Source organism: Scleropages formosus, chromosome 19 (assembly GCF_900964775.1).
Source record: "Scleropages formosus chromosome 19, fSclFor1.1, whole genome shotgun sequence".
NCBI lineage: Eukaryota > Metazoa > Chordata > Actinopteri > Osteoglossiformes > Osteoglossidae > Scleropages > Scleropages formosus.
This window is the reverse complement of record NC_041824.1, coordinates 18246880-18363421: the sequence shown is the minus strand read 5'-3', so window position 1 is coordinate 18363421 and position 116542 is coordinate 18246880. Positions and strand designations below refer to the sequence as shown.

The 116542-nt window shown below is 47.5% G+C and overlaps 2 protein-coding genes across 9 annotated transcripts; both read right to left on the bottom strand.

The window, feature by feature from the left end:
* Positions 1-216: 216 nt before the first annotated feature.
* Positions 217-85001, bottom strand: scube3 (signal peptide, CUB domain, EGF-like 3). Of its 4 annotated transcripts, none has more exons than XM_018760154.2 (23): positions 84642-85001; positions 67838-67960; positions 61328-61453; positions 48066-48200; positions 35134-35259; positions 33101-33217; positions 28141-28188; positions 23150-23266; positions 21049-21171; positions 14429-14545; positions 10277-10399; positions 9791-9907; positions 9421-9516; positions 8689-8805; positions 7988-8152; positions 6385-6588; positions 6091-6252; positions 5556-5723; positions 5216-5377; positions 3782-3979; positions 2964-3116; positions 2713-2792; positions 217-2188 (listed from the first exon to the last, which is right to left on the bottom strand). In XM_018760154.2, the coding sequence occupies exons 1-23, from the start codon at positions 84745-84747 to the stop codon at positions 2036-2038; spliced, it is 3036 nt and encodes a 1011-aa protein (XP_018615670.1). In that variant the 5' UTR covers positions 84748-85001; the 3' UTR covers positions 217-2035. The 4 variants fall into 4 exon arrangements, with proteins under 4 accessions (XP_018615670.1, XP_018615671.1, XP_018615672.1 ...); XM_018760155.2 differs by having other exon boundaries at positions 7988-8149; XM_018760156.2 differs by having other exon boundaries at positions 35134-35256.
* A 12584-nt stretch (positions 85002-97585) lies between these two features.
* On the bottom strand, positions 97586-112137 carry LOC108939395 (specifically androgen-regulated gene protein). 5 transcript variants are annotated; one of them, XM_029246297.1, is made up of 7 exons: positions 112005-112137; positions 111365-111919; positions 110268-110576; positions 104183-104238; positions 101045-101257; positions 99578-99749; positions 97586-99336 (listed from the first exon to the last, which is right to left on the bottom strand). In XM_029246297.1, the coding sequence occupies exons 5-7, from the start codon at positions 101147-101149 to the stop codon at positions 98030-98032; spliced, it is 1584 nt and encodes a 527-aa protein (XP_029102130.1). In that variant the 5' UTR covers positions 101150-101257; positions 104183-104238; positions 110268-110576; positions 111365-111919; positions 112005-112137; the 3' UTR covers positions 97586-98029. The 5 variants fall into 5 exon arrangements, with proteins under 5 accessions (XP_029102130.1, XP_029102131.1, XP_018616224.1 ...); XM_029246298.1 differs by lacking the exon at positions 104183-104238; XM_018760708.1 differs by lacking the exon at positions 110268-110576.
* Positions 112138-116542: the final 4405 nt, after the last annotated feature.

Below are 116542 nucleotides of genomic sequence, written 5' to 3'. Positions count from 1 at the left end.
AGGAGAGGCTTGAGGGTCAAACGTATAAGGAAAGGCTGAACTGCATCTCTCTTCGGAGAAGTCCAGTGCCAACATATTCACTTGTCCACAAACTATACTGAACACCGTGCTTTTCTTCCTGCGCACGACTCTCTTAAGAACAGAACTGATTTTTTTTCCACTCTTATGTGAGCTACATGAACATAACTTTTTTTTTTTTTTTTTTTTTTTGCTTGAGGAGTTTCTCGAAACTTATGAATGAAGCTGAGAATATGACAATATTTATTTTAAACAACTGATTTACAATGCATTTACACTGAGGTTCTTTCTACTGGAATTTCTTTTAAGTATAGTGGACACATTTTCTATAATGCAACCCATATGCCAGTCACTACATTTCAAAATTAACCTAAGAATATATTCTCTGAAAACATTAAATAAAGACATTCCATTGTACAGTTTTGGCAAGTTTAAATATTGTCCTTGGTTTTTCTGCACGGACAAGAACAACGACTGGAGACTAAATTCATTGCACTTATACGACAAAGGTAGGAGGCTATGGTCGTCTACATCTAGTGCACAGGGGAGGAGTGTGTCCTGCCCCTGGGGCAGTCTTTGGAAGAGCTGGTCTGAATGGGACAGAATGTAGAAGACTGTTAGGGTTGGGGGTACAGCTCTGTCTTGATTTGGGGTTGGCTGGAACGCACGATAATTTATTTAGGGTCACAGTCTAGGGATTTGGTCCCTTGGAACTCAACCCTTGTCTTCTAGGTGTCCATCGCTTACTATATCCTTTGAAAATAACATATGGAGAGCTAACCATATCCTTTAAAAACAGGATATCTCACTGCAGCAATGGGCGGCGAGGAGCCCAAGATGTACAGTATGTAGTGTGTAAGCCCAAGATTCCTTTCCATTTTCGAAGTATATCGCTTTTATCACACTTTTTCTGATAAGCATTGATTCGTTTTGTTTCGAACCGGCTGCTGCGGTTTCCTTCTTGGGAAGCTCAGCATTACACAGGAGCTGGAAGGTGTGGGGTTGGGGGTTTGAGTCTTAAAGTGACCTTCTGAAGTGAGCAGCGAACACTGGTTCCAGAGAGACGTTCCGGCGAGCAGTCAGAGCGCCATCCGGAGACTCTCTCTCTGCGTTTCCTCTCCCCAGGGTTTCATTCACAAAGAGACCGACGTCTCAGATAAGTTCGTGAACGCAAGAGTACAAAACAATGGTCTAAGAGTAAGCAACTGACAATAATACAATCAGAACAGACACAGAACAAATACAAAAAATTAACTGTTTTAACAGCAACACCTTAATAAGAAGTTGCTCTAAGAGCTCAGGCATAATAAGGCTTTGACCGTTGTGAAATGTGATGACATGAACCTTTTTTAAGTACTGGAAGTAAGAAGATTAATAAAGGTAACATTTATCGAAGGTCACTAGATGTGGAAAATGGTAAGACCAGGAGCGCACAACACAATGGGGGGGTGGGGGTGTCTGCGGATTTACATAATGGTGTGTGTGAGTTCCAGTTCTAACCAATTTCCAGCTCATTTATATTTTGTTAAATGCATTACCCTTCTTTGAGCTGTTACTCTAAGACATCCTTTGTTTCTCAATTGTTCTGGCAGCACAAGGCTTTTGTTTAAAATATCCGATTCCCTCGGGGAAACTGTCAGGTTGGCAGTGCCCTTATAAGAACATATAGAACGCCCATGGATATGCATATCGGGAGTGAAAATGACAAACGCAACAAAAGACCGCCAGACGCTAGAACAAAAACATGAAGTGACGATAAATATTCATGAAGGAGACAAAAAGTCCATTATGTCCAAGTGTCCAAGTCATGATTCGATGCCTGGAGCTTTGTTGATAGTTACTGTTCGGAGTGAAAATGATAAGGAGAAGAAAAGCAAAAAATAAAGGAAAGTCTGCATAGTGAAGTATGTTCTCAAAGCCATCTGGAAAGAGAATGAAGTTCCTTTGTTGTCTTGGTGTCAGGAGCCTTCTGTCGAGGGGGCGGAGCTTTATGGACAAGGGGGTGGGGCCAAGGGGACTACTTGTATGGCCGCAGGAAAGCAGACACTTTGCTGCTGATCAGTCGGATGAAGGAGCGGGGAAGCATCTCGTTGGACTCCCGGGTGGTGTACTTGAAGTAGTTGTGCGGGTGAGCCAGCACGTCAAACAGAGTCTTTATCAGCTTTTTGTCCTGTGGAAAAGGGGCAGCAGGCACAGTCTTGAGCTATGGACTGATCCTTGGTTAGCAGAAATGGAAAAGGTGTCCGTTTCGACCTGGGTCGGGTCTTGCCCCTACAGCCCTGACCATACACGCTACACGTTCTGAGGTCATTACGGTGCAACAATTCCACAGCGAACCTGACCTGGTCTGGTGCTAAGGGTGCGAGACTATGCTGAGTATGGGGAACTGACGTGGTGACTAACGTGACATGCCCAGAACATGCCTACTGGCCATCCGGACACAAAGTAAAGGAGGTGATAGTTAGAAGGCACCTGGTATCTGCTACTTAGACAGCAAAGCAATAATAATACATTCTTGAGACATGATTTATTCTGCACTGTGCTATGAAAGACTAAACTTGCTTGAACATGTCTTCAATGCGAGTGCTTCACAACTGACAATAACCTGATGAAAACGTTTAATGGTCTTTACTTTGACGTCATTGCTGTGGTACCTGGATGCGGTACCTTATCCTCTCAGCGCGACCTACTGACCTTGAGGATCTCTTGGTGATTTTCTGAGGCGTAGAGCCTTCCGTCTCTCACGATGTCCTCCACCAGCTGTTCGTAGTCCTCTGAAACACACAATACACACACACGGTGTTGGCTTCACGCACTGGGGGGGCTGACCTAACATTCCTTGGTGCTCAGTACTGAAAAGTCCACCTGACCAGTAGAAGAGAGACACTACACTGTTACGCAACTGCAAGACCAGTACCCAGTGCAGTACAGGCACCTGTACACACCATCATAGGTGACGTAGGGGATCTGGAAGCCACGGGCACTGTTGGCTTCATTGGACTTGAAGTTGATCCAGAGGCGGCGGGAGCGTGCGGTGAAGGCGATGGGCCGCTCGTACGTCTGGCACGTCTCATACGTGGTGATAGATGTAGCTGACCCTTGAAGGGAGACAATAGAGAACTTCTTGAAAATGCTTTGGGTTCTTCTGCAGACTGAGTCCAGACAACCATCTGACTGGATTTCTACTGCAGTTCCTTTTGGATCACGCTGCAGAATTTGAGCCTTTTTCTTCTGTTTCGTTTCTCTCCAGAAAGTCACTAGTACAGCACTGGGTAAAATCACTACCCTTGTTCCCAGCTCTCAAGCAGTAATTTTGATTAAATCCTGGTCACAGTCTTCAAGTGGAGAAACATGTGAGGAAGAATTTAGGTAGAAGGTGAAAGAGCAAAACTTCAGGTAGACAAATAAAAAGAGCCTTTTAATAGTCTGGAGAAAAAAATTAACTGAGCAACAACACTGAGGAAGAGGTTTTGTGTGAGAATTTTCAACTAACCCAAGCAAAACAAATTTATCATCAACTCACGGTCACGTAAAAAACATAGACATTGTGAATATTACCTTCCGATAATCCATATCGGTAGATGTTAAATTGCTACAGGAGTAAATTAACAACATGAAAAGGACTTTAAACTCCTTCTGTTGCTGCCTTCTATTAATGAGGAAGCATTTGCAGTGACAGAAAAACCAGTTTACTCCACTCAATGTATGATGGGAAGGGTCCTCAGGGTCTCAAGCAGGGCTGCAAGCGGTGAAGCAGACTCACAATTCTTTCTCATGACCAGCACGTCCCCGCACTCGTCCTCGGAGGGCAGGAAGATCTCGGGCACTACGATGAGGATCTTGCGCTTGGGCGGGGGGTTGATGTTCCAGGTGCACTCCACGTTAGCAGGGTAGTTGCCTGGGTAGTTGGGTGACTCAATGTAGCCTGTGTACTCACCCATCTCCCCCCCGCAGTCTCGATCTGCAGCAGAAGCACACATTATGTTACTATTTCATTACTTCGCACTTTTATCTAAAGCGATCTGCAATTATTTAGCCATTCGAACACCTGTGTCCTTAGCCACATAGATACTTGCTTCCAGACGTGTCCAATGTAGCGGAGCCCAACCCTGGACAGTAAGACGAGGGGCAGCTTGTGTCCAGGGTTCATTTCGGACTAAACACCTGAGCCTCACGTCATTCTGAATTCATGTCAACACTGAATTACGTGTACCATGCGGACGATCCTCTCTGTATCTGGAGATAAACTACACTGGCACATCATATTATGACTACAGTTGGGGACTGGATGTCTGTTCCTAATTTATTTTGTTTATAACATCACAATTCATTTCCTTCCACTACTAAGTCACAATCAGTATCCAAAATGAATCCATAAAATGTTAAAAATACTGGTTTATTTAGGCTAAATTCTGTAAAAATCTTGAATTTGGCCATAAGAATGAACACGTTATATGACCTCTCTTTTAATGTTCAAATAAAAAGTTTTACAAAGTACTTTTGGATTAAAACCAAAAATAAACACACACGCTGTCCAAAACGCTTGTCCCAAGTGGGGTCGTGGCAAATCGGAGCCTAACCCGGCAACACAGGGAGGGGGGACACCCAGGACGGCATGCCAGTCCATCGCAAAGCACCCCAAGCAGGACTTGAGCCGCAGACCCACCAGAGAGCAGGACCCGGCCAAACCCGCTGCACCACCGCACCCCCCGTAAATAAAAACACATCATCTGTAAAAACTCCTGCTTAGTTTTTTCCAATTCATCTCATAAACATGTGTTTTGTAATCTTTTTATTGATTGCCAACACTCAGGAACTCCAGAAACAAGCTGTGGAAACAAACTATGGAAGCAAGATGAATAAGAGGATCACACGCTCCTATTCTATTTCAGTGTGTTTTACTGACATCTACAGGCTGGTTGCATAAATACAGGTCACTTTTGGTCATGAACAGACAGAAATCTTAGAAAATAGATAAGACAGTAAGATAGACAATGAACAATACATAAATCAATCGACTATGAATAATACAAGGATCCAGTGTAAGACATTCTACTTTGTATTCACTGTGAAATTTATAACCAACGAGAGCAAACTTTGATTTATTTTTCATTCTTTCAGCAACTTATAGCTGAGAAGCTTTGAGGCTGCGCAACATGAAAGTGAGCTGGAAAGGCAAGGATGGCCGAAAGCTCACTCTTGCACTGGGAGACACTGGTGGCCCCGTCGAAGTCCGTGGTGGTGTTGCCGGGGCAAGAGATGCAGTAGTTCTGGCGGAACTCGGTCTGGTAGGTGCCCAGGGGGCAGCGGATGCACCGGTGCACTGTGGTATTGTAGTAATGACCGGGAGAGCACTGGACTGCATGGAGCGGACACGCACGTATACACAGCAAAAAATACACAAGTGTCAACAGGCAGCATACAGAATACCATTCTGAAATGCGTGCGAAACTGTACAGTGTCACGGCTACACCGGGGAAATGCTTGGATGGGGTGCGCAACCTGAGGGAGTAGGAGTTCGGAGGATCATCGCTCACCTTTGGCTTCGCAGTCATGGAAGGAGCTGGCCCCCTCTCGTTTGGTGCTCAGCCCCCCGCCGCAGGGGAAGCAGAGGGTCCGCCCAGGGTCTGGCTGGTAGGTACCCTGCGGGCACGGCTGGCAGGGTTTGAACCCGTCGCCGGAGTAGTAACCCGTCGGACACTGACCTAGGACCAGCGGGCCGGAGTGGAGCACGTGTTTACTGAGAGGAGCCACGCATCAAGGTTTCCTCCACATTGTGAGCTCCAAACCCTCTTGCCTCTAGTGGCTCTACCTTCACCTCAACCTCCATTCGAGCCGCTTTCGCAGCTGGCCACCCACACATCCCTCAAGAGTAACAGCGGGATCTGACGGCCCTTATCGCCGACCCAAAGAGCAGCAACTCCAACAACAGTGAGAACAGCAGTCCTCCTGGGTGAAATACAGCTCACGTAACACTGCCTTTTCTGCGCTTTACTGCCGTGGTTCTCCGCATTCGGCTCATCGTCAATTAGCATCCGCCTCATTCAGCGTGACTCATGGGAAACGGCTTACCCGAGCAGGAGCTGATGTTACGGGCCCCGGCAGGGCCGTGCCCGTCGCTTCCGGGACACAGGTCGCAGGCCAGCTGACCCTCCTTCTCCTGGAAAGTGCCCGGGGGGCACTGGACGCAGCGCTCCTGCTCACCATGGTAGTAGGATCCAGACGGGCATCTGACTGAGGAGGCAGGTGAGAGCAGAAGGACACCGGTGAGAAAAACTTAGTCCGAAGTGCGCGAGGCTCCGGAATGACAGGACCGAGACCACGATGACAAGCCCCATCCTTTCCACATCCACTCCCTCCCTTTACCACAGCGGCCGCTCTCCTTCTCCCGGCCGGGCCCGCAGTTCTCCTGGCGCTCGGCGAGCTGCGGCAGCTTCTGCGCCACCTCGTACTCCAGGCCGGCCACGCGGAGCAGGAAACGCTCCTGGTTGATGGACTTCTTCAGGGCTTTGATGTAGGCCTTCACCTGCTTCTCCATGCGCTGTCGCAAGCAGCTGAGGTTGCAGCTTCCTGTGAGTGGGAGAGGTGGCGTGGGGGCAGAGAAAGGTCCAGTGCGCAGCTTCTGAAGCGCTCAGTATGAACACAGCCGTGTTCACATCCGCAGAGTACATTTCAGAAATACATAGTGCATGAAATGCAAATTCCTTCCACACTTTTAGCTGAGAAACACCACTACATGGGAGAGCACGAGAGGGTGTGGACCCCTACATGCAGACACACCACTTAGTGTCAATGCCTCTATTCATCCTCACTGGAACCGTCATGCTGTGAGAGGATGTATCTTAAATAAGCGAATAAGTAATTATTTCTGTTGGTGGTGGATAAGTGCTTCTCCACTCCACTATGACTACACCCTCACATAAAGGGTTAATTTTTTTTGCAGGAACTCTCTCGGTTAGGCAAATTCCTGTTGTAAGGTGTTGGAATTAACAGTATTTAAAAAACAAATATTTTAAATGCTCAAAGTTCCTGAGACAAATTTTAATACTGTTAATTTAAAAAAAAAAAAGGCTCCTGGACAAAAATGTCACCTAAAATTAATTAAAATACCAGAAGAAGTCAAATCTGTATGCATAACGACGACAACACCAACATTTTTGCAATATTTGTGTTGCTTATCCTTTCTTGTCATAAAAAAAAAAATCCACGGCATCACTGCCTATGCCTTTCTCTCTGCAAAGCAGGCAGACAGTACGGCATCAGATGTGCTGTGTAGCTTTACTAATACATTTTTGTGCCCATCTTTGCTGTAGTAGCCTTGAGCGAAGTACTGACCCTGAGTTTCTCAAATAAAGAAACCCAGCTGCAGAAATGGGTGACTTGTAAGCATAAGCAACATGACATTGTAAACTGCTTTAGAAAAAGGTGTCAGCCACATTATTGTTATTATTATTATTATTGTTATTAAATTAACATAATGTATAATAGTATAATGATCGTTCAATCATTAATATCTTAATTTAATTTAATTTCAAAATTTATATTATACACATTGATTATTTAATAATACGTAATAATAATAATAGGATTGAGTCTGCTACTGCAGCTGTGATATTTACCATAATAAAAGTTAGTGACTAGTTGCGATTCTTAATGTCATGGGTAGTAGGAAGTATGAACTATATGCAGAAGATAGTTTTGTTGTAGCATAGTGTCTGTGTGTTGTATAAAAGACATAGCAATCAGTGGATAAAATAGCTGTTGTACAAGTAAAATGACTATATAACTGGGCAAAAATGCCACTGTACGGATTAAAAAAACCTGTAGTGAGAAAAAGGGGCCTATATTTTTATGAGCTCGTGTAGCAGTTTTTTTGTTGCACACATCCCTTATATGCGAGGGCTACATTTACTGCGCACGCTTCCCAGTGGGTGGGTTAGGTCCAGACCAACTAGCTGACTATACTCACCTGTGGTGTCCCCAGGCTTGACCTCAGCCTCTAGCTCCAGCGTGATGCGGGTCACCTCCTTGCTTGTGGGGTTGCGTGCGCGCCTCCCTTTGGCCTTCTTAGAGGAGTCACACTTGAGGTTAACGAAGGTGACCAGGCAGTTAGTGCAGGGCTGCCCACCTCCTACTGGGATGATGGCGTGGAGAGCGGCGATGTGGACGCAACACATGACAAAGAAATATACAGCATGTATAATTATGACTAGACAGGTATGCCTAGAAGGAAGAGCTTCTGATGATCTGTGGGCCCATGAGGGACAGCTTCAGCACAGGAGTGCCTGCTGCGGACCTTTGACCCCAGTTTTTACCCCTCCTTCGTTAATTTCTCTGGCAGGCTCCATCACGAAATCACAAGAACGAACACACGCTGTCAGAACCGCTTGTCCCATACGGGGTCGCGGGGAGCCGGAGCCCAACCCGGCAACACAGGGCGTAAGGCCGGAGGGGGAGGGGACACACCCAGGACGGGGCGCCAGTCCGTCGCAAGGCACCCCTAGTGGGACTCGAACCCCAGATCCACCGGAGAGCAGGACCTGGTCCAACCCACTGCACCACCATACCCCCCCTCACAAGAACAAACGCAAAACTTAAAATGCAAAGGGGCATCGCGGTAGGCCAGAGGGAGTGCTTTTTCCACATAAGAGGACACCTCCAGCATCTCACCTGGCCCCAGCACGCGGCCTCCCTCTTCTGCCCGACCCCGCAGCTTCGGGTGCAGGTGGCATTTGGCATCTTTGATCTTGAAAGAAGCCGTTTGCTTTACTGGAGCAGCCAGCGGCTCTATAGACACACCGAGGGACATATGGATTGATAGAAAATTTAGGGTATCAGGTTAATACCAAATTAGGTTATTTTGATTTAGTGTCATTTGAATGATAAAGTGAAATGTATAGATTTAGCAGAAAAGATGTGAATGGCCAATACACAATATTCTTGGTGTTTGTCATGGTTTTACATGTATTTGCACTGATACGCTGCTTTATATGTGTTCAACTCTAGTAGTTCTATTTCTATGCTTGTGTGTCAAGTGGAAACAAAAAACACATCTTACTTAATTTAAATGACTACACTAATATGTGACGCAACAGTCCCAAAGCAAAAATTCTTCTGGCAACAAACCCGAATTAATTTAGCTGCAACTGCACCGAAAAATAACACTGTCTGAAAACTGGCTGCATACAGTGAGTGTAAAATGAGCTTTTCTGCTTTTCTCCCAATTAAGTGAGCGTGAGCTCGAATGAATGCTCTCATATTCAAAAACCCACAGGAACAACAGTGACTAAACTGATTTTGCTGTAAATTGAGACTGACGGAATGAGTGTGAGCGAACCTGCGCCATCTCCTCCTACTCTAGAACAAGGAGCCTGTATCTGTTGCCATGGCGAACGTGGGTACCTATGCAGCTCTGGCTGCTGCTCGTGTTGAGTCGGGCCGGCGTCTTGCCACGCAGGACCGGACTGCCACAGCTCACGGTGTAGCTGTTATCGGATTCTGCAACGGCACGGCAAAGATAACGGTTTCGGTACACAGTGGGCAATTCTGCTTCACCAAAGCCACCTGCGTGTAAAATCCTATTGCACACACGTAGATAGCGCATAAACAAAGGCCTTTCCTCTACAGGGGCCTTTAAGTGTACTCAGCTGTAGGTTGCTTTGCAGAATAGTGTCCGCCAAATGAATAAATGAAAATATAAGTTAAAAAACGCAAAGAGACTGATGGAAATTATGGTGCCTGCGGATGTTGGGGGCCATTCTGAGGAACCCACCTGCCAGGTAGTGCGCTTTGGAAGCACAGGTGAGGGCGCAGCTCTCTTTCTTTCCAGCTTTACTGCATGTGAGAGTGGCCTTGGGAGAGACCAGGCTGGACACGCACTTCACCTGCTCTGGATCACACACACACGCGCACACACACACACGCAGACACACACACACGCACGCACCAAGACATACAATTGACAAGCAGACAGACGAGATGCAGGACCACCAACATCAGATCATCCACCTATTTATGGCCGTGTTCGTCGGGCATTCTGCATGAACATGAGACGCTGACAGAGACATTTGGCTGACAAGTCATGTCATTCAATGACATATTAATGCATTTGTATTAGAAATATATTTATATACTCACAAATATTGTAAATGCTCAAAGTTTCTAAGAGAACATTTTTTTTTCCAGCTTTCGGACACTACATCTGCTTCCCACTGTGACTCTCCGCTTGTGACGCTAGGTGGTAGTGTTGCTAACGTACCGATGCAGTCCTTCTTGTTCCAGTGGAGTTTGTACCCAAGCGGACAGGTACACTCGTAGCTACCCGGTGTGTTGACGCAGCCAAACTTGCATCCCCCACGATTAATGCTGCATTCATCAATATCTACGCAGAAAAACAGTAGAAGGGCTGTCAGGACCTCCAAACTTTTTTTTCCCTCTCTCTTTTACATGCTTTTATTCAAACCCCATCAAATCAAAGAGCTGTGATTCCCTGAAGGCCATTTCCTACCACAGCTCCATATGCACCTATCCTTGGATTGTGAAGTGGAAAGAATGTATTAAATCGCATACCCATCAAGCTTACAAAAGGTACGAGAGTTGATTGAAAAGTTTAAGACTGTATCCGTCATTTTTCATCCGAAGATTCCTTGGGGTTGCAAACCTTTTCCTTTTCAAAGTGCCTTCCCTCGCAAGATCTTGCAGTGCTCCAAAAACTTCTCATATGCAGCATGAAAAGATGTGCAGCAGAATTTTTTTTTTTACATTGTCATCAAGGCAGCGGTCATAACTTTTACCACCTATTCATTAAGTGAAAATTTCCTTCCGTGCAAAATTCATCGATTGTCTCTGTTCCCTATGGGTGACTCAAAATTTCAAGTTTTTTGGTCACTTTTCCTTGTCACAAAATTCAATTGCACATTTTTCACACGGTTGAAGAAATATGACGCATGGCCGCCATTACAGAAAAGGGTTGAAACTCAAGAATTAAACAGAAACAAGTCCTAATACTGGTGTACAGTCACAAGGACTGAACCTTGACTCCCCCACCATGGCCAAGCTGCAGCCCACATGGGACGCATCCGCTACAGTCAGACTCAAAACTTTCCAGTCAACCCTTGTACATTTGTATCCGATGTCCCAGGAATTTGCAGTTAGGGTTTAAGGGCTTATTGCCATTTCCCTATACCCAAGCGTAGAGCAGAAAGGAGATATAATTTGTATGGGTTCAGGTGTAACAAAAATCAACCTAATGCCAGACCACATAGTAAAGTTTTTTCTTCAAGTGCGCACTACACATACAGATATGATAATAAATACAAATAAGACAAAAACACACCAACCACTGATCAGCTACAGTTATAACAGCTGCAGAAAAGGCTCGGAACACGCAGCACCCATCAGAATGCAGGGAAATGCAGGCAGCGGAAGTCCAATCCCCCTCAGCGCAGAGACAGAACCACAAGATGATGCTCTAATCGTTCCCAACAGGATGTGCTCAGAGTGCTCCCAGCACCCTGCTGAGTCAACTGTATTGCACATGATGAGGTGCTGTAGTGTAATTAAACGCACATAAAAGCAGAAAAGAGGGAAAATGCTGAAGAGAGGGGATGATGGGGGTGTTTCTGACAGTGGTTTAATGAATGGCAGTTCTGAGGGGCCAAGCATGGGGGGCCAAGCACATGTGATACCATTAGCGACCAAAACCTCCCAGGAAGATCGATGCGCTAACGTAATCTGCACATTTGAAGTCTCATCAAGGAGTTGTGATATCACTGCCCCATGTCCCCTTTCTGTGTGAACTTCTTTCCCAGAGTGGTTTGGAAAAAGGGGCATTGGATGGGTAACAGCAGGGCAGCACCTGGGGGGGTCGGGGGGTGGTTGATTGAACTTGAGGAGCGGTGTAAATTATGACTGCTTTTCAGCGCAGTACTGAACCACATAACCACACTCAAACCATATGGGAGTGAGACAGGATGTTAAATAGTGAGAGGAAAAAGAGAATCAGTACAGGGCCAAAGATGCATGTGAGGGCCTGGTGATGGAGGCTAGACTGGGTCTGCTGATGGGAAATGTAACCCACAGACATGTTCACGACTCTCCCTTAAAAGGGTGGATGGCACATGTGAAGATGTGAATTTATGGCTTAACCAAAGGCCTTTACTTTTGGCCACCATTCCAGTCGATTTAATCTTACTAACATATTGCACTCTTGAAAAATCTGTTTTTAAAGACAGGGAGAGAAAGGTGCCCTTTAGGCTAAAAAACAGGAATGTCTGCCCGTGTCCCCACCACCCCTTTTTGAGTAAGGTTTGAACACCCCTGGGCTGAAGTCTCCGACACCCAGACTCATTCATCTCTGCCAAGGAGCGTTGCAGGAGCCGAAGGGGACATTCTCATATTGACACACCCGTGCTGATTTTGTGTATCAGCCCGCACAGCAGTGGCGGTTTTCACTTGCTGTCAAGGGAGTCTGTCTTGGACAGAAGCACAGTAAGGACGTCTGCGCAGAGGTACACTTTTTTCAAATGTACATGCCAATACCCGTCACGTTTCAGCCTCTTTATGTCTCTTAATGAATATTCAGGAATACCCGGGGGACTGGTCGCACTACACAGTCCTTCACACAGCTTTAAAATGCCTCTAATTTTTCACTGGACTGTTTCTCAGCTTCTACTTCATGTCATATCCTTTCAAGCAAGTTTAAACAGGGTTTAGACACTCTTCTCTTGCTGGCCATTTATTCTTCTGGCAGTGGGCAACACTGCGCTGGGCACTGGAAGAGCTCATCTAAGCTCTGGCTAACAGCAGGTTGTTCAGGGTGAGTCCATCATTTAGCCTGCACCTCACAGCCCCTCTAAGCAGAAGTGGTCATTTCTCAGCTGATAAACTACACAGAGAAAATAAACGGCAGACCACTCCAGTGGTAGGGTGTGGGCAGGGAGGGTGCTGGGTAGCTCCATAAATCTGTGTGTTATCTATGGGTTCCGATGGCGCAAACAAGTGAAGTGTGAGTGTGTGTGAGTGTGTGGGGGGTGTCATGGTGGTCATTAATCAATGGGGCTCTCAAGAATAGCAGACTAAACCTGCCCCCACGCTCTTCTCCTTTTCCTGTCTCTTTGACACAGATGCAGAAAGGCATGCACACAGATGCATGTGTGTACATATAGAAAGATCTCCGCTTCCTGCGAAACACACACACACACACACACGGACATGAACTCTGCCCTCAAAAGGCCAGGGCTGTTCCTTCTAATAAGATGCTGATGGCCATCGACCCCTCCGTTTAGGGATTTGCAAATTTCCATGCAACAATTCTGTTATCAACTTAGCAGTGTGAGATCAGTATGTCCTGGTGAAGATCACACAAGCCAGACGCACCGAAACATGTACCCACCCACCCTCCATGATCTAGCACCCAGAAAACAATGATAGAGAGAGGCCAGGTGCTTCAGGGTTTGCCCATCCACACCATCTTGCACTATGTAAGAGGCATGATGGACACTGGAAGGATGGGTACCCTTTACTCAAGGCAGCTTTTAATTCAGAAGAGCAAACAAGATGTAATAAGAGCTGTAAATCCTTGTTTCATGTTTGCTTTAATGCTGCCAAGGTGTGGCAGTCCTGGAATTTACCCACACGCTGGCTTCTGCAGTAAAAGAGACAACACTAAGTAAGTACGCTTTGTAATAGAGTGAAAAGAAATCACTGCACTGTGACATCCAGTACCATGATGGCAAAACCAAAAGAGTTCTAACACCTCTCCAGCAGCCGTGACTGCTTTGGCTAGCACACTGCCACAGCTTCATACTAATGGATGAAGACACCGAGACACTGATGATTCACGTGTCTGTGATGTGGGTGAGGGTTTTCTCGCGACACCGTTTTGTGTGTCATAATTTACAAGCAGAGTTGTAAAAGCAAGGTGAGAGATTGCAAATTCTGTGCAGTTTTGTCCTGTTAAATTATAGCAGTCATTGAGATATACGGAAGCATAACCGTGCTGGGATGAAAGAGAAGCCGCGATAAGATGTACGGACAGTAGCAGAATTACTCCTGTCAAACACAGACACTTACCTGAGGAGCCCGGAGGCTCTGCTGGAGACTGCACAAAGATTCTAGTCACTGATATAGGCACCATGAAAGCTGCTGGAACGTCAGTATATTCACATTAGTCCCATCCCTTCAGAGCTGCCATGTGTAGTCTGAGATGGTGGGGGGTGCTGGCATTGTGTTTTGAATTAGGGACTGATCTCCCACACAATACCAGCCTTGCTTCCACCCAACACGACCTACCTTCCTACTAAGGAAAGGGTACATCTCGTAGACTGGGTCATGGAAGGGGACCCCACAGTTTGCCTACAACCTGGATGGTGGAACATGTCCCAGGACAGGACCCAGTGATTTTGCTCACCTCCACAGTGGGCCAGGCCATAGAGGACATAGCCCTTATGGCAGAAGCATTGGTAGCTGCCGGGGGAGTTGACACAAGAGTGGTCACAGGCGCGATCAAAGGAGCATTCATCGATATCTACAGGAAAACAGGAGAAAGAGGGCGAGAGAAAAAAGATGGGGATGAGGTCACAAACAGGCCAGGGTGTGATGGGAATAGTGTACCCATTATAGTGTGAGATGACTACCCACCTACCCAAAAAGGCTTTGGAAACAATCTGTGTGTAGGTCAGCCTAGTGAGCCCTATGGGAGTTCAGATGAAGGACTCTGTTTCGTTTGGTCCTAGATCACTGTCTTGCTATGAAGAAAAAATGTTCTTCCTGGTTATTGTAATTACTTCATTAACAAGGAATAATGAAGCTATTACCAAACCACAGACACCAGGGCTGAGTGAGACAGTATGCCAGGTTGGGGCAGAGGAGATAATCCATTTACTTTAGCATTGGACCCCATTCGGCCTGTCCCTTCTATCTCGGTGCAGTTCAACTCTAGTGGGAAGCCTAAAACTTGAGCTTTGGGTTTTCCTGAAGCCCAGGAGGGCTCTTAGTAATTAAATGGACTGTTGCACATGACCGTAGGCCTTTAGCACTCCTTAGTTCACCAACCACCCTATGCACCCAAATAGAGGGGGCATGTCGTTGGTGACATGTCTTCAGCCATATAAAAGAAGTATCCTTCACTTTCATAGACCTGGCATTCATTCATATAAATATAATAATAAGATTTAGGATTTTTATTCATTATGTTTTTTGCATTGTTTGTAAGGGTTGCAGAAAAATAGTCTGGCTACAGGTCAAATATTTAGAACCGTATTACCAGATTGGGTGGTGTATCCTTAATATCCCACTATTCCATCTAGCAGCTGATGACCCTCTCCATTACAACTATGCTGAATTTTGACACTACCATGGAAAAGACAGATGTACAGATAGGTCTGAAAGCAGAGGGGTATGATCCAGTCCATATATTCAGTTACAATTAACGTAATCTTATTAGTTATTCTAAAACATATGTTAATTTACACAAGCAGTAGAAAAGCAGTAGAAACTTTTATACCAATATTCTCTTTATAGTTATGGGTGTGGTGGATGATCAGCAAACAATTTTGAAGCCAGACAGTTCATTTCCCAGGTCAGTCTTCATACACTAAACCATCACTTACTTGGGATGTTGGTACTGAATCCCACAAACACATCATCTTTTTCTCTTCAAAAACCTAATAAAGACTTTAATAATATGGCATTTCATCTAAATTAAAGGAAGGCCACGAAGCTGAAGATGAATAGCTTACCGTCATGCCAAAACACCAGATATGGGTTTCTTACCTTTTTGGAGGTACACAGAACCCCACAATTGTAAATACCCATGTTGCCATGGTAAACAATCACAAACAGACGCATACATGCACACAAACCCATGCCACTTTTCTGAACTCTGAGTTTTATCAAACAATCTTAGATCATTAAAACAACTCTTTCCTATTTGGTTAATTCCAGCAAGCACACTCCCAAGTAAGCAGCCATCGCAGCAGATTAAAAGGTTATTAAGTGATCGGTTTCAAAGTACAGACAGGATGTCTTTGGTGCTCCAGGTGCAATTAAAAGGAGAGTGTTCAAAGTTTCTTTGGGTTTCAAAGGCTTTTCACTGAATCACTCTGTGTAGGTACACTGAATCTGTCAGACATCAACACATTTGCTCATTACCTTCCATTTACTGGTGTACCCCAAGGCACTGCTTCAGGTCCCTCCTAGTTTTTTCTACATCCATTCTTTGGATTTCCACATGAAAATTTCTGTATCTTGAAACATGAGCAGTGTAACAATTTTTGTTTTCAACAAATTATTTAGAGTTTGTCTAGCTATTGTGTGCATTCAATAAAGTGTTTGTTTTGTGCTGTTTTACAAATAAACATTTTGATTTGCTATATTCAACCTTTGTTCTTTAATGAAAACCCTGTTGCTCATCTCCTCCCATAGATGTAATGCTTTTACTTATATCTCAAAGGCTTTGTTCATTTTAAAGGTTTATTATCCTCTCTAACTTTAATGTCGATTTTTTTTTTTTTTTGGCGGGGGGGAGACCTGCTTAATACAATGAGATCATTACTAACTGCCAGACCATCTTTTAATCTTTTTTTTCCATTTCTCAGCCAGTCTTAATCTTTTTAGTTTTCGTTTGTGGATTGAATTGTCTGTCACGAATGGAATACTGCAGACTTATTTAAATTTCTTACCTGCTCTAATAAACATACTTTAGAATAATGCATGTGCATTTTCCCCATAATTCAAATCCACAGGAAAATTTCTCTTTGGCTTTCACTTTACAACCTTTCTAAACATTTCTAAGTTGCTTCAAGCTGGAATGATAACGTATCTCTGAGTGCAATAGACCACATGATCTGTCCATCAGTCTATTCTAAATAACTATGTTTGAAGTAACAGTAGCAGAGATCTGGAGGTGATCCCAGCAGTGTAGGTATGTTAATCAAGAGGAGAACATGCAGGTACGGTGCTGACAGAGCTGGTACACAAATGAAAACCACAACCCAGGAGCTGAGAGGCAAAAGCTGTACCTGGTGAGCTGCCCTGCCATACAGCAAGTCATGTTAGAACTAAATAACAGAATAACAACTACATATATATATATATATATATATATATATAGAGAGAGAGAGAGAGAGCGAGAGAGAGAGAGATTCATTTCAGTGTTTTAGCCCTGGACTCTTATGTTAATGAAAAGGTTTCACCCTAAATGTGTACTTATGTTTTCACATAATATATAATTTCTTAAACAAGAGTTGAACGCCACAATTTTGCAAGACACAAATATCTTTTTGTTCTCTTGGCAACTTTTCCAGGGATTTTGTGCCATATAAATTAACAATCTGACAGCAGGGGGTTTTTCCGAGGTCTCCCCTCTGCTTTGAGCTGCTTAAAATGAGCTGCTCAGGATGGTGGTGGTTTTCCTTCATGTTTGAGGTCTCACTGCATGAAAACAGTTTCTTGTTTCTCATCGAACAGCAGCATGTTGCCGTGGCGCTCGCTATCAACTGAGCGGATACACTATGCGAGCAATGCTGTCGGGACCTTCACGTTGACTTTGCCAGGCTTTCTGCTGTTTCGGTTAATGGAGCATCTTTGAATTCATTTCCCACTGCAAGCTCAAATAAGAGTTTTGTCTCTTTGCACCAGGTGCTCATAGTAAGGACCTTCTTGGGACAATGAACAGCCATCCTCAGAGATACTGGTGATGTAAGGCTCCTGGAAAGCTCATGCAGAGCACACGTGGCTACAGGAACAATGTCAAGAGCACCACACCTGAGCTGAGAAAGCCCAGTGGTACACCACTGCTATTCTTCTGAATAATATTGATCTGATGAAGTGATAAATTAAAAGAGAGATTGCTGGGGGTGTGGCTGGGGAGCAAACTAGGACCGCAGTAAGAATTACAAAAGCGGTCTGTTGATCCAGTTCTTAAAGACCAACCCAACGTTATCTGACCAAAACACACGATTGCTTATGACCTCCAAAAGCACATTTATCCCTCTGCTTTGATTAGCTGAAATAAGTGTCCTTGAGGAACTCCATCTGCAAACGTAACTCTCTGCCAGTGAGGTGACATCACTGGTCTGTACTAGCACTGCCAGGTTGTCCAGGTCCCTTGCTTATTGCACTGCCACGTGAGGTTTGTGGGGATGTAGGACGAACCCCCATGTACGTGCAAAATGCCACGGGGGCCCACGGGCAGCCCTCTTGAGAAGCAAACAGGCTCACCTTTGTCATCCCTGCTTGGCCCACATCAGTACATCTCAACATGCTCAGTGCACGTGTTATTTTTAGCTGTGAAGGCAAAAGTCTCTTGAGCATGCTTGCGATAAAAAAAAATCCCAAAGTCTCAGCTCTGAAGATTTATCCCAACCATGCAGACTCCAGTTACATCTCTTCACATGGGCACAATTGGTGTGGGAAGAGGGAATGGAACATTAATTAAATGATAAACTGCACACTGAAACAAAAGGGTATGAAAGGAGAAAAAAAATGACAGAAAAGCTGTTTACACAGTGGAGATAATGGAGCAGCTTTATCAGAGCTGTTCTTATTCGGGAGAAGAGGCTGAATCTGATAAGCACCATCCCACAAGACCCTCATGGGGAGGTGCTCTTCAGGGTGGGGGTGTAGGGGAGGATTAGGTGAAGAGGAGGCCCAGAGACAAGAATGAGGTAAGAATGTCCCAGGCACTTGCACAGGTCAGACAAGTCCTGTCTTGATTGACAGGCCCTGACTGCTGACAGCCAGGAAAGACTGTGACTCCAGAAGCCCTAGATAACTGCAGAGTTTACACATCTCCTCACCTTCTGCACACCCCATCACTGGAAAAGATTTTAGGCTCCCATGTAATTTCAACTGTTGGTGAGTTTATTGAATGCTGTTGGGACCTGGGACCCCCCACCCATTTCAGCTGTATTGGGACAATGAGAAATATCCACATTGCACTGTTTGTCTGCAGAAGCCATTAGAGATCAACCCTGCATAATAAGGGTCACCATGAATATATGAATATAAATGTTGCTTGCCTAATCTTACTCAATCTCATATCATTTCTCAATCACTTTTTCAGTCAAACACATTCATATATATCACGTGATTATCTGTCCGTGATAATTATAATAAACCCTTTTGCATCAGCTTTGCTATTGTTTTGCTGCTTTCCCCCCAACTTTATATAAAGAAACCTATTTTATACAGCTGTACATTTTTACCATTTCAGGTCAAGTACCACGACAGCCTTCCTGAATCTCAAACCACTAACCTTCAATGTCTTTAACCATTATACTACCAGCTGTGTGTCTATTAACCTTCTGTCACTCAACAGTGAACTGGTAAGGGCTAGATAAGGGTGTTGCTTTGGCTCTCTGCTCCCTCAGCTTCCCCGGCACCACCAGGTCGGAGTCTATTAACCCTGGATTTTGCCACAGGCGCCCAAGTTGACCCCTGACGCGTCCTGACAAACAAGCAAAGTAGCTCCTCATGGAAAGTGTCGGAAAGACTCAACTGAACGCGCAAAAAGAGATTGACTGAGGAACAGGTTTCCTGCATGCAGGGGTGGTGCTTCACAGGGCCAAAGAACAAAGTTCGATCCAGTGCAAGTCATTTCATTAGCTCCCGAAAGTCTTACATCTGGTGGGAAACAGAGCAGCCATTAATTGCGGTGCCCTTTTCACTGAATTGTAGGGAGATGGCAAATGCAAAATGAGACCTGCTTTCCAAAATCACACCTGAAGGAGGGCAGCAACATGACGCATGTTCTTAATGTAAATGAGGGATCTTCAAATATGTGCAGACAGCTTCGGAGGAAGAGGAGAAAATGAGCACGTCTGAAAGTGAAACGGCCACATTTTTAAATTGCAGCGATGACACAATATCCCATCGTCAGAGAGTAATCTAGAGAAAACTACCAGCTCCGAAAAAACCAACACCAATTAAAAGAAAGTGTTTTTTTTTTTTTATTTAGTCTGTGCAGTCGCTCTTGTGAGGTGTAGGAGATTAAGGAGACAGACCACGGTAAATGATAACCTTGAGCTATAACAAGTTGCGGTGGAGTGTGTGTGCAGTGTGCCTGATGCCAAGGTAGTAGGGGTAGCTAACAAAAGTTCCCTTCAGTGAGACAAGAGAGAACCTTATGGGCAGTAGCTTCTCCACGCTAAATGACTTTGCAGGTTTCACGCAGAAACCTTGGCCAGAGGATCTTACCATGAGTTTGAACATCTCAGCGACTAGTTTCTCCAGTTGCAATACCCTTGATGTAGGTACTTACCCTGAGCTAATGCAGTAGAAACTCTCTTGCTGCGTAAATGGGTACATCAAAGCAAGTAGCTTAAACCTGAGAACCATTAACCCACTAGAACAAGTGGGAAAAAACTACTGCCAGGAACAGCATGAGCACCAAGAGTGCTTGGGTTGACAGGTGTGGCCTCTGATTCTCTGCCCTTGCAGAGCTGCGGCGAGCAAATGCAAAACCACCGAGCACCTGCACATCTGTGGCCCTGGATGCCCTCAGTCCATCCACATGTCAGGTGCAATGATGTTCACTCCACAGATGCCACTTCACATCCCCACCGAGCTGCCAGCAGATCAAGGAGGCGAAAACACGGAGGAGCTATGTTTCAGCAACACTACCCACCCCCAGGAGGGAGTTGACAGTGGATGTTGCACTAGTAAGAGGATAAATACCACCACAACCATGCTTATGTCCCCTCCACTCCCCTGGTAAAGAGAACCATTTAAACGTACCCTTTCTGAATAATTTCATATCCTGTTCCACAAGCCCCAAAGGTCTGTTGCTACAGAGACCAGAACTTTACGCACACCTCTTCAATAGCACACATGGGAAATAATAAGACAGTTATTTGTGCCCAAAGAAGAGATTGAATTTTTTTTTATATTGCTTTGACTTTCAGGGTCAGTGTCTGGCTTCCAGTAAAGATCAGAATACACCAAGTAAAGAAGATGAATCAAAATGGTAAGGTGAACTCAGGACAGTCGAGACACCAGGGGGAGGCGCAGAGGACAATGAATGCTTACCTTGGCAGCTCCTCTCGTTGGTCAGCAGTTTGTAGCCCTTCTTGCAGCTGCACTCGAAGCTGCCCACTGTGTTGCGGCACACGTGGTCACAGCCGCCATTGTTCAGCCGGCACTCGTCGATGTCTGTAAGGTGTTTGGGTCGGGTTCGGGGCAGAGGTCACAGTGAGTTCCACCGTAAGGACAGAACAGTGCTCATGATGGCGGTCATGTTTGATGGACACTACGGGGCACCCCGAAGCTCAAAGACAGGGAGACGGAGGGGTGTCACGGGGAAGAAGCGAGGCAATCGATTTGTGTGTGTTTGTTCGTGCGTGCATGCATGCGTGCGTGTGAGCACTCAAGGCAAGAGGCTTTGCCTGCAAAGAGAACCGTGAGACGTGCAGATTCACAGAGCCATTCCACAACAACCCAGAGTGCTGGGTCCAAATGCCAAGTCCCGCAGCTCTTCCTAGCGTGCTGTAAAAGCAAAGTGTGCCGCCTCCTTCCGCCGTTTTGTTGTGCTTTCGTCCGTACTGGCCAATCGATACATCATCCGCCCGGGGCTTTGATTTGATCACATTTGCGGTACAACTAATAGCTCATGTTTACAATTAAGACAAAATCACCATTGCAAATGAGGCATCATTCTCGAAGTGGGATGGGCGGGCATCATCTGTTGCAAATAAATGCATCAAAAATGGAAAAGAACAACAGGGCCGGCTCTGCACCCCCACCCTGTGGGAGTGGGATGGCTCTGCAGCAGACCCCTGTCTTCTCGTGCCAATACTGTCTGTAGTTGTTTTTCATTGTTTCCTTTCAAAACCAGACTAATAAAGCCCAGTTCACTTTTATCGTAGCTGTTAGCAACGCATTACGAGTGCTCAGCATGGGCATGGAGGCGGGACTGGCTCCTACTCCTGGCAGGACAAGAGCGGCACAGCGGTCCGCTCCCTTTTTCTATCCTCAGTGTTCTTTAGCTAGGCCCCCCTACCCCTCATTTTATGTCCTCATCAATCCTTCTGTCTTTTCCAGTTCAAGCCCAGCTGCAAGTTTTCATGGATGAACACCCAGGGAAGTGCCAGACAACATATGAATTTTAAATAGGTAATAATGCGAAGGGCCACTTTTTAGAGCAATTCCAGTCTTTCTTGCAATGCTGCTATATAAGTTATGGCAGTGGGATATTGAACTTTCAAGCTTTAAGAAGGAAAGCCTCTGCTTGTATAAAAAGCGGCTAAAATGTACTCTACACCCCAAGTGCCTGAACTTTCCATTAAAGTTCCATTAAAGTTCAGTCATGCTAAGACCTGGTGACTGGAGAAGCCATGGAAGGTGTCTGATGTCATCCTGGTCTTGAATCAATTTAGCAACGTGTTTTGAGATATTATGACCTTGCAACATGGGAACAACATGAGGCAATAGTGTTTGCACAATAGGGATCATCTGGTTACCCAAAATGCCTTCATATTCTGTAGCCAATTCATAACCGTGTAGAAAAATCTTCCGATCCAGGAGCTCCCACAAGACAGGTGCTCATACAAGACAGATCCACCACCATGTCTCCCAGCTGCTAAAAGCACAGTGTGGGTAAAGGGATCCTTTGGGTTTATCAAAAGGTATAGCTAAAAGGTATATTCAAATGTAATTTTGACAATGATGACTTGACACTGGAAACTGCCAGATCAAGTAATTTATTCATGCAATGCACCTGCAATTCAGCCACTGACTACTTATCCACCTTCCAGCTGTTTTAGTGGTCTCAAACTTCGTTAGGAACTGAATAAAGTGCTTTTTTATGGCTGACACCTTTTTGCAATTGGTATGCAACTTAACATGACTCACCGATATAGATGTGCTTGATATTATCTAGTTGCTTCAAAATTTGAGCTCTTTGAGTCAAAATCAAAACACAGGTCTAACTGACGTGTTCAGATGTATTTAATTTTAATTTTTGTAGCATTTGAAAATAAAAGCCTATAAAAATTTAGAGATTATGTCTTCATGTCCGGCTGTGAGAAGAACCACTTAACTGTCATATTGTTGTCCCAGAAATGGAAAGAGTGCGGTGACAGGATGGAGGTAAAATTCTGACAAGAGTGGAGCTACAAAGAAGATACTGCACCTTTGCAGGTCTTGCGGTCGGGCTGCAGGGTGAAGCCTACAGGACAGCTGCAGCGCACCCCCGTTGTAGCATCATGACAGGTGCTGTCACAGCCCCCATTGTTGACCGCGCAGGTTTCTGCAGGAGCATATAGTGCAGTTTTTAACACTCACATCAAAAAAAATGCACATCAGTTAGCAGCTATCAATAACTTCTTGCGAGGGGTTTGAGAAGACCCTACTGTTTAAAGTGCTCAAGCCCAAGGGTGAAAAGAAAGAAGAAAAAGCACATGTGTGTAAGAGAAAGGACTGTTCTTTGGTTTGGGCTGGAGTCCAGATAACTGCTTAATAAGTCAGCCTTCATCACAGGGATGCTTTCATTTGCCACCTCATGCCATCACACTCATCTCATCATCGGTATGGGTGATGACTTGCTTCATTGTTGTAATGACACCTGTTGTGAGGAAGGCTCTTGTCTGTTTTTTGTACTTGAAGTCACTTTTCCCTGTTTAAGAACCTTATCATTTCACTCACTCTTAAGTTGAAAGTCCTTCTCCGATGAGTTTGGCAACATCAGCAGCACTTGAAGCCCATTTCATGCAGCCCTGGTCTTAGAGATTGGGATGGAAGAGTTCACCCATGTGATTAATGGCAGAGGAATATTAGCCAGAGTGACTTTGATAGAGCACTGTGTTGTTCTCCTTTTGTCCAAAACACAGACTCTGAGCTGGCACCACATTTATGAAACATGGCAAGTCACAGGGTTCTGCACCACCCATCTGAGAGCAGTTGGTTGGGATTCAGCCTTTCGACTCTATGCAGAAAAAAGAGACTTGGAGCTCTGTCTCCTCTGAACAAGTAAAGTGTGCAAATGTGCGGATGTCCACAGACTGTAACCCCTAGGAAGCCTTCCAAAGAGCAGCCCTTCCTTGGTGAGATGTGGGGAAGGAGATGTTTTGGTTGGGGAGTGACCATGAGAGAAGATTCTAACTGAGGATCAGTCTTATTAAATGCATTTGGTTGGTGAAATCCATAAGTGACTACAACCTGAAGGACAATGAGAACCAGCAAGCATTCAGTCAGGAGGTTTCCTTTTTATGGGTGTGGTTGGAGGACATTAGCACTTGAGAGAGGGTGAAAAGCTGTTTCAGATGCCATGGTAGGGCAGACCTCCCCCCCACACCAAGGCCAGCAAAAACATCTTCATTTCCACGTGAAAACTCTCAGTGCTTCACGGGAGCTGGGCCTGTCAAACGTGGTCAAATTCTGTTCACGAGATGTTGCAAAGAGGATGACTTAGCAGATAGGAAAAGAGAAAGAATGGTCCGAAGGCACCGTCCCAGTGTTTCTAGGTCCACAAATTACTCTTGGTCTGCCTGAACTATGGCACCATTCGCAACACGTGATTTTTTCCCCACCGACAGTCATGCGCCCGCTTTCGCACAGCTCTCTGTTTGCCACCGCGCACTGGGCTGTCTGTCCCCACACTCCTGCCATGATCAATCACCTTTTGAGACCCGCCATGTCGAAAATAACCTGAGAGATTCCTCTCCATGTGTTGTGTTGTGTGGTGACGTGAGAGCAGCAAATGGGGAGAGTGAGACCACGAGAAGATGCAGGATCTGTTTGCAAAAATTATACACTGCAGGGCACCCAAACTTGGCACTCAGAGCGAGTGGGGGGGCACGCAAGCTCTGTCACGGCATGCCTGTAAAAGTACTCCAAGAGATAGCAATTGCGCTAAGCTGTAATGACCATGTGTTAAGAGAGTAAGAAATATTTCTATATCTTTATGCCATTTACGGCTTAAAATAAAAAACAAGGTGCGTGTGTGGTATTGCTTCTCTTTTCAAGCTTAACATGTGCTCTACTAGAGGCTGAAGTCACCATCCAGAGACCAAGACATTCCACTGTCCTCTCCAGCAAAACCTGCAGAATTTTTATTTATAGTCAATATAGCAGGCAAAACCTCTGTTCAGTTGACAGGAAAAGGTACCATTGGTAAATATGTCATAAATCAGGCGCAATCGCAATTAAAGTATCTAATGAGGAATGAAATTACCTGCCGTCTGATTTCCTTCAAAAATGAACCCCCAAGCTCATTAAATCTTGCTGAACGTCACTCAGTATTAGGTGCTACAGACTGACTTGCACCGGAGGGAAAAAAGGGCTGAAAAACAAGCCAGCGGAGGTCATTTTCCAAAAAGTCTCTTTACAGCGCTCACTGCTCAATAATGGTACGTGCACAGTTTAAGGGCCTATCTAGGGTTTGATTTTTAGAAGTCTGGCAATTTATAATTCTAGGAAAAAGGACCTTTTTTATGTCTTTCTCACAAACATTCTAAAAGAATTGTTTATTTTTTATTATTGTTTCCCTGTAATCAGTAGCTGTTTTGTAATTGTTCCTCTTTATTTCCCTCTGCAGTGTGGTTTGTTGGTGGAGGTGCTACACTCCATGAACTTTGATTGATTGCTGTGTGGGCGGAGCCTCCTTTTCCGAGGCTGCCATATGGTTGTGGAACAGAGCTCAGTGGGGGACCGTGCCATGCCAGAACAGGAAAAACACACTCCACCTAAACCCAGAGTGACCCAATTCGCCCGGGTTTTGAAACCGCACTGCACCGATTCTGATTTGCTCATCCCCTTGCTTCTGTCCGTTGAGTTCAGTGCCAAATTAAATTTTGACGCACGCCTTATGTATCACACTTCTCGCTCTTGTGCATGGAGGTAGACGGACCTCCAAGGTTTGAAGGGTTCCATCACCAGGAGAAAGGTTTGTGCCAAACGACCCTGTATTCATCACCGTCATCACCCAATTGCTTCCCCAATTGTACCCTCGAACTGCAACCAATTTATCAAGCTACAGCCAGAAAGACATGCAGTAAGTCCAAGGTTACTTCAAGGAAGGAAAGATTCCCTGCCAGCTGGGTGTGAATGCTGTTTCAACATGAGAAGTGAAGCAAAGGAAGGCGGAGGGCAATCATGACCACTCACTGCAACCCTGCTTAACACTTCACTGTCCTCCAGGGCAATCGATCCACTTGCAGAGTGCTGTAAGAAATGGGATGCTCTGGTTTCCACCCTCTCTCTCTGTGAGAGGTCTTGACTGAGAGGGCGGCCGTGGCAACGGCTTTCTGTCAATTCATACCCGTTACCCCTCCCCACCGGTCACCTTGAAGATGAGGACCTTTTGGAAAGCAGCGCTTTTTATGCATTTCTGACTCACTTTTGAGCATTATAATTATGCTGGAAATCATTCTGACGTGCAGTAATAGGATTTATTTGAACAGATTTACTTTTTTCCTGTATGAGTGACCAAAGTCTGCATGTTGTGTTTTGCCTATTTTTTGTACACATTTTCGCAGCTACCCATCAAAAATGAATGTCAAGGATGTGAACCATTTATCTGATGCCTTTCTCCAAAGCAAATTGCAGCAATTTATGCCCATTTATACAGCTGGGTAATTTTTACTGGACCAATTCGGGGTACGTCCTTGCTTCATGTTACAGAAGGAGGTGGGAATCAAAGCTGAGCCTTTCAAGTAGGTAACAACTGTAATCATTACATCACCTGCTGCCTCAGTAGAAATACAGTAAAAAAATATTTAGTTGTAGTATTGTGGGTTCAGAATAAAATGAATGGCTCTCAGTTTGCTGTTCTTTTTACGATTCTGACCCATTCAAAATTTTGCTAAATAAATCATATGTGTATTGATAATAGGAATAATATTTTATTATGTCAAGGCATTAAATCCAGCTGTATTTTTTAAGATAAAATGTGAATTAAAACATTTTTATATGGACGTTCTAGTTTATGCAAGCCTATGCAAGTTTACAAGTTTAAACAAGTTCAAATTTACATATTTTAAAATAAATTGTGTTTATTTCCTTCCTTTATTGGAACCAGACAATAATTCCTGCTTATAATAATTTCAATAATTTCCGTTTTTAACTGACAGGATTGTCTAATTAAAGCAAACCGACATTTTTCTTATCATCGCCGTTCTGAGCAACATCGGGCCCGCGATCCTTTGTGGCCGCGGCTCCTAGCGCAGAGGAACGCCTGGCCGCCTTTCGCACATCGGTAATCTACAATGTTATTCCGCAGCAACACACCATCTCCCGCTCCCCTAACGGCCGTCACAACGGAACCGGGACAGAGCGCCGGCACCAGCGCCGGGACGCTTCTGAAGAGCTGTCGTAACAGTTGGGACCGAAAGGCTGAGGCTCACCTTTCACTTGGCAGGGCTGCAGCACCGATAACAACTTCACTTCAGCCTGTCAAAGCCCAGCCGCATCATTTACGGGAGAATGGTGCGGCCTTCCGTCACACCGCATTCCCCTGCAGGTGCATGCTGGGTAAAAGGAAACCTGCTGCATAACCTTTCCTGCAGGGAGGTTTTTGAGCCTCTTGCTCGTAAATCTTTAAAAAAACACCCCAGCTTTCTTAAATACAGGGTAGTGTTCCATTTGTGCCTAATAGCTTATTACTGCAGCTGTAATTTATGGTGAAGTAATTGTAGGTGCAGTTCGGGTTTTGTAAGGGCACCAGCAACAAAACGTCCACTTCGATGTGTCAGATAATAACGGGGTTGTTGAGATCTGACAACCCCAACATGACTAGAAACATAAGAAGAATATTACAAAGGAGAGGAGGCCGTCCGGCTAATTCATCTGAGCTCGAAAGCCGAGAGCCCGACTTACAAAGCTCTTGCTCTGGAAATGAAATTCCCGCACATGTTCTCATCAGCCGAATAAAAGCACCCATGCGAACGCTTTACGAATACGGTCCTGTCGAGGACGTACATGTTGAAAGAGCACTCGTGGAACAGCAAAGCAGGAGGAGTAGGAGAGGAGGTCAAAGGGAACGGCGCTGCATCACAGTGTTAGTTGTGACCCCCCCCCCCCGGGACAGAAAAGGTGTGGTTAAACCAGCGCTCCCGCCCACCACCCAACCACCCGTCCATCCATCCACCCACCCACCACCCATACTGGAAGAACAGGGATATTTACCATTGGGTAACAGTTGTGGTGCTGCTTGCTGCTGGGCACTCCGATCCCCTGCACACACACACACACACACACACACACACACACACACACACACACACGCATGCACACATTGCAAAAACAGCACTTTAGTGCTCTGGGTTTACTGCAAGGCCAGCCGACACACACAAATACCCGCACGCCTTGCCTGTGGTGCTCCGAGGACATCTGCATGGGTGTAGGAAGGCCCTCGGCATCCTGGGAAGCAGTACAGCTGCAGAGGTACAACCTCAGATGGGACCCCTGGGTTGCTTTCTTTTTTTTCTTTTTTTTTTTTTAAACGATATACCGATAGCATACGGTAACATTGAATATGCAGTTTTGTTTTAGTATTGTGCCATGATCAGAATCGACGAGAGGGAGCAACTGCAGACATCCATCAGTTCACGACAAGAAGGAATGCGTCCATCACTGGAAAGTGACACTACATTCGCTGTCCTGTCAACATCTTTCCTAATCTTCACGTGGGAGACATGCTTCTCAGATCACAGCAGTAGCACTGCTCGTGGAGGAAAGAGACACATAGACATGCGTCGAAAAACACACTTCATTTTAGCCTGGGAGGTCTTGTGTTTGCGCAGACGGTGGCAGCAGGCGAGTGGCATGTAAAGGCGTGTTTCACTGAGTTAGCGCAGCCAGGGAATGGCAGCAGGCAGCCGGTTAGTGGTTAGCGGGTGACGAACGAAAGGAGGCCCTTTCGGCACAGCTGGAACATTCGCACAGAAAGGTACAAGAATGGCGGGGGGCACCGACTTCGATGGCTTCAGGGCTAACGGTGTTAGAGGCAAGGGCTCGAAGACTGCGGCGACATTCTGCTCTTCGTCCCAAACAGCACTCAAACATTTTTGACATCGGTGAGACAGATGTACAGCTGACGCCATCAAGGGTATTTTCTGAACCAGCTTTGGCCAACCGTCCGCCGCTTGCCTGAGACACACTCCCGGGGTGAACTCGGCCGGGCTTCGGGCGCCGTCCAACTAGCGAGCGTGCATCGTCAACTTTTGGCCCTCCGAGTCCTGCCAGATTGCGAGACTGGACTGCACACCTTGCACTGTTGACACGTGTTGCCATAGTGACAGCACCGCTTCAGCCCCATTGAGACACACAGACAGACTGGCAACGTACACTGCCCACGCAATAAGAGAGTTTGCAATTGTAGAGGCATGCTCTTCCACACGCTCAGAGATGCACGCACATACCCGGTCACATTTCTCTCAACACTCCGACAAGACACCTGACAATGCCGTGCGTGCGTGCGTGCGTGCGTGCGTGTGTGGGGTGGAGGCGCACAATGGGCCGAGTGTGACTAACTCGCAGTGATTACAGGTCCTGAGCGTGCTTGCATCTGCCTGCTATTTGGGGATGTTTATGATTTGCTGCACCAACAGCTTGAGTACTTCCACATGACGACTTCTCTTGTTCTTGTTTTGTTTAGTTTCGGGCTTTGCGGAAACGTACGTGCAAACACGCTGGAGTGCAGCCCGCATCGGGGACGGAGGGGGCTCCCAGTGCCGCTGATGGAAATTAAAGGGAAGGTCTGGTAACCTGAGAAATTTCCTAATTCAAAATGAATTCAGTGTGTGTGCGTGTGTGTGTGTGTGTGTGTGTGTGTGTGTGTGTGTGTTAGTGCTCTACTCCACTGTGAATAGAATGGAAAGCAGGAACCATAGAGACTGTCTTAAGTTTAAAGTTACATTAAGCATATAAATTAAACTGTAAAATCACCCCAGCTCTGTAGAGCGCCGTGGTCCATCAGTCAGTACCGTTGAACAGGGAATGAATGTGAAGGTGACCTAGAACGCTGAGTCGCTCATGGATACGGTACTTGACGTAAGGCACGACGAGCACTAGAGAGAAGCTCCTACGCTGTAATACACGGTGAAATAAATGGTGGCTGACGAAGATGTTACAGTGTTTGCGTTACTAGGATGACACCATATGATTCCGCTCATTTGAGGATATTAAACGTTGACCTTGGCTGCCGGAATACCGATTGTACGTAATTTTTAAGTAATGTTTAAGATAAAAAGGGCACAGTACTCCCAAACTTAGTGAACACCAAATTTAATTTGCATATGTGTACTGCACAAATTAAATTTGCTGTTCCCTAAATTTCAAAGAGATAGAGTGTTTATTATACTGCTGAAGGTTCAGTTGCGGGGGACCACATAATTCTCTTAACTCAAATTCCTTGCGTGTGCAAATGTACTTGGCCACTAACGTGAAATCTTCTCTTAATTGGTAAAACACTACGTTTTTCATATTAACAAAGTGAAATGATAAAGTGCGTATGAAGCTGACGGACGCTGATGAAGGCATCCCTCCAAAACGCTCCTCCACATTACGTGAAAAACAACTATTTTGGTAAGCTTGCGTGCCTTGTTGCTTTGGTTTTCATAAATCACAAGTACTTACAATAATTAGAGTTGTTGTATTAATAATTATAATTAATTAAGCATTCATTGGAGCAATTAAGCCAGAGGGATGGGCTGGAATGAACACCAACATGAATAGGCATGGTCATGTAAAAATCGAAATGGCACTTGTGTGCACGTGGTGTTTGAATGAATGGAAAAACAAATATGATTGGACTATTGGAGGCCCACATGTGAGTCCTGTGGGGGGGCTTCGATGGGTTATGGCTGAGCGCTCCATCACCGGTGGCACTGCTGCGTGGAACAGTCCTGTACACAATCCATCCCAAAAGTATTCAATCCCCACCTGAAAACCTCACCCAAGCCCTCCTTTCCATGTAGCAGTTACAGAGCCAGCTGACGGGGTGAATATGAATCATTCAGCAGAGGACCGTATGTACTGTATATTTCCCAGTGCACACTAAGCACATGACAGATGAAGTACCATGAGACCAACCTAAACCTCATACCTAGGAACAGATGACTTTTCAGTAACCGAACTGCAAACAGTTCAGAGGCCAAGATATCAGTTTTCTTCATCTTTTGGTTTTATTTTTCACAGCAGAACACAAGCGGCCCCCTCCTCGTACTCCGGTAGCTCCGGTCACCCTGCCAGTCAGTCGCCCCCACGACCAGGACTCCTATTATGCACTTGTTTGTTTTCATATGGTTTTACTAACAGCCTATGTTTATTAATAATAATAACAACCCATCCATCATCAACAACTGCTTGTCTAACCCGGCAACACAGGGCACGAGGCTGAAGGGGGAGGGGACACACCCAGGACGGGAGGGCAGTCCGTCGTAAGGCACCCCATGCTGGGCTCGAACTCGAGACCCACCACGCAGTGGGCACTGGGAAAACCTGCTGCGTCACCACGTCCCCAAATAATAATAATAATAATAATCATAATAATAGGTGGAAAGTGGTTGGAGAGGGTCAGGTCTATGCCAGGACACGACAGACTTTGCGGTGCTGTCAGACGCCAAAGCTGCCCATGCGCTCTGGGGACCGGCATGTCAAGCACGTCAAGCACTCCAGGGGCTTTGTGGCTTGCAAAGGGCGGGGACGAGGTGGTCTCAGCGCTTGGGTTTGGCCGTCCGTGGGGGTCTGCGGTGGCTCAGGCATCTGCTCGCAGCTGGATCTCGTTTAGAAGAATGACGGGCCAGAGAGCTGGGGGTGAAGTTGCTCGAGACCCACCATGTACTGTTTCGCTTATTTCTAACCGCGTTTTCCCCCGTATTGGCTCAACATGACTGCTCCTGCTGTTTGATGCCCTCCAGAGAACACGTCTGCAGCACTTAGTGACAAACTCATGAAAAATGCACTACGTTAAACGCATTTTGATCGATTGGTCAATTAAGTTGACTGATTTAATGACTGCAGCTGGGATATTTCCTACATCCTTATGGAAGGAATCACACTGGTGCTCCGCTGAGGAAGGGCAAGCCATATGATGGCTTCCACAGGCTGGCTGCTCAACCCACGGCGCTGTTCGGGAAGACAGCCGCGGGCAAGCGGGGAGAGGGCTGGCAGGTGGGTGCAGAACACAGCGAAGCAGAGCAGGGGCCAGCGAAGCAAAGCACACACAGCGGGAGAGAGGAGCCCAACGGGCCACGATCAGTGGCAGGCCCACGGACCGAACCAGAGCTCGCCTCGCTGCACTTCTGCAAAAGGGGAGGGGCCTGCAAGCGTTATTCTGCCGTCACCATTCCGGTGTGTCGGCCTGTTTTGCCTTGCTGCACAAGCGAGGGACAGAGTTTGCCTCCGAATGCATTTTTATGCAATAATTTCAGCATTTACAAGAGTAAAAGTGGGCGAGCCCCAGGCAGAGCACAGGACTTAACTCCAGGTAGAGCTGTGAAGTCAATGTCTGCTCTGGGTTGGACCAGGTGCTCGTCACTCCCAGGCATCCTGATTCCATTGAGAAAAACTAGTGTGCAGAACGCAGCTCTTGGCTCATTTGTCAAAGGGTGACAAAAGGAAGGTGGACGTTTGAACCAATGAAGTGTGTTTTGTGGAAGGCGTCTTGTGGACAAAGCTGAGAAATGCATTCTCCTGTCCCTCACCCGTGATTTTTTTCTCTCAGAGAGTGTTGGAAAGAGTAAATTCAACTCGAAGTGACCACTCGTATGGTTTTCATGGTGAGGGAGGGTATAGGAATGGTTTATCATTGCCTTCTTCTGCACATGTTTGGATTTTGAATGCAGAGAGAACATGCAACCTTCACACAACCTGAGCCGGATTCGAGCCTACACCCGAACCTGCAGCTCAGGTATTGTGAGGCACTGTAGCAATCTGTCCCATTGCTGGTGAAAGAAACTGCTTCTGTCTGGTGAGAAGGTTGTCAAAACATTAGATGCAGAAGGATCAAAGTGGTCAAACCCCTATGAGTCCCCACCTCCATCTGTGCTGCACTGTCTCCTTGTTCCACCCCTCTCCCTGCCCCGTCGTACCCCTCCCTCCCCTTGTTTCACTTCCTTGCTCAAAGGATTTTTTTCAGACTCACCCACACAGGTCTTGCCATCAGAGTGCAGAGCGAACTTCATGTGGCAACCACATTTGGGCCCCTGGTCCGTGTCCTCGCAGGTGTGTTGACAGCCCCCGTTGCCATAGTTACACGTCACTGCCAGCCGGGGAGCAGGTGGGAGAAAAGTAAGGAACTCACCGAAACACAAACACAAACACAAATAATGGGAAACATATCCTTTCATTTAATTTTTGTGTCTGAACTGAACGCCTCAAATTTTCAAGATTGGAACCCAAAAGCCTTCTGTCCACCTGTAGTATATTATTCATGCACTGTGATTGCCTTAATGTCTAGAGAGCCTTGCACTGGCGTGGAAGGAAAATATAGGGAAACGGCGCACTTCATTGGCACGGCACAGAGGGGGATGTGGAAAGAAGCAATTTGTCAGTCCTCAAACACTTTTTTTTAAAAACTTAATTGCTCTTTAGACTTTCAATATGAAAACCCAACCCCTCACCCCCAATGGAGGTTTCATCTACTATCACAGTGCCAGTAGTCAAAATCTAAATGACATTTTATATATGCTCAGTAGATAAGAAACATATTACCTGAACAATATTGCCACATAAGCGAACACATTTGAAATGGCTTTCTGTGCTGATGCCAATCTGAGAGCGCACTTGTAGCGACATGCCGTATTTCTGAGCGCCAAGGCATCCTTGTGTTCTGCGATAAGGGGGATGTGGGCCTACACAAATATCCCGCCAGCTGTAAATATTCTTGCAATGACAGAATGCGAACAAAGAGGCTGCTCACACACCTCTGGACACCCGTGCCTCCTTACTGCTTTTCCGGGGCGGCCCCAATGGAGCGGAGTGCTTGTGTCATCAAAGCGGTTAAGAGGCTAAACTGTGACAAGAGGGTCCAAGTGCAGCGCTTATTGCTTTGTATTTGTACAATATAATCTCAATAAAAAATATTCAGCTGTTTACAAAGTTGGAAATGTAAATATAAATAATGTAAAAAATGGAAGCACCAAGAGATGATAACCAATGATAACTCCATTGGTCCAAAGGCGGATGGGCAGCGCTGACCTCGCAAATTCAATTTTAAATTCAAACTCAGATTGTGTGTATAAGCCTGTTGCTACCGTGACATCCTGAGGTGCAAAGCAATAGCACTGGAAGGGTTATAATAAAACAACAAACCAAGGTGCATTACTTGGCTGTAATGGTCTTCTTCCGTGAGACAATCACACAAGAAGACAGCATTTTTTGTATTTTGTCGTGTTAATAAAAACAATCTGATTTCAAGATGCTTTTGTGCTGTTTTGATGAAAACAGGAATTCAGATCTGTGCAGATTTTAAATACCTCCTGTTTTTCAAACGATGGGTCTGTTTCTCGCTCATTTTTACTCCTTCTGTTGTGATTCCTGACCTTATAAAATGACGGAAAACCACTTGGCAACGTTTTCCTCTTTTTCCCCACCAGAAATATTACCTCATTGTTCACAATAAAAACGATGCTTCAAGTATAAAAGGACATTTACTACTGCTTTATAAACCAGACAGAATGTGTTTTTTTCCCAAGCACATGTATCTAAGGGCAGAGGTTAATCAAAAACCGCCCTTTTGGATGTGACTGTTTTACTGTCAGTTAAGTGCAAAGCATTATAAACAACCAGATTCCAACGCTGAGGAAATCTCTGCTTGTTCATTTTTTTTTAAGGAGGCTGGAAAAATGAGTCTTGTGGAAGTTCTAGACTGCTTTCGTGCAGAAAGTCTTGCCTAACGTTGCCCTGGAAAAGTCAAACATTGTCAAGACCAAATACACAGTGATTATGTTCTTAGTTGTGATAACAGACATTCGTTTTATTAATTTTCTCATTTTTCTCAATGATATTTAATATGTTTGAAGAGAAAAACTGAAACCCATGTGTAGACGACTAAATGGGCTCTAGGGGGGGAGTTAGAATCAAGAACACGGCGGACTTCTGTGGAGCACCTGGACGTCGGCTGTCCTCAATGCCAGGGACCCAGACCCCCTTCCCCACCCCACTCTCCACACTCACACTTGCAGTCCTTCTGGTTCTTGGTGAGCTGGAACCCAGGCCGGCACTCGCAGGCTACGTTCCCCTTGGGCGTCTCCCTGCAGATGTGTGCGCAGCCATGGTTCTTATCCATACACTTGAGTCCTTCTGAGAAGCACAAAGGGGTGGAAGACAGAAGGTAGGAGAAAGGAGAGACAGAGAGAAATTCAACATGGAGAGAGAAAGCGTGTGAAGGATGACTTCGACGCCTTCCAACAATATAAACAAGTCCTTTAGAAGAAAAACCTGCAGCGAACACTTGAAAAATATAAGAGGTAGGGAGCGAAAATTCATTCTGGAACTGATGGGAGGGCGACGAGGGGAAGAGCGAGACAGAGAGCGGAGCCCGGCTTATCGCTGGCAAGGCCCTTTGTTCCCATCCACTCATCGACACAATACCCGAATAACCTTTAGCTCCTGCCGATTCCAAAGCCTCCTATTCACCGGAACGCTTAATAAACAACAAATTCCTCCTGGGACACCCCCCACACACACTCATCTGTCCCCGTTGACAGACACACATTGTACGGCTCACTCTCGGCCAGGCGGGCCCCGCTGAGCGTGCCCATTCACGCCGAGCTGTATCTCGCGCTATAAAACGAGGGCTCCAGCAGAGAGAGGAATCCCATAAAGAGCTGATCCCCACAGCCTTGTAACATTAATTGAGGTAATCTCCACAAATAAAAGGCGCTCTAGGTTGTGCCTGTGTGTGTGTGTGTGTGTGTGTGTGTGCTGGGTTAGGGCAGAGGTGAAATAGGAAGTTGTAACTTACAGCTCTGTCCTCTTTCACAATATGTACTGAAGTATATATTCAGTTCCGATTAAATCTGATCAATTACCGCCTTAATTATGGCGATTCCTGCTAGGGGATAGTTACTATTTCATGCCTATGGCTGCAAGTTTAGTTTTTTCCACACCGAGGAAATGACTTAGAAACAAGACTGCTGTCACGTTTTTTCCTCTCTCAGATTTCATACATATTGCTGCTGCAGCTGACAAAAGCATTTCATCAGAAAGCTACGAAAGTAGAGGAAACCAGACAGGGGTAAATATTCATTCGCAGCAATGTATTTCAAGTCAGTGGTGCCACCTCAAGCTGCTCCAGCCTACAATGCCCAAAGAAATGCACTAGTTGGAAAAGCCACCTCCATCAGCCTCCTTCCCTGCCTCTATCACCCAGATACACCCCAGTGACATCCTGGGCGTAACACGGTGTCTGCGGCACTGCCATGTGATACTCTCGCACAGTGGGGACGCCGCTCATTAGCCGGAGAAGAGAATGAGCGTCGCGCCAGTGCTGGTCCCACTTTGCATTAATGTCAGGCTCCTCCAAGGAGGCGGAGGCGTCCCTTTGACTTCACCAGCAGCCAACCACTGTGCACGGAGGATACCTGGGCCAACATTTTGCTAAAAAAGCCCATGTGCTGCTTCTTCCGTCAGCCTTGTCGTCGTCCTCCTCTTGCTCGTACTACATCTCCCACGGTTGGGGGCAGAGAGGAAGATGTCTCCGCTGAGTCTTGTTACTCCCGCCAACAGTTTTGCAGAGTGGGTGTGATGTGTGTGTGTGTGTGTGTGTGTGTGTGTGTGTGTGTGTGTGTTGCATGGGGGATCAGCGGGCAGTCACTCCATTCTGCTTCATTAGGTACTCAGTCTGTGCGATGCACACACACCCTCGCAATGGTTTTTGCTTCTCTGCAGGCATGACCGAGCAACGCGAGGCTGTTCGCCTCCGATGATGAGATGCCGCCTCGGATGCTGACGTCAGGGCAGACTACTTTTCCTTTCGTGAGCAGCTCTACATTGTTTCTGGTGAGTTGACATAGCTGACATTGCTTCGGCCAGTGTCATCAATAAAGTGGAAAGTGCTTACAAACCTGAGCAAAGTCACAGTTTTCAAAGTTCTCACTTTAAATCACTTAATTATGAACACTTTCAATGCCATATTTTGCGGCCTTTCCAATTAAAGCCTCTCGTCTCCTAATCTTGGCATGTCTGTGGGTTTGGGACAGCCTTTGCCTGTCATAAGCAATTCTTATTAGCAGAGTGCGCTACCTTACAGCTACAATACTGTTGACGGTGCAGATCTCGAGCATCGTTCTTCAGAGGCAGCCTGCCATGGCCTCATGGGAATGTAGGCATAAGAGCTGTAATGACACTTCTAATGTCACCGCGATCATAACACATGCTTTCTTCAAAGATGGTATAACAAGTCAATTAATGGTCCACATAGTCCATAACGGTCCTCTTGAATGTCACCTAAACATGCAATTTTCTACGCTTGGGGTGCAGGTGGCTTAGCAGTTCAGGCTGCCATTTGCACCCAAAGGACTCAGACTGGACGCCCACCTCCTGTTGTAGTACCCTTGAGCAAGGTTTCTACCCTGAATTGTTCCAGTAAAAATTACCCAGCTGTATAAATAGGTAAATCACAGTAAGTATCCTAGCACTGTAGGGCTCTTTGGTAAAAAGCGTCTGGTAAATAAATGTAACATAAATGTACGATCAGGAAGACGGCCCAGCAAACACTGAAAAGACTCCTGGCACCAAGCCCCATGCCTGCTGGTCCTGTGCCTCTTAGGAAAACCCAACACAAGGCAACCATGGCGAGCTTTGCTTGGACTACACAGCGAGGACATACAGTATTCTGAACTCTCCCTATATTCCCAGCTGGGACCCTCGTTCTGTGATACCGTAGACCCGTTCATCGCACTCGGGTCGAATCAAGGCCAGAACCCACGCGTTTGCCTCTCGACAGGGCTATAAAAAATTCATACGCTGACACAATAGCCTTATTCTCACTGGGTAGACTGGGGCCCACCTTTTGCGGTCAACCCTCAGTTTGCTGCCAAATACCCATCATTTTTATTATTATTGCACGTATTCTTTTCTAAGGTTCAGACAGAAATGAAAGTGAATTAAGCAACATCCATCAAAGAAAACTGATCGCCAATAGAAAGAAAAAAAAAAAAAGGATCTTTGAACAGGCCAAGGGGAAAGCCTTATTCTTCCACTATTTACCCTTAATAAGCGCTCGAATGAAGCACCAGCCAGTGACAAAGCCTTGACTGCTAGTGCGGAGCGAGGCCTCGAGGGCACAGAGGTAAGGGAGAGCTGCCCCTGAATGCTGCTCCCCCACATACTCAGTCAGAGAGTTCAGAGCAAACCACCGTGTGTTAAAGGCAAAAAAAAAAGAAAAAAACTGAATGTATGAAAAACAGCCCGAAAATCCAGCAACTGACAGGACATAAAAAGGTCTTTTCCAGGCCTTTGGCCACAGAGACGCGGAGACATCCCAGCCAACGTGCGGAGCGACTGGACGCTCTGATGGGCCTTTTTAATGTGAGGCCTGGCTTCCTGCCTCTGGGACTAACACACTCGACTCAGATCAAATCCCTCAAATCGCCGAGGTCGGGCGCTCTTTGCTGCAAAAGCGCCTGAAAGCACGCCCTTGTACCCAAAAATAAAAGCATCAAAAGGGTTTCTGTAGCGCACACACAAACTGATGCTTCTGCACAACGTCTCTAAGGTACCTTTCAAACGGACAGGGTACGAGCTGCGTAAACGGCGGCAACGCCGCGCTATTTGATCGTTCTTGGTGATCGGGAGTCTTTCAAGGTAACGACGCTTTAAAAAAGCTGCTCCCTCGAAAATGGCGAGCGACACACTTTCTGTGTGAAAAAAAGAAATGCAACAAAAGAACCATTTTAACGCGCACGCATCACTGTTATCGTGCCCTTAATTATCGCTGCCGAACGAAACTTTGTGCTTCACAAGACACACCTTGTATACTCGCCTTGGAATACCATTGCCTCAAGATTCCTGCGAAGCTAAACACAAATAATGTGCACTCTGTAGCCTTTAGGAAGCAGCATACAGCAATATCCAAGTCAGCGCTCAGCACACCTTCATAGAACATGGAGCATTAAATGAAACAGTAATAAATGTCGTTACAACATAATACCGCATTAGGTTAAAACACGAATACACACACACATTTTCTGAACTGCTTGTCCCATTCAGGGTTGTGGGGAGCCAGAGCCTAACCTGGCAAGACAGGGCATAAGGCCAGAGGGGGAGGGGACACACCCAGGACAGGATGCCAGTCTGTCGCAAGGCACCCTAAGTGGGACTCGAACCCCAGACCCACTAGAGAGCATGACCTGGTCCAACCCACTGCGCCCCCCCACTACACATACAAATACACACACACACATTTTCTGATCCGCTTGTCCCATACGGGGTCGCGGGGAACCGGAGCCTAACCTGGCAACTCAGGGCGGGGGGGGGGGGACGACACCCAGGACGGGACGCCAGTCCGTCGCAAGGCACCCCAAGAGGGACTCGAACCCCAGACCCACCGGAGAGCAGGACCCAGTCCAACCCACTGTGCCACCGCACCCCTCCACTACACATACAAATAACAAATTTTAATTTGCAGACAATTTTGAGGTGGTAGCAGCAGAACTTCTTATCTTGTCTGCATTTTTCATAACTGTCCTCATGGTGGATGTTGCCAGGTTTGAAGAAGCACCAACCTCCGCTTGACGCTCGCCGGCTTCCAGCTGCCCGAACACTTGTGGTTTCACGCCCAAGCAAATGCTTTTCCTTTGCATCTTGGATGCTGTAACATCGCTTGCAGGCTTTTTTTTCTCCGCACATGATGGATGAAAAGCAACGAGAAATACAATATTTACCAAACAATGTACACAGCAGCTGAGCACGTATGTGTATTGCGCACAAAGCGCAGCGAATAAGTATACGGTGCCGAAATGGGCACTTTCGGGAATTGCCGAGCATGAGCACTACAAGGGAACAGCGCTAGGAGCCGCCGGAAAGCAGTCCCAAAGTCACGACCCTGTTGAACATGGGTTGTGTCAGCGAGGAGTGAAGGGACGGTGGGCGCGAGGCCTTTCTTTGCACCGCAATCACGCCAAAGGCTCCAAAGGAGCGTCGCCCATAATGAAATGCAAGGTCTCTGGATCGTGAAGCGTTTTTGATTTCCGATCTGGTCACCACTAGTGCCCCCCCAGAGGAACAGAACCGCAGCACCTCAACTCCTAAGTCCACGCCGTTTCTCGTTCCTTTTCCCTTTGGGAAGAATAAAACGGAGGGAAAGTGTGCTTTCGCTGACGAAAATGAGTAACCGAAGAGAATTCTGGGAATCGAAACTATCGATCAGCGTGTTATACGCTATATGCAGGACCTGGCTCGAAATATGCAAAGAATGGCATTTAACATTCCCGCAGGATTCGTCTGCGGGCCCGTGATTAACGTGAGTCACACCTTGGATGCCAACGGATGCTCCCTCTTCCGCATTAGATTATGCCCGAACAGCATTCCAAGCCAGCGCTGGCGTAGTTTCCGACGAACCGGAGATAAAGCGTCTTAAATGTTTCTGGGGTGAGAAACTAGATCTGACACGCTTTTCAAACTGCTCCGGGGGCCATTCGGCGGGAAGCAGCTCTTGCGAGAGTCCCGGGATGTGACAGCGTGTCGACATGTGTCGATGTGTATCGGCGTATGCGTTTGTGTGTGTAAGAGTGAGTGCGGGTGTGCCAGCTCGTGAAAATGAGCTTTCAGTTACTAGCATGACTGGGAAATTGTTATGCACGTGTGTGTGTGTGTGTGTGTGTGTGTGTGTGTGTGTTATATACATGGGACACATTATTCCTTCTAAACAAATATGTGTCCGTGTGAAGGAAAAACATGCATGTGAATCCGTGCCTGTGTGTGATTAGCTATGACGGCTACATTTTGTGTGTTGACTGCGACACCTGTTCACTCCCCAGCCCCGCTATTGCCCCCCTGCTCAAGGTGACCCCCACTCCTCATGTAGCAGGTGCGGGAGCCTCCCTCCCTCTGTGCATCAGCAGGCATCGGACGGACGCCGACCCCTCTCTCAAGCCGGGAGCACGCGGACTTGGAGAGGAAAGGCTATGGGGGGTGGGAGATGGGGGAGTGGCAGTGGAAAAACCCCGTGGACCAGCGGGGCTTAGCGATGGCCTTCGGCGCTAGCCGCAGCGCGTAAAGAGACGCCTGCCGCAGGGAGAGGTATGGAGGATTCAGCAGCAGGGAAGCCAAGGCTCACCAGGGTCCAAGCCACTGCTGTGTATATTTGTTCAAAAGGGCAGGAACGCAGTGTCTGCGGATTGGGGAGATGGGAGTAATTTCGAAGGCTGGGAGCAAGGGCATCCTACGGGGATCACGGAGAAGGGGCTTTGATAGCATGTCGACGGGCGAACTTAATGGGTAGATGGGGCTGTTGTGTGAGAGCGGTGCAGTCGCATGGTCGGGTTGCAGAACCTGAGCACCCCCCCCCCCCCGGGCCACCCTGATGGGGGGCTGGGGGGAGAGCAACACCTGACAGATGACAGAACAGCTCAAGCGCTCTCACTCTTCTACACGCCTGTCCTTGGTGAAAAAAAAAAATCTATTTGGCTGATGTTTTGACTGCATCGCCGAATAATCGTAGCATTCACGCCGATAAAATAAACAATGTGCAACTTTTGTGAACAAATGCAATTAACACGCGCACTGCAGAAATATGACCAGTGTGCCTTGCCAGTACAAAAATGGTCTGCTTTTCCCGTGTCAGTATAAAGGCATATCATTCAGTCATTATGGCGGTAGTTAGTTTAATGCCTGTAATGGCCTGCAAGACCGTCAACGGATCTGCACTCTGATGCCTACAGAGCCTGGTCACTCCCTATACCCTAACAAGACTGCTGCACTCCTTCACCTTTGGCTGCTGGGTGATCCTACTTCGAAGCGATCCAAAATGAACAGTCTGTGGGTTCGTAGTTTTTGCTCTGATTTCACGGAATGTGCTCCCTCTCTCCCGCAGAACTGCTGAACGCCTCTCGGCGCTCAAGAAGAGAGTCAAAGCGCATCTCCATTAAGTTGTATTTGCAAGGTTCATTTTCAATCAATTCTCGGTTTCCTGTCAGTCGCACGTGCAATTTTCGTGCCCTCAGTTCATCTAGCTTAGGCCTTTCTTCTAAACAACTTACAGTGAGTTACCCATTTATACAGATTTTTACTGCATCAACTCAAGGTAAGTACCTTGCTCAACTCATGCCACAGCTGGAGGTGGGGTTCAAAGCTGGGCCTTTTGAGCACACGTCACGTGTTGTCCCTATGTGTTTCTCCAGTTAATTTTTCACTTCCTTAAACTGCCCGCAGAAAAAAGAGCACCGAATATGTACATTATTCAGACACAGTAGCGGTCGTAGGCCGTAGAGTTTGCGATATGGCCAGGAAGCACAGAGGGCAGCGCTTTACTGACCCGAGGAGTAATGCACAGGAAGGGGTTTTGAGTGAAGAAGCAAACATGCCCAGTGATGGCACACACTGCGGCTGACCCTCCCGAAGGTCACGGTGCACAAAGGGCATTGGCGCAACAGGTCACGTAACAGCTTGGGGTATAGAATCTGAATGTAGTTTGAGTGTGTGTGTGTCTGCATACGTCCTGTGCGGCTAGCCCACACTCATCCGTCAGCACCCACGGATGTCTCACATGTAGCATTTAACACGGTAATTACACCCGTTAAGTTATTCCCTAAGACTCATTTCTCCACAATGATCCCAGTTTTGAAGATGCAAGATGGGGGTACCTTGAGATGGGGGTATGAGACAAAGGCCCTCTGCGGGATGGCCTTGTCATCAGAGACGAAGCAGAGCGAAGCAGTCTGGGAACCTAGTCACGCACTTAGGGTGCTAAGTCAGCTGTGGTTTAACGGCAGGCGAGAACCCTTGGAAAGGTGAACCCCCACCTTCCACAGGCAGCTAATGGAAGGCAGATGATGGACAAGTACATTACGCCGCCTGCACCTCCCTTACTGTCTCAGCCAGTGGATCTTTCAGAAACTGGAAGTGACATATGAAATCAAAAGCTCAGAGGTTCTCAGTTTTGTCTCTGATATGGCGGAATGACCTCCCTCCCTTCCTCAGGACTGCTGAATCCCTTTCAACATCAAAGGGTGGTCTCAGACGTGTCTTTCAAACCTACTTCTCGCCAGATCTTCTAACTGCTCCATAAACTTTCACTGCATTATCTCCCACGATCACCTTTGTATTTCCTGTCAATTCTATGTGAAGCTACCGGTCTAATGACTGTTGGACGAACCGTGATGTTCTATTAAGTGTTGGAGTTAGTGAGTTCACTTTGAGAATCGTGTGTTTGCATTTATAACGCTTTGTCAGTTGGTGTAATGCACACACACACACACACATTTTCAGAACTGCTTGTCCCATACGGGGTTGCGGGGAACCGGAGCCTACCCGGCAACAGAGGGCGTAAGGCCGGAGGGGGAGAATAAACTTTTGTTTATTCTGAGTTGTAGGTCACTTTGTAGAAAAGCTTCTGCTAAATGAATAAATGTAATTAATGTACATGTAAATGTGAATGTAAATGTGATGCCACGAAGACGAAAGGAGCAAACAGGAAACAACACAAGGGGAAAATGCCAAATGAGCGGCAGGAAGTTCCCAGTGTTCCCACGGGGTTCGGCACCATCTCTGCCGGGTGACCCCGCAGCACGTTAGCATTTTGATTTCGCGATGCGTTCCGCCAACCCAGAGGGCCACCGGGCGGAGGTGTGCTTGCTCAATGTGACAGCTAAGGGGTCCACTCAGTATGGTGGCAGAAGGTCAAGGTGGGCAATTACCTTCTCCCAACAGAAGGGCAAGTGATGGAAATGAGCCAAGCAGGAAGCCCTGGTATTGATGAGCATATGGCCCTGCTGTCAATCTTTTGTGTCCTTTTACAGTCCAGCTGGGATGCCCATAAAGGGAAAAGGGAAGTTCTGAAGACACATTTAAAGAACTCCCTTTATTGCACCCATAGAGATTCTCCAAGAAGAAAGCGACTCCTGGATTTGGCTTCATGTTTTTTAATGCGTTATGCAGAGCAGCAAGTTTTCTACACAGGCGTCACGGTTCGAGGCCAAATAATGGTAGAACTGTAATAAACTTTGTCAAGAAAATAAATAACAATGGAGAGTTAATGATGGGTTTAGACTATAAAGCTGAAAAATGAAGGGAAGGAAAATAAACTGAAATTCAATTCCGCAAAAGTGGGTGTTCCTTTGTCTTCGCGACACTTTAGCAAGACTCACCAAGATTTTAGAAACAAATAAATATGCATGAAGCAGAGCTTTTCACGTTCGATATTTCGACGTCCTATACGTTAACAATTTGCGTGCTACCATTGGCCGAGCTGCTGGGGATCTGAGGCCGAAAAAGTTTAATAGCCCCATTATATCTTTTCAGACATTTATATCGCAATGACCATTACACAAAAATACACATAATATAAAGTACAGGTGAAGGGACAATATAGCCCCCCCCGCAGAGCACACAGCGCGTCCTTGGACGTAGGCGTCACATAGACGGTTTCCTCAAACGATCTAGATGGAAAGAGCAGGAATGCTCCTCATCCCGCTCGGCATTCTTCCAGCCCCTTAACCACCCCAGCTGCCCTTTCAGAGACGACGGGGGGAGGCCGAGGACTGTTTTCGCGGAACAAATGAACTGTTGCATTGCGCCGGGTGAACGCGAAAGGCTCTTGTACAGAGGAGAGTTGTTATTCTCGCGAAACACGCAGCACACCTAACGAGAACTCGGCGTACGCCACCGGGTCCTGTCATTAGCCGCCCGGGGCCCGCAGCGCCCCGCTGCCTAATTGGCGTAGCCGCCCCGCTAACAAGGCTATCCGACGAGAGAGACGCCAGGCGCCGTCAGATGGGTGCTGCCGGGACTGGCGCGATCCATTTCTTGCTGACATATGAAATGGTGACATTTAAAACAAAAAAGTCTTTCCTGCCTCACATGCAAATTTTTTTTTCTCAAAAACCCTTCATAAGGTGAATTCTCATAGTCCAAAAAACTTAATTACCTTCAATGGTAATTACTTCAGTGGCAAATTGCCTTGCTAATTACTAAATTACGATGCTAATTACTTTAGTGGTAAATTGTTTTAAATGTGTTCCTGAGCCCCATTATTGACATCGATTTAAGGTAAAATATCAGCAAACCCCACTAATATGAGCACAATTATTCAATAATGTGTAATATCAGTTATCATAATACAGCATGAAGCAGTTTTTCCTTCATTAATTACTCCGGAATGATGAATGGCTGCTTGCCTGCACTCGTTCAGCTCTGTCTTACCTATTATACTGTGTCTCACACCTAACACAAACAATCCATACACAGCTTGATACTCAATGTTTACATATTAATTCAACCTTTAATGTAAACAGCAGTAAAGAGAAAAGAAATCAATGAATATAATGAAAATGAAGTGACACTCGCTGAAAAAGTTGACATTGTATATATAGTCCGGAGAGGGGCCACGATTGCCGAGATTATAATAGACGAAACTAGCAAACAAGGGCTAACGGTGGTTGAGAACTTAATGCTGCATGAGTCAAGATATAACTGTGAAGAAGATCACAGGGTGGCTCTTGTCTTGCACTGCTCACCTATTGGAAGATATGGAAAATCCAAATTCACTCTTCATACATGTAAATAAACTCCGGAAAGATGAGGCAGGGGCGTTAAATAAAATGTAAAGTTGAATTATCGCAATCCAAATTGGCATATCTTGGGGTATGACCGTACCAAAAAGGTGATGGACCACCGAGGTCATTGTCCTCAAGCGTCTTCCTTGTTCCAGGAGGAAAAATTTGCACGATCTCCCTTATTTTGTGCACATGAATTTTTGCACTGGCCACAACACATGACCTTTCAGCATATTGGAACAGGGAAACGAAAGGCGCCGGCACAGCGGGTTTCGCCAGTGCCCCTTGTGTAGCAGGGCTAGGGTTCGAGCCCTATTTCAGGTGCCTTGCGGCGGACTGGTGTCCCATCCCCCTTCGGTCTTGCGCCCCGTGCTGCCGGGTAGGCTCTGGCTTACTGCAACCCTGCTATGGACAAGTGGTTGTAGATTGTGTGTGAGATGAGCCAGTGTTGCTTTGACACTAACAATTCCATGGACTCCTACTGGTACCCTCTTCCATGAAGACCTGTCCACTCCATGCATCCTGGGCTGTAATGACAAGCAGATGCCCGCTGCCTGCCTCTTCCCCAAGCATCCCAGTATTTAGCAGGAAAGGCGATGTGTTGAAATTTATCCAGGCTTTAACGTCTTCTTCTGAAAGGATGTCATCTGGGAGTAATAACCCAATATTACCATGAAATATGGAAGATTAACGGGGCATTTATCAAGAAATATTCCACTTGGCTGCCCCACGATCGTCTGCTGGATCCACCTCCGCCGAGAGAAACGGCCCGTTGAATTGCGCCACGCAGCTATTCGCTTGACTCGAATAACACCATGCTTATGAAAGGCAAACACTGACAGTTCAGTAGGCCAGATTTATCTCATAAACCCAGCATCCAGAGGCCCCTGTCCTCCCTCAGGGGCCTGGTTACCTTTCACATGATTAAAGCAGAGGGGACTATACAGGGATCGGACCACAGCACAGCAATCTCTGCAGATAAATATAATAACAATGATGCTTCCACACAATGAGGACTGCAGGGAAGTGGATGAGTTTGCATCTCATAGCCAACTCTGGGGTAGCAGGAGGGGGCTGCATAGCACATGGGGGTGCCACCATTACAATAATTGGATGCTGCTCACCCATGTTGAAAGGAGATCTACATTTACTCATTTAGCTGATGCTTTTCTCCAAAGCAGCTTACAATGTTAATCTGCTTACAATAATTTCCCTATTTACATAGCTGGCTAATTTTACTGGAGCAATTTAGGGTAAGTACATTGCTCAAGGGTACTACAGCCAGAGATGACATTTGAATCTGCGACCTTCAGGTCCAAAGGCAGCAGATCAACCACTACACTACACTACACTACACTAGAGTACACTGCTACATCTATAGAGGTAAGTGTGGTGGACAGCATTCACGCCTGTTGCAGAACAAAGATGCATCTTCAACATGCTGTTTTGGGAACAGCAGGTATGTTACAAGTTCTCCCTCTTGGGCGATGTATGTTCAGATCTATGCTTTGGTATTGGAGATAAACTCTGAGCATCAAATAATTACGTGACGCTGAGTCAGCGCTACCTGCTTGCTTCCTCGCCAAAAGCAAGTCGTTCACCTTTCTCGGATGCGACGCACACCTCGTCCACAGTTACACTGCAGCGCGCACAGAGTGCCCATTCCGGGCATAACGTGCAACAATCCGCCCACAGCTCGCAGGAACAGGACCACTGGAAATTTCTCCTTCCCAGATAAAAGGAGGAGACTGGAGTACTTTTCCTGTATTTCTTAACAGTGGCTACTCTAAACGTTTCTATTGCAGTTTTTCTGTTAAAACTGTATCATAATTAAAATCATAATTAATTTCTCATTTACAGCATTTAGTGCAACGCTATAGAATTTGGGGCAAACTGGCTAAACTGGATACTTTACTGGAGCACATCAGGGTTTGTACCTTCATCAAGAATCCTACAGCAGTAGCAGGGAGAGGGGCTAGAAGCAGCGAACTTCAGGTTACAAATCCTTGTCCTTTATCACATTACCTAGCTGCCTGCCTGCCACATTAGTGGAAAAAGAAATATCTTAGACAAACCTGAAAGGCAGCCAGAGAGTGGAAGCGGAAGATGTATGGAGTTCGGGATTAAAACAGAACGGCACCAAACCAAGGACTGCCTGTTAGAAGGCGTTACCTCCTGAGACCCAAATGCGGACGACAAAGTGGGATTAGAACCTATGAAGAATCTCCAGCATTCCGTCTTTCAGATATAAGCAAGCATGTGACTTCAGTGCAAACCTTGGTTCTAGTAGAGGTAATGAAAGGTCTTATCTGGTGTGTCTTTGCGTGTGTGTGTGTGTGTGTGTGTGTGTGTGTGTGTGTGTGTGTGTGTGTGTGTTTCTGCAGCTGTTACCTTTGGGCCTCTGGATGCAGGTGTGCTGGTTGTCACTCAAGAAGAAGCCCTCTCGGCAGCGGCACTCGTAGCTGCCCATCATGTTGACGCAGATCTGCTGGCAGCCGCCGTTCCCCTCCGCGCACTCGTCCACGTCTGGCCGTAGACGGACAGACACACGCACAGAAAGACAGACAGAGAGAGAGAGAAATGCATTACAGAGCTGTAGGGAGCTTCCTGTCTATTGCCTCTTCCTTATAACAGTGAAAGTCACATTGCATGGCATCCGAAGCCAAGGACAGGAAGTGTCAGAGCATCAAAGCAGAAGAAATCGATGACACGCAGCACTGCGTGACATTAGGTAGCCGGCCTGAGCCGGCTTCACCTGCATGCTGAAAGGACAGTCCTTACATAACTTTGCTTTATGGTAAACTTCCCAGCCGCACTAGGTCAGCTCGGTCCGCTGGACTAAGCCAAGAGCGGCTACTCTCTGTCTGGCCGAGTGAAAAATGGCAAATAAAGGGGTTATGCAGCAGGATAACGAGTGTTTTCATCTCAACATGTCCATCATGCCTCATCCACAGTCCAATTTTCTATTGTGGGAAAACAGTAAGTCGATATGGACAGACCAAGTGGTGACCCTCTGTTCCCGTACATTTTTTCGACTCAGACCACATTCTGCTCTAAGTGCCTAATTCTAGGGAACTGACATTCAAAAGCTGTCTTTGGCTATTACTTTTGTAGTGACTCGCTGCCAGTTTTAATTGCCACGCTTGTGTTTGTTGCGATGCCGTCATCTCAGACATCACTTGTGCGCGCCTTCGTTCCCTCCGGGGGCCGAAAGCGCGGGGGACAATGTTTTCTCCTCCTGCGCTGTCCGCACAGTCCACGAAAGCGAGGCGAGCGTAAAGGCTCCACCAGACATGAAGGTGACAAACACCCAATAAGCGATTCAACTTCCGTGAACTTTACCAGAAGCCAACACTTTAGGAGCCCAAAGCTAGGGATGGCGTTTTTGCGGGACGGTGGAGACTCACCGGCTACCAGCTTACATCTACAGCGTAACGACATTTAATTCAATATTTAATTTAATAATTTCAAGAAATTTCGGTCGTTTTCCACTAATGTTCCATTAATTATACCGTGTTACTTTCATTTCGAATGCTGTACCCCCATTTTTGGGCATCGTGTTCCCCTGTCCACGTTCAGGTGACGATGGAGAGGGACCCCCGTGTGACACCAAGGCTGCTGTGTAAAGGGACCGTTTCTGTTCCATTGTGTCCTGTTACAGTAAACTCCAGAGAGAAAAGGTCCCTGTTGTCACCAGGCTCTTTCTGGGTGTTCTGCGGCGCCACTGGAAATCCACTACACAGCTGTTGCAAGGCCTTTTAACACTGCAACACTGCTGCGCATCACAGTGTTTCCAGCAGTTTATAGGTCCTTTTTAGTCGAGCGCTTTTATGAAGAGCACAGGGTCACAGCAACATACAGGTAGAGACAGTACACTGAGAAGTGTGATCTGATTTGCATGCCAATTATAATGAATTCTGGAATGTCTGGATGCCCTTCAGGAAGTAATTGGAAAGTGTTACCCGATCATACCTGTGATACTTTTTTTTCTTTTGACCTTGAGCTCTCACTCTATATGCACTGATGTATTTGTAAATTCTCGGTGTTATAAGTCTTCAAGTGCGAGACAGAGAAGTACGTAAAAACATCCAGCCAAAGAGTGCAGCGGAATATTCATTTGTTAAAAAGGCATAAGTCAGGAATTTTCCTTAGCTTTTTCGACAGCATGTTACACATTTCCTGTACATTTTCATCTTAAACAATTTTTGTCACTAATAAACACATACATGCATTAATGGAGAAAAATTCATTGTTTTGCTGTTTATCATTTTTCACTTAGTATGGGCTTCCTTGCTTTTCAATCAACTATCCTTTTTAGGATCCTAACTACTGCACAGAAACCGTTAAAGGCGGGAACGATCTTCCGCGCTTTGTTAGTGCGTTTCATTTTATGCCGAGGCCATATTCAAAAAGTGAGTATGAATCCAATGAGTTCCGCCCTTTCGTTTAAAAATCGTTTGTATTTTATTGGGATTCGGCAACCCCAACGCCATATTTTTACAGCGCGGTGCATTATTATAGTCGCGCCTTTAAGCATACAGGCTCAGCACACGTAAGCCGCAAAGGCGGCGGAACTTCACAAAAGCGGCATCCCTGAGAGAGGAGATGGGGATCGCTCGTGCGACACGGTGGAGCAGCGGCTCAGGCACGAAGGCCCTCGACCGCAGGAAGCGCCGCCGCCGCACGCTCCTCCTGGGGCAGGGACGGCGTTCAGCCCGCGGCTCTTTCGCGCAGCGGGATCCCCAGGCGGAAGGAGCCGGAGGCGGAGGCGGACTGAGACGCGTGCGTCGTCGGCGGCCGCGAGGGGCGTCGGAGCAAACAGACGCCCGCCGGTCTTTCGCATGTCTGCTTGGCCGCAGACTGCTCTGCTAGCCGAACCGAAAACTCAGGTGCGCCGGCTGGAACGTATCACGGTCCCTCAAGTACATCTCCCCGGTCTGTCCTGGGCAGTGGCCCTCATGCAGGATGCTTTCAGGGCACTTGTTACACTGAGATAAGGCAGTACAGGCAGCGCTGAGCTTGATCTGGAGCAGCGGGTAGCTCGTTGCTCAGGGAACCCGAAAAACAACTGAAAAAATTACAGGTTCGCATCCCAGCCTGGAGGTAGCTAGTTCGTCCGATATGCTTCAAACAAAATATCCAGGTGAAATACTCTAAGTTATGCACACACTGGGTAAAGGCAGCTCATCTGTAGCCAAACATCGTAACTACCTTTAAAAAAAAGTCAGCTCAACTGCGATACATTTACGTGCGCCGAAAGCACTGTTCGGCAATTATTGACCAGAGTTTAGGACTTATTTTGGTCCAAGGTGACTTACTCTGCTGAGTACAAGATACCACGCTAGGGTAACAACAGTAATTTACCTTTTTTATAGAGCAGAGCGATGCAACACATACACAGACACACATCCACTCACACACACTAAGGGCAACTTAGAGTGAAAAAATCTACCTGAAATACATCTTTGGACTGTGAGAGGAAACCAGAGCATTCGGAAGAAACCCGTGTGAACACGGGGAGAACACGCAAACTCCGCACAGACTGCTCCGATTCAAATCCACATCTGATGTATAGCCCAGGAAGACAGGAGCAGTGCTACTGTACAAGAAAACGGTGCAGTAAAGTGACCCTGTGGTGCGGAAGGTAGCAGTCCCTGCGGAAAGGCTAGACTGGAGAAGCTCTTCCATTGCAGACAAGTTTGCCTTTACCTGGAAGGACAAGCAGGGATTAATTACCCAGCGCACCTGCTGACTCAAGGTGCTGAAATGAGCACCTCATTTCCTAGACAACACAGAAGCGCGGCGGATGCGTAATGTCAGCATCACGCGGCCCGACGACACACGGGACGGGCCTCCCGCTACGCCCAAGTCCGGATCGATTGAGGTCAAAGAGGTCAAAGACGGAGGTGGGGCAGAAACCGGCTGCCCCTGTAGATTTCCAGGATTAGTTTTTCCTTCTAACGGGGTTGGTCAGTGTAACACGCCCATGGAACGTGTTTCTGCGGACACCGGAGGCAGACTGCCGTCCAACCAACCAACCACCCAGCAAACCCACAATCCACTGCATGATCACCAACGGAAGCCGCATGGGAGCCGCTCCTGCGGATCAGAGCGACGATGACTGCGGCTGCGGGTGTCTCTCGCTTCTCAGGGACCGGGGATGTTGGAATCCTACCCGCCTCCTAGGCCCTCTGTACACACAGCACTTTTTTAATAAGCCGTCATGCGAAACTAATTTTCTGTCTATTTGTCCAGTCTGGAAAGGAGGACGGATTAAGTTTCTGTTCCGAGGGGATTCTCAGTGTCACAGAATTTTTTTTAAAAAAAAAAAAAGAAAAAAAAAAGAGGTTTGTCGCAAACACACACAAATACAAATAGAAATAGAGATGTCCTGCTCAAGTGAGGCTGAGCCACAGGATCAGCGTTTGACCCCCATTACTTCCAGCTCAATCTGTCTCTCACATGTTTTCATTACTCGTGTCCCTTCTCCTCACCCCCGACGAGAGAACCTGAGGAGCGTCAGGCGGGTGACACGCCAACGTGTCCTCGAGTGGGGCGTTCGACGTGATGACTCCTCGCGAGGTGACAAGGTCTGTGTTTCTCTGCTGCATCCTGGCAGCATCCGCTCCCATTCGCCGGGGGCGGAGGGGGGCGGGGGGGAAGAAGCACGCTTTCAGCTTAACGCCCAGGATCCTGGGACTGCGTCTTTGCAGATAAACTGGTAGGCACCTCACACACCAGCTCCATCCCTCCTGCCCTCCAAACACAAACACAAACACACACACACACACACACACACATATCCAGCCTTAATGCATCAATGCAGCATCAATGCAGGTTTCATTTCCTGGTCCCTGTGAACGAACGTCAGTAGATCCCTCCCGTTCAAATAGCACCAATAATTGCTTGTGTTGTGTGGCGGGTGAGGCCTGCGTCCAAAGCAAATATTTCCAAACGGAAAAGGATCCCGGCACGACTTAAAAAAGTGCTCGTGTTATTCGGACTTTAAAAAGTTTTTTTTTTTTTTTTTTTAAATTCAAGCAAATGGAAAAATGCCTTAATCAAGTTAAAAAAGACTCTCGGTTATGAAGAATGAGACATATTTCGGCCCTTGCCGTTTCGAAAAAAGCATCGACAAGGGGGGAAAAACTGGAGAAAGATTAAGAGATCGGCTCTATTTGCAGAGACTGCGTCCTCTGGCCTCTCAGATAGCCTGGCTGTATATATAACATTTGGCCTTGCGCTGAGTCCTGGAGATGTGTAAACACTGCGACTGAGTTACAGCGTCTCCGCTCTGGATTTTTTTCTTCTCTTTTTTTCGGGAGGCGCTTGGTTCTGCGCGATGGAGAGAAATGAGCTGCAGGAACCCCAACCCCTTATCTGTGCCACTGTGACGCAACCAAATTCTTGGGCCTATTTTCATAACAAAGTCCCCCCCCCCCCCCCCGACCCCCCACCCCGACGTCTCCGCCGGTGTCCGCAGGCGAGCCTAGAGAGCTCATAAATAGGAAAACAACCCCCGTTCCCCTGCTATTTCCACGGTTTCGGCACTTACCTTTTAATAATTTACCAAATGCAAAGCACAAACGTAGCCATAAGCGTCCAGAAGAGCATCACGCCCGTGGGTAGCCGGAAACAACAAAGCCGCCTAAACATCTTCTCCCCTTCGCCGTCTATCTCGGTGGCGTGGGGCCGAAATTAAAACAAGATTCTTTATTTTTTTTCCAAATAGGATTACAGGATTTCCTTTTTTTTTCCCCCTCAAAAATTTTCCATTGCTTATAAAAGAACAGGAGCTCAGTGACACGAGTGTTTTTTCCCCCACTTCGCAAAAAACCCTGACCACGGCGCCGGGTTTGAAATTAGTCTGAAGTGGACATCAGAACCCAAGGCCCACTAAAAGGAACAAATATATCAGCACTGTACATACAGGTCCATATTAAGCAGACCGCAGGGTGACGCTTGCTTGAAACTGTGTCCGCAGAGGTTAGGATGTTCTGCCCAGTGGCAGTTTTGTATTAAGACTAACTGACCGTGTTCTCTTCTTGGAAAAAAGTGCACCTTTCACACTGTCTCAGGCAGCGTTCATGGGGTTCCGTAGTGCTGTGATAATTAACCATTATTTAGCTGACATACAAGGTTAAGTCTGGGGTTTGGCCTGTGCCTCCTGTGTCGCGGGTCTGGGGTTCGAGGCCCGCTTGGTGTGCCTTGCGACAGACTGGAGTTCCATCCAGGGTGTGTCCCCTCCCCCCCGGGCCCTGCACGTGGCGTTGCCGGGTAGGTTCTGGCTTGCCGCGACCCCGCTGGGGACAAGCGGCTGTGGCCGTTGCAAATCAAGGGTAGTACAACAGGAGCAGAGGCGCAAGTTAACATCTTCTGATTGCAGGACAACAGCTTTAACCACTATGCCACCTGCTGGCATGATCTAGCTGTTTGCTCTTCGCAAACCCTCAGCTACGGCCTTGAGTGGGGAAATTTCGCCCGACGGCTCGGTACGCAAACGAGCCTCGCAGCGTTTCCGCCAGAACGAAACCCCCAAGCGCTAAAGTGAGAAGTCTGAAGTAGGGTGAGTTTGACGGGACTCATCCGGCCACTTGTCCGGGGCCCCTTGCTTCGACTCTGCTATCCCACCGTGTTGTTTAAGATGTCTGTGGTCCAGGTCTGATTTTTCCATCCTCACATATTGAAGGGTGGGGAGGGGGACTTAATTTCACGCTCCAGCCGAACAAGGTTGAACGATCCTGCTGGGGAACGGTGTTGATATTTCCCCGAGGAAGGACCTGAATTACGGAACGTGCTGAGACTCCAGGCGGCTAATCACCTGCTCCCGCTTTCTGAAGTGAGTTTAGCTCAGAGCGTGGCCCAAGCCGTTAGTGTCGCTACATAATTAAAGTCGAACGAACTGACGCCGCTAGAGGATGTCTGGGGCGGGGTGTGGTGGAGGGTAGTAAATATGAACCTCTCAGAAGCTGCGCTTTCATTTTCCTCCAGATTCCTCCAGTGTTTCTCCGCTCAGGGGCTTCTGGGAATCCGCTAAGCTCATCATCGACATGGTACCTCTCAATTAGCAGCTGGATGGACGGAGGTGCGGGAAGCTGTGACCAGAGTGCATGCGGGAGGAGTGGCTTCAGATCCGTCCGAGGTGCACCTTCATAATGGGTGGAGGTGGAGGTTCCAATTCCTAGGTGTTACTCTCATGAAAGGAGTATGTTTGGACCACTCGCTGATTCGAACCCGCAACGTTTCAACCCAATCAGAGTACGTTCACGTTAGAAAATGTCGGGTTCTTCCTCCGTGGAAGGGGTAGCTTAAGAGTCAGCGGTTCCGTCTCCACTTCGGTAATGATTAGAATCAGTCAGGGTTAAGTGAGTCTCGCTCCTTAAGTGGGAGGTTGACAATGAAGTCAAAATTCCATCGCTCAGGAGCCACGGATGATTGCCTTTCCCACCTACCGCGATTGTTAATACAGGGGCCTAGATAGTGTTGCTTCAAGATGAGCATCACGCAACATCATGGGACTCCAGCATTCTATCCTTTCAAATCATCCGTTGCCTTGGTGGCATGCCATATCGTGTTGACTTTGTGCATCAACGACTTTCTTATGCGCGCGATCGGCACTCTGCTGCAAGTGCATAACTTGGCGGGAATTCAAGCACTTTCCGGCATAATCTTCTTCTTTGTAGATGGCAGGGAGTGGCAAATTGCGAAGCCCACGCGCACCTTCCAACGCACACCGCCGAGCTTACAAACAGAGGCGCTAATGGGCTGCAGAGCCTTTCTGCAATATCGTGAACAAGGTACAGCTCTCTCGAGGGAGTCAAGGACTAGGAATGAGACCTGAGAAAGAGAAGTGACATGGAGAAACATCTGACATAGCCTCTTCTCCGTCATGGAATTTGTCTCTCTCCAGCAGGTCCTTGCCTTCATTCTTCACTGGAGCAAAGAAAACCTGGTCCATACCAGCTAAGCAACAACTTCCACCTCTTCAAGACACACATCACTCGTCAACAGTGACACTCATTCATTTGTGAGACGCTTTTCTCCAGAGCGACATTCAACTTGGTAAAAAAAGAAAGATAGAGATACATACATGCGATTCTCAACGTCCAACACCACCATTGGCACCACAAAATACACAAGTGGCAGCATATACAATTGATAAGGTTTTCTAATGCAGCGTAATGCAGATAACGTAGAACAAGTTCATGAAGCAGACTGGAGATCTGGATAGAAGTGAATCTGAAAAAGATGAGTTCTGAGACCTTTCTCGAATGTTGAGAGGGACTCAGCAGTTCTGAGTGAGGGCGGGAACTTCGGGCTTTTGATACTGTGAAATTGTGCTCCCTCAAGCTCAAGGGACTGGAATTGATGTTGGGTGCTGCTGACCTGAGGGCCGGACCCTACGTCAACCTGACCTAAGGAACTTACACGAACGGCTCGCTCTGTCCTCCTGGGGAGGATGGCTCACGGGTCGCTGGACATGTGATTTGTGGTTCCATTCCCATTAATCTATTGCACGGTATTTTCACAGATGGTTATGAGATCTGGTCCGAGCAGGCGAACCACAATGATAAAGAGAATTCCAGCAACTGCAGCTTAGGACTAAGAAAAACACATAAGTCACTCACACGAGTGACACAAAAGGAAACAAGGGCAGTGCACACGCTCTCCATCGTCGCGGAGCGCCTCCTTCCCACAGATCGTGTCGTGTTTCTCCCTCGGAGGGTGAGGTTTGATCCACAGATCTGCCCGCGCTCACAATTAGGGATGCAGCACAGTCTCTCCACATAGGACTGCAGCACTAATAACCTTGTCTGCCTTGTGGTATAATCAGCGGAGCTATTTTTACGGACAGTTTAGTCTGATCTGGCATCTGACTGGCAGCCCTGTTATTATTCCATATTACCGTGGTAACAGATTGGCGGCTGCTCCGGGGGCAAGGGTAAACACAGCGGCAGTCCCCGAGGAGGCAAGCGGTGGCACACGGGGATTGACATCTGACTTGGAAGTGTCTCCGCTTGTCACCGGGCTGCAACGTGGGGCCACTTTCTGCATCGCTGGGACGTGCGCTCAAGCATAACCAAGGGAATCAAACCGACACCCACCACACGCGGCCCGAGGCCCTTCCTCATCACCCCTTCCAATCCCTCAGAGATGCTGTTATTTCCCTGCAGAGGCAATTATCAGGCATGGTGTCATGCACAGAGGCGGCGGGGGGGGCCCACGCAGCAGTTGCCTTGTTAGGGACGCTGATGCCCGTCTTATTTTCCCTGCCATGTCAGGCCCAGACAAAGGACTGGAGCCACCCTGCTATGCCTCTATCCACAGAAGGCCAGATTACCAACGCCTGCTGTGTCGCAGCAGCACCTCTGGGATTCAATGCGGTGTGGACCTCCCCCACATATATTTGCTGACCGCTGACAGCACACACGATGTCCTGAAGGAAGCGACACGGTGATGAGAGCGGGAGGAAGATGCTAGGCCACTGCGAAATGTCATCACTGCATACAAGAAATGTGGGCCATATTTCTCAGTAAGCCATGGCTAACGCTTTACGCTGAAACTGTATGGCTCTGCTCAAACATATCTAACAGGTTTTTCCCTGAAATTGTTTCGTTTCTAATTGTGTACCTAATGTTATTTACATTTAAGGTTGAAAAGAAAAGTGCATTTCACCGACAGGCAGAGTTTTGGATAAGCGATGGTCAAAGCGCAGATAGTTAGTGTGATACCACACGTTACACGTGTAGCTGCCGGTAGAAGTGAGTCTGATAAGAAATACTAAGGTGGTCATGAGAGATGGTGCAAATTTATACATGTACATGTATACCTTTATACAATTTAGGCATTTATACACTTTACAGAGCTGTTAAGAAGTGTGTCTGAAAGAAATGCATTCACACATATATTTAAATGCATCTGGAGAGTTCCTTATTCAAAATTTGACGGGATTCAGCAGTTCCGAGGGACTCGGCGAGCTCATTCCATCACACTGAAGACAGGACCATGATCTTGTCATGGGTGGATGCAGGAGACCAAGTGGGCGGACTCAAATGCCGATGCTCAAGTCGTTTCATAGGCGTGCGGTCGCCAAGAGTGCGGTTGTCAGGGACGCCATGGATGCCAGTGACAGATCTGAAAGATTTCCGCAAAACGTTCAACTCCTCCAAAAAAAATCGAAATTAAGATTATTATAATTAATGCAGTTATCTTATTAGTTGTTCTGCAGCAAATGTTTTTATTGAAACTGATTTACAGAGCTCTGAGTTTTGCCCATTAACACAGCAAGACATTTCTGTGACACGGGCTGGATTAAGTACCTTCCTCAAGGATGCAACAGCAAGGTCCTCCCCGAAAAAACAAAGAAAAGCAGACAGGCAGACAAGGCTGGTCATTATTGTACGATCCGGGGTGCTAAATCAAGTAAAAGTAAAGCGAAGAACAGACAAGCAGGAAAAAATATGTGTATAAGAGTGCAAATTTACAATTACATATGAGCACCTGACAATTCCAGCAGCCGTTGTTTACTGTTCTTCGCTCAAATGTTCGTTGGGTTTCGCGGTTTCGGTTTTTTGCCTTAGTAGTTGTTCGACACATTTCACATATACAGACCTGGCCACAGGATGTAATACCTCTCCCACACACTCTCCCGCAGGATGTGCCGGGTACACACCGCCAGCCCCGAGAAGCCTTAATCCTCGCCTCTCCGTGCGCAACCCATGCAGGGAAGAGAACGGTCTCAACCGAAGGCGCCGTGCAGTTCAGCGTGTTTCGCATGGAGTGTGTGTGTGTGGAGCTGAGCGGCGGCACTGGTAGATAAAAATCGTGATTGCCTCATTCGGCCTTTGATGGGGGAAGTAAAAAGGAAAAAGGCCTCTCCGCTCATCCGAAAGTTTATCCGTGCTGAACTTGATTTAGCGGCCCCCATAAACCTAACTCAGCACGAGTGGGGCCAGGAGCAAAGGGCAAAGGGGAAAGCCATCAGCGGGGGGTGGGGGTGGGGGCGAGCGCTGGAAGGCCAGCCAAGGCAGCCTGAGCGCTGTCGATAGCTGGGTAGTTATGTGGGTGGGGCACGTGCCATGATCACACACGCACACACACGCGTGCACATGCACCCCCCCCCCCCCCACACACACACACACACACAGACAAGAAAGTACAAGCTTCTGCTTGAGACTGGAGCCGAAAGTCAGCGTGTATTGTGGGAAGAGGACGGCCGCCGCAGAAGGGACGGCCCTGTATCCCGAACAGACGAGGCTCAGTCCGAGGCCTGTGACGCCCAGCTCGTAAATCACGCGGCCGCGGCACGCCGGGAGCCCGTACGTCGGCGGTGCGGGAAATGAGCCGCGCGCAACAAAGTGGCCCGTGCTAAATGGCTCAGAAAACTGCTCTGCACTCATGTCTCTGAGCGCAAGAGTGTGTGTGTGTGTGTGTGTGTGTGTGTGTGTGTGTGTGCGTAATGGGGAGAACGGGGGCATGGAATTGAGGAAAACGTGTGAAGGACACGCACACCTGTGCGCCAGCATAAAGTGATCCGTGAAACAGCTGTCCTCTCCTGGCAGTTCTTAATTAACATTGAGAGGGACGGCGGGCGAGACGGCAGAAGCGGGGGACAGAAAGAGAGGACGACCGAGGGAGAAAGGGAGACTTTTTCAATAAACATTACGCCATCCGAGCATTCCTGCCATCGCAATTTTGAATTTTGCTTCTTTTGATATATGGAAGAGTTGTGCAAACCACTGCAGGTATTTGAACCCGAACCTGTGGGACAGATACCGAGAGACGGAGGGAGGAAGGCGAGGAGAGCGATCCCCCAGCCGCAGGTTGACACAAGTCAGCCCGCCGTCTGCGGGGAGGGGGAGGGAGCGGGGGAGGGCCCGGCACCAGCCTGCCATCACCCAGGTTTCTTTCAGCGCTTTGCCCCCTGGGGGGCTGACTGCGTGTCTGCGGCCTGGAAGCGGGCACAGCGGAGTGCTGGGCGCTGGGTGGGGGGGTGTATGGAGGGACTGACAGACTGCAGGCAGCGCAGGACACAGGGTCCAGCCTGCAAGGTGTGTGAGCAGCATGTTTAGCACCAGGTGCGCACTTAGTAGGTGGCCATGAGCAAAGCCAAGAGGGAACCCAACAGCAACTGCCACTGCAACACCACAGCTTTTGTGGGTGAAACACAAGTTGAAGTGATAGGTTAACTGCTATTCGTTTCGATATTAAACGTGGGGCGGCACAGTGGGTAGCGCTGGTGCCTCACGGCCCCTGGGTCGGGGCTTTGGATGTGGGTTCAAATCCGGTCCGCCTGCATTTCGCTTGCATGTTCTCCCTGTGTTTGAGTGGGTTTCCTCCAGGTTTCCCGCTTTCCTCCCCCAATAAAAGACATGCCTCAGGAGAACCAGTCCCTCTAAATTGTCTATAGTGTGTGTGTGTGTGTGTGTGTGTGTGTTATGTGAGTGAGACTCTGAATGAGTGTATGTGATTGCACCATGCTGGACTGGTATCCCATCCAGAATGTGCCCTGCCTTGCGCTCTGTGCTCCCAAGATAGATTGTGGACCACCATGACTAGACTAGTTTTTATAGCTAATAAATGAATGAGTTGATTAATATATTAAAAACTTTGGTGCATTTACCACAGAAATGATGCAGTCACATAGAAGTGAATATCATAATGAAAACCGGATGATGCAGTAAATCACTGCACCGACGCAGGGCCCTGTTATCCGTGGAGGGGCACTAAAGGGTGGGTCGCTAGGATATAGCCCCTACAGCAGGCGCCGGGCCGTCAGGGAAGCTGTGGGACTTGAGCCCATTAGAGGAGGACTCAAAAAACCCAACGTGATGTGGAGGACGAAAGGCTGCCTTTGGCCACGGGGTCAAGCAGTTTACCGTTGTACTCACACCACGTGACACACTCATGCCGACAGAGTCCCGACCTGACCGGGACGGTGGAGGGGTCGCGTCGCCCGAACTGTGCGACCCTCTTAGGGTCGACGTAGACAGTCGGCGGGTGTAACTTTAAACCCTGGGAAAAGCGGTCCAACCGACAGGGTCAGCCTTTTATTTAACCGACCCCCCTCGCGTGACTCCCATGAAGCTATATTTAAACATACATGGAAATAATAAAAGTGAACAAGTCTCATTCCGTTATATAACAAAATTTACAAGAAAAAAAGTGAAATGGCAGAAGCCAAAAGTCGGAAGAGCCAAAAAATAAATCGTCTGGAGGTATCAGGTTCGACTAAAGCTCATTTGTCACGCTCATAAAGGTTACTGACAGCTAGTAGCTGGAAGACAAGAATCCCTTTCTTCATGTTGTGGCACGGATTATGAAAGAAATACAGCGGTTTGTAGAGTATCTGCACACGAAGCCTTGCAGGGTAACTTATTATTACTACTACTTTGTTGCTCAGCCAGCACTTTTCTCCAGAATGACTTACAACTGTACTCATGTCTACAGCGAGATTCTCTTACTAGAGAAATTCACTTTAACGGTGCTTCTACAAGGTTCAACAGCAGCACCTTCCTTTTAGTCCTTCTTTAGTCTGTAACCTCTTATTGACATTTAAAATGTTGACCCAAGACAGAATCCCACTGGGACTCCGTAAGCATTCCATATACCCCCCACCCCATCAGCGGGTCTCTGGCCCCCCATAGGCTTACCTAGACAGTTGTGTCCATCGTGCGCCAGGCGGAAGCCGTCGTAGCAGGTGCAGCGGTAGTTACCCGGGATGTTGATACACTCGTGTACGCATCCACCGTTGTACTCGGTCTCACACTCGTCGATGTCTGGGGGAGGTCAAAGACGATACTCAGACGTGTCATCTGGACACTCATAACTCAGCATAACTTCCACGCACAGGTGGTATCAGACTTACAACATACGCGAGTTACAACATCCGAGACTTACAACAACCCTCCCATTAACATTATTTTCCATGTATTAAGTACCGACGTCTGGTTGTAACATCTCAAGACGACCGCTCCATCTGCCGTGTGATAACATCGACTGCCTGTTTTTTTTTTTTTTTTTTTTTAAAAAAAACCTTTCATTTGTGATTCATTTCAAGTTACTTGTCATTTAAAATGTTGAGTAAGCCGGAAAGTGAGAGCCCTGGTGGTGCTGAGAATAAAAAAGCGATAGAAAATAGATTTAGAAATGAAAAGTAAAAATAATAATGTAGTATTAAAATATCATTTTAAGACTGTATTATTATTCTTATTATTATCATTTAAACATGAACAATTTGGGAAATTAGCACTATCATACAGTGGAACATTTATGAGAGTTAATAGTTTATCTATCCTTATGGCTCGTGAAGTGGAGTATTAAGGGTTTTGTGACCTATAAGAAAATAACACAGGACTGCTGGAATCGAACCCCATCGTAAGTCGAGGACCACCTGTAATAACGTACACTCTACTATACATACTGTACTCTATATACACTTTTAGTTTACGGTGTTAACGGGAGCATCTACCGGAAGAAAATGAAAAAATGAAAGAGTGACTGTCCAAATTTAAAGGGACAATAAAGAAACAAGCGTGGAGAGCAATGGGAGTGAAAGCATTGATGGGTAAAAACTGCGGTTGTTCTGAGGACAGAAGAAAGAGCAGAGGGGATGAAGTGGTAGAGGCAGGTAAGAATTATGGCAAAAGGGTGTGAGGAGGGGGTAGGAGTTACAAGGAATGATAAAAGTGTGCAAAAAATCGAAAGGAAATAATGAAGGTGGGAGTCAAAGAGTGAGGGAAAGAGATGGAGAGGGAGGAGGAGAGAGAGGCGGGCCGTGCAGGTGCCAGAGCTAATCGGTGGACAAGAAGCAGACCTCCAGCTGAAACAACAAGTACAAGGATGGCCCTAAGCCGCGGCAACGCGGAAAGGACATGCAAGCAGTCCCAGGTTGCTTGCCGGCAAATTTGATACAAATTAACCGGCTACTCCAGGCCGGGTTTGTAGTCGCCGGCGCTCAGCAGCGGGCGCAAGCACTTAATTCGAGTCAACAGAGTTGGGAGGCGCCATGAGCCCTTGCTGGTGTTCCAGGGAGGCTATGTGCGGCTTGGAACAGGCAGTGGGGTCCCAAGTGCCACGAGAGCAACATCAAAAGTGCACCTCCAACGAGGGGATGTGCTATTTGATGTCCCAGACAGCTACACCCACATCATCCGTCATCATCCTTCAGATAATAAGCTCGAATTAGCTAACAAAACAGCAGCCACCCGGAATGAGTAACAGACATTTCGGTCGTCCGCTGCAGCTCAGAGCAGATTTACCGGCAGGATGAGTCCATTGGCCAGACTGGTAAACACTTCCGATGTATTGTTACTTGCATTTACCACAAGTTCTGTTAAGGATGTAATGATAGTTTTATATTTTACATGCTTCTGGTATGTCAAATTCATAGCAGTGGCACATAAAATATAAAACTATCAAGGTCAGAAAGTGAAACATGACAAAGACCGGGAAATGAGGCTTGAAGTGCTGCCACTTGAGCTGGTGGACACGATGGGGCAAAAGAGACCAGGTCAAGGTTTCCATCCTTGGCAAAACATCACGTAAAGGGTACCTGGACGTTCAATCAGCGAAGGACATCACTGTGAAAGACCGAACCTATGAGAAGCAGGTTATTCAAAACCATCCCTACGTCTCACCCTCTTACTTCATGACCACTTGCAGCCCCCTCAGCATTTCGGCAGTTTTTATGAACCAAAGGGAGGGTCATGTCCAGACTGGACCCAAAGCCCAAGCGGAGACTCAGAAATATTCCTGTTCAAACATCTGTCGGGTTATAGAGTCAACAGCTTGACTTTAGAAGGACATTTTTATGACTCAATTCAAGAAGCTGTAAAGACTCAAGTCCTTACAGGCAAAGGCTCCACCAAACTAAAGAAATATGAACATGAAACTCGATGGTGATATAGCATATATTTTTTTTTTAAATTAAAATGTATGTGGCAGCAGCACTTTAATGTACCATCTTTGGCCAAAAATAGAACAGTGTCCTGCAATGCCGACGGTAACCTTGGAAACATTTTTTCAGCGCTACCCTTATTCCTGCAGTTCTGCTTCATAACCATGAGGATTTTAAGTAGAATCAGAAATAGAAGACAGTCGAGTGGCGGTGCCTCAGCCAACATCTGTCAAACTGTTAGGACTAATGACTCAAACAGTCTCAGCTCAAATAAGGGATAAGTTCAATGTCTTGACTCCACCTTGGATGTAATTGACACAACTCAGTTCGCAACGTTTAATTACTTGATCGCAACTCTGGAAAATGTCATGCAGGATCCTTTCACTGGACTTGTACTCATTTCTACTGACTTTTTCACATTGGGCTTCAGCCAGTTATGGCACCAGTACAAAAAAGGTTATGTCGGTAGACCTGAAGGCATATCATGTCTTGGTAAAGGAAGAGCACAAAACGTAAATGCATGTACAATATTGTTGTCTGGATTGCACCATATTATGTTTCAGTACATTGTAAATCAAACACTTTTTCACTTTAAATCTTACAGAAGTCCTCACCTTGTAAAATTACAGAGTGAAAATGAATGGATGAAAAAGTCACCAAAGAGGTGGCAAAAAACATTAGCAATGCTGTGCTGTTAGACTAACATGTTTATTGATTAACACTTGATCCTGGGTAATTTAAGAGCAGTCACAGAGCCCACATAACAAAAATCACATGCTCATAACCATTTGTTCACAAGGAATTGAATCCCCATTAAATAAAAATATACAATAAATCCTCTACTTACAAATGCCCAGCTGATGAACTTGAAAAGATACACATAAAATTAATCTGGCCATATGGCCGACACGCACAAACTTGGCTATTCGTCCAGGTTCCTGTAACAAGCAATAGTTGTAGGGTCAATGACATCACTGGAGCATCACCAACAGTCCAAGAATTGCGAGAATTTCCAGTCAAGCCCCTGGCATTGTTATTGTTGTGCTTTAGCACACATATCACAGTCATATGTTTCCTCTGGGCTATTTTGTGTTCGGTAGCCCAATAGAGTATGTCTGAGAAACAATGATTATAGTGCTGGTAATAAAACATGTTCAGTTACTATGGAAGTTAAAGTAGGAAAATACCACTGAATGTGGTGAGAAAAGTGCAGAAGTCATCTGAGCTTCACTGCAGCACGGTATTTTACACATTCCTTGTGAGTTCAGACATACAAACAAACTGACTCGAAAATAAATCTCCGTGCTTTATTGTTCACAAGTTGAGGACCTGCATAATTCTGCATGTATTAGCTCATTAGTCACGCGGCGACACGAGAGTCGCAAAAAAAAAAAAAATTGAGAATTTAGCGCAAAAATATCAACGAGCAGTAGCGAAATGTAAGGTTGAGGATTTTTCCAGTCTCCCCACAAAACCACAAAGAAACACACAGCTCCACAAATCAGGCAAAGTTTCTTTCACTGGAAAAGAGAGGCTCATAAGTCAGAGGAGGTGTTGCTTTTGAAACCTTTCACAGAAGAGCGCAGGCAAAACCCCTACCCACAGAGGAGCCTGGACAACACAAAGTAAAAGGATCAGCAGAAGTTCTGCCTGTTTTCCTCTGATAACTCCAGAATTTCCAACTAGTAAATATACACTGACACCCATTTTTCTATTATTTCCAGCAGCCTCTCACACCTTCCTACTCTGAGCCTCTACTTTAACTTCATTACCTAATGTCATTAAACAGTTTTCAGTATAGACTGCTAAAGCTTTAACTGCCTATTGGAAGATCTTTTACATTCGCAACACCAAATGGCTTGCCGTAATTGATTAATCTATAAGGATTAACGAGTCGGTTCACTGCTAATGAAAAGCAAAATTAATTTAAAAAACAACTGTAAAACAATTATGAAGCAGTTGAGAAGAATAGTCTGCCTGTTCTTGCTCTCTCAGTAGGGTGTAAATGACCTCCATTAATGTCCTAAAAGAGGGATCTTCCAACCCCCAGTCCCCTGCTTGGACTTATTTGTTTAGTTTCCATCAGGGGGACACAGGGAATTTGCCCTGCGCTCAGGACCTTAGATCCCAGAGAAGAAGGAGTCCAGAAGAGGAAGGATCTAGCCAAGCGTTAGTTATCCACCCACATGGCGCTTCACGCATATTTCATATCCTCCCCACGTTAATGCACTCAGAGCTATTAAAGTCATATTGTTTCCACATCATTGCAGGCATAATGATCCTTAAGTAAAGCGATTCATCTGCCGCCGAAATTGTGAAAAATGTCCAAAGCCTCCGCAACAAGGACCCTTCCGGGCTTTGCAGCGGAATTGACTGTTAGAGGTTGATTGCTGGTTAATGTGCACATATGTATCGCGGTGGAAAAAAAAAACGGCTCGTGATCACCCTGACCTGTCTCGATGAAATGCTGCGTAGTGATGCTACATAAGGTCTGTTGCTATGGCAGCTTGCTAGGCGCTCACTGCACCCTATTCATATTTTTCATGCGCACTGTGAATTGTAAGTTCTTCCTCTTAATCCCACACCGGTGCTCTGCCAGTTAAACAGGTGTGCCGAAAGGTGGGATTTCGGCAAACTGTCCGCGTAAATGTGGCCGAGGCTCGGAGCGGATTCCTCGGGGAACGTTGACATTATTTCCATTGTTAATATCTGGCCCAGAGCCGGCTCGTGAAGCATTGCCGTCAAGCCTCAGCGATAACATGTCTGAGCAGCACTTAAGTACTAATGCGCAACACATTTCTTCGAAAAGCTACTCTGATATCTCCGCATCTGTCTCTCCACGCCCGATCAGCAGCATAAGACCCCGAACGCTTGGACGGTAAAAGCTGTAACTGAGCCGTCGCGGAGCGCTCCTTTCACCGCACATCGTCACGTTCGCAGTCACGCATGGTCCTTCGATGGCTCCGTGTCACTGGGAGAGCGCAGCTGCTCTAGAGCAAGCTCCCTTTTCTCGAAACATATCCCCTTGAGCCTCGCAAGCAAGTATGTTTCTGTGGTTTTTCTTTTTTTGTTTCTTTCATTAAATTCACTAAAGCAAACTTTATAACTTTTAGGCAGGCAGCCATAGAAAACAAGGTCAGATACACTAAAAAATAACAATATGATAGAAAAGGATGTTTTGAAATATGGTTTTGCAATAATTATAGCAATAATAACAGCAATAATAAACGGGCGAAACAGTGATCCGCAGGCTTTGAGCGTAGCTGAGGAGTCTACTACAAAGCGCACGATGCATATGACTGGGCCTCCAGCTACAGCTCAGCCCTTGGCTGCGGAAACACCGCTGTCTGTTTGGCACACGCTGCGAGCGCCGTTTCATCGACTATCTTCCTTTCATTTGCTAACATGTGTAAGAAATTTATGGCCGTGTTTCAAAGGAGCGTCTCCACCCGCCTTTCTTAGTTTCCCGTTCAGCTTTCCCGAACTGGCCCCACGTCCCGCCCTCAGGCTCTCGCCCCCACCACCAGCTCCGCTTCAGGTGAGCTCTGGAGCCGGCTGGCCGAGAGGGCCGGACGCACGTGTGGGTTCCTGTCTTCTGCCGGAGCCCGATTACCGCGGCTGTCCGTTGGCCACCACCTCTGGAGATTTCCGGCTCCGCCCGCCTCTCGAGATCCTGGAACGCCTGCCGTTAAACAAGTCTGCGGTTCTTCCTAAAGAGCTCACGATCTCTGCTTCACGCACTTGGAGCAATTAGTGAATGGGGCAATCTGGTGACTCGGGTGGTAAAAGTACACAGGTAAAGTGAGGACACCGGACGTTTCGGGGGTCCAGCAGGTACCGTGGCACAGCGTCTGGAGTTCCTTGGCCGAGCGGTTAACGGGCCAGGTGGCAGTCAGCGTTGTGACTCCCGGTGGGTAGCAAAGCCACGGAGAAAACGGGCACTTCTTCTTAAAAAGAAGTTTCTGGAGAAGAGCTGCTACCACCCCCTGCTCGCATCCCCATTAAAAAGAGCTAAAAAACACGAAATACTAGACTGAGTGTCATTTTAATACAACTGATTTATTCCTGCCGTGCTCCTGGGACCCAGGGGACCGCTTGTGTCCAACAGGCTCATTTTTCTCGCTAATCCTCCCGCTCTTTGAGTCATCGGTGAAGTATTTGCCTGTCGATCCAAAGCTTTGTGGCAGCACGGCTGCGTCCGCCACCGTCGCCGGCACATCTATCAGCCTGCTCCCTCCTGCCCTTGCCGGCCCCGGGGCCTCACCTTCACAGTGTTTTCCGTCCCCCGTGTAGCCAGACTTGCAGATGCACTTGTAAGACTTGAGTGTGTTCTGACAGATGGCGTCAATGTTACAGTTGTCCAGGGCTTCCGTGCACTCGTCCACATCTGGGTCACATACAGAGGAGAGAGACGCAGAGAATTAGTTTCAAGCACCAGGGCGACCAGGCCACGTGTCTTTTGCGAGAGGCAGCGGTCGGTTTGCTCACTTGTCACCTGAGGGTTGCCAGATCTAATCAAAGCACGTGAGGTCATACCCTTGAGCAAAGTACTTAACTTAAACATCCATCTGGACAAATGGTTAAAAAAATAAGTCACTTGTATTTAAAGTATCAGCTAAAAAAGTGAATAATAATAGCCGTAGGAGGCCGCCGAGTCCATTACGCACACCTGACCTGACCACCCTCGATATAAGAAACGATGAAATCCAAACAATACCGCCACACCATAGCGTGTCTGACAGCTTAATAGTGCTGGGAAACCGCACGCAAATAAACGTTTGTATTCAAGCATTTTAGTGGGAACCGTTCCTTCACATAAATAAATAAGCAGCGAGGCAATTACAAAAGGATAAATAAATAGTTGCTGATAATGGAAGGACTGAACGGTGAACTTCGGAGCTAAATGGTATTAACCTTACATATAATCGGCAAATCAAGAATCGGGATTTAAACAGATATCGGGGTTTTAACCAGGGAGGTTTCATCAAAACTCAAAGAGGGCGTGCAGATGAGGAAAACAACATATCCGGCCCTTAGCCCCCTCAGCCATGCTTCCCTGGGCTCCCTTAATCCCACCTGATCCCAGTTAACCAGCCCAGGTGTTTGGGATTACCCACGGCTCAAGGGGGAAATCTTAACAAGGTTGGCTGGGGATTCGACGATCGAAGCCTACTTCCAGCCTCCCGGCAAGGGCGCCAGGATCTGGCACATCGTGGCTCCTGCCTCCGCATCGCAGCTATTTTGCATACAAACAAATGGAGTCGGCGGAACAGCCCTCGGAGGGGGTGGGGGATGATGCCGTGTAATCGCCCTGCCGGTGTCTGAATGAGCAATATCTGCTGTTGCGGGTGGGGGGGGGACACATTTAGTAGATGGCCAGCCCCCCTCCACACCTGTCTTGCCGTCTGTGTTTCCGGTGGAATTTCAACAAGCTCTGATTTCATCATGTGAAATTACACACAGAAAGCGTCTCCCATCATCCGTTTGGCGCGTTGAGTCACAAGTCAAAAGGCACCTTGGAGGAAACACGATCCAACTGAAACGTAACAGGGAAAAAAAACTCTCGAGCTCCTTAAGAGCATTTACGACGCGATCGCTGACAATCAGTTTAACGGGCAGAATCGTTTCTGCGACTTTCTGTCCAACGAGCCAACGATTCCTCCGCCAGGATATTTGGACATTTGGCCTATTTCGAAAGAGCCTGCTTCGCTAGGCGCATGATGGGATGAGAAAGAGCTTGTCAGGAACAGTTCACTTAGAGCCACATTTCAAGGTCCGTCCACGCTGACTCACACTCCGGAGGACAAACATACACACAGGACCACATGTACAATCCACAAACACACACTATTATAATGCCCCCTTTTCAATTTGCCCTCGCCGTAACGTCGAGCTATCAGCAACGATGTATTCGAGGTCTGTCGCGACCTTCCGTTACTGAAGTACATGCAAATAAAAACGCAGAGTCGCGCAAAATAATCTGCACATTGTGACTGTCAAGCGGAGGCCTTTCTTTGAAAGCATTTTTGAATATCTCCACCAAGTTCAGCTGCATTGCCGTTTATTCAAAGTAATTCAATTTGGCACAAATGAATTTTAATTTAATTTGGGCTCGCAATATTTCCACTGACATTTTCATTTTGCTCTCCACCCACTGGTTTTTTGGAGATGTTGCAGGTCTTTCGAAGACTATCATTTTTAAGTGAGTTTAACATTAGGACTGGAAATCCAGAGCAGAACTCAGTTAATATTATTAGTGCTCTTACTGTAACGTTACCATGAGCCTTGTGTTTCAGCGAGAGAAGGGCACGCCTTTTCGTTACGACTATCCCATAATCCTCCTCATGATCACCATATATCACCAGCCTGATGCAGAAGCAAGAGAAAGAAAATAACCTTGGGTTAAAAGTCTGCATGACCTAAGCCTTTACTGGTTGGAGCCAAACTCAACATTTCCACAAGCATGAAGATACATAACCGGACTGTATTCTTCTCCTACCCTTGGGGGAAACACATAGCTGGGCTCACTCCTCTCTCTTACATGTGATTATTGGTTATCGGCACAAGACAATGACCTCGCAGGGGGCACATGAGCCGCATGAGGTTTCTCTATGCTGCTGTATGAGTCTCTTTCAATACAGAATTGTGCCTTGAGACAGCACCAAGATAGCACTGAGACAGAACAGCAACCCAGCTTCACCAGTAATGTCAACATTCTGTCACAGTGAACCATGGAGACCATGTGTAATTCCAAAAAATTTCCAAGGGGCAATTTGGCTCCCAAAGAGGCGCTAACTTCTTTTCCACCGACACTCCTCCAAAAGACCTGCCAATCTCCTTGGCGGTGGAGCCTCTCCAAGGCTGAGGTCAACAAAGATCATCAGAACTCTTGCCGTGCCAGTGGTCCTCATAGGCAGCAAACCGTGAGGAAGACAAAGCCCACAGCCCAGGATTCTGCTGTAACCTGTAGCACCTCATCACGCAAGCCTGCATATGTGATAAATCACAACATTTTACTGTCTCATCAGCATACGCTTCTTTACTTTTTGCTTAGAATGGGAGAGTGAGGAGAGGCATTTTCTCCAGAGGCCTTACAAAAGTGTAACAGGCACAATAAGGCTTCATCATAACTACAACAGGCCTTTAAGTCAAGTGTGAGCTCCTGAAAACAATGCCTGTTCTATGCAAGGGCCAGGGGTTGACCCTGAATGCTTACTCAATGATTCATGTAGTTTCATAAGCCTCCCCCCCGGCCATTTGAGGAGGCCAATGGCGTCACCTGGATTCCAGCGCCGGCTCGACAGGCACAAGGGCTTCAGATCCGCACTCGCTCCCAAAGCCACAGAAAGTCAAGAGAGACATTCCTCACATATAGGGACGCGGCTGGCAGAGGGAAGACATCATTTTCTCCAGTCCTCAAGAAGGAAGGGCGACGGACTGCTTGGATTCCTTAGCGTGACCTCCAGCTTCATCGTCTTTGCTCAGAGACACAGGTTGTGGCGCTGCATAGGGTTGATGAGCTTCTACAGAGCATGCTGGCAGTGCAGTTGGGGGCTTCCCTTCAATGCACACCAAACTTGTGTTACTGAGAGGTGACCAGCTGCACACCAGCATGAGCTGGTCCAGGACAGGGGTCACCACACAAGGCCTTACATCATTCTAGACCTTCCTGGGAGGCTCCCTCTTACAGCAAGCTGGCAACCATTACCACCAATTAGCAGCTCCATGGATGCTTTTATCTAAAGCACCTTTCACAGCTCACACTTTTTAAACACTGGACCCATCCATACAGCAGGATGTTTTCACTGAAGCAGATTAAGGGCCTCGCTTGAGGGTACAGCAGCAGGGGGCCCTCCTCGGACCAAAGGATTTTTAGGTCGCCAATCCAGTTCCCCGGTCAGTGCATTTGCCCTATTCAGCTACTTCAAGAGAAAAAAAAAAGGCTTCTTCTTATCTCAACCCTGATCAAGTGGCTCCGGATCATCTCTCCGCTCGGCTCACCAACCAACTGATTGTGAAGATGATGACAATTTGTAGCTCATCAGCAGCCAAATGATTAAGAGGAAGTGGAACCATTATGGGGCCACTCCATATTCAATACAATAACAATCAACCGCTATTTCGGCGACGGGGCAGACCCCATAAGGAACAGTTTACGGGCTGCGAGGATAGGTCGGGAAAAAAGACATAAAGAAATCGGAGCGGTGGGGGGAATTGGAAACTGAGACCATTAACAGAACCCTTTTATTGCACTTTCAGACAAGAACAGCCAAGTAATAAACTCTTACTTACAGAATATTAAGGCATAAGCAGGTCAGCATTCTGAGCGATAAAACACCCAAAGTGGAAACAGCTCGTGTCAGAATCAGGCCTGCTTTGGCAGAGGCAAAAAAAATGAGCGCTGAGTTACTGGGGGCGTTCTTTTCCCGGGCGCGAGCGCAGCGAAGGCGGCCACGCACCGGGCCTCGAATGCGAGCGCTCCGCCGCCGTGGAAATAAACACGTCAGAATCGATGCATCCCACGGTTCAGCCCAGAGGAAATTCCTTTGAACGCTCGGGAAAAAAAGTGCGTTCCGTAATGCTGGCCTCATAATTGGCTTACGCTGCAGATGAAAAGCACGCACTTTTTTACATCCCTTTTTTGTGCAGATACATGGAAGCTCGCTGGGAACAACGCCTGGCATGGGGAGCCTGAAGTCGGAGACTTGAGACCAGGAGGAATAAATAAAGCCCAAATAATAATGAAACAAACGAAAGAGCGCATGGGGAAAGTTCCCTTTGTCAGTATGCTCAGGGGAAATGCCTAGCCTACATGTTTTAATCGTTCCTGACTTTTCCACCGGTTGCGTAACACGCCGCATTTGCTATAGCGCAACTATTTTTTGCACGGCCGTTCCTATGACGAACACTACTTTCCGTGCCACTGGCCACCGGCAAAAACAGAACACTTCTAAGAGGGACCCTTGCAGCTGGGGAACAATTCAAGAAGACGGACGGTGTTCCGACCTCACAAGGTTGCATCGGCTGGGGGCGCCGCTCTACTCTTCCCAAACCCATCTGAACTTCACGTTGACACGAACAACTGTCGAGCAATGAAGCAACGAGGATCTACAAAAATGGGCACCGGGTGGTGAAGTGGGTGGAGCTGCTGCCACGTACCCTAAGGACAAAGATTCAAGTCCTACACCTTGCAGCTGTACTCTTGCTCACGGTACTTAGCCTGAACTGATACAGTAAAAATCACCCAACGGTATAAATAGGTAAGTCATTTTAAAGTGAGAAAAGCCTCAGCTGAAAAAGTACATGTAAAATCATAAGGTTATAAGGTTCACTGAGGCAGGGTGTAATAACACGGAGGGAGCTGGGAAGCACCTAGGTTGGCTCTCCCGAAAAGACATGTCCTTCTGGCTAAAGACGAGAGCCTCTGGTCCTGACGGAGAAGATGTTGGAGGCAGGGGAAAGGGGCACTGTGTTTAGTTAAGGCCAGGAGAGCAGGAGGCTGGCAGGATCTGAGGCCCTGTTTACTCTGTATACCCTCGCCTTTGGCTGTGGCCCGTCTGAGGGGGGACACGGTCAGAAAAGAACTTCCTCCCCTGAGCTAAAGAGAGTCCTGGAAGGGTTGAGGAGTAGGGGGGATGGGGGGGATGGGGGGTACAGAGTAGATGTCTCTTGCTGTTAGAGCTCAAGGGTCCTGCCTCAGCACTGGACTGTTCCTCAGACCTCAGAAGATGTGGGGAAGAAGGCAAAATCACTGCGAAACATAAAGAGTGAGGAAGGTAGCCAGGGGCTGCATTTCCCATCAGGCACTGCAGGGCCTACAGACTTTTCAGGGCTTACAAAACAAAAAAGCTGGGAAAAAATAAGGACAAAAGATTGTATGATGAAAGGGGGCGGGGGGGCGTGGTGGCTTTGGCCACGTCCTGCTCTCTGGTGGGTCTGGGGTTCGAGTCCCGCTTAGGGTGCCTTGCGGCGGACTGGCATCCCATCCTGGGTGCGTCTGCCCCCCCCTCCAGCCTTGCACCCTGTGCTGCCGGGTTAGGCTCCGGTTCACCACGACCTCGGTCGGGACAAGCAGTTTCAGCCAGTGTGCGTGACGGACCAACTTCAGAATTACCAGATGCATAATTCCTGAATTTCTAGGCAATCCCTAAGAAAGTTTCTGCCTCTCACTTCTCCATTAATCACATGGTATAGAATTAGAAACATGGAACATAACTCAGGTTGTGTTTAGCCCTCTTTCTGGCACATTTCAGAGCGAGCGGACACCAAAATCCGGCCGTGAAGGTGGCAGCCTGTACTTTGCACCGGTGGTTACTGGAACCCCATCGCAGCACAGCACGGGTCTCATGGATTATTAGGCAAAGGAGGGCCAGTGGTTGAGGGACTTGATGAAATGCAGACGTCAACGCGAGCGCAAAATTTAGCAACTGCTCCCCGCCACCCCCTTCCCGGAGCTCCAGGTCCCTGCAGCTAATGAAGGGACACACTGTTTGTTGTCCTGCGAGGCTGTTAAATGGCAAAAACGAAAATACCGGCCGCTTCCATTCCACCGCCTTGGCTCGGCCTTTCGGGGCCTCGGAGCGCCCCGGTTTCGGCGCTGCAGACCCGCTCGCGATCGGCGCTCACGAACACAAAGGATCCACCTCGGAGAGCGGGAAAATAAGACTAATCTTGGGATAAGGTGACAAAACAGCGGAGGCCGTCAGCAAGGCGGCGCGGAGCTGAGCCTCTGTAAACCTACGGAACGTTATCTAAAAGATGGAGTGTATCTAAAGCTAAATAAAACAGTTTACACTGTTTCCCGTGGGTCTGCGCGCGCGCTGGGGAGGCGATGTGCTGAAAACAGCAAAATGGATATTTAAGCTCAATAGCCTGACAAATGACGTTTAATACTGGCCTCCCAGTCCCTAACCCCCACGGAAGAGAAGAGAGCCCAGCACAGGTGTGAACGACCACGCAGCGTACGGCAGTATGTCAGCAAATCGCCTTCCGCCGTTATTTAGCCTTTGCTGTCTTTTTATTGTCACTTGCATCAAGCTAACATGTCCTGCTGTTCCGCAGCTATATAAAAATAAATTGAATTGAGCTGAATTTTATGACGGTCACAACGGTGCCTATCTGCAGGCGCTGCTCGGGGTAAGTACCGCGCTCAGGGGTGTGACAGCAGCAGGTTGGGTTCGAATCTGTGCCCCCCAAAACGTTTTAAATTTATACACAGAAATATGCAAACAGCCAATTAAATGGCCGAATCATTGTACGCGGTTTAACGCTGTAACTCACTTTGAAGAAAACTGCGTTCGCCGAATCAATAAATGGCTAATTAATGTAACATAATGTCCAAGTAAAAGACAAAGGCAGTGATCATAATTTCATTATTTTGCAAGCATATGTGAGCCAACACCCCCGTGCAGGGTACACTCCAGAACTCTGCAGCCTTGCATTGGACAAACACACACACACACACACACACACACACACACACACACTGTCTGAACTGTTCATCCCATATGGGGTCGCGGCGAGCCGGAGCCTAACGTGACAACACGGGGCACGAGGCTGGAGGGGGAAGGGACACACCCAGGGTGGGACGCCAGTCCATTGCAAGGCATCCCAAGCAGGACTCGAACCCAGGAACCGACAGAGAGCAGGACTCCGCCAAACCTGCTGCGCCACTGCGCCCCCCGAACTGGACACACAGTTATTTATAATGAAGAAATGAACAAAAACATAACATTAAAAGACAAGTAAGAAAAAAAAACTTTTGATAAAAATATAAAATATACTAGTATTATTGTTATCTTGCATAAAAATACCTTCTATATTGGTACTTTACTTCATTTTCGGTGACATATTTTTCACCTGAGAAGCAATTTTCTTTAAATAAGGAATAATGTTAATTTGATCCCCTCACAGCGGGAATTTGCCAATCGTGGTGCTTTCACAGAATGAGTTAACCCCATTATGTGAGGAACGGCTGTAATAATATCTCAGCACACTGCAAGCAAAAGGAAATGCCAAGGCAAAATGAAGTCCTTTATTCCGTGAAAAAAACGGCTGATTTCACGTTAAAGACTTCTAAAGGCGCACGGCGCAGTGTCGCGTGAGGAGGAGGAACAATATAAAACTGGGAAAAGCTGAAATCCATCTGTTGCTTTGTTTGGTGTCAGGAATCGCAAGATACTGCACCGCTGTGCAGGAAACTGCAAAACACCAGGTGGCGTGGTGGTTAGAGCGGCCACCTCACATTTGACGGAGTCCGGTTCTTGCATCTGAACGAGGTACTTACCCTGGAATGATACGACTACCCGGCTGCACAAATCACTGCAAGGACTGTAAGCGGCTTTGGAGAAAATCATGAGCCGAATAAATAAATGTGTGGAAGGTACCTGGATGTCAGGCCAGAGACTCCACTGCTTGGAAGAGAAGATGTCTCGGCAAATTCACTGAGGCAACACAAAAAGCACAAGGGGGAGACTGTTGCGGTGCTTTGAAAATGTTCCCTCCCAGTTCCATCCATCACTGGTGCCGCCCCCTCTGGCCCCACTTCAAAATGACACCGAGAAGTAATAACCATAGCGATGGAGCTGGGACCTCAAGGGTGGGGCGGGGCGGGGCCGGCCTGGACACTTCAGTTGCTGTGCTCCGTAACGTTAAATGAGCCGGAGAGCGCTGCTGCGTAAGGCCCGCGTGCGTTCAGCTCCAGCAGAACAAATGAGCGAAGGGAATCGTGCATTAACGGGGCGGTCACTGTTCGTTAAAACGCACCTCCTTTCACGGTCGCTTTTTCGCCCCTCCCTGGAGAATCCCGTTGCCCTTGCCACTCACGCACTACGCGCCAGTAACCTCCCTGAGCCGCGCTCGCAAACCCTGCAGCTCGGCGCAATTTTTTACGCTAACTTCATTTTGGGTATCTGTCACTCCGCCGTACCGCTGACTGATGATCCCTTCTGCTCCTTGGAAAATGGCAGTTAGAGCAATTAGATGAATGGCCACATTACACCCCATTCCAAGCCATTAGTGTCACTCCGCTGTGTGCGCTTCCTCTTTCCGGATCATTTGAAATGCACTTGCAAAATTAAAAATAAAGCCAATTCACATGGAATAAAATAAACAGGACGTACAGCACGCCCTCACCCCCCCCCCTCCCCCCACCCCGCCCACATGCACCATTGTTATCACTTGTAGGATTAACTTGGATGACACTTTAAATGCTCCTCACCTTCCACTCCAGATGATATATTTTCACACATGCAGGGGTTGGCAGTGAGCCCTGTAACAAACTTTACATTTGCACGGCCGCGGCCGCCGACAAGACATCCCACCCGTGCGTCGGGTAATTAAACTTACTGACTTCTGCTGAAGAGAGAAACCAATTATGAGAGTTGTCAAGGCAGCCATCGCGGGCAGAACTGCCGCTGGGTTATTTTTAGCCGTTTCCTGGTTGTCCGAGTGGCCCGGACCACAGTGCGGCCGGCAGGAGGGCAAGGCTCACGCAGAACCTTCACTGCTTATACACACCGAGCTGCTACGACGCTATCAAGCAGGTGGTGCAGTAGGTATAGCCCCTACCCTACAATCCAAGGATAGGTTTGAATCCCATCTCCTGCCATCGTGCCCTTGATCAACTTACTTACCCTGAGTTACACCAATACAAACTACCCAGCTGCATAAATGGGTAAATCAGTGCAAGTCACTTTGGAGAAAAGTGTCTGAGAAATGGATAAAAGTGAATTTGATGTAAGTGGGCACCAGGGTTGAAGGCAGTCTCTCTCTGTGCTTGTGACCATTTCCCCGCAGTTCTTAATTCCACCACGAAAGGGCCGCACAGTTGAGAGACCGATTCTGACAGTGATTTGTAGCACGTGGCACCTGTGAGTTTACCTGGTGCCGGTGTCATATTGTCGGGCCTACTGGTGCTCAACCTTCCTGCAAGATGCGACCAATTTGGCCGTGTGGAATGAAGCAGCTCGGCGATGATCCATCGTGACGCGTGACGGCTGTCGGATGAGACTGGAAGATGAGCGCAACTGGCTGGAGACCAGACTGGGCTCCACACCGGGGTCCTTCGGCACGACGACAGCTCTTGGTGAGTGGGGTGCCCACTCACCAAGAGCTGTCGTCGTGCCGAAGGTCATACTGAGAAAAAGCAAGTAAGTTCCAAACAGCACGTGAAGTGTAGATAATTCCCTGAGCCAAACTAAATTTAGGGGGAATTAAAGCGGGACGGTAAACCTGCGTGAAAAACGCAATAAACCCCCCGACTGTACATAAGCGAAGGAGATTAGAAGGAGGTGGAAAATGTTTTCAGAGCCCAAAGACGTTAGCTGAGCCATGCAAGGATGTGACACTTTGGAAATGGATCATCCTCTGAGTCCCATCACCTTTCGAAGCAGGGGTTAATATCTACCAGTAGAAGGGTGGCTTGTGGAAATGATTGCCCTCCTCCCTACCCCAGTGAGGTCCTTGTCTCTTCCCATGAGTTCTGAAACTGGGGGCGTAGCATGTCTCAGCAGCGCCATCCTCATCAGCCCTGTCATCATCACGGCCACTGCTCGGAAAGAATTACCTAAGTCCAGCTAATGAAGTGTGTGTGTGTGTGTGTGTGTGTGTGTGTGTGTGTGTAAGCGTTTTCTGCATCCACTTCCTTGAAGAGTCTTGCTTTTTCCATTACGGATCAAAATAAGAGCATTTCCGTCCTTTTTTGAGGCCGATCTCCCGAAGCTGGCGCTGGCCGGCAGGAATGTAAACAAGAGTGGTCTGTAAACAGGGCTCTTTCAAACCCCTTCTCCCCCCCGCCCCACCGCCCCGAGGCACTGACCGGCCCACAGCCGTCTCTCCCTGACTCGGTGACCTGGGAAAAAAAAAACGCGCTCGACGTGAACCGCAGCCTGGCGAGGAAAGGCGGTGGAGGAGGAACACAAAGAGGAGCCCTTTCTTTGCGGACCAGGCCCAGCGACACTCCCGGGTTCGCTCCGATCGCCAGTGGAGCAGCGCGTGGTCCAGAAACAATCGGAGGAGATTAATGATCTAAGAGTGGGCCCAGCTGTCCGCCACAGGGAGGCTGGGCGGGTTGGGGGGGGTTGGTTCCTTCAGAGTGCTTATGGACCTTCTCCAAAGGGAAGCCCAGACCTGTTGCAGTGTACCATCAAGTGAGGACGCCGAACCTCTCCGCCGACGCTGTCGGTGCTGCCAAGAGCGAAAGACACGAGCGGGCCACCCCCGCGCTGCAATGGCCGAGGAGATGATTACAAGCCTCATTTGAGACAGACTGTTTATATTATGCTGCAAATAACAAATGGCCACTAAGAGCTTTGCGGGTCATGGAGGGTCAAGGCACACAGTGTGTGTGTGTGTGTGTGTGTGTGTGTGTGTGTGTGTGTGTGTGTGTGTGTCTCTATTAGATTACTGGCTCTTTTTCATGAGGAAGCCATAATGGAATTTAAACGAGTGTGAACTTTTGCAGGCGGGTGGACGGATCTGACAGGCACACGGTAAGGACCGCAGACCGACCACCTCCCCGGGGCAGGTGGGGACTGGAGAGCCGGGCGGGAGCCGTGCGGACCGGCCCTAACCTAGCGAGCAGACGCAGGCTGTCTGGAGTAGAGGCTCGGTTTCTGCGCCGAGAGCCAGAAATTCCTCAGCCTCGTCTGGCGCTGCACGACATGCCAGTCAGGTTTGTGAAATTACATTTAAAATGACTAAAATACATAGTTCTCTTTTCAGCACTCCAGCCTCCCCTATAATCCATCGCCGAAAATGCGGTGCGGCAGCAGACAGTTCACGCCCTTCACAGCGTCACTTTAATGAGATAAGAGTGCGGCAAACCCCTTCGAGCAAACACAGCACTTGCATTTCTTGACCTGCACCCCAACCCAACAAAGACCGGTGAGAAACTGGGGGGAGAAGAGAGATAAATCATTCGGCCGGGTCCATCAATCCATCAGTCCATCAATCCATCAATCCCTTTGGCCGCAGAGGGATTTTAGACATTTTTAGCCAATCAAAAGGTTAACACGAATGGTCGGCCCAAGCGAAGAGTGACAGATTGATGAATTTCGAAGCCGGAAGCCGGAGAGGGCATGCACGGTGGCTGGGCGGAGCATAGGGGGCCGGAGGGGGGGGGGTCGTGCTGGACTCCAGGAGCTTCCTCGTAATAAAGAGCCAGGTCGACTTTCCAGCCGGGCCACAGAGACGAACCCAACGTGGCCGCACCGTACGCTCAGAGAAGCATCCTAACAAGCACCTGCACGCAGAAGCTCCCCCGACAGAGATCTAGTCCCTCATTGGCCGGGCCCAACGGCTCATAATCTCACAGCACCTGAAAGCATAAAATCACGAGGAGAAAAAAAAAAGAAGGGAGAGGGGAGAACATCAGCGAGGGCGGAGCGCAATAACAGTAACTGGCTGTGTGTCGAGCGCGACGCTTTAGGTCTCCCGCGTCCGCGGTGGACGTATGCGCAGCTAATGCCTTTTCCAGCTTTCCCTCCTCATACACAGACAGTCCCAAATTACCAAATAATTTGATTCCGACTCCAGAAAAAATGCAGAGACTCTGAGGAAAACCGCAGGTCTGGCAGATGTTGAAGAGGTAGAGGTTTGCAAGGTATGCAGCGAAAAAGAACTCGGCAGACTCCGCAGCCCCCCCCCCCACCCACAGGATGATCAATATTAGAGGGCTTCGCAAAAACACACGAGACCCATTTCAAGAGAGTCGGGAGAAGAAGCAGATGTTCGGTGACAAGTGTGCGACGGGCGACGCGGTCGACGGGTTTACTGACACACGGAGACTCTGTCCATAACCCCTTGTCCTAAGGCAGGGTCCCGGTGGTGCAGAGCCTATCCCAGAAGTGCAGGGTCCTATGCTAGTTAGGGACCCCCTGGACGGGATGCCGCTCCATCGCAGCGTGGCGACACACACTCATTCACTCAGACATTCACACGCTACGGGCAATTTAGAGACTCCGCTCCACTCAGGGTGACCACGTTAACTCCAGACAGACTCCCCGACCCAAACGACACGGTGCGGAGCCTCTCTGCCGCTCTGATCCACCTGTCCCGCAGCGAGCAGGAAGAACATTCTTACCGTTTACTGTCTGCTTTGCAAATGTGCAGTGTGGTCCCACCCTTTTCACGCTTTGGAACAACTGAAGGGTTAAGTAATCGTCACAGTTTTACCACAATGGCTGTGCTGTACGTCATCTTCCGGGCACCGGATAATTTTTAATAAATTGGTGTAAAATTCTCAATGATGAAAGTGAACGAGAGAACAGAGCAGCAAAAAAGGGGAGAAGAGGAGAGATGCTCTATGTTCGAGGTAAAAACAATGGTCAGCTGTATGCTGGAGGGTGTTGCCCACCGTGGAGTCAATTACCGCAATTTCTACACCCCGGTGACTAAGGAGGAAGTCTGAGCTCACTCTGTATATCGAGACTCTGATGTAATAGCAAAACGGAGATAACAGCAATAATACAAACACATCTGCCTTGATGCTGCTTTCGGCACACAGCAGCGCAACTCAGATCACCGCACACACACACACACACACACACACACACACACACACACAAAGAGAAGGGCTACAGCAGCTCATCTAGCGGCAATATAAGTGAGGCGAACCGAGAGCCAGACAGAGTGACGGAGACGACAAATATGCACGACGACGACCCTTTGCTACGGGAAGCCAGCCGGTCACACAGTTTACAAGAAACAAGACAAAGGGTCGTACTCTGCCTTGCTTTAGGGGATAGACGATGTGCCGCTACGGGACAATATTTCCCAGAATCTGTAGTCGACTTTCATTCTCGCTTCCGCTTGCGAGCTCCGTTAAAACCCAATTTGTCAAAAATGACCCGGATATAATAAATGTGTTGGTATTGATTACACACGCCTATGCATATGTAGAGATCTTTGGCGCACCCCACGTGCCCTCATCAGCACAACAACTGCTCCATACGACTGCTTCCGATTCATCAAAAACATGTCCCGAGAGCTCATGGTAAATCATGGTAAGAGCTCATGGAAGAGTAAATCCTACAGATGCAAATGCCCTGCTGATGAACATGGAGGACAAGAAGAAGAATCCGGGCACACAATGCAGGGTCTCGCGTGGAACGTGGCCCTGCCCAAGCGAAAGGGGCCGGGATGGGGGCCTAGTGGTTCCGGCGCCTTCGGCGTGACGGCACAAAGGAGGGACGCCAGAGCTCATTACGGCCGCGAGAACAGCCTGTTAACACAGCCGGGGCCCAAGGCCACAAAGGACTTCGTAACTTTATCGAGTGAAAAGTGGGAAAAAAGAAAGACACTGACAAAGCAAACAAAACTGAAAGTGGGGGCGGGGTGGGCTGTGAAAACATCCCCCCCTCCCGACCCCCACTTCTTATGTGAACGCCTCCCTCCTGTGGCCGCGGCCCCATAGGCCTCCCACACAGGGGCTCCCTGGACCGCACCCTCAGACGGGGGGTGGGGGGGGGGGTGGGGTTATAACAACACAACGGACGCAGCGGGGTGTCACGTCCCCTCCGCCGGTTGCCTTGGCAGCCCCCCCCCCCCCGCCAGTCACACCACCCATCTCTCTTTCCTCACCATCCAACAAGTGGTGGCATCAACTGAGCCTAGCCCACCGCGGTTTGCCTCGCACCCTTGACCACCACTCACCCCTCCCCCGCTCCTCGCACAGGTCACGCGTCGCATTCGACACTCCCGACACAAATCTGCAATTAAGCCGACATCGACGAAGGACGGAGTTGCTTGTTGCCTACATCTGTGTTAAAATAAATATTGACTTTGCAAATTGTTGCCCGTAATCTCTGTCATTGTCTCGCAGGCGTCCACTCCTGCACCCTTTCAACGCTGTCACACGGCCAGATTTAGTGCACGTTCGCACACCGTCCCCTCCTAGACTCCATTAGCAACAGCAAGTGTAAATTTTCCAGGGCGAGTAGCTCCGAGTGTGCCGAGGCAGGGCGACGGGGACCTTGGAGGGGCGTAATGGGCCCGGCGCATGGGTGGTAACGCCTCCATCCAAGACCCAAACGAGGTTCAGCGATGAAACAGTCCCAGTGTGTGTGTTTTAAATAAGGGCGACGCTTCCAACCCGCCCCGAGTGTGCGGAGAGCGACCCGCGCGGCTGCCCTTGGCCGCGAGCGGCGGCACGGGCTCGAGGTGCGACCTGCCGTGCGTCCCGGGCTGGACCCTGACGGCCAGACCAACGGCCTTCTAGGGACCCCAGGTATCTCGGTCCAGCCTCGCCACGACAGACAAGTTCACAAAGAGCGGCCAGCTCCCCTGAACGTAGCCGCTAGCCTATGGGGGTGGGGGTGGGGGTGGGGCTGGGACTGGGGGATAGGGCCAGGGGGGTAGGCAGTCGAATTCCGAGCTCACCGGGGCATTGCTACACAGCGCTCCTTAACAGGTGCGTGCGGCCCCCGACGCGGCGTCCCCGTCTTCAGAACGCCCCAGACATCAAGAAACACACGGTCGACGTAGCAGAGATTTCCATCTTTTTTGAGTGCTAATTGCAAAATGTAAATATTGATTCTTCCCACAAGTAAGAAGAGACCACCCAGGGTGCAAAATAGTCATTTTTGCCCCCCTCGTCTGCCTCTCGGTGGCCCCAGCAGTGTCTTTTTGTGCGGCTGTGAGTGGGGCACCGCCAAAGACATGTTCCCACAGTCCGGCGTGGGTCCCACACGGGGTTCGCGCCCCGGCGACCGCTCGCCGTACCCGGGGCTGCTCTCCGCTGCGAACCCCTGCGCTCTGAGGTCCACAGGCGTGCAAACAGACAATGAAACAAACAAACCAAATGAATTGGTTTGGATGAATGACAAATCCTGCGAGATGCTGCCCCGATAAGCTCTGTTTCGCTGAAGCCCAGACACTTCTACAGATTCTCGAGCAATTCTTTGTATCACTGGGCCCAAAAACACCTTCGCCATCATGACTGTTAAATAGAGAGGAGAGCCCTGGGACTGGACTCCACAGGTTTTTACATTCCCTGCTCCTTTTGCAAGCCCTCCTTCCACACACTCGCACCCTGAGCATGGGGGGCTCGGCAGCTCACGGATCAAGAAGGTCTGCAGCAAATTAGTTTTACACGCACACACACACGCACACACACACACACGTGTCAAAAGCTGGGACTGATCCGGACAAATACACTGAAACGGACGGTACAGGCTGAGAACAGCGCTGCGCTAGACGGAGCAGAAAGACGGAGCGCTGAGCGCGTTTCGGGAAACCAATGAATTCATCATGACATTATTATTATAAATAAGATCAAAGAAGAAGAGGCGTCCGCTGCAGATCAGCTTATGGGCAGCAGGTGAATAATTGTAGCACTACATAATTAAAAATCATACATCACACGTACTGGATGAGGGAAACTTGAGCAACTGCGTAAGACGCCACAATTTTGGAATAAAAAAGCCGCGATGAGCTGGTAAAAATGAAAATGGCAATTGCGGCTGGGAGAGTCCATTTGGATGAAACTGCGCACACTGACTGATTAGGACATAATAATAATAATAATAATAATAATAATAATAATAATAATTGAGGATTCCAGACTCCGTCCAATGGATTTCAAACTTAGATCGAATCCATCATGTTAGGGTTAGGCGTGTCTTTCATTAAAAAAAAAAAAAAAAAAAAAAAGTTTTAGTGATCATGTCGAGAGCCAGTGAGTGATCCTTCTTTGAAATGAAGGGAAGAAGATACAGTGCATCATAGCAGGCAGTGGATACAGGCGAGACAAGACTCAAGTCAAGAGTGTGTTCGGAAATCTCCTCGCACCGCCGCGTCCCCGGAGGGACGCATCGCGGTCCTCGGTTCAACTTCAGGCAGCGGTGTCCAGCCGGGTCCGGGAGCGAAAGTTCACTCGCAGGACACAGGACAGAGAGAGAGAGAGCCGAAGCGAAGCCCGAGTGGGGAAATGACACTCGTGACAGCAGCAGAGCAGGGAGCAGCCGCGCAAACGCACGGACACGCGCGCCCCGGCTGAATTGATCATCATGCACAGACGCACGAATAAATAAAGAGCAGGGAGGGAATAAGAAGAAGGAAGTGCTCACCTTGAGTGGACTTGCTCGCTGCAGCGGGAGTCCAGCGCTGGACAAAGAGCAGCACGCAGAGAGCCCCCAGGCCCCCCGCGGCGCGCGCTACTGCATGCCTGTACATGGTGGTGGTCGTGTCATGCGTGTGTCATGCACATGGGGGTGAAGCGCCGGCAGCGTGGTGGAGTCAGACACCCTTTCTGCTCGAGATGTTTTCCGAGGGGGCGCTGCGGATCACGGCTGCCCGTCCTCCCGAAAGCCCGCTTCGGGTTCGAGTGCCGCCGCTCTTTAATTGCGGGCTATTTTATGCGAAGCGCTCCGGAGCGGAGGGGTGGCCGCTGATCCGCAGTGCTGGAGACACCGAGTCCTGGGATCATGTTCGACCCTCAACAATTTCAATGTGGGAGAGAGAGAGAGAGAGAGAGAGAGAGAGGGGGGGGGCAGTGTGAGGACGAGAAGAGGAAGGGGGAGGAGTGATGAAGATCCGCACGTTGCTCTCTCTCTCTCCCTCTCTCTCTTTCTCCAACTACTTGCAAGGATTTCTTCTTCTTTTTTTTTTTTCTGCAGGAATTTACAATCAGCTGCCGGCTGGACCGCAGTCGGGGGTTGCCATGGAGACGGCTTCCGTGGGCGCGGGGTCAGACTCCGGGACCACATGTGTGCAATCAATGGATCAGCGCGAGCAGCATCCAGCGGGCAGCATCCGGCCCGCGGTCCCCTCCGAGTCCTTCCGAGGGGACAGAGGGACAAGTCCGAGGGATAAAGCGGGAAGAGCGTGAGGACAAAACTTAGCAGAATCCATAAGACAAGCCCTAGTTCTGGACTCCGGACATGCCTCGGGACAATGTCTGAGACACAGCCTGAGGACAAACCTCACAACAAGGCTCGGGACAAACCTTCAGACGATCTACAAACCTTAAGACAAGTCTCAGGGCAAACCACGGGATAAAGTTTAGGACAAATGTCACAAAAAGCCCCAGGAGAAACCGAGAGAAGCCTCAGGACAAACGTTTGTACGACCCACAGGGCAGATCTTTAGACGAACCTTAACACAATGTCCAAGACAAAAGTCAAGGCAAAACTCGAGACAAATTTCAAGACGAACGTCCACAAACCTCAGGCTCGGCCCCAGGACATCTGCTGGTATCAGAAAGGATTTCTCTGCCTGAAGTGGAGAGCCCTCTCATTTTGTTCAGACAACGATGATGCATTTCAGCTTCTGTTTCACAGGCACACATTCATTATTACATTGAACATTTTCCAATTTTTCGCATGTATTTTTGGGGCCTATGACACTCCCAGCTGGGTTCTGTAGCGGTATGAAAATCTCCTGTCGGCTTTCAAGGCACACTGTGATTTTACCGGAGATGTGTATATAAGGTTTTCCGGCTTTCTCGTTACATGAAGGAATTTGCAGAGAAATATGAGCAATTAATTTGACCTGAACAGATAGCTGTTCATGCCTCTGCATGACAAGCGACAACGATCCTCATATAGCATTAAGCCCTAAGTGTCTGACAATTATGTAGCTTATAGATTACAATACACACCAGTATTACTTTAGGCCGTTTCAATCCTCGTCTGTGTTATATAACGGAGTACATTTTTGCCTCGGATAAATGGCACGAAATCTACTTGTCTAAGGTTAGCCAGTCGTATTCAGGTCGTTGGAGAAGCGCATAATAACTACCAGCGCTGCTTTATGAAACGAGTTTCGAAGACCCCAAAACCTTCCTTCAATTCCACAACTCGCTCTCGCCCGGAGTAACGAACCGATCGACCGATGGCGTGCGTAGACCAACAAGGTCTGGAACTGCAGACGTTGTACGTCCCCCCCAAATATGAGATACGCAATCCCTAAAGAAGGCATGTTAGTCATCTTTCCATCCTTCCAGGGCACTACACACCTTAGTGTGCAAGGACTTGGACTTGTAATTTTTTTGTTTTCTGGTTTAAGTCCCAGAAAGGGCCCTGATGATGTGTCCTGAAGGCAGGTGCTTGTGCTATAAAACATAAATGGGTGAATTTATAAGTTGCTTTGGATAACAGTGTTGGCTAAAAGAGGAAGTATTAATAATCACTGATTGTAAGCATCTCTCACGCTGGTGGAGAGCCAGACTCCTCACCCAATGATGCTCTCTTGCACTGGGTCCCGGCAAAGCGGATCAAGATGGACTGGACGTAGACGAACCCCGTTCCAGACGGGAAGGTACACCATCACCAGCTGACCTGTCAGCCCTAGGCACGGCAGACGCCCCGCTCCCCCCTCCCCCCCCCGCAGCCATCGATTTGTGTACAGTCATCAGTTGTTTGCTCAAGGCTTGTCAGGCCTTATTTATTCCAGCATTGTTCTCTCAGCTCTACCCCAGGTCTCCCGGCGTTGCGCCGTCCTAACGGGGTCAGAGAGACGGAGGAGAGAAGGAAGAACGAAAGCAGCGGACCGACGCTTTGCTGCGGTTGCTTTTCAAACCAAATTACACGAAACCCATCTGAGGAGAGCTGCCATCGTCCGCTGCCTTCACGTGTTTCACCTTGTGTGTGTGTGAATGCACCTGTGCGTGCGCGTGTGTGTGTGTGTGTGTGTGTGTGTGTGTGTGTGTGTTCTGCTTTCATCTGGAGGTCCGGTCAGGTGGCACATGAGGGCTGGGCGCAGGTGATCTGCTGGGGATGAGACTCGCTGGGAGACGGCAGCCGCTGGTGGCTGCCAGCTGAGTTTAGTTTACCGTGTGTGTGCCTAACGGCTCAGCTGCAGCACCGTGGCCACCCCTGAACTTTACCCATCGTTCAGACCAGTGCCAGTTTTTGGTGTTCTTGGGCCCTGGGCCCCTTTGAAATGTGCCAGAAGAGAGATAAAGACCAGGTGAATTACATCGATTTCCATGAGGCGCTTTGAACAGTTGAAACATATGGTGGATGGGGAAGATGAAGAAAGAACCTTTCTTATTAAAAGCCTAGAAATCGTAGAATTATGTTTCTGAATTGTGATTCTGAAGTTTTACTTGTATTAAATGTTGGTCTCACAATCCTTATTTTTTTCTGCTTCTTCATTGTTTTACCCTCTTTCGTACAGCCCAAGCCCTGTTTTTACCGTGTCTGATGGCAAATCCGCCGCTGGTTTTGACTGTCACCCAGACGAGAGTGCAGAAAGGCGACCCGACTTCATGTGTTTAGAATAAAACTCCTCCACCTCTTTAATGTACAGGCACTTTGATTTGCACTGCGCACAGATTTAGCATCATAGGCCTAATATCATATTTATTAATATCATTAATGTAATAATGAACCCTTACTCAGCTGGCACAAGGCTACTTTACCATGTTTGGTTTGAACATTGAGTTACATACAATTATTTACCCATTTATACAGCTAGGTAATTTTTACTGTATCAGTTAAAAATAAGTTAAAAAAATATAGCACCTTTTCTCAAGCCCAGGGTTCAAGACCTAACACAGAGTTTAGGCTTGCGTCTCCACCCATACCACGGTTTTTGAAGATACACAAAACATTTATGCCATCATAAATGCTTGAGCAGATCTTATGAAATTTACTTACCAAGCAGATTAGTATCCCTGCACCATCTATAATTCCTTTCTCAAACTTTTCAACATTATTACTGTTTGCTAAGGTTATATAAAGCCGCACAGCGCTTGGAGTGCTTAAACAATCCACAGCTGTATGGCCTTTAAAAAGGATTCAAAGGACAAATTTAAACTTTAATGAGTACATCTGTAAGGATCACTGCAGTGTATCTATGTAACGCATTTAAAATTTCATGCCTACCAAGCGAAATGCAGATTACGAGCGCCGGGCCACTGGAAAAACGTCGGTCTCCAGAGCAGTACAGATTTGCGCGTACTGTACGTGATCAAGCGGCAAATAACGAAGGGCCCGAAGCTCGCGGGGAAGCCGAGTCACATCGAGCCGGGCATTTGGCCGAGAAACCGGGAGCGAGCGCGCCAAGAGCGTGAAGGAGACGTCGCACGTAACTCGTGCGCAGATCCAAAGTGTCTCAGGAGCCGTCGTGCGCCGGTTGTTGGCCGCGGTGACGGAGGCGGCCGCCACACTTAGTTCATTAAGCGCTGCAATTTGTGCACTTTCGCAACCCCCTCCTCGCCAAGCCGTGCACAAATATAGCCATTTGAACATTTATAGAAGCAAGGGAAGCCCAGGTGATGTTTTATTTATGATCCGATCCGCACTTATGAAAGGCTTCAGTCACAGAGGGAATGAAGGGGAAAGGCGGCGAGAGCGAGCGAGAAAGCGAGAGACAGGGGAAAGGGTGGGGGGACTTAATGCACTGGTGCATTTGACCTTCTGTGTGCCGTGGGGTGAAGAGGTCATGACCTCAGAGCCATTGTGCCTGCAGAGTCTGGGGCAGCGAAAGATACCAGCACATTAACCCTTTGAGGCCCTTTCAAGGTTTTTGTGCACATCCCAGAAAAAGGGCAGCGCAGCCACGTGTTGATACCCATTTTTATGTCTCATATCCATATTTCATCGCTAGCAGCCTCAGTGACAATTTACATTTACTTATGAAGCTCACACTTTTCTCCAAAGTGACTAATAATGTTTGGCCTCTTACAACAATTCGCCCTTTTGCAGAGCTGGGCAACTGTTACTGCATCAATTTAGGGTAAGTGCTCTGATCGAGAGAAATACAGCAGGGGGTGGGATTCTAACCTGGGTCCTTCGAATGGAAGGTGTCACCTATAACTACTACGCCCCCTGCTGGCCCAATTAAAGGGAGGGGTGATTACCCATTACTCCTTACTTTCACCAGCACTGCACACCAGTCGCGTGTGAACTGTTGGACGCACGAGATGCTTGGCCTGCAACCGTCCGCAATGGATTTATCATCTCATTGTAGATCAGTGGTCTGGCAGATAAGTAAAGACAGATTTATTGACTTTAATTCTCGTTTCAGAGCACCGTCACCCAGTCTGATGTGGTTTCACACAAGTGCAGGATTATATTTCAATGCTTGCTCTCGCTACACCTCGAGCTCTGAGACACTGGAAGCCTGTGTTTGTAAAAGGGGAAACGTGTGCTGATTAGTGATTTGAAGCGGCGCTCTATTCTCGTCGGTCAAATGGGTAAAACGGTCTGTTGTCCTGACTTGTTTCACTGGGGATTTTCCATAAGCCCGTCAAAGTGTTCAAGCGCTGAGTCACACTGGAATTAGCCATGGATTACTCCATCTATACAAGACACACCTGATGAACCACGCCATGTCGACACACTGTAAAAATAAATCATCACTAATTTATTTTCTAAAAAAAAAAAAAAAAAAAAAAAACGAAGGCAAATTATCATTGTCTGTTGGCACCATTAACGTGCAGCAATTTTGCAGCTTCCTGTTTATGTGGGTTTCTCTCTGTCTAGGACACACGGCTCCTGGGAAGCTCTCAGACCTCTTCTCAGTCAGGCTTCAAACCCGCAACCTTCTGAGGCGTGTGAGGAAAATCCCAGGGAAAAAGCGACATTGCCGGGAGTAGTAAAAGTTATAGCTACTAGTGGGGAATTGCGCTCAAGAGGACCAGTATCCCGGTAGGGCGTTGGTTCCGCCGCAGGGACGCCAGAGGGCTTAGCGGACTGCGCCCTCACCCTCCCTTTCACACATGGGGAGCACCTCAGTCCACACTTCTCCATCGTGGCCTCGCCAGAGGAGGGAAAGGGTGTGGTAGGCCAAGGGGAGAGGGATTTAACCCATCTGAGTCAACTTCTCAACAGGGGAAACAAATGACATCATCTCGAAAACAGTGACCGCGCCGTCCGTACCACGCTGAGGTAGTCAAAAAAAAGGAAGAATGGCAAACAAAAAAAAATCACTGCAGGTGAAACAAAATGGAAACGAAAGAGATGTTGACTCGGTGGGGGGAAGAGCGCATAAAAACGCAGAGCGGGCAGGGTGTTGTGAGAGTTAAAGGGAAAGGTCAAACAAGGTCACATATTTGACGGGAGAGAGGGACCTCGCCGCTGCACTTTAAGCTATGGGCGATGGGGGCTTGTTTTAGAATCCAGAGAGCCTGTGTCTGGGCTGGGATCTTATCGCGCCGGGTGCGTGAGGAAGGGGCCGCAGATGGCATCTGGCGAGGCCCGTGTCGCCGACTGCGATCCTGCAGAGAGTGGCGGGCCGCACGAGCGCACGGTGTGGCCCCCCCAGGCTACCCATATACCCGTGACGTCACCACATCAAGCCTGTTAACGCCGGACCCACTTACACTTATTCGCATTTATTTGTTCAGCTCACACGTTTCTCCGAAGTGGGAGTTGCTTCGTTAATTTATTTCTGTTCGGTTTATTCGTTTAGCCGATTTAAAGAACTCAAACCTGAAGACTCTGCAGTCGGAGTCGCCGTGTGGCTTCGCTAATGAAGCTTAATATGTTATTTAGTAATTTAGCAGAGACCTTGGAGAAAAGTCACTCGTAACGTTAGGCCACGTACAGTGATTAACTCATTTAAACAGCCAGGCAACTTTTACTGTATCAGTTGCAGGTAAGTACTTCGATCAGGGGTACAAACCCGGTCTCTTTGAGTCTAAAGGCGGCGCCACTAACTGCTGCGCCACCTGCTGCATATACAGTCCCACGTAGGTACTGCAGGTGATTGTCGCCGTTCTTGTGGATCATGAGTCTTGCTGGTGAAACGGGCTGATGCTCAGCGAGATCCGGAAGGACCCGCCGGACGTGGCTCCCCTCACGGGGCAGTCTCCCGGCACCCCGATACCATCAGGACCCATGACTCACACAAGTTACTCCTCAGAGGATCTGAGGCTTCAATTAACTTCCAACATTTTCCACATGTTCTTTTGACATCCCTGCAACTGAAGACATAACTTTGCTCGGAAGACGACTTTCCGGAACGATTAATCATTGCGGCGTCGCTAAAAACGACTTTATTTGGCAGAGGAACCTAATAATTTATCGTCTAATTCTGGGGTTTGTTAAATTGCACAGTAATGCCGAGGATCCCAAACAAGGATGCGCCAGTAGGAGCGTGCCCCACGAAGGACGCGTCCTCAGCGCCCAGGACCTTAACCAGCCGAAGGAAGTTAATCCCCCGTGTGTATTTAGAGGGCTGAGACAAGAGGAGGCGCTCCATGACCTCATTGTCTCACTGCGCTCCGCTTATGCGTGATCTGCCAGCTCCTAAGCAGGGCTGAGTGCCTCTTCAGCTCTAAGACGCCGCACATGAGGGCATCGCATGAGGCGTGTTCCCGAGCGTGGAGTTTATCAAGGCGTGTCCCGCACCTGACGCTCGGTCAATACGCTGCGGCGCAAGGACTTCTTTTCCGCCGCGGAACACGAGCTGCATAAAGACGAACGCCATTTTTGGGCTTGGATGTGGAGGTGGTCGAGGGGAACAGGGATCTCTTACGAAGGCGAACGCTCTCCAGGCCCAAAGGGGCGCAGCACGAAGAGGGCTGCCCGCCGCGCTCGAATACCGCTCTAATAGTCGGGAAACGTGCTGCTACGGGGCTTCCCCTCTCCATCAGGACAAAGCGATGCCATGTGACAGGACACGGGGCGGCCTTTTGTCCCGGCCTCAGGGCACCTCTCCTGGGCTTCGCCCTGCTCCTCTCACAGGGCAATGAAAATGGACCTGCAGAGGTCACCCGGGGTCGCCGTTTTCACTTTTCGAGGCTGCAAGACAAATTGGTCATTGTTGGCCAAAGTGTCAGAGGGTGGTGGTGGTGGGGGGGGGGCATCTCCGGAGGGCACCGGGAGGTGCGGGGTGGGGCAAGGAAAACAGCAAACTAACAATGACATGGGGCACAAATCCAGGAGGCCCAACAGGGAACATTACGAGGAAATAGGTTATTAATATTTTGTACACATATCACTTTCTGTAAACAATTCATCCCTCACCGCACTCCAAAGAGTTCGATCGTCATAGAGGGCACTTTCTCCGATGAAATTTTTTCATGTGCTGCTCAAAAACACACACACACACACACACACACACTTTCTGAAACCGCTGTCTTAAGTGGGGGTCGTGGGGAACCGGAGCCTACCCAGCAACACAGGGTGTAAAGCTGGAGGGGGAGGGGACACACCCAGGATGGGACACCAGTCCATCACAGGGCACCTCAAGCAGGACTCAAACCCCAGACCCAGTGGAGAGCAGGACCTGGTCAAACCCACTGCGCCACCATACCCCCCGCTGCTCAAATTTCCAAAGAGAATTCAATTAACTGCTATTATAGGTCCACAAACCTGCTCCTACTGTTAAATAAGAGGAACATTTCCAGAAGCGATCGCTACAAACACACTCTGACAGTTTGATCCACTGAAGAAAAACCAGAGGAGGCAGCTGACGCAGTAGTGGTTAGAGCTGCTGCCTTTGGACCTGAAAGTTGTAGGTTTGAATCCCACCTCTAGCTGCAGGACCCTTGAGGAAGGTACCAACCCCAAACTGCCCATCAGTACAAACGGGTAAATAGCGGGAGATACCTTAACGTGCTAAGTGGCTTTGGAAAGAAGTGTCGGATAAATGCGAATGATTATTAGAGTGGGGGGTGTGGTGGCGCAGTCCTCCTTGCTGGTGGGTCTGGGGTTCAAGTCCTGCTTGGGGTGCCTTGTGACGGACTGGCGTCCCGTCCTGGGTGTGTCCCCTCCCCCTCTGGCCTTACGCCCTGTGTTACCAGGTAGGCTCTGGTTCCCTGCAACCCTGTATGGGACAAGCAGTTCAAAAATGTGTGATTATTAGAGTGTTCGACAGAAATCCATAAACATGTGGAGGAAAGCTAAGTGCAGTTTGATTGCTGATGAATTCCGTTTGTCCCGTAGGCATATTCGTGTCCTCAGGTGTTAGCAAAGGAGTGTGGAAGAGGCCTCAGGTTTGGAACTCGTTATTTGGCCCGCAGTAATAAGGCGAGCTGTCTGGGGAAGAAGCTGCTGAAAGCTGGCAGCCCGACCTCACCACACCCTCGCGGCGGGGATCCCTCAACCCGCCGCAGTTTGGTGCGGACAGTCCGCACTCGCACACACGCGCTCGCAGCTGGACGCCGCTAAAATATTTCAAGCATCGGGGATTCGGACATGGCTCCAAGTGCCACGAAGCGGAAATGTTCTCACGCTCGGGGCCGAGCGGGGACGTACGTGAGACAAGAGCCGGAGCGCCGAGATAATCGACCGATTGAAATTCTGCTTGAAAGTGGTCGTCTTACTCTTTATGGGAATGATGCTGAACCGTAAAACATCTCCATCTGTCCTCAGTCTGCAGCACTCGATCCACGTACTTATCTGTCTCGGAACATCGACGGGTGAGGGACGCTGCTTTCACGCTGCGGCACATTTAAAAGGCCGAAAAGCCCCTCGTAAATCGAGCAGACCTGCTAACATTTGGTGGAGTTTGAGTTATTTTTACATATGCAGTACAAACAAGCAAGCAAACAGACTATTTACAGTGCTTGGCAATCCATTTTACAATGATTTACCTGGCTCATACTGCAGGTATTTTCTGCATTTCAAAAATTTACTGTCATTTAGAATAAGCACCTTGGTGAACGGTACTGCTGGAGCATTGGGGTTCAAACCAACAACCACCTTCCTTGGGTTTGCCTTGTTAGGGCTTAAAATTTTCCTAACTTTCTGTGAAAATAGCCAGTCTTTTTTGCTTATTGACAAAAATCACTCATAATAACGTGAATCATTGCGAGATTAGACTTTCGATTAATGCGCTCGCTCCTTAACAAAGGGTCAAGATGTGCAGGGTGTCCAGCGCAACTGGCTGATTTGCATCTCGCGCCTCGATAAGGCCTTTATGCGACGCCTGTATTCATCAGGGCTCTTCAGGAAGTCTGAAATACACACGTGGTTGTGACTTACTTTTTTTCTATGAAATTAAACCGTGAAGGAAACACTGATAAATGATACAGGAAAGAAGGAGGCCGTACTGATGTTAACGGACGCTGATCGGCGATAAGGCCGTTCCGCAATTTCCTTTCCCGTGGTTATAGGATATTAGGGGCCATTTCAGTAAATTGTCCTTTCGCAAGTCAGAAGTAATTTTCATAATATTGAAGGGGGGGAGCTGGGGGTGGGGGGGGTGGGGGGACAGGTAGGGCTGCCTAGCTGCAAATTTGCTCGTGCTTTTGGAGTAAATCTAGACTGCCCTCTAGTGGGGGTGGAAAGAAGTCTATTTGTGTCCCTTTTCTAATTTAAAGGTTAATTACATGGGGAAACTAAATGGGGGGGGGGGGGGGGGGGGGGTGTAGTAATTTGGCTTTATAAGTGGAATAAAAATCAGCATGGCAGGCACCGAGAGTATTGTGGAACAAATTACAGTGGCATCGGCGGTAGCGTTCTCTGTCGCCTACAGCATGACCTCCGAGGAAAGCGAAAGGATAATATAACTGCGGGACATGGGCACGTCTCGCCCGATTCGTGCTTTCATGAAATGCTTCGGATGCCCTGCATTCCGGCCATTTTCACGGTGCGCACCTTACAAAACACGACACGTCAGCTCGCGAGCGACAGTGACCGTCGCAGCGCTTTCGCCGCCCTGCCCTGTGGGCGAAGGGTCGCCGGGCGCCGTCGAGACCGGAAGGGCAGCATTGATGCCACGCGCGCCTTCGCGTCACCTTTCAGTCGGGCCGGGCTCTCGGCGAAGGCCCTCGTGCCTCCCTGGAGCTTCATTCATGCGGACAAAGAGGTCAGAGGTCAGGGAACCGCTGGCGGTGAGGTACACCGAGCCCCTATCCACGCCCTTCGGAACTGCAAACATCGAGGAATATTTTGGTCAGTGATGCGTGTCTGTTTTTGTTTGCCGCATCCTGTATTGTTCCATAACAGTAACGCCCCGGCAGTGTTTCGGTGTCAACTTGGCACCGATGAGCTGCGTGATGGAACAGAAGAGCATTACGCGGGATTGCTGCAAGCCTTGGCTCTCCCGGGGGTCTTCGTGCGCCGCGGTACCGCTGGACACATAGCGCATTAGCAGGAGATTCCACAGTTCAGGTTAGATTCATCCCCAAAAGAACTTACCGGACTAATTCGGATCAAGAGCAAAAAGCCTGGGACCCTTGATGGCCAAAGCTGGACGTTACATTAGAAATGGAAAGCATTACCATGACCATGACAATAAAGCAGCGTTTCACCCCGACCGGACAGCGTCTGGAGGAGGAACGGCATTCCTACCGCCGCTTTCACGTTGGCTGAGCCGAACTACGTCTCCGGATTAGATCAGAAGTTGACTTTTAACGGTTCCCCGCCGTTCCGTGCTGAAAAACCAGCATATCTGGACACGACTTAGGAAATGCAGCGCAGAAGGAAAAAGTACCTTGTCCTCGGGTTCGCTGATGTCGTTCAAATGAACCTGCGCTCGCGGGCGTCACGTTGCATCGGCAACGGAGAGGACCCCCATCCCGTTGACACATTAGAGGATCTCGTGCATCGGCGTGACACATGGGGAGGCGTGCAGCCGTGGATTCTGCGCCGGACATACGACTGAACAGACGAGCGCTCGCATGGATCCGTCTACGCAGCTAACGTAATCGAGGCTTAAGTGCAATGGGACCTGCTAAGGGTATTCAATTCCCATTTAACAGAGGGGTTAAAATAAATTATAAAAAGCCGACAGGCCGCGGCGGAGCAGGCCAGACTGGTTTTGGTGTCACATCAGATAACACGTCCCCCGTTCCAGCAGGAAACGAACATCATACGCGTCCAGGCCGGTCTGTGTTCAGCCGAGCCTTCGGTTTCAGAGCGTCGGCATCGCATGCAGATGGCGGTCGGTGGAGCCGTGCCAGGTGTCGCGTCTAAGGGGACGACTCCTGCTCAGGAGGCACCGCTACAGCCACGGCGGGCGCCCGTATCTAAAGCAACAGGTCTTCGGTCGGAGGCCGCAAACAACACCGATGAAGGGTGCGCAAAACGTTCTAAACTCCGGTTAATAACGGAGCTTCAACCGATCAGTGTTGGCCAGTGCTACATTTCGGTCATGTTGAAAGAGTCGTTGAGAAACAAATCTAAATACAAGCTTATTACTATTTTGTATCCGCAGAAATGAATAGGAAAATTTTGCTCCCAATGGAGATGCTACGGTTACATTGATCTGCTTGCTAGATGCTTCTCTCCGAAGGAAGGTACAAGAGAGCAAACAAAGTGCATTTAGCCAGAAAAAGAGGTAATATGGTCAGGTGACTCTTAAGGCACTTTGTCCAATACCACGGTTTTTGTCAGCTGTACTTGACGCCTACATCTCTGTAGAAACTGTGTCACTGTGGACACACAAGGTGCATTTTTGCCAGGTCCCAGACCTTGCGCTTTCGTTCGGCCTTCAGCTGGGGGTTTGTATTTCATGCTGGCAAAGCCGTAACCACCGCAGCAGTTTACTTGTTCCAGCGTATCCGGGACACTGCCGTCTATGACCCCCATAACCACGCCGCGTGCTCACAGGACGAAAAAGGAGTGAATTTCCGGACTCACGATTCCAAATTCAGTATGAGGAAAAAGAAACGTACACTGTAACAAATTAGCTTCAGCTTTTCGGACGCCTGTTTCGGAACAGCGGGGTCCCTCCTGCTAAATGACCCTATACCTTACAGTGCTGCGCAAGGTATTACGATTCCCTGTATCGCTCATCATTTTTGACGATGAATGTTTTTAGGTATACAAATTACAGGGAGTGTTTGGTTGCAGTCATTGCAGCTAAAGGTGTCGTTATTGGCGTTTAAGGGGGAAATAACTTGTTCAGTGACTTTGTTCATTAAATAAGTAAAAAATGTGCCATTTGCTCACTCAAATTCCTTTTATGTAATAATAGATTTTGGTTGAAGATCGAAAGACATTGTGTCCAAAAGGGGGGGTGGGGGGGACAAGTATTTTTCCAGGGCACTGGTTACAAGACCTCTTTGTCATTCTTCCAATATATGGCTCATTTGATTTATAACGGCACATACATAACGTCTTTTACTAATAACGAAAGCACGCAGTTCTACAATGGCACATTCATTCAAAATAGTTTATTCGCAAAATCTAACAATTTAACATGATTAAACATACATATATTTTGAATAACAGGGTAATAGAGAAACACTGTACATACAACATATCTTACATGTTACTATGTCCTAAATATACAGATTATGCACAGAAGGCAGAGTGACAGAAAATATCACTACATTTCCAATGCAACAGAAACCTCAGACGAGACATAAACTTGCACTCGACCCCAACCTACAACAATCCTAACTAAGTATGGCTGCACTTACAACCAAAACGAAACAGTAACACTGTTGGGACACGTCAGTGCAAATTGTCTGACTGTCACCTTGCAGTTCAGGTACTGGGGGAAACTCACAGTGCAGCCGGGAAGGGAGATACGAGATTTTGTGGAGAACGAGGAGAGCGAGCGAGAGAGCGCGAGTTAGAATGTTTTTAGGGACATATTTTTCAGATCCTTACTCCTTCAGTAGGCCCAGCTTCCTCAGAGCCTCCCGTCGGTTCCCACCATTTTCCCCACGGGGGCTGATCAGCACACTGACGCCCTGGGAGCGCGGGAGCTTGTGGGATACTAAGATCTGTGCGGGAGGGGTCGGGGCCGCAGATTTTCCCACGTCCCCCAATTCAAGAGCCTTTGTGGCAGGGCTTGGCAAGGGAGCATCTCCCTGGATGACAATGAAATCCTGCCTGTTGCCCAAGGATGCAGGACGAGGCTTTGGGCTAATGAACGAGTGGCTGGCAGCATCAGCAGTGGAGCTTCCATGAAAGGAGTTACTGGATACCTGGTTGGCGGTGTCCGACCTCTCCAGGGATGCAGATTTCACCTCTGGCAGTTTGATAGGTAGCTGTACAGTTGCTGTCAGGACGTCAGTTCCTGGATATCCACAATGCCCACTTGGAGGGCTTGGCCTGCTCTGAGGCTCTGACATTTCCTGTGAGGTGGGAGACCAAGTGGGCCATAGCAAGGCAACTGGAGGACTAGAAGGTGGGCTATGTGCCTCCCGAGACCGTAAGGAGCTGGGGTAGTGCAGAGGACTAGTGGGGGAGCCGGAGTCCACCTCAGCATCCTTCAGAAGGCCTAGCTTGCGCAATGCCTCCAGCCTTACCTTCTGAGGGTCCATCATGACCCTCTCGTTGGGTGAGGTGACTGGAGAGCTGCCACTCGAGTCTGACGTTTTGTGGGTTTTCATCACAATGTTGGGAGGGAGCTTTTTTGGTTTGGGGGCTACAGCAGGTGGGCTAGTCCTGGGCTCAGTCAGGTCACGGTGATGTGCTACATGGACCTCCAGTGGTGGAGGCAGTGAACTACCCTGGCTGGCCTGGTCAGTTGGAAGTGGCTTGGCCTTGGTTTCGGAGGTGGCGACAGAAGCCTTCTTGACGGAGGCTCTCTTACAGAACTGTTCCAGATCAATCTTGACCTTAGGTTGCCTGGTTATGTGCTGCTCAGTCTGTGCTGCTGGCTCATCCTGAAAGTCTGACGGAGGAGGAATGAGGACTATGTTCATCTCTGATGGGATGGTCTGGGGAGTATGGTTGGTCTGGGTGCCTGCAGAGGTTTTTGGCATGCTGGCTGTGTCCACTTTGTCCTGTGAAAGGTGCACCGTCGAGGCAAAGGCAGGTGGTACAGGTATTGCATCCAATTTGTCAATCGGAACATTCTGTCCACTGTCTACCAGGACCAGGGGTGCTGGCGCAATGTTGTCGAACGACACCCCAGTTTCTTTTTCTTTCATTTCCCGACTGTCCAGTGGAGGTTTCAGCATATCTGGAAGACAAATATACATACCTGAGATATTTAACCTGGTGATTATGCAGCCAAAAGCACCAGATACTCTACACAGAGGGTAACTGAAGATTCTGTTTGCTTCTAAATATGTGCAATGAAGTAAGTTTGCAGTAAAACCTATAGAACTACAGGGTCAGGGTCATGATTAGCGCAGCCAGTGTTTACCGACGGATCTGACAGAGGCTAACAGTACCCCCCCAGCCCAAAACTCTTAACTCACCATCCTGTTTGCTCCTTTGGTTGGATGGATAAGGGAGGAGTACTGATGAGCGCTTGGGCTCATCACTGGAAAGGCCGCTGTCATCCTCTGCCTCCAGCGACTCAATGGTCTCCTCTAAGAACATGAGGCATGCCCGTTCCTCAGCAGAGAGGTGTTCCAGGCTGCTCTCACTCTGCAGAGCACACATACACAGTTTGAACAGCAGTTAGAGGCAGTCGGCAACATCCACACTCCAAAATAGGAAAACTTCTAGCAACCTGTGCGTGGCCTTCGTGAGCAGCTTGCAACCTCAGCGCACAGAAGGGAAAACTTAAAAGAACATATTTTTAACTAGCCGATTCCACCAAGCTTCACGGAGGAAACTTAGACACTCCAAACAGGCAGGATAAGACATGAAAAACTCTCAAGGGAAATTGGGTTTAATAGTCAATCTTTCTGAAATGAACAACTAGAAAATGAGTAACTGAGAAAGACAACACAACATGCGATGTCATGCTGATGACACCCGCTACAGCTGTCCTCAACTGAGCTACTATTTCAGAGTCATCTCCATAGCTAAAATGTGTATGGACACATGTTGTAAAAAATGGTCAAAAGCAACCTGGAGAAATTCTGCTTGTTTACAGAGGCCTGGAAGTTGCCTAAGACAGTTGCCTGGTTGTTGATATTCTAAGAGTCTGAAAGCTCACATCTGTTTGCTCTTCTCGTGGCATTGTTGCAAGGACAGAGCAAACACACCTCCCCTCCGAAAGAACATTTGTGAAATATATATTTAAATATAAAAAGTTGCGTCTATTTCACTTTATTTTTATTTCAGCACAGTACGAAACCTGTCGGTCGATTTGCCCGTCAACACTTCAGCCTCCGAATTCCGCCACACCTCAAAGGAATCGCTCCGAAGACCTCATAAAAGACCTCTCCAAAACAAACACAAAAATCTTTCAAATCTAAATCCGTGTTCCTGAACCCTGACTGCTTGAACTGAGGGAAAACAGGAAATTTAATTGCTTGGCAAAACAGACCACCCCATTTAATATTTATCTAAGGCCTACATCAAAGGAATTAAGGCTGTAGGAAAAAAGTGAATATTTTTGTATCCTTGAAATACAACTTTCTTCCTTGAATTTTGTAGCTTGACCTATGTAATTTGTATTTTGTGCTTACGCTCTATAAGCTGCGCTTTACAAAAACCATCTGCAAAACTAAATAAATAAGTAAGGCAAGAGCACACTGTGTTCAGGGAGCAATTCTTCCTAAATAAACTGTCTTCATAAAATGTTCCTGCAGAGCGCCAACTATTTTCATATTGGATAAGCTCACTTAAATGAAAAAGGCTGAAACACCAATCCACATTTTCTGTGTAAAATAGTCGACGATGCTGGGAGAGCTTTTCGACAGTCCAACAGCATCATAACATCTACCTGTGGAGTCTGGGGACCTAAGGCGAGCAGGCGGGACTATACTCACAAAGGTGGAGCTGATGCTGATCACGCTGTCGCAGCTCCCGGCGCTATCCACGCTGCTGACGGAGTCCATGGCCATGCCACCAGGCCACGTGTCACTCTTCGGCATTGCACAGGGACAAGCGCGTATGTGTGTGAGACCTTAGGAGGCGAAGGAGGACCTGCACCTCACGGACCTCCGTCAATTGCTTCCTTAAACCAGAACACCTGTATAAAGCTGGAGAAATTAAGAAAGTGAACAATACTTTCTGTCACACATTCACATTTGTTAATTATATAGAATAACCGAGCAGTCAATGCAGTACATCTAATGGACCTCAGCCTTAAATATATTTCATAAGTCAGATACATTAAAATTATAGCTTCATTTTTAAACACATAAAATACAAATACGGCACAACTTTAAAACATAGATTTTCCTGTTATGAGCAATTTGAGTAAAACACTGTGCAAAATATCTGATATTTTCTCTTGGGTGCTACTCGAAATACACGTACATTTAGCCCTCATATAACGGGGTTGAAATACAAAAAAGCCACAATCGCTTATTAAACACAATAGAATGCAACGAGCATATCATGTAGTATCATGTAGCTATGATATTTCTGCATGTTGTGCTGATTTCACTTCCACAACAGGTATTTTATTCTATGCAACAGATTGTATCAAACATTTTGGGACAGAGATGCACATTTGGGTTCTCGAGCCCATATGGTTTAGAGTGGTGTCATTCTGGTTATTTTCCTTCAGTTTCACACAAAACCAGTTACGCACCTCCTGTTTTCTGCCAAATTAATAAACTCAACCAATCAGAACCCCCGATTAAGGTAAATGTAAAGTACAACTGAAATAGCATAGTCACTATTATTACTACTATTAATTCATTCAGATGGTACTTTTCTCCAAAGTGAATTACCATGTTAATCTTCTTACACTGATTCACCCTTTTATACAGTAAAATCATTCTTACTGGTGCAATTCAGGGTAAGTACCTTGCTCAGTGGTAATACAGCAGGATGTGGCATTTGAACCTGGGTCATTTCAGTCCTTATAGAAATAAACCACAAACACACAAGTATTAACTCAGTTACCTGAATCATATGAACAACATCAATATGCTTAAAACAACTTTAAATGAAGGCTTAATATGACTATGAAATGAAGTTGACCAATGATCTCCTTTGAAAACATTTGTTAGTAATGCCACATGACACCTCTGTGACAACACAGTGTCCTCGTTCTTAGCAGAGTGACACAGAGGCTGTGAACTGAATTTCTTCATATCATAATGTTTCCCTGAGCTAAATTTTTTTTTTCCTGAACCACCTATCCCATACAGGGTCCTGGGGAGCCAGAGCCTAACCCGGCAACACAGGGTGTAGGGGACACACCCAGGATGGGATGCCAGTCCATCACAAGGCACTCCAAGGAGGGCTTGAACCTCAGACCTACCAGAGAGCAGGACCTGGTCTAACCCACTGCGCCACTGCACCACCACATCCCCTCTAAGCCAAATGATCAAAATGAAACAGGACCAATTAACCGTGTTGCATAACGGACAGGTGCACTTGTAAATCTGTTAAAAAAGAACAATATATATATAAAACTGAAGAACTGAACTGACACGTTATATAATTATTAAGAAACCATACATCGCTGTGAAACGGAGTTGTTTCTCTATAAAAATTAAACAAATGAGTTGTCCGGCAAACCGAAGCCTAACCCGGCCACAGAGGGTGCAAGGCTGGAGGGGGAGGGGATACATCCAGGACGGGATGCCACTCCATTGCAGGGCACCCCAAGCAGGATGTGAACGCCAGACCCACTGGAGAGCAGCACCCAGTCAAACCCGCTGCGCCACCACACCCTCTCTTGCCCCCTCCCCCCCCTACTGTATTGTGTAAAACACCATGTATTCCACATAACTTGTATGAGACAAAAAGATGCTTGTCTATGAAACGGCAACGGTGACCCATGGTCAGTCTCAAGAGGAAACAGAGCACAGTTCTGCATCTCTGCAGTTGTGGAAGCGAGCGATCCGCCTGCTGGGGCAGAACACAATGCGCCTACTTATAAACACTGACGTATGGATGAGTGACCTAGTGTAAGTAGTGTATCTAGCAGTGTTAAGTCACCTTGGTGAATAAAGTGTGTGGACTCATAACACTACATAGAGTTCATTGGAAGTCACTTTGGAGAAAAGTGTCTGCTAAATAAATAAATAAACATAAATGTAAACAGGACTCTCAAAGTCTCTCAACCATCGGCTGTCACATGAACTCAATGGGCTGCTTTTGCTATCGCAAGTCAAGCGTTTATTACAGCTCTTATGTTGTTTGTAACCACACTCTACCAGAAAAATTCCTGGACAACCTTGTATATTCAGGGGGAAAGAAAGCAGAACCGGCTCAACTAGTCACAAACTGACCTTCGGGAGTGCAAATAAAACCTTCTCTGGGAGCATTACGACAGCCGACGCCAACGCTGTATAATCGCCCAGCTAAGCGTCGAAACGGATCATTAATGGTAAATTATTAATCGATATTAACGCTGGAGAAGTAATACACTGATCAGGCTTCTTTTATTTGATACGTAACTTTTGTTCCTTTCCAAAGTCCATGGGTTTGGAGTCACGATAAGTGTGCAGCACATTGAACTAACTGCAGGGGCCGTCAAGAGTGGACAGATTGCAAAAGGGTCTTTGTGTGAGGATTACAGGGCACAGCACACAAGGGAATTAATTATACAGGACCGTCCTTTCTTACAGCTCCTACTGAGCTCTTAAACAGCTCACATGTTAATTACCATGAAGGAGATTCACCTAAAAAGACAGAAGAGAGATGTGGTCCAGCTAAACTGCATTTTACACAGCATAGTCTGGGTTCATCTCCGAAATCACTCGTCCAGAAATTAATGGTGGCAGCATTTCCGAACATGCATGTTGAATTACAAGGTTGCTTTTAAAGGACTTAAGAGCAAGGAGGGGGAAAGGAATCATTGTTTTCTCTTAAAAAGAAAGAAATAAAGTTGTGCTTCTACTATACACATACATGGAGTTTAGGACCAAAAACTTTAGGACTTCAGACTTTAGGAACAAAAAAATACATATCCAAGATAAGAACTGGAAAAAAAACGCACTCACACTCAATATCAATGAATGTTTGTCCAGTGAAGGGTCATGATGGTCTGGAGCCTATCCTGGAAGCATAGGGTGTGAGGCAGGGTACACACTGGATTAGACACTTACAATCATACTCATGTTCACATTACTGGCAATTTAGAGTCAAAAATTGCGGGAGGAAACCCAGACATACAGTATGCCTGATGACGCAGTGAAGGCGCTACGTGGCACCACCACTATCCGTTGTGCCATCATGCCGCCCAGAAAAAATACACACACACAAACATTTTCGGAACCGCTTGACCCATACAGGGTCGCGGGGAACCGGAGCCTACCCAGCAACACCCAGAAAAAATATGAAAATATAAAACCAAATGCATCACATAAAAGAAAAAAAAAAAAAAACAATAAAAGGAATCTAATCTGATTTCATTTTAGTCGTTTCATATAAAGCTTGAACAAATAAAGCTGTTCTTTTTTTGTTGTTTTGAGTTAAGCTGATGGGAAACAATGCAACGTTCAATAGCATTTAAAATCAGGTCAAACAAAATGTTTTATTTTGCCCTAACAAGTGCCACCTTCATTCCACTGTGTATTTCATGTGATTAATGTACTCTGTCATTTATAATAACCCCAATTATCTTCAGCCTTGCATCTGAACGTGACTAAAACATGACAGGGTAAAATCATGGTAGCATCCACAGTGCATAAATGTGACTCAGACTTCTATAATGTCAGTAATGAGCTGCATGTCCCTAACTCTTTAAACCACCTCTGTGCTGCCTGTTATTTGCACAGCAGTTATAAGCTCCCTCTGTGTGGTTAATCACCTGATGCGATGGCACCCCTCACACCCGGCACCTTTTCCCCTACATTTCGGTCTCCCACATAGTGTCTGCTGTCAGCTGACCACTGCACACACAACTGTGAAAGTCACTGGCACTGAGCACAGCTCCTCTCTGGAGAGTCTGTACGGACTGCCCACCATAGGAGTAGTGAGATGACTGTGACACAAGTTCTAGTACAACGTATGGTGATGGACTTCTGGAGGTGCAAGGGTCCACTATGTCAGTGGCCATTGATGGAAAGACAGTGGAGGTGATGGGAACATGCAGGGACCTGGGGGACCTGCGAAGGACAGCAGGATGGGATGGACCTGCTGCACTAAGGCTCTGTAGAAGAAGGGAAAGAGTCGCCTTCACTTTCTCAAGAGGTTCAGGCCTTTTGGAGCATGTAGATTACTGCTCCAGATGTTCTACCAGTGGTTGTACACTGAGCCAATGGTAATGCAACAGAGGAGTAAACTAAATGGGAAGGAAGACTTGGCCCTGGGAGTTAGGCTGGAATCCCCGGAGGAAAAAAGTACAGAGAAGGACTCTAAACAACGCCTGTCCATGAGCTGCAACCTGAACACACCACCCTAGGCAAACAGAGGAGCACCTCGGGCAAGAGACTGGTTCAACTGTGCTGGTCCAAGGAGCACCACCTGTGGTCATTTCTGCCAACAGCCTACAGGTTCTATAACGAGTCCTATCGCAGTGGCACCGACCTCTTATTGGCTGAGTAGTACTGAACTACCAGTACTACTTGTCTTGCATGTGTGCTGCTTAGGCCTCCCGTAGTTTTCTCGGTATTAGTAACGTTTTTAAAAGTATCCCTCTGTGGCAGAGTAGTCCACTGCCTTTCCAAGCGAGCGCACCACGCTGTCCGCTGTCGGTTGCAGCAGACCCTTCAGCTCCTTTTGCGCAAGGTAAGTTTCTCCTCTGACCCCTCCTCTCTTGGCTTTTCCATGGACTCATGGTTAGATGACTGCCTGAGGGTCACAGCCACTTGTGGATTCCGCAAACGCAACACATGACCAGGGCAGTTCTGGGAAACTGCACAACTATAAACAGTGCTGATGCTGGCCTGTATAACAAGAACAGCGAGAACAGAAGAAAGAAGTATTTTGAAATAACTAATAAATACAGAAGGGGGGTGCAGTGGCGCAGTGGGTTTGGCTGGGTCCTGCTCTCTGATGAGTCTGGAGTTCAAGTCCTGCTTGGGGTGCCTTGCAATGAGCTGGCATCCCACCCTGGGTGTGTCCCCTCTGCACTGCTGGGTTAGGCTCCGGCTTGCCGTGACCCTGCTTGGGACAAGCGGTTTCAGACTGTGTATGTATAATAAATACAGAGAGAAATATATAAATCAGTCCTCTCCTTATACGCACACACACACACTTTCTGAACCGCTTGTCCCACACGGGGTCACGGGGAACCAGAGCCTACCCGGCAACACAGGGCGTAAGGCCGGAGGAGGAGGGGACACACGCAGGACGGGACGCCAGTCCGGCGCAAGGCACCCCAAGCAGGACTCGAACCCCAGACCCACCGGAGAGCAGGACCCGGTCTCCTTATATGTAAATGTGAAATTTAAAATTGGTCAAAATTATGCATCTACATTAAACACTTGTCCACTGCAGGGTCAAGGTGGCCTGGAGCCTATCCTGGACAGGACGCCAACCCATCACAGGGCAACTGTACACACTCATTCACTCAAATAGAGATGCACTAAGGGTAACTTAGGGTCACCAATTCACCTGAAATGCATGTCACTGGACCACAGGAGGAAACCCATGCAGACACAGACCGAAAACACAAACTCAACACACACTGAGCCATATTCGAACCCACAGCATAGAGCTTTGAGACACTAACGCTACCTTTTGCACCACCGTGCTGCCCTGACTAGCAACACGTTCTGTTCTTTACTCAATGAAATGACAAAGAATAAAAACGAGGACACACACCTCTGGCACCATCTTTTAAAAACCAAGTTCAGTTAAGGGTGAAAGCAAAAATAGTGAAAAAGGTTGCAGTTGCAACCTTTCAATAGATGACACATATCCAACTAGATATGTTCCCCAGCACAGGGGAAAGAAAGCAGCCAGGCACCACGTGCGTGTGTGTGTGTGTGTGTGTATGTAAAGAGGCACCAAGGAGCACACTCATGATGGACGCAGGTGGATGCAAGAGTCAAGTCATCGTCTGTCACCATGTGCACAGGAGGTCGTGCAGCTGACACACCTCCTGCTCCTGGGACAGGCAGAGACGCAGTGACGACAGCCATCCCTGCGTAGGAGCTACACCCAGCTCGGCGCCATTCACGCAGGAATGTCGCCTTGCCTGCTTCCATTTATTTTTACACTCAGTAACCGGGTTAGCCTGTAAGGCGCTCCCTGGCTGTCCCCAGTCTCTGACAGGATCTCTGTATGTGAGGGGCTGCGTGCCCCTCCACCTGAAGTTACCGAGGTGCAACGGGGGTGGGAAAATTCAAAAAGCCTTGCACAGGCATTTTAGCACTGAGCTTTGGTTAATTGTTGACAGCACACCAGCGCTCAAGGAATTCCAGTGTTGTGCAACTGTGGCACATTGCACTGTCGGTACACACACATACGCACGCACGCACGCATGCACACGGACACACGGAATTCCATCAGTAAGGTGCAGCTTGCCTGTCACTGTGCATCACCGCAATGCAGACGTGCAGTTACCCAGGGGCTTCCAATTTCTCACAAATCAATTCATTTTCAAAAAGCATTCTGCTCGGCAAGGTGACTTTGCAGTGAAGTAATTCAGACCAAGTGCCTAAAGCACCACATCTCCTTCTGGGATTTGAACCAGCAGTATTTAGGTCCCAAGTCCACCTTCGCAGACAATACTTCACCTACTGGCAACGTGTTTTAACACTTTGGTTCATGTGATTCTTCGGCTTCAAATTCAGCTTCAGTCAGCTCTTGCAAGGAAAACGGTGCACTGCTGGGTATCTTTATGTATTCAGTTAATGCCTTCTGTAAAAACACTCATGCACTGTTCAAACCTAACAGGAAACAAGTCACCTCGGGCAAAGCTCAATCAATAAGTAAAAAAAAAAATAAAACAAAAAAGATGCAGAGAGAAACATAAGTTTTACGCCAAAACAAACTGAACGAGATTACAGCAGTATTCGCACCACAATGAACTGACAGAGGAATGGCATCACACTGGAGTAAATAAATATCACATAACCATAATGTCATGAATACTGTAGCTGGCAATAGCTGCGCTAGACACTAACCACTACATCTGACCCACTGCATTGTGGGTAATTAAGCCACCCGAAGTCAACGTACAAAGGCCTCTTGTAGCAGTCAATGGTGAAGTGAGCCCTCGGCTTACACACGAAACCCATAATAAAAGACTTTCGACACAATCTCACAGACGGTCTTACTTACACGCTAATCCGATATCCCCACCAAACAAAACAGGAACGCTCGCTCTTCGCTGCCAGGGTTGCGTCTATTTCCAACCCACATGACATCACTACACAATAAGGACACGTACTAAAAAAAAGGGTGAGCAGCAAGTGCATCCTCTGCAGAAGGCTGCAGTAATGACCTTACCCACACACGACCCTAGAGCAGTACATCAATAATGAATTGCAGGTTAACGCTGCAGGCCGTCGGGTTCCATTAAACTAATGGGTAAAATTTCAATTAATGGTGTTGAACACTTCAGGGATTGGACCACATCGCAAACAGCACGGGTCACGTAGAGTCGCCGCTTTCAGGCTTACGGTCATGACCAGCAAGGAAAAGAGAAGAAAAAAAAAAAAAAAAAACAAAATATTGTTTATCCAAGACCGACTAATGCAAAGTATGACATTGGGAACTATGTGTACCAGTGTTTGTGCAAATGTGGAGTACAGTGGAGTGTCAACTTACATGGGATGGGGGGGAGGGATAGTGTTTAAAGGAAAAAGTTGTGTACAGATTCACCAGAGAAAGCTTAAGTGGGTACAGCTGGTAGCATAGTGGTTTGAGGTACTGCCTTTAGATCCGAACTCACGGGTTCGATTCCAGTTGTCGTCCCCTTTGACAAAGTACTCACCCTGATCTGCTCCTGTAAAATTACCCTGCTGAACAAACAAGTAAACTACTGTAAGCAGCTCAGCATTATAAGTTGCTTTAGACAAAAAGCATCAGCTAAATGAGTAAATGTAATATGCAAAGAAACTATAAACCAAGTGATAAAAAAACCACTATACAAGGTACTGCACCCACCACTCTGCACTGAGTCACACCCTTTACTGCACTGTACCTGGGACCATCTCCAGTCACCAGGGGGGGCTCATGTGGCTCACCTTACGGTGTGTAAAAATTCTTCTTCTTATTATTATTATTAAAATTAGTTTTTTTTGCATTATTTTCCAACAATAATAAACAAACATAAAACAATGGTCATTAACAGCCGCGCGAACATACAGACTGAGCGAGAGGGGACGGAACCCAGGTCCAAACCCACACAGGAGCTGTCACTGCGTCGCCTAAACAAACAAAGAAACAAAGAAACAAACAAACAAACAAAGCAAACTCCAGGGGTCTCTCGCAGTGGAACTAAGACGCGCAGGAAGCGCCGGCGCCCCATATTCACACGTTGCGCCAGTTTATTCACACCAGAGTATTTATGGTAAACTTCTCTGATGTAACACGTTACGGTTATATAAATAAAGAGCGCTACGTAAGCGCAGTGTTATACGTGGATTTTGACGGGAAAACACAAGAGTTTAACCTTCGAAATTGCAAGACGCAGCTTGACATTTACGATTTACATATTCATTTAGCAGACGCTTTTCTCCAAAATCCACGTACAGCTTAGAGAAAATAAAATTTGTTCATTAGGAGAAAAACATACATAGCTAGCAGCAGACGACGTGACAGAGTGTCAACTTGTCAAGTACCAGAAAAAAAGATCCATAATGATCAGTAGTACTGGGGACAGAACTGTTTTATCATTCAGTTTTCCTCATATCGTTTCAATCAATGTTTCAAAAAGAGGGGGGGATACCAAGGCAAAAAAATGAAAAAGAAAAAACCTGAATCCGTCCTGGCCACCCGCCGCCCTATTCTGAAGGGTTCAGGTTCTCATCAAATGTCATTTTCTTTCGCATAAACTTTCAGCTATAACTGTGACTTAAGAAAGTGCAACTCGCAAAACGAAGTCGAAGAAGTCGGAGGCCACAGAGAGAAGAGAAAAGGGGGTCATTGTCCTGCAGCAGCGGAACGAAGAACGCGGCGTCAGGCGCTCACCTCAGTACTGCAGGAAACCCAGCGCTCCGAGTCGCGCGCGCCCTCGCGCGCCTGCCTGCCACACACGGTCAGCCCACCTGCTCGCTCCGCGCTCGCGACGCGCTCTGAAAGAGCGCGGGTTGAAACCCAAGCGCTAACCGTGCCGCTGTAGTTCCTGCGCGAGCCCTGACCTCGGCCAATCGGCGAAACCCGCCTCCGACCTTTTGACCAATCGGCAGTCTGCTTACATCCGACACAGTGATGAACTTTCTGTGTGTACGGAAAAGTTCCACCACGTTCACCTTTTCTCCTCGAGTTGTGGTCCATATACTACAGTAGAAATTAAAGTGAAAGGAAGACAAATTGATAATATGTACATTCTTCTTCTTAATTATTATTATTATTATTATTATTATTATTATTATTATTATAAGGTTGTTTATGCAGCTGATAGTGTAGTGGTTAGAGTAGCTGCTTTTTGAAGGCCATAGGTTAAAATCCCACCTCTACCTGTAGTACCCTTGAGCAAGTTACTCAGCCTAAATTGCTATCGTAAAAAATTACCCAGCTATATAAATGGCTAAAAAATGTTGAGTTGCTTTGGATAAAAGCATCAGGTAAATGCAATTAGGCTGGTGCTGATTTTCCTGTGTAGGCATGATGTCCTGACTCACCTTCCTTTTAATCTTATTTTTTAGCAGCTCCTATTGTGTCTATGTAAATCAATAGAGATTTACATGCGGCAGACTTGCTTAAATAAGCAAAGCTGAAACTATTCCCTTTCTTTTATTATTTGTGTGCTCTGACACCTAGAGCTGTAAAAATTTTTCTCAGTTTCATCAGTCATACCACCTGATAACTATTACAAACACATAATTATAACACACAATGTTGTACAATACCTACTCATCTGCTTTAAGCAAAATTGCACTTATTAATGCTTATTACAAAATCTGCACCTTTACCGAACAATTTTCAAGATAAAAGCGTCCGCCATAATAAATGGCATGTTTAGAAACCAGCAAGGCGCGTTTAGTGTTTCGACTGAGTTTAGTATCATGTTTTCCATAGTTCATTTACTTTTTGACTTCAAGTAGTAGTGTCAAATATTTACTCACCGGACGAGAGCTGCTAAAGAGACGACGAGTTGTAAAGTGAAGGAGTCCGTTTTTTTGCAAGTCCTCATGAATCACAGCATAGAGACATGTAGTGTTGGAAAATGGTTACGTGACAATGCCTTTAAAGTTGACCTGGCGATTACTAATTAACCATGAAGACATGCAGGTCCTGAGCGAAATGAGGAACACTGGAAACACCAACAAACATTTTGTCGAAACCATATGGGATAACATTTAGAGGGACTTTTGGCAACGGTAAAGAAATGTAATAAATGTGAGCCGTGTTTTAAGGATCATTTTACTGAAGAGAAAGCAGCTTTTTTGTGCTACTTTTTCAAATGATCCTGTTCATGCTGAAATTCTCCAAATAATCAACTGCTTGTGGACTGCCTGTGGTTCAGTAGGTGTCAAAGTTAAAACTTCAGTGTTGCCGGTTTGAATCTCACATCAGGTTTGTCACCGAGTTGCCCTCGACTTCGTAAAGGTTTTCACCAGGCGTGCGGCTTTCCTCCAACAATCCTGAGACTTTCGTTTTTAGGAACTGTCCACTCCGACCTGTCAGCGGTATGCGGGTAAATTCATGTCCTACAACACACACGATTCATATCCTGGGCTGCTGTTTTATCAATTGTACACCTACCGATCATCAAGTTGAAATGCTCCAAAATAATGCGGAAAGTTTCTTGTTTTTTGAAATATGGTTCTTTGCCATTGTATCTGTAATTATCTGGCTCTAGGCAAAGAAAAAACTTGCATCTGAGTACTGCAAACTGACTTACTCCGGATAACTGTTTTCTTTGGTTCACTGACTGTGGCTGTGGGCCAGAAAACACGGTGGCAGCACAGGACACGCTGTACACAGGACATTTCTGAGCATGGGAGCACCGCGGCTTTCTTCCCAGAAAGTGTGTTTTCCATGGGCCCGGAGCCTGGGAACAATTCCTTAACGATGGACCACGGTCCGCCCAAAAGGCCGTCTTTTCCGCCATCGAGCAGGAGGCCGGTCGACAAAAACAAGGGCTCCCAGCCAAGTTCTTCACCTCTTCTCTATGAAAAAGGAAGAAAAATAGAAATGTCTATATTTTTAGATTCTTCGCCATATCGGCACAGTGCGGCAGTAGCGTAATCCTGTTTGTAACGCTGGGATGTGCTAGGCATTTTATAGTTGTGCATTAGCCACTTAACCCGAAAGACCATGCTAATGCACACTAATGCGAGTAAAGAGATAAAGATAGATCGGCTGCGATGCCAAGAATTTCCCATCAAGAATTAGCGTGTGCCGTTGGACAGCTAAATAAACTCTGCCATAAAACCTAATTTGGGCTAATAGGAGTTTTTGTGGAGTAAAATAAACAGGAGTGAATGGCAAGAGTCATTTAGCGACATGCAGGACAGGAACGTCGACATGAGTGAGGAACGCAAACAGATTTAAATATGTGCGGCTGATGTCACAAACTATGCAAACGCAGCCAAAGGTGAGAATAGCCCACGGATTCCTTCAACCGCAAGTGATGTCCCATGGGTCCGCACCTCCGTCACACACAGCTAGTTTTCCAAAACAAATTCGTGCGGGTCGGCAAGGGGCCTCAGATATAACTGGTATGCGGGAGGGTGTGTGTGTTTGGGGTTGGGAATTGCCACCTCATACTGAGGCGGTTAATTCACGCTGACAGATCTGCATGTCCTACAGAAGCGAAGATCAAACAGTTGAGAGAAATGTGAAATTGTGAAACCTTTGGACTTACCTGGATTTCTCATCTTCACCTAAATCATGATAACGCCGATCAACACATTTAAAATTTGTTTTGCTGCAAACCAAAAATAGGTGGATTTGAATAAATCGCATGCTCTGAATTCGGAAATGAAATGTAAAGTGGCGTATAACTTACTTTTTTTTCTTGAATGAAAATTCAGATTTTTATTTTAAAAAAAATTACTAAAAACATATTTAATACTTTTAATGTATTATCACCCAGTGCCAAAGACATGTCCTTGTTATTAATTCAAACATGCAAAGGAATGTTGTTGAAGAGGTTATGTCATGTAAAATACATTTTAAACATGGACACGTAACTGGATTCTAGGACTTCTTTAATGAGATTCCTGCAGCAGTGTGCCAGCACGTTTGGTGACCACCTTCCAGTGTATCCTCTTTCCATGGCAAAAATATCCTGATGGAATCTTTCTCCACGCTTCTCGCTCAGAACCCAAGCTAAGTGGAAAGAAATGCAAATAGGAATGTATTCAGCATTTACCTCACAACTGACTCTGCCCAACTACTTGTCCAGGCCATGTTGACATTCCATCTAGACAACTGCAACTCTCTATGTGGCCTTCCCGCTACTGCTATCAAACCTCTGCAGCTGATACAGAATGCTGCTGCATGAGTTGTTTGACTTGCCAAAGCGTTCTCATGCATCTCCCCTACTAATTTCTCTGCACTGGCTTCCTATAGCTGCCCGGATCAAATTCAAGACCCTGGTTATTGTCTACAAATGGATCAATAGAACTGCTCCCAGATATCTACAAGACTAGATCAACCACTACATCCCAACCAGACCCCTTCGCTTGTCTACTTCTGCTCACTAGAACTGCTCCCAGATATCTACAAGACTAGATCAACCACTACATCCCAACCAGACCCCTTCACTCGTCTACTTCTGATCACTTGGTGGTCCCGCGCACAAAAAGTAAAGCATGAAGGTTCTCGGTTCTGTTGTGGAGGAATGACCTCCCCCTCTCACTCAGAACTGCGAAAACTCTGTCCACACTTGAAAAGGGTCTGAAAACTCACCTCTTCCAGACTCACTTTGCCCATCATCTCTTAAGCTCATGTATGGTGTAAATGTTCATGCATCATAATTTTATGATTATACCCAGATACAGCTTTACACAGCTGCTACTCTTGTATTGCATGTAAATGTTTATGCATCTTTAAAAAAAATATCGAAAGGTGATCAGGAATCGTCTGTTCTGAGTTTTTTGCAGCTACTCACGTGATGAACATCGTTGCGTATAGTGGAAAGAAACAAACTACTTAATCACATGTCTGCAACTATGTCTCTCTTTCTCCTAATGTAATTCACAAATTGTATTTCTCTGAGATGTACGTCACTTTGGAGAAAAGTTTCTGCTACATGAATAAATGTAAATGTAAAAAAAATGTAACTTACATGTTGTACTGCATCCCATAGTGCCACAACAAGATGTACTCCTTGCATTTCACTAACTTTTGTGTATGACATAAAAATTTTAGGTGATGAAAAATGGTTACGTTCATCCAAGTCGCAGCAAGGTTCTGTGTTGGACGATATTAAAGCTCAGAAGACTGTTTTTATTTATTACAACTTCTGAGCAGGAAATGTGTTTATTGTAGTTGGCCCCAAGCAGGACTCGAACTCCAGATCTACCAGCGAGCAGGACCCGGTCAAACCTATCGCGCCCCCATGCCACCATGTCCCCATCCTTCATTGGACTACCTAACTCCATGTCTTTATCCTCTTTATTTATTTATAAAGGCCAGTCCCTCGCAGTCTTGTCCTTGGTGACATGAGCATCTCACACTGCGGTTCAATGAAACCTGGGTCTTGTGCCACCGATGACAAAGTCTCACAGAAAGGGCACGAATTTCTGCTGAGCCATAAAAAGTACCCATTGTGGATGCAATGTCCACAGCAGTGTTTTACCCCCTCATCCATTTTTTGTCTTTACTAGTTTATTTCTTACAGCTGTAATGTTCAGATTGTTTTTTACAACCTTTTTGATCTGAGAACTCAATCTAATTATCTGATGAAATCTCACACACGTGAACTAAATCCTGTTGAAACAGTCAGCTGCAGATGGCAGGTGTTTCACTACGATTTTCCCTTATTTTGAATAGGTATCTCCAGTGTCCGCAGCACCCCCCTGCAAAATCTCAAACTACATTTTTAGAATAATTTAGTAATTATCAAATGCATTTATTTTTTTCATGAAAGCATGGGCATTAATAAATGCACAGCTTGTCACAGACTTACGATAAGCTGTTGTAATGAGTTTACAACTTTCACAGAAGGGTTTCTTTATTCTTCCATTTAGCACCAATACGTTCAATTCAGCTTAAGCAGTGTTTACAGTCGATAGGCAGCAGTAATCAGTGTAATGATATTATTACGTTATTGTCAGTGTAAACAACAGTGTAAACAATCCCCTCGCAATACCAGTAACCTATACTAGCTATTTCAACCCATTCTACCGGTGACTTATATATGCAGTCTATCTGCAAAACACTATGCAATTTATTATACATTAAATATTATCTTGTATCTGGTCTCATCCTGAAGACTTTTCAAATTTATTAGCTGCTTCCACGTTGAATTATGCTTAAATTTAATTTTAGACAGATTGTAACTATATATCAGTTATGTCCTTACAGTGAAAAAACTTCCACACGGTACGGTACCGTGCATTGTCACAGCAGTGTGTTTAGGAGGGCATGTACAACCCTTTGGCGGACTACAGGTTCGGGTCTATGTGACCTTTACAGCTTGAGCTTTGTCTTGTATACGAGATTGAGAAAATCCACCCCCCGTGCATCTATTTGCTCTCCACAGCCTCCTGCAGATAAAAGTGAAAGTGTGAAGTAGAAGTGAGGTGAAGGTCGACGGTGCGGCCCTCTCCCCCAACGCTGGCGACGCTCTGCTCATAACCCGATTCAGGTCGGACCAGTTCTGCCAAAATCGTTGCCCTGCAAAAGCGGCTCCGTGGTGCTCGGATCACGAAGAAAAGCGTTAATGCAAGGTCACTGAAGGTGGAAAACACACACACACGCTGTCTGTGCTTTTCGGCACAATATATATTACCATTCCTTGCTGTTCTGGTGTTGCTCCTTCCTGCAGAAGGGCACAGTTTTGACCTCCTCAAAACTCTTGAAGCAGGAAAGCCGAATAAATGTGACACCGTTACTAATGTACATAACAGAAAAAAGTAATATAACAAAATAAATGTATAATAATGCGTTTGCTTTCTGCAAAGGAATTCTGCGGCGGTGGTGTAATGCTGGTGTTATCCAGGGACAGGAGACGGCGCCTGCGTAAATTGATTGCATAATCAATTTAGATCCACACACTCCTTGTACTGAAAACTGAAAACCGCATTTGGTGATCTGCAGTTTCTAGGAATAAATACATAGACAAAGCA

Coding starts and splice junctions, on each gene's coding strand:
- scube3 (XM_018760154.2), bottom strand. CDS start 84,747: ATGTACAGGCATGCAGTAGCGCGCGCCGCGGGGGGCCTGGGGGCTCTC. Junction 10,400..14,428: donor TGGCCTGGCCCACTGTGGAG/GTGAGCAAAATC, acceptor TTTTCTGCGTAG/ATATTGATGAATGCAGCATT. Junction 9,517..9,790: donor CAAAGCGCACTACCTGGCAG/GTGGGTTCCTCA, acceptor GTGCCGTTGCAG/AATCCGATAACAGCTACACC.
- LOC108939395 (XM_029246297.1), bottom strand. CDS start 101,149: ATGCCGAAGAGTGACACGTGGCCTGGTGGCATGGCCATGGACTCCGTC. Junction 99,750..101,044: donor TCAGCATCAGCTCCACCTTT/GTGAGTATAGTC, acceptor TGTGCTCTGCAG/AGTGAGAGCAGCCTGGAACA. Junction 99,337..99,577: donor CCAAAGGAGCAAACAGGATG/GTGAGTTAAGAG, acceptor TTTGTCTTCCAG/ATATGCTGAAACCTCCACTG.